Source organism: Ixodes scapularis, unplaced genomic scaffold (genome assembly GCF_016920785.2).
Source record: "Ixodes scapularis isolate PalLabHiFi unplaced genomic scaffold, ASM1692078v2 PGA_scaffold8__174_contigs__length_109621045, whole genome shotgun sequence".
In the NCBI taxonomy this organism is placed as follows: domain Eukaryota; kingdom Metazoa; phylum Arthropoda; class Arachnida; order Ixodida; family Ixodidae; genus Ixodes; species Ixodes scapularis.
The window spans coordinates 86,523,204-86,667,382 of record NW_024609883.1 but is presented as its reverse complement, the minus strand read 5'-3'; the positions used below and the strand labels follow the sequence as shown (position 1 = coordinate 86,667,382).

The following is a 144,179-nucleotide window of genomic DNA, read 5'->3' as shown; positions in this document are numbered from 1 at the left end:
CCGTCCTCCAGGCCACTACCGAATATAAATATCTTCGTGTTTATTTAACTAATAATCTTTCCTGGGATAATCATGTTAATAAGATCATATCCTCAGCTAATCGCTCTCTTTGTTAAATTAGGCGTAATTTCAAGGGGGCTCCTTCTAACCTCAAAGGACTTCTCTGTATTACTCTTGTACGCCCTAAACTAGAATGCGCAGCATCTATCTGGCATCCCCACCTTTCATTTCTCACCAATGCAATAGAAGCAGTCCAGAACCGCGCAGCTCGTTTCATTCTTTCCGACTGCTCCCGTTTTTCCAGTGTCACTGAAATAAAATCTCAATTAACCCTCCCGGACCTTTCTCTGCACCGCCAAATGTCCAGGCTTTCCCTCCTGCATAAGGTGTATTTCTCTCTTTCTTTAAATCAGTCTCTCCTCAGCCCAGCCAACTATGTTTCTTCAAGACTGGACCACACATGCAAGATTGCCCGACCCAAGACCGAATCTACAGCCCACCATTATTCACCTCTCCCCGAAACTATTGTGGACTGGAATAGCCTTCCAGATAACATCGTCACCATCACAGATAACACTAAGTATCGCCTCGCACTAAAGCACCACTCCCCTCTCTAATGCCCCTCGGGGCCCTGAGGGTATTTGTAAATAAATACATAAATAAAAAAAATAAATGAGACCATCGCTATTGCAATCAGCTTCCGTTTGGCTGCCGTTGGCACTAGCCGTTGCGGTTCCACAGGCTTCGAGAATCGCTTCCTTTCTACGTTTTAGCCATTTTAGGAGATATTTTAGATATCTTCCTTACAAATACCGTGTTCAAGAATAGCAAGCGATGACTGAGATCTGGGAGACGCTGCGTCTTACCAACGCCAGTTGCAGACAGCCCATCAACACTGCTGCAAGCGCCGGTGAGCTATTTTGTTTCTGCGAAGTGCACCACGGTTGCAAACTTGGTCGTGTACCATGTGTTGGCTAAGCTATGCTTGAATCTAACAATGCTTCTGGCCGGTGTTATTTTGTTATTTGAAAAGAGCGTACCTTCTTCAAAACCTGTGGCTCGCTCCGCAGAGTGAGAAATATTTGCGTGCGGCAGAACCGAAAGACTGTTCGGGGCGCCGATCTACGACGTTCGTCCGACGACGCTTTTGCGGAGCGTTCAAGTAAAGTTTGACGGCAGTTCAAGCAATCACAGGCCATGCTACTTCTGCCGTGTGGTCTCAACAGCCGCTCGCCACTTATTCGTTTCGTAAAGCGGGAGCGAGAAAAACGTTACAAGAGCGAGCAGCATGATTTCCTGTCTATGCTTATGCCTGCCGTACAGACGCGCGGTCTCTTCGCGTATGTCGAAGCGGCACGCTTTTGAAGTTAACGATTGTGTGATGTAAATAAAGTGAGTTTGAATGACACGTTTTTTAGTGGCGGCGAAAGCCGCTACAAAAAGCGGAGCAGCTAGAAAAAGCAAAAGCATAAAAAAATACGAAAATAACTTGAATATGCGATGGAGTTGAAAAACTACCAACGTACCAACTCGCCCAAATATCCTTTCTGTCAAAGAATAATAGCCGATAGTAATAAATTAAATAAATGCCAACTTTTAATCGGTTATACATTGGCAAATGATGCAGTACATACTTTCTCTACTCTATTTCTTTTATTATATCAGGTAATGTGTAAATATATAGGATAGTTCATAGCAACAATTTATGTCCGACCCATTATATTGTATATTTTCTATAAATGCTCGAAGTTATATAAAAAATGCTCATCATAAATTAAGCCGCACCACTGAATGTACAATAGCGTGTGACGTTTATGTATGTTCTCAGAAAAAATTAAAAAAAAAACAATGCACTCGAAAGGTTCCAATTTTTGCGTTTCCTCTCTGTTAGAGCGTTTATCAGGTACACGCAAAACGTGGGTGTCTACGTCTAAAAGAGTGGAATCGACATTTCCCGCAGGGCCGGCAGGCCTGACCAAGTTTGGCTGGCAGCTTGCAACCTAAGGGAATTCGGGGAACTGCACCACAAGAGTGAGAGTGACGCCTACCCTGCACTTGCTTAACGATGGCACCATAAGGAAGTGGGAGCTGTCCCCAAAGTGAAAGCAATGGCAGGTGGGTCGTTATAGTGAACCCCTATACAGATGATACCAAATGAAAAATCATTAAAAATCTGTTAATATTAAAAACAAAGAATGCAAATCGCAGAGACAAGAAGGAGGAGATGAACACAGCGCTGTGTTGTGTTGGTATCCTTTGTTCCCATATTCTTTACAATTTATTTTTTAATAATTGTCTACCAACTGGTCCAATCATCAGCACTAGCCAACGAAAGTACGCTGCTATTTTTTACTCTGCATTACCGTTGTGCTTACAGTTAAATCATACTGTAATGAACAAACAAAAAAATTGGTGCAAGCCAGGCACGTAACCAAAATTTGGATTCGGCGGCGCCCATGACAAAATGCTGTGTGAGGGGGATGGCGGAGAGGAGGCCCCAGCAAAATGGAAGACTTCGGGGGGGGGGGGGGGGAAGCAGAGAGCGGGGCCGCCCCCTTCCCCCCTTCCCCGGGATACGTGCCTGGTGCAAGCCGTCACATATATTTACCGCTAACCAATTTAATAGAAATAGTCAAGGAATCATGGAGAAGTGCGGTAGTTTCATAGAGGTCATTTGATAGATGCCTAGCTAGAGAAAACTGGGCATACTTGATCAATTATAATATTTCCTGTCCAGTACTGGAAAACGAACCATGCCGCAATTTACTCCCACATTTGGATCCTTTGAAGAACACTGAAAAATATGTGCCTGTTTGTATTGAATTTTATTTTCTTCAACTATGCAATCGTGGATTTCCACAGCACCCAGTAGTTTTAAAAGGACTGTGTAAAGCCAAGACCCAAGGAGCTTATTTTATTGCTATTCACAGTTGAGGACTGCTGTCCAGATCGCACCGAGGGCATGCCACGTCTTAGTGCGTAGCTTTGGGCATGCTGTGCCTCTAGTTGGATGGTTTGGTCAAGGAAGGCATTTAGGCTTAACTCGTGTGCATCATGGTCAATAGAAGGTGAAGAAAGGCTGTCGGAAGCTGTACTTGCACATCTTTCCATTGAAATGTGGAAAGGAATACAGGTGTAGGTTTTATCTTGTTCCCATGGAGGATCAATATCATTTCAAATAAATGAATAAAATGTTTTGTTGGTAGCTTTTGTAATGAGCACACTATTTTTTGTTTCAACCACCTTCAATTTAGGACATCACTGTTTCTGCTTTGGCTGGTGGTGAGTACGAGACAAGCCTGGCAGCCCATGAGAAGCGGCTCACGAGACAGCCGGGCACCTCGGAGCCGACGACAACGAGCAGCCTTACGGCTTGCGAATAAACAACGGTTTCGTCAGATACTTTGTTCTATTGAAGTCACAGCGAGAAACCGGAGACATATTACGGGACGATGGCGCACGCGCGGCGTGCCAGTGCATTATACATTCTCTGTACCGCACGCCGCAGCACGCCGCTTCGCAGCCGCGCCATCCGCACCTCCGTGTCTCCTGCACAAGCGACGATCGCTTCCCGCAGTGCGTCCTTGCATCAAACACGGCCAGCCTGGGAGCAACCTTGCGATACTCCGCTTCGCAAGCGGAGCATGTGCAGTTATCTAGTGACGTTGAAAGTCGGCGCACGAGCGGGAGCGGCACGCGAAGCGCAAGCAAAGCAGAAGTGTCTTTTTTTTATTTTGAAACTTGGGAAATGGCTTTGCACTGATAGAACATGGCTGAACAGTTTTAGGGCGTCCCACTCCGAGCACCAGCCGGCTGGCTACGGTAGAGTGAAACAACACGTATTTCCAAGTGGGGTCCAAGCTTAACCCGGACCTGCGCGCCGAGCTCCGGATCTATATACTCCAACCAGGGTGTTTGCTGGTTGTCGTACATTGTTGCCAAGTGTTTCTGACTGAAGCAGCCATTACAAAAATGTCATATATATGGGCCAGACATATTTAATATACGTCCATATCTTTTCATTTAAAGAAATGTATAAGGTAATATAGTGCCTTATAAGGGAGCAAATGGTGCATATATGACAAGGGGACGACATATATAATAATAAATATATTCATGTATGGTGTCAATTATTGCCATATATGGCTATATGTAGCTCCTTATATGGCGTGCTTCACCCATATTTAGCCGTATATGGCTTTATGTAGCTCCTTATATGGCGTGCTTCACCCATATTTAGCCGTACATGGCTTTATGTAGCTCCTTATATGGCGTGCTTCACCCATATTTAGCCGTATATGGCTATATGTAGCTCCTTATATGGCGAACGTTTTTCATAGTAAGCCACACAACGGACTAATCCGCGGACGGATTGACCACGTGACGACATGTCCGAGGTTCGTCTCTTTCCCAAGGGCATCCACACGAGGGAGGTGACGAGCAGACGCCAGCCAGGACGCACCGAACGGTACTCAGAGCACCCTTCTAACACCCTTTTTTTCAACATAAAGGGTGTTAGAAGAGTGTCCAACACGGCTAAAACACCCTATTTACACCTTTAAAATATGAAAGAGTGTAACAAGGGTGTATGGAGGGTGCAAGAAAGGGCTTAAGTAATGAGAGTACACCCCATGATGCCGCCAGGGGTGTAAGGGTGTTTGGAGTTTGGTTACTGGAAACAATCCAGAGCAGTTTCAGATTAATGCCGACTGCGGCATTAATCTGAAATGCGACGAGCCCCATGACAGTACTCTTATTTATAGGCTTCATCGGATCGTAGTGTTTCAGATAAATGCCGACTGCGGCATTAATCTGAAACACTACGATCCGATGAAACCTATAAATAAGAGTACTGTCATGGGGCTCGTCGCATTTGTGCGTTTGAAATCACCGGCTTGACCAGTGAAGCACGGTGATTTTTCCTCTGCTTTATTGGTCTAGCCGGAAAGAGCAAACGCACGAAGACGACGAGTGACATGACGATGCACGTCTGGTTCTACTTGATTGGCTCCTTGGTATCGTGGCGTTCTGTAACAGACGACCGATGCTGTGGGTTCCCCCTCAGTTTAGGAATTCGTACCAAACAAATCAGGCTGCTTTTTGAACATTGTATTATATTCATAATGTTCATCGGTGTGCTCCATCACGATTGCAGCCCTTGCCTTGATGGATGGGCACGCGATGAGCGTTCCCGTCATTGTCTGCTGACTCGCACGTGTCCCCAGCCGGTCTCCTCTCCGTGTTTCTTGACCGCCATTATTGCTTTCGGGGGTTTCGCGTATTCGACACATCCGCACCTTCTTCGGTACTCGACTATACCTCTTGTTTCTTACTTCCCCAGAAAGAGAAGGCCTCGTTCTTTAGCTTTCCTCCTTCCCCTGCGTTCCCTCCGGAGTCAAGATGCGCCGCTGTATACCTTAGGACCCCAAGCTGAGGTCGTTCTGCATAAAACGCCACGAAGCCAAGTCTCAAGAACTCGGTGGTGCAGCTCTGTTGTTCCGTGTGGGCACTTGTGGCCAGCTGTAGAGGTTGAATTCCTTCCGGGTCTACTCGCCCCGGGTTAACCTCACATGTGGCTGTGGTCGGACTTAATATTGACCTGAGTATAGACATACTCGAAACCTGGGATGTCAACGTTACGTGTTTGCCGCATTTCACGGGCATAAGAGCTAGTCAGGATGACACACATGTAAATATACTATGTAAGCCAACGTGCCTCTTTACAAACACGCCCGCGTTTGCCCACACCAGGTGAGGTCACTGCGCATGCGCAAAAACCATGTTCGCCCGAGGTAAATTGTCCGCGTATCCGCCCTGCGGACAGCAGCGCCACCGCAGCGCCGTGACATCAGAGCCGCCGGATTGTATATATATATATATATAGGGTGGTCTAAATCACCAGGCTCGATCTAAGATGGACCGTAAAATTCGACACCTGCACGTAGCAATCTAAAATTTTCGTCAAAGGTGCATTTCACAGGTCGATTTTTTCTTGGAAAATTACAAAGCGTAGCTCTCTTCCTGTAAAAAATAAGGCCAAGAAACTTGCCAGGGTCTACGGCGGGCAGCGACGCAGACCAATACGACCTACAACACAAGGCCTGCGCCTTTCCTCCTCTAAAAGTCATCCCTAGTAGATCCCCTCAGCGCCCCCTGGGTATCCCGGATGAGTACCGTCGTCTGCTACATCGTCTGCTCCATCACCTGCTTCAGTGGTCGTGCTCAGAACGAGCTCACATTGCTAAGTCCGGCGATCTTGATGGTGTCGCATGCACGTTACAAATGAACTGTGGCAGCTCGTGATCAGTTCGCGCTAAGCAGTCGCGCACGCAGCTGTGGCCGCCAGTAAATGCGGCGTAGTTCCTCCGAAGACCCATGCAAGCGGCGGCGAACGCCTCTAGAGGACTCGGGAGTCTACGTAAGCAGACGTTTGGCGAGCCCCGTTTTGTCACCCCAACAGCTGAAACAATTCATTACGGTCAGTCCGCTTGCGAAGCGGAATCCACTGATCGCAGCAGCAACGACAATCAAATAACGACGCGTGCATAAACAAAGAAAGAGCAGTCTATTTAGCAGTCTCAAACGCCACTCAGAGGATCACACGAGTTTTGAGCGCATCTGGGAAGTGGAAGAAAGGCGTTTAGCTGCTCGAACTACGTCGTAAGAGGTTACTGTTGATCCGTAACAGACTGCGTTGTCACAGTTTCTTACCTAAATAGGTGATCACTAAAACGTGCGCAAACAACATGTTCGGGTTACCGAAGCAAGCACACCAGCCGCTTCAGCATAACAAAACAAAAAAGTGACGAGGAAATGACCATGCAAACATTTTCCTAACTTTGCAGGAAAGATGGGGTCACCTTCTCAGACGAAAACAAAGAGAAATGGGGAACAAACAGCGAACAACGACGAATAAAACAAAAGTTTGCAGACGATAAAAAAATACAAATCACCCAGCAAGAAGCTCCTTCGATGAAAATGATCATTGCAACGTGTATGAGGAAAAAAAAAAAAGAAAAGCTGGAAAGCAGCAGCATGAAAAAAAAGCTTTCCTTTTTTTTGCGGTTGTTTTAGTCTAATTCGAATGCTGCAGTAACTTAATTACTCACGTTTGTTCAGTCTTCGAGAATAGGAAGAATGATTTTCTAAGATATTGCAAAAACTTGTTTTTGCGGTGGTAAGTAGCACATGACATGCCTGCCATCTCCAAGTATGCGCTGGTGTATGCCCGAAGGCGGCCGGTTGATCAACAGACGATGACCCATAGCGGACGGTCCGGCGTAGACAAATAAAATTCGACAATAAATGTGTAACGAGCTTGCGCTTTTTAATATATTTAATAAATACCAAAAAGCACATGTGAAGATTTCTGGTTAAAAACTCAATCGAAGGGGAAAATAGTAGGTTATCACAGACGACAGTAGAAGAAAACAACATCAAAGTTGCAGGCGGCCCTCAAAATGTCCGGGCACAGCGTAGAAGACGGACTGGCGGTAGAAAGCGCCGAAGTGAAGAAAACAGAGGAAAAATCAACGTTACTAGAACCAATCAGTTGGGAAACTGCCATAGAGCCTGCTTTAAAAAAAGGTGGCTCCGATCCGTACTCGAGAACCGAGCTAACGGCGATCGCAACGCCGCCATTTTTCCCGCAGCGTCCACTCCGAAAACAGCACGGCTGCACATCGAGTTGGGCAACTGCCAGTGGCGCCATCTTGCAGGACCATCTCGCAGTAGCTATGTAAAGCAACTTTAATGTTTCAACTCGTCGCTAAAGGGTGGCGCTGTTATCGTATTTAGCTCGGTATCGGTGGACGCCAGCAGTTCAGGTTTCAAGGGTGAGTTTCCCAGCTGAGGGTTTTATTAACGTTTGCAAAAACTAATCGAAACAAGGCAAAACAAAATGAGCGTTGGTTCGAACGTCAAATTAACATAAAAGAAAACACGCAAACAAAAACAACAACATAAAAGCAGGAGGAAGAAAGAGCGCGACGACTCGTAGCTCCTCCTCAAATAGAAAAATAAAGTAGACTTTGAAAGATGGAATGAGTTGCTGACGGCGGTACAAAGGGTGCCGACTTTCATCGTAGAAGGCGACGTAGACGTTAGTCGTTAGTCGTCCGGGCCCTAACAATGGGAATTTGTGTTCAGTATATAGCGTGACCGAAATCACTTTTTTTTTTGCACTACGAAGCTCTCCTTGGCTTTTTTTCTTTTCTTTTGGACGCGCAAGAAGTCTGCTTTGTTTTGTTTTTTTGTAACTCGGCTTCTATTAATTTCAGTAATAGCGGCAGATTTGCATGTGCACAATCGACTTCTTTCAGAGCACACTGACATCGCAATTACGTACGTGGCTAGAAATTGCCTTTTGCTTCTTCATTCTATTCGCCTACTCGACAAAACGGTTATACGCAAGACATTCATGAGAAATGGGAACTGCAGCAGCAAAACAAATTGATTGATAAGAACAGTAGAGTTGAAACGTAGCTCCGTTCTAAAATTTTGGTACATTGCCCTTTTTTCAAAAGACAATGCGAAGGTACATTCGTGTTTTATCTCGCTTAGATAAATTTTGACAGAGTGTTTTCTTCAGGAGAGCCCCCAAATTGCAACCTGAAAGCTCTAGCATCTTTCCCCCGCGAAGAAAATGTCCTTCACTTATGAGGTGGCACCTTTTTCTTAACATTCAAAGCAGGGAATACCCGTGACAATTGTTTTCATTAGTCACCTCGCACGAAAATAGGCAAAACCAATGCGTTGCGGGGAATTCGTCTGCTAGAGGAGGGTCCGAGCTCGCCAGGGGCGCTGGGATCATTTTTCGTCCGCGCTCCGCGGGGCCCCTACTCTCGTCAAGCTTCGGGGTGTTTGCCGCTTGGGGCGGGTCGGGGATCTACTAACGAAACGTCAGACGCAGGCCTTGTCTTCTAGGTGGTATTGTGGAGACGACACGGGCTCAGTAGTGTGGTGTTTGGCGTTCGTATTGATAGATGGCGCTACCTCCTTATCGCAGCGGCTAGCGACCAGCATGGTTTATTAAAATGAACTTAATCTCTTTTAAATGTACCTTTGGTTAAAAAATAAATGCGAACCATAAAAGCAAAACTTAAAGTAAAAGAAACCCGTCTGCATAACGGTGGCGCTTTTGCTGCCAACGGATTTCGTCTAAGTGTCGTCTGCTTTCTTTGGCTGGCCAGCTTCAGACGCTGCTCCCGACGCCATCTATCAATACGAACGCCAAGCCGACCCCGCTACTGGACTTGGGCGTCTGGGTCGCCACCCGCCGTAGACCCTGGCAAGTTTCTTGGCCCTATTTTTTCACTAAAACAGAACTACGTTTTGTAATTTTACAAGAAAAAGCCGACCTGTGAAATAGATTTTTGACAAAAATTTTAGATGGCTACGTGGAGGCGCTGATTTTTACGGTCCATTTTAGATCGAGTATGGTGACTTTGACCACCCTATCTATAGCTTTAGTAATGAATAAAATAAATGAGTAATGCAAGTTCACTTAGTCAAGATGCATGCTTATAGGATTGGGTATAGATTGCCATGGCTGAAATGTCATGTTCCTTGTTTCTGAGATAAAAGAAAAAGAAATAAAGCCTCGCTCATTTTGATCTGTAGATAAGGGTAAAAAATGCAGATTCATTATTACGAATTTCAAATTTTAACGCGACTTTTAAAACGGAACAAGGAGGTAATAACTTGTCAAAAGAATTGTATTTTCCGAATACCGAATTCTATATTATACAACGTTAACTTAAATCGAACTGATTTACCCGAAAAACAACGAACATTTCAGTATGATTGGCAGCAAATAATTCAAGGTAACTTTTCTACGGCGTGCTGTTTTAGGACACATAAAAAAAAAAAAAAAACTAGAGCAATGGATACGATTGAACATTTAAAGTATCAAAAATATAGTTCAATAAAATAACACAAATATGTATCTATATACGTAGTTACCAGATGAATCTTCTAAAATCCCTCACAACTTCTGAAACACAGCCCGTGATTTATATATTTTATATATTAAAATATATATTTTATACATATTTCAACTTTACGATTCGTTCTTCGCCGTACTTATATCGGCGAGTGTCGGAGAGATAATGGGATGTAAATAATATTTAGAAACGTCTTACTATTATATTGAAAACAAAATATAGATCAGAAATGTTTGTCTTTCTCTGTTTATTATGACTTTTTACGGACTGAACAAAAAGATTTTTAGGCACTTGCCAACGCTTCGAAATGGTTTTGATCGCGGAGAATAAAAATGTTTTTGATTAGTGAATATAGACTGGTACAATCCCTTACATGAAATGGTTGTTAAACCAAGCAGGCGAAAGCGTAAAACAGAAAATTCTCTATACAAGCCGTCGGTTTAAATACGAGGGTTATGCCACTTAAACAATAAAAAGGCAGCATTTACCCCCCCCCCCAATTAAAACCGCTGTAAAACTACAAGTTTAAGTGGAATAGTGATACATACAATCCTTTCTTCTAGCTTTCGCTCTAGCTTTAACTAAGCATTAACTTAAAACAATATATTAAAAACAAATTTGATGAAACGCAAAGCAAGATAAATGCAAACGAGCCCCACCCAAAATACCGGAGCCGAAACTAGAGCAAATCTTTTTAGAAAGGGCAGGCGTAAATCGTAGCCAATCCCCGTTCGTATTAAAGATGGCTGCTTTCGGTTACGGCAAAGAAGGTTATATGTACTAGGAGGGGAGGGGGTACGTTGCAATATTGGTGAAGCCTAGTCATAAAAAGGTTAAACCATGTTGTGGCCAACGTGACCGTAGATCTCTGTGGCAATTGGAGCGCGTGACATGTCACGTGCGAGATGGATGCTCTTTTAATATTACAAAGCACTTTGCATTCTTTCAAAATTTTAAGATTGGGTTAGTCTCTAATTTTAATTGCTCTCAACACTGCAATGAAAACAAAATGCATAAAACCGTTAAATTAAACTCGGCAAGTTTAAGTTAATTCGCCTGCAGGTTATTGGTTCTCATGCGATCTGATGTCCGTTGAGCCCGATACACCTAAAGTGAAGATGTTACTCTTGTACTGGTCATTCTTTTTACGTCTGTACGCATTAAAATCATCCACCCTGTATAGTCCCTGTGGTGTGAGCGCGCACACCATGATTTTTAAGGAGCATGGATATTGAATGATATCGTGCTTGTATACGCCGAGGAAGTTACGCGTGGTGACCCTTACAGAAATGTCATATATGACCCAGATATATTTGATATAGGGCCGTATATGGGCATATAAGTAGACATATACGGTCATATATTGCCATACAAGGGCTGAAATCAGGGCAGATATGGTAAGGTGACACCATATATGACGACATATATTGCCAGATAAAGTCATATATGGCGCCAGTGGCTGCCATATATAACAGTATAGGATGCCTGATACTCCTGTATATGGCACTATATGGTGCCAGTCAACATGTAGATGCAGGTAGAACTCCGCGTCGGCCGGTATCGGGACTACGCCGGCCCGCCCATGGTAACAGGATGGCAGCGTCTGGCCGTGGGCTCCGGGGAGCCACCGGCTGGCGTCGGGGTTTCGTCTTGCTCATTGGCCAGTCCAACTGTAGAAGTTACAGTGACTGGCCGGCATCAGGTTTTTGCTGTCTTTGCTGGCTAGTCTTTCCTTGGGGGTTCCAGTAACTGGCCGGCATCGGTATTATGCTGTCTCTGATGGCCGGTATTTAGGGAAATTCAGTAACTGGCCGGCACCGGTATTTTACTGTCTTTGATGGCCAGTATTTACATGGAAGTTCAGTAACTGGCCGGCATCGGTATTTTCCTGTCTTTGATGGGAAGTATTTACATGGAAGTTCAGTGACTGGCCGGCATTGGCGCTTTGCTGTTTGCAGGCTGGCGAGCCCCGGGAACGTCCGTTTACTGACCGGCATCGTTCTATTTTTTTTTTTTTTTGCCTTTTTGACTATGCAGACACGTCATTGAGATTCCGACGAACTGCGGCGATTCATATGTAGCGAATGGAAATGTTTGCGTTGATCAATCCTTCGTAAATGACTGCCGACGCTGGCGTATTTGATCCCACCACTGACGTGTTTTATTGCGAAAACGCGAAAAAAAAAAACAATGCCGTGAGGAAAATTTGCAGTCCAGGATTTGAGAATCTCACCCCCTATGCCACGAAAATGAACTTTTACAACGCCGAACGACACTTTTTTCAGGAAGTTAGTTTAAATAGATGTACTATACTTAATGTCTGGCGTTATACGCATGTGTTTGGCTCTGATAAAAGATAAAAACGGTATAGCGGAGCCTCGAATGAAAAAAGAAAAAAGACGTGGCATGATTGAGCACGCGCTTTGAGCTACAAAACAATAATAAACATTACTGTCCAGGAACTAGGAAAGTAAGATATGTGTTTATTGCTTATGACGCTACAAGAGGTACATAAATCTCCCGAGAGATCATTTTAATGGTGATTTTAATCTAGTGTGAAAATATGCTGTTTCAGGCAGGAATTGACTGTTTTATGTGGTAGTTACCATATAAAACGATCATCTAAGAGAAATAGTTTAAATGTTCACATAGGCCAAACGGTATCTGTCTGTTTAATAGCTTATGGTATACGACATACCGTACCAAAGGAACGCGAATATAAAAACTTTTTTCTTTACTCAAAAAAGCGAGAAACACCAATGCGTTCTGGATGTACACACTGCTGGGTTTGTGAATGTGACCCCTTGACACTACGAAAAATAAATGTCACAATGTCGAACGATAGCATTTCTGAAAGCTAGTTTGATTATCCGCGCTGTAGTTGAATCTCAGGAATAAAAAAGTGTTTAGGCCTAACAATAAGTAAAACTGCGGAGCGCAACCTGTATAAGTAAGACCTGGCGGCACGCGGGGAATAGCGCTGATCTACGAGAACAAAATTAAATACTACTTTCCGGAAGTCAGAAAATTAAGAGACGTGCTTATGAGCTATGAGCTCAACTAAATTACTGGCTTGAAATGGCGGTATTTTTGTTTCAATAGTGGGTGAATATGGACCGCTTTCATGACAAACTTTGGCCTCATCACTGTGGCAGTTTTATCACTTACATTTTCCCATTTTTCTCTAAATGTACCCATTATTATTAATTGTATTTCTTCGTTCAAAGGACTTGCGAGGTTTGCCTACTACACTGACCCACCTATTAGCACGGAGGGAGCGAATCATCCCGGCAAAACAAGAGGGACAGGGTTTCTGAATCGCATCAATGCAAATGAGGGCTCGCACTTTTTATTTTCACCTTCTGCGTGATTGTTACCCCGAAGAACGTTCCCGACGGCAGCATACACATAGAAAATATATAAAATATAAAAAACTAATACACAAAGGTGAGAAAAATTTTTAAATAATAAAAACAAATTTAAAATGGTGAGAGAAAAATATTTAAGATAATAAAAAGTAATACAAAAAGATGAGAAAAAATATTTAAAATAAAAACTAATACAAAGAGGTGAGAAAAAATATTTAAAATAATACAAAATAATATAAAATAATACGAAATAAAACAAAACAAAATACAAAAAGGTGAGAAAAAATATTAAAAATAATAAGAACGAATACGAAAAGCTGAGAAAAAACATTTAAAATTAAGAAACAGTGTAAAATAGCAAATACCGCTTACCGCGACTCGAACCAACGACCACAAGCTCAGAAAACCAGAGCGTCAACGCACTACGCTACCGCCGCCCGTTTTTTTTTTTTTTTTTTGATATCTTTATTACATGATGTTCCGTAACTACCACAACACGTTCATTCGTACTGTATATACATTAAAACATGCACACCTTTAAAAAGCTATTTACGAACAACTATCACACAAATTTTTACATTTGGCATCTTGAACATGTGGCCATTAGACTTATTAGCAGACAATGACAAAACTAAGGTGAAAGATTCGGGCAAGTCTCACTTACGCTCGCAGTTCTTTTTCTTCAGAAATTCGGTAAGCCAAGGCATTAGTCAAACATAGGGAACCAGTCAGGCTGGTTAAACTTTGAAGCATATACACTTCTCACCTGCGCCACTTGCTCTAGAAAGAGCGACTTCGTCGTACGCGGCTTCTCCGCATGCCTATCGATCATGCGGCACTTCCACAGACTATGCAAACCTAAAAGAGCAAACATGTCGTACGTTACGGTTTCATTTTCAGAAAAAGGAAGGAAGCGAAGATTGTAGTCGTTAAGAACTAGGTCTTTTTGTAGAGTGCGTTGCAGCACATCCCAAAACAAAAACGCATCATTACAGTATATGAAACAGTGTTCTGGCTTGTTACATAATCTACAGTTTACTGTCCAGGGTACAAATATTCCTTTTTCTTCGAGGTAAGTTTTAACGGGTAAAGTGGATGTGTGTAATTTAAAGAAAAACGTCTTAGTTGAGGGAGGCACTCCCATTTTCTTGACCCTTTTAAACACGTCGTTGATAGGTTCCAGTGTCAAACGGGTACGATAAAGTGGCAGAGGAAACAAGCTTTCTTTTATGCTCCTTGAGAGTGCCTTTCTGGATACAGTAAACAAATATTCCAACGAAAATCTTGCTTTGAGGAAGTTAAGTGTGTCAACCACTTCCTTTAAAAAGCCCCATGGTGTGCCTTGAGAGCTTTCGACGGTTGAAACAATCAGATAGTTTAAACTACCAGAAAGACGTCGTTGGAGCATTACTCTGAGGAAATCGTGATTAACATTTTTAAAGAAAAAGAATCGCGAGACCAGCTGTCGCACAAATATATGACAAAGACCTAAACCGCCGCATTCAAGAGGAAGAAAGAGATTGTCTCTTTTTATGGGCTCCCAAGTTGAACACCATATGAATGTAGCGAATATTCTGTGGATTTTCTGGATGTTGGTCCGAGAGCAGTGAAGCACCTGGAGCACGTACATAAGCTTAGAAGCTAGAAATACATTGCAAACACTAGATCTAGCGAAAATTGAAATGTCCCTTCCTCTCCACGCGTCTGTTTTCTTTTTCAGTGTGGTTGTCAAGGAGGACCAGTAGGTCACATTGCTACGGATTTGTGAGAGAGGTACTCCGAGATATGTAAGGGGATTCCGGTTCCACGCTATACCAGCAAACAATGAAGGTTTTGTGGCCCAGGAACCATACCAGAAGCCATTGCATTTAGCAGGATTTACGGAAGCTCCTGTGACCTCACAGTAACGTGCTGTGAGATCAAGGGCTCTCTCGACGCTTCTCTTGTCTGTGCAAAAAAATGCCACGTCATCCGCATACGCAAGAACTTTTACTTCAACATTGCCCAGGGAGTATCCTTGAATACTTTCATTGTTTATGATGCTGAGACATAAAGGTTCTAAGTACAGGGCAAAAAGTAGCGGGGATAGCGGGCAGCCCTGCCTAACGGAAGATTTTATTTTGATTTCGTTGGAGAGAATATTATTGATGACGAGTCTTGTTGAACAGCTTGAGTAGCAAAGCTTGATACCATCTAAAAGTGTTGTCCCTACGTTGATATGGTTTAGCAGTGTAAATAAGAAGGAATGACTCACGCGGTCGAAAGCCTTCGTAAGATCTATTTGTACGAACGCTACCTGGTCGTTATTGTCGGACACGCACTCCAGTACTGAACGAGCAACATGAATATTCGTTTGAATAGCTCGGCCTCGTATTCCACAAGTTTGGTGTTTACCTATCAGCGTTTCGATTACGCACTGTAGCCTGTCGTTAAGTATTTTTGCATAAATTTTGTAATCAACATTGCACAAGGATATAGGTCTGTAATTTTCCATCTTTTTAAGCATCTCTGCGTCTTTTGTTTTTGGGATTAGTACTGTATGACCATGATAAAAGGAAGGCGGCAGAGCTCTCTGCACAAAGGCTTCGTGAAATACAGCGAGCAGAACAGGAGATATAATGTCTGCGTACGCTTTATAAAATTCTCCACTCAGCCCATCAGGCCCAGGCGTTTTACCATTAGGGAGAGATTTAATAGCAGCTTTGATTTCTTCCAATGTTATAGGACCATCAATTAACTTTTGGTCTGTTTCGTCAAGTATCGGCATTTGAGACAAAAGATGTTCAACTTCAGACTTCTCTTTCGTAGGTATTAGTGTTCCAAAAATATTTGTGTAAAGTTGATGGAATGATTTTACAATCTCTGTTGGGTCAGTGAGCGTCGATCCATTGTTGTTGATCTCTACAATTTCTTTCGTCAAGGCATATCGCCTTGCATCGTCCAGAGACCTCTTCGTAGGCTGCTCACCATGGAAGAAACGTTTCTTTCGAGAGCGGATCAAGGCTCCTCGATACTTTTCTGTTTCATATTTTTGTAGTTGACCTCGGACTACATTGACATCGTCACTATATTCACATGGGTTAAGGCATTCCAATTCGTATAGCGTTGTTAGGTTCTTATGCAGTTCACGCTGTTCCTGTTTGTTTATGTATGATATTATCGTGGAGCGCTCAATTGCATGGTTTTTCGTCTCTTGCTTGAAACTGTCCCATTTAGCAAATATATGCATGTCGACTTTTTCTAGAATATGTGACAAGACCATGGGGATCTTTCTTGAGAAAGAAATGTCTTTTAGAAGTTTCACATTTAGCTTCCAAAAATCCCACTGTTGATAAACAGATCGGTGTCTCCGCGGACCAAAACAAGCTGTTACTAGGCAATGGTCGGAGAAGAACACTGGTTTAACGTGGTAGTCGGTCATAGAGTCAATTATAGAGCCCGATACATAAATCCTATCTAATCGCGCATGCGAGATGCCTTGAAAATGTGTGTAACGTATCGGTTCCCCTTTCCTATAAGCAACATCAGCAAGGTTATGCTCTTGAAGCATGCTCTGAAGAACAGTGGCACTTCTGTCATACCTAGTTGCTGATACAGATCGATCGTCTACGTTACAAACACAATTGAAATCTCCCATTAGGACTATCGTTCTGTCAGTCCTAAGAAGTGGTACTAAAATTTCAAAGAATGATGTTCTTTCCTTCGGGGTATTAGGAGCATATAGACAAATGAAGCGCCAATTCATCTGTCTAAAGCTGAGGTCACAGGAAATGAGACGCCCTTCCAGGTCGATAAAAATGGAGACTGATGACATATCAAGCTGCTTTCGAAAGAAGAGAAAGCACCCAGCGGAGACCCCAATAGCTTGGTTAACGCATATTTCATATTCCTTCATAAAAGGCTCTAAAGCTTCAGCAATACTTTCGTCTGAAGATAGCTTCGTCTCTTGCACCGCTGCTACGTCAACTTTCTCCTCTCTAAAAAGGCGCAACAGCTGATATTGTTTCCTTTTAGAGCATAGACCTCTCACATTTAAGGTTACAAAATGTAAAGGAAGGGCGGCAGACATAAGAAAAATTAGGGTGTACTCAAGTTGCCACTTTGGCTGTCCTCAATGACCTTGAGGTTTGCCGATGGCTTTGAGTACGGCTTGTGTCGAGTGCCAGCCTGCTTGCGTTCTTTTATGGCTCTTGTTGGAGCGGTCACATCCGCGGAGGGGATGTTGTCCGGGTCAGCCTCGAAAACAGCCTCTGGCATTTGAGTTGGCTGTAATGGTTCAACGGACGATCCACTGACATCGGGCTCCGAGTCCACCTCAACAAGTGCCAGATCTCGGCTTGCAGCATCTTCTGCAGTGATGGTCGATTCTGACGTCGTAGATGACGTATCGTCCTCGCCAGGCGGTGGAGGTGGCTCAGGAAGGCCACCGGGGTCGTCTTTGGCCTGGTTGGTGCTGGGCACCGCGACTGGAAGTTCTCGTTCAGTGCACTTTTCGAATGTTGCGGCCGACGGTGCTTGACCCGAAGCGTCGACAATCTCGGAGACATCCATCAATAGCTCCGACTGTTCTTCTGTCTCGCGCGACACCTTGCCACGGAGTTTACTTGCGTAAGTTGTGACGCAAGTGTCCGCGATGTGTCCGTAGATGCCACACTTGAAGCAGCGCGGTGTTCTGCACTGCCGTCGAATGTGACCGACCCTGTTGCACCTAAGGCACAATGGAGGTCTTCCGGGGACAATGACGAGCGTCTGGATTCCGAACACCTGAAGCAGGTGAGGAATCCGTTCTATGGTCATTCCTTCGTGCATGGTGATGTTTACTTCCCTGTTCAGGGTGTCCATGTGTTCCATTCCTGGACAGCGCCACTTCTCTCGTTGTATGTTATGAACGACGCCGAAAGGCGTCAGAGCGTCGACGATGCGTCTATCTTCAAGATGGTCAGGAAGCCACAGGAGTTTTATCTTAAGATCACGTGTGTTAGGGTCGATCACCAGGCATTTCTTGCCTTTAACGAGGAGCTCACCGCGGCGGCAGAGCTTTTCTTTGGCTAGGGCGTTGACGCAGGTCACCATCCACACATGGCCCATCTGAAATTGACCGGTGGCTTTGATATCTTTTAAGTCCAACACATCTTTGAGAGCATCTCGGAAGTCGGGTGCATTGTATGGCCGCGCAGTCATGTCAGCGTGAAGGAATACCGAGTTAAGGACGAGGTTACCGGTTGGGAGACGTGGCAGGGTGACTTTGTACTCACTTGAGACGATATCAGACGATTCAATAATAACTCGGCCAGTGGCCGATGCGGTGTTTCCACCAGAACTCATTATATAGCAGCCGTTCCAGACGGCTTCTTCGTCTTCCTCCGCTACCGCCGCCCGGATGACCTCCGCTCCCTTTCTAGAAGGTTGCATGTCTGCTGAATTTGCTTTTCATCATTGCAGGCTTAGTTTCGTATTCAATATTTTGCAACATGTTCAGAACTTATTCATGATATTGTCGCAAAATTGACATGCGAAATAATTTATTATTTCTGTGTCTTTTATGAGTTTTATAATGCAGTTTGCTCATCGTTTTATTTCAAACGTGTTGAAGATACGAATGCAACGTCATCGAAGCAACGGCCTCTCTTTCGCACGTTTTGCCGGCCGTGTGCGTTTGAATACCTGTGATCACGGCCGGCTAACGGTCCAATTACCCGAAGAGTGTTGATGCGTGGAGTTTGCCTTAGTTTCAAATGTGTCCGACAAAGACGGAAGCGACTGTGGGACGTGGAACTACGTCAAATCTGCTCAACAGCCAAGATCATGGCACGGGATCGAAGTAAGTTTGTGTTTTGTTCGTTTGGGCTAGATTATTTCCTGCGTTCAAAAGGCTTGTTATTGTCTGTAGAACGCTCGCTTTTACCAGTATTACTAATTATGCGCCAATGGCGTTATGCGAGGCTATTCTTCTTTTTTCCTCGATGCAGAGGCTGTCTACTCGCTTAAGGTCGATCAGTTGCGGCGGAACTCTTTGGGAGACGGATTGGGGGTGGGGGAGGGGGGGGGGGTTGGGCAAAGGCGGAAGAGGAGGGGGGGGGGATGATTTCCTCCCTCCGCGTATTGTTTACAGGTAAGCTAGAATGTCTGGAAGAGCGCGGTGCCCCTCCATCGCCGATGCCACTCTCCGTACTTGCCTGCTGAGAGCTGGACCCGACAAAAACAGCGATTGATTGATCGAGCGAGTCCGTAGCTTTCGCCACCCCAGTCGTCTGCAGACGCCTTCATTTTCGCAGTTCGTACCCAGAAAAAAATTGCCAAAAATTGGTGCCGCGATGAATTCACCCCGTGGTGATTAATGCACAGCATACCACTTCCGATCGCAAGAATTTGAGCCCGCGAAATAATTTTTGACGCTGGCATTTATTCTTCGCGAAATGTCGAGCTCTGAAGATCATTTGCTGTACACGTGTTTCATATGATCCAACGTACGTGTAACGAATTTGACACCTCGAGAAACACTCAGGCTGCTTTATATGGTGAAGCATCTATTCTCTTCCTACTGTTTTTTTTTAGGCTTTGAAGTATTAATTACAAGCTTCTAGGGAAATGTACATGCATGTCCTCAATTAAGGTAGTGTCTCACCAGTCTTTGGTATCTATATTAGTCGAATACACAAAAGTTATACGTTCAGCGCGTGTGCTTGTCTTTCTGAGTATCTGGTGTGTGATTGTTTCCCTGCACTGTCACCGTAGAATATGCAAAAATGAATAATGACATTGGCATATTTGTCGTGCCAAAGCCTGTCACAATTTTTTCGAACTCTGATCTCCACGAGATCACAATACCATTGTTTCTGTTGTAGTGGCACGGCAGAGTCTATACTTGTTTTGCTCCAGTCTTTGTAAGGGGGACGCTGTAATTCGATTCTACTCAATTATGTTGTACTAGATAGCACTATACTTGCAGAGTTAGTCTTCGGTTTTTGTAGTTCCATCGAAATATATTTCAGCTTTTAAGTTCCTTGTTATTTAGCATGTAAATTTCCAAGCTTATCTAGATTGAAGGCAGCAAATATCTTGCCAGCACTCATGATACGTGTTTGAAGTATATTGCGTTAACATAATTGACCCAACCTTTGATTTTTATTTGTCAGTGCCTCAAGGGAAGCAAAAAGAAGGAGTGGATCCCCGCCCCTGCCCGTTTTGATCTGGATGAGCATCGTACCGGCGTGCGGTTGTGTGTCACTACTGCGTGGTGCGCGTTAAAGACCCCAGGCCAGCGGTTGTACCGCGCTGGCTAAATTACTCTACAGCTGAGACTGCAGACGCCCACTGAGGCAAGCTAACTTCCGACTGTATAAACATACACGCAATTTTTTCTTTCTTTTTCTTTTTTTGAGGAGTGGGATTATGTACAGAAGCTAGTGGGTTTTTGTATGGGTACGAAGCTGTCCGAAGTAAGGTCAGAATGGAAAAAGCACCAAGTTCCGCCTGGTCCCAAACAGCCACAATAATGAACACGGAATCCAGAAGAATAGTAATACGAAGGACTTACGCAGGCAGCCACACTTTTTGAGTTCGCAATGACATTTGATTATGATCACAAATATTCCTGCTTTGCTCAAGGTCGCCTAGTTTACACACCATATTGGTGATCTTTAGCGCACCAGGAATATTTTTATCAGAATTAAACGTCATTGTTAGCTAAACAAATGTGGCTGTCTGTGTAAGTCCTTCGTGTTTCTATTCTCTTTACTTCTGTGTTCATTATTTCATTTTTTTTCTCATGATTTAGTCCTTTGTGTTCTCGTTTCTTATGTGTTCATTATTTTTTTTATGAGGTTTTAGTTAAAGATATGATGCCCTCGTCATTTCCTAGTCTGGGTAGCAGTGGTGACCTCGTCGTGTTGAAGGAGCAGTAAGGACCGTTTCATCTTGTATTGCTTCCGGCGAACAACGGTGTCTGTGTACGTGTGTGACGTGTTAATCACAAGGGATGATTTGGCGATTGAACGGAAAAACAAGGCCAGCGAGGAGCGACTGGGGGCTTTGAACATATCACACGGTGCAAGGAAGGACTTCAACGACGAGGCTAGCAAGGAAGCCCTTGTCAAAACTGCTGTGCTCGACCGGAGAGTTGAATCAGGACTGTGACTCTGTGAGTAGGAATCAACGACTTTGAAACTTTCGTATAGTTTACAACTTAATTGTTGCCTTCCGTTTGTTTTATTTTTAATAGGTGTCTTTGTACTATTACATTTTTAGTCTATTTTAATATTTGTCCGTGCTATATTGCAGTTTTGTTTCTTATCATTTTTTCTTGCATGGGGGAAGTACTTGTTTAGAGTTTTGGTGCTTTTATAAATAAAACTTCTTTTGCAAACCATATTCTCGGTCTGCTCCCTCGACAACCAATCCCGCCAAAGGGCTGTTTACTTTCCGACGTCGAATGATATGTTACAATGTTTCCGAGCTAGCGATCACCTGCATTCTATATGTGTAGCATATATATTTGTCAGAATGACAGATCCGAACCCGAGCAATAAGGATTGGTCAGTGGCCTATTCTGTAAGCACACGTTTGGCAGTGTGGGATAGCAGCAAAATGTATATTATGTGGATATTCATAGAAATGCATTATATGATCCTATGTCTGGACCTGGAAAGTATGGTACCTGCCCCATGGCAATAATTTTCATGTGATGCTAGAAGGAGCATTACGTGTAAATTTCTTTATATGGGGCAGGTACCCTATTTGCCAGACCCAAACACGGGATCATATAAAGCAGTCTATATATTGTCACGGGTGGTGACCAAAAGAAAACAGAAAATGAACAAGAAGAAATAAACGTTTAATGTGGCGAACTTGTGCCAAAAATAAAAGGGTACAAAAGAAAACAGCAGAGCGTCGCGGGCGTCGATATCGGCGAAACCGCAGGATCGAGCGCAGAGGCGAGACTGACTCGACAAGGTCGCGAGAGGCGTCTTATCTAGAGTGAGTCACTATCTCGAAGATTCAGCGGAGAAGGTTCGAGCGTAGCGCGCTCGCGGCGAGAATGAACACGCACTTTCTAGAACAACATAAGCAGGGATAAACGACAGAAGTTACGTCCGGAGCAAGAATAAACGAGAAAGTTCTAGAAGTCCGTGACCCTGCGCGCGGCATTATCCCCCCCCCCTTTTAAAAGCGCATCGTCCCGATGCAGCACAAAACGAAAAACAAAAACAAAAACAAAAAACACGCAAATCTATAACAAAACGGCAGCAAAATCGCGAGCCACAGTTCACAGTTCACAGAGTTCTCAGTTCACCCGTCGACAAGAGTAGAAAGTTCTATCGTTCGTAATACGGCTTCAGCCGAACGACGTGCACCACCTCGGGTCGCGGCTGACGTCTTGCAGATGGGCGCGTTCCGTCGGGAAGGACTTCGTAGTTCAGATCGCCGAGCCGTCGGATGATCTTGTAGGGCCCGAAATAGCGTTTCAGAAGCTTCTCGCTGAGACCGCGGCGACGGATGGGCGTCCACACCCACACCCTGTCTCCGGGCTGGAAGTGAACGTCCCTACGACGAAGGTTGTAGCGGCCCGCGTCGACGCGTTGCTGGTCTTGAATCATGAGCCAGGCGAGCTGGCGGACTTCTTCGGCGCGTTGAGCAACCGCCTGGGCGTCGTCGCTCTCGTTGTCAGATGGCTCATGGGGCAGCATGGCGTCCAGCATGGTCGTTACCTTCCGACCATGTACCAGCTGGAAAGGGGTGAATCCAGTGGTCTCTTGAACCGCCGTATTGTAGGCAAACGTGACGTAGGGCAGCACCTCGTCCCACGTCTTGTGCTCTACGTCGACGTACATAGAGATCATATCGGCGATTGTCTTGTTGAGTCGCTCCGTCAGCCCGTTGGTCTGCGGGTGGTACGCAGTTGTACGACGATGGCTGGTATGACTGAGCCGGAGGATTTCTTGGGTCAGTTGTGCCATGAACGATGATCCGCGATCTGTAATCAGAACTTCTGGAGCGCCGTGCCGGAGGACGATGGACTCAATGAAAAACTTGGCAACTTCCACAGCAGTCCCCGAAGGAAGAGCTTTCGTTTCGGCGTACCGTGTGAGATAATCTGTGGCGACGATGATCCAGCGGTTCCCCGACGTCGAAGGCGGAAAAGGACCAAGTAGATCCATTCCGATCTGCTGGAAGGGTGCAGTTGGAGGAGAAATAGGCTGCAGGAGTCCGGCCGGCCTCGTCGGAGGTTTCTTGCGTCGCTGGCACTCGTGGCATGATCGTGTGTACAGGTGGACGGTCTTGGGGAGCTTGGGCCAGTAATACTTTTCACGAATACGGGCCAGTGTCCGGCTGTATCCAAGGTGTCCGGATGTCGGGTCGTCGTGACATGCTTGAAAGATCTCCCCTCGAAGGTCGGTCGGGATTACCAGCAGCCACGGCGAGTTGTTGTCCCCGAAGTTCTCTTTGTAGAGTACACCTTGTCGAATGGCGAAGGTCGACACGGCTCGTGAGAAAATACGGGGTACGGTACCGCCGCGCCCTTCTAGGTGCTCGATTAAGGCTCGCAGCTCTGGATCGTCTCGTTGACGTCGTGCCATGTCATCGGTGTTCACTGCCCCTAGAAAGCACTCGTCATCATCGTCGTCGCTGCTGCCGGAAGGTGTTTCGACAGGGGCCCTGGACAGGCAGTCAGCGTCGCTGTGCTTGCGTCCTGACTTGTAAACCACAGTCATGTTGAACTCTTGTAGCCGGAGGCTCCATCGAGCGAGGCGTCCTGACGGGTCCTTGAGGTTCGCAAGCCAGCAGAGCGAGTGGTGGTCCGTGACTACGCGAAACGGGCTTCCGTACAAGTACGGACGAAACTTCGTGATTGCCCAGACGACCGCAAGGCATTCTTTCTCAGTCGTGGAGTAATTTCTCTCTGCCTTGGACAGTGTCCGACTTGCGTAGGCGATGACTCGTTCGGTGCCTTCTTGTACTTGAACTAGTACCGCGCCAAGTCCTGCGTTACTTGCGTCAGTGTGAATCTCGGTGTCCGCATCCTGATCGAAATGTCCAAGAACCGGAGGCGTCTGGAGTCGTCGCTTTAGCTCGTCGAATGCCTGCTGCTGTTCCTCGGCCCATTCGAACCTCTCGGCGTCCTTCGTGAGGTTTGTGAGCGGTGCGGAAATCCGTGCGAAATCCCGAACGAAGCGACGATAGTAGGCGCAAAGTCCAAGGAATCTTCGCACGGCCTTTTTGTCTGTCGGCGCTGGAAATGACGTGACGGCGCGAGTCTTCTCAGGGTCTGGGCGCACGCCTTCGTTGCTAACCACGTGACCTAGAAACTTCAGTTCGTCATAGGCGAACCGACACTTTGACGGTTTGAGGGTGAGTCCAGCGGTCCGTATGGCTTGAAGAACAGCTCGGAGTCGTCGCAAGTGCTCCTCAAAGTCGCTGGAAAACACCACGACGTCGTCGAGGTAGACCAGACAGCTCTGCCACTTCAGTCCTGCCAGTACGGTGTCCATAACACGCTGGAAAGTTGCTGGAGCCGTGCACAGTCCGAAGGGCATCACCTTGAATTCGTACAGCCCATCTGGCGTGACGAAAGCTGTCTTCTCTCGGTCCCGTTCGTCGACTTCGATCTGCCAGTAGCCGCTCTTCAGGTCCATCGATGAGAAGTATCGAGAGTGGCGCAGCCGGTCTAACGTGTCGTCGATTCGGGGGAGTGGGTAGACGTCTTTCTTCGTCACCGCGTTCAGCTGCCGGTAGTCCACGCAGAACCGAAGCGTTCCGTCCTTCTTCTTAACCAGTACGACTGGAGAGGCCCACGGACTGCTTGATGGCTGGATTATGTCGTCGTTCAGCATCTCTTGAACTTGCTCCTGGATCACCTCCCTTTCTTTAACGGAGACTCTGTACGGTGATCGATGCACAGGGCGCGCGTCGTCCTCGGTAATGATGCGGTGCTTCGCAACGGCTGTTTGGCGTACCTTCGACGACGTCGCAAAGCAGTCACGGTATTCGGCGAGGAGGTTAATCAGCTGCCGTCGTTTCGGGTCCGGCAGCTTAGGGTCGATGTCGAGTTGCGCTGGCGACGTACCGTCTTGCTGAGGTGGCGAGGATTCATCAGTAAAGGCGGCGATTTCGGCGGAGTTTCGGAGATCCTCGACGTGGCCAACGGCTGCACCTTTTGTGAGGTGTTGCGTTTCATTCCGGAAGTTCGTCACGAGGACCACAGTGCGGCCATCCTGAAGTTCAGCTACTCCTCGTGCGACGCCTATTCCTCTTCCCAGGAGCAACTGGAGGTTACCTTCCAGAAGAACTTCGCTACGGGTAGCTGCATCGGTCACGACGGGTACGACAACACTTGATCGCGGCGGCAGATTCACGTGGTCGGCAGCGACTCGGACGGCGGCTGACGCAGTTTGGAGTTTCTCTGAAGGCGGAACAGGTGTCCGCAGCGTCAATCTGTTTTCTCCAAGGTCGATGACGGCGCCGTATTCGCACAAAAAGTCCATGCCGAGAATGACGTCTCTGGAACAGTCTTGTAGAATGACGAATTTCACAGGACACGTCTCGCCGTGAATTTCGACGCGAGCGGTGCACCTTCCAACAGGCGTGATGAGGTGTCCTCCGGCGGTTCGTATCTGCGGTCCATCCCACGGCGTCGTGACTTTTCGAAGGTGGCGGGAGAGCCTCCCACTCAAGACTGAGTAGTCTGCTCCGGTGTCCACCAGTGCCGATGCGTCGTGGCCGTCGATGATGACGTTTAGGTTGTTGGACACCGTTTCAGGAGCGTCGTTTCGGTCTCCGGTAGCGTTCGAGTGGGGGCCCTCCGACGTTCGTGGAGGATCTTGGCGTCGGTCGTCTTCGGCAACTCCACCTCCAGGGGTTGCCGCGCCTAGTTTCCCCGGCGTGGAGCGAGGGGCGACAGGCTTTCACGTCGGGGTCGGTGCATCGGCGAAGCTGGACGTCGTGGTGAAGGCGATCGGAACTCTCGGCGGGGCGCAGGCTCGGGGGACTGGGGTCGTCGTAGGTACTCGTCGATTTCCCGAGGCCGTTCGCCATAACGGGGTCGCGGGTCGTTCGGGTGGAACCCGCGCAGCCCGAGTCGACGGTATGGGCATCGGCGGTAGGTGTGGTCTGCTTCCCCGCAGTGGAAGCACAGAGGGCGTCGGTCGGGCGTTCGCCACACATCAGTCTTCCGGGGTGCACGGGGCTCCTGACTGGCGTACTGGAGCTGGTCGTCACGGCGTCGGTCGTGCTGCGGCGCAGGAGGGTGACGTCGGGGCGGCGCAACATAAGCTCGAGGAGGAGGCGGTGGCCGTCGGGCCACTGCGGCGTAAGTCAGCGTGGGCTCCTCGGTGGCTGCCACGGCGACGGGAGCCTCTGGTTGGATGGCTCTCTGAACCTCTTCCCGCACAACCTCGGCGATGGAGAGCGTCGCTGGTCGGTTTGCAGCTGGCAGCAACCGGCGGATTTCCTCCCGGACGACCTCCCGGATGATTTCGCGGATGTCCGTACCAGGAGCGTTTTCGCCGCTAAGCAGAGCGGTTGCAGTGACGCTTGGATGCCGCTGGTAGTGGGAAGCGCGCGCTTGGAGGGCGCGCTCGATGTTTGTTGCCTCGGTGACGAAGGCGTCGACGGTTGCCGGCGGGTTGCGGACGAGGCCTCCGAAAATGTCGTCTCTCACCCCGCGCATGAGAATTCGTAGTTTCTTCTCTTCGGTAGCCCGAGGGTCGGCGCGGGCACTCAGGCGCAGGACGTCTTCTACGAAGCCGGTGACGCTCTCGTTGGGGCCCTGGGTTCTGGTTCGTAGTAGGTCCTCGGCTCTCTCTCGGCGGTGGTGGTTGCTGAACGTAGCCTTGAGGTCGGTCTTGAAAATGTCCCACGACGTCAAAGAGGACTCGTGATTCTCGTACCAGTGCTTGGCGGTACCCTCAAGCGAAAAATAGACGTTGTGCAGGCGCTGCTCGTCGGTCCAGCAATTGTGGCGGGCAACGCGTTCATACTGGTCAATCCAGTCTTCGACGTCTTCGTATTGCTCGCCGTGAAATGGAGCAGCCGTCCGTGGTGCCACGGGCAGATAAACGACGGCTGGAGCGGCCGGGGTCTCCGACTGGTTGGCCATCGTCGTCCTTTTGGTTTGCCTGGTCCTGGGTGGCAAGGGTCCTGATTCCGGGGGTAGGCCAAGGTTCCGGCGACTTAATCGGATCTCGGTCTGGTCTTCGTTGGGTTCTTGGGGGCTTGTGTTCGGACTTGCACTGCGAGAACTCGGGGGGGAGCGCTGCACGGGCATGCGGTTACCCCGCACCTCCACCAAAATGTCACGGGTGGTGACCAAAAGAAAACAGAAAATGAACAAGAAGAAATAAACGTTTAATGTGGCGAACTTGTGCCAAAAATAAAAGGGTACAAAAGAAAACAGCAGAGCGTCGCGGGCGTCGATATCGGCGAAACCGCAGGATCGAGCGCAGAGGCGAGACTGACTCGACAAGGTCGCGAGAGGCGTCTTATCTAGAGTGAGTCACTATCTCGAAGATTCAGCGGAGAAGGTTCGAGCGTAGCGCGCTCGCGGCGAGAATGAACACGCACTTTCTAGAACAACATAAGCAGGGATAAACGACAGAAGTTACGTCCGGAGCAAGAATAAACGAGAAAGTTCTAGAAGTCCGTGACCCTGCGCGCGGCAATATGGTATATAAGGAATTGGGCAGATATGGGTATATAAGGAATTGGGCAGATATGGGTATATAAGGAATTGGGCAGATATGGGTATATAAGGAATTGGGCAGATATGGCTATATCCGTCCAGATATGGCCTGATTGTGCATATCTGGCCATATCTGCCCAATTCCTTATATATCCATATCTGTATTTTTTAATATAAGTCCAGATATGACATTTCTGTAAGGGGAGCTACAAACACTCGACGCTCGGAGTTTTACGATGTGAAAGCTTGTATTTGCAAGACGCACAAATTAAAAGAATATTCATTTTTCATATACACTTTTTTGTCTTTATTCATCAGTGAATGCATGCATGAGGCAGCCACTTAGTTAAGCATGAATATATGAAGTGTTTTCGAAGGTTTTCAGCCGCACAAACATGTTTTAATTGTGGCACTGTAAACGTTACAAGTAATATAAACATCATACGGCCAGACATTGGATGTTATAGAATGTCTCTATCGTTATGTACATGTAGTAAGATTAGCTTGCCTATATACAGCCCATGCACATCACAAGCAGCACACATGCCCTGAGAAAAAAAGCCAAAGTAATCTGACTTTTTTTCTCAGTGCAGGCATGTGTGGTGCCTGTGATGTGCATGTTGCACCCTTACACCCTTACTCATGTTTCCGGGGGTGCAAGGGTGTAAGGATGACAAGAAGACCCATCAAATAGGTGCTCAAGTGTCCAACACACCTTTTTGTGAGGGTGGAGGGGTGTGAGTTATAGACACTCAAAATCACCCTTAAGGGTGATTTTGAGTGTCTATGTGGCACACTGCAAACTGCCTAAGCTTTGTAGTGTGCCACCGTTGTCCAAGAAAAAAGTCGACGTTTGCTACCGTCATAAAGAATCGTACGCCGCTGTTACGTACAGATCGAGATAAAATGCCGCGACAGGTTTCGCGCGAAGCGCCACTGGCTTTACTAGCCCGAGGCATGACATTGACACAGGCATGGTCCTACTCGAGAAGGATTCGGCGTTTGGAGACGCCTTTACGCACTCCGCCCTCGTGCACAACACTCAAGCACACCACAGCAACAAGAAAGGTCTTCCTCGGTTAAATCCTGATTGGACGTGTAAGAATTATCGCGGCCTGCTAGACGAGTTTCGATGCGCGCTTCTTGACACGGACCCGAAAGAGTACTGGAACCTACGTCGCGTCAACCGGAGAAAGTGTCTGCATTGTTTTTTGTTGTTTTTTTTCGCGCGTGGAACCGAGAATTGCGCGACAAGATGAACCACCGAACGCACAAAAACAACGATGCGCCATTTTTGTCTCAATCGTCCAACCGAAAAACAACAAACAACAAAAGTACAATGTATTGTTGTTTCAAATCAATCTCCCGCCAAAAATCCGCGAGTGAAAAAGGCTCTCGACTTTATCAATCTGTAGTACGTCTGCGGACGAGGCGCGGAGCACAGAAATAGGTGAGGTCCCGGCCCCGCGCTACAACGTCCTCGGACGAAAATCGCGATTCGGTCCGTCGTGTGAATCGGCTATAATCGACACGGGCAGTGCATTTTTAATGAAAAAAGTAATTTTAACGTAAAGTATCGAGAAAAGTAACCCATTTAACCGGGAAAAAAAGAGAAATATCTGGCCAATTTTCAATTTTGACTGTCAATTTCTAAATCAATTTTAACTTCTTTTTTATATGGTGCTATATCTCCAGGCCCATCGATATTTTCTGCAAAAAAAGAAACAAAAAAAAACGGGATCTGTTTTTGACAGTGATTTGATTAAAAACGTTTCGTAACTATGTCTCGCGTATTCTTGTCTGGAGCATTTAAGAAATGCAAGCATAAGATAGTTCGTAAATTATGTAATATATTCACATGTGCTTGCACAAGTTTCTTGAGAAAAAAAAAGTTATGCATGTTGTTAGATGTCGACGCCCAGCCTCATTTCTCGGGTAGCATGGCCACCTCGCTGGCGTCCAATTTTTCTCACGAACAACGTCCGAGCCAGTGTCAGTCGGGGAAACTAACCGGGAAAACTTAATATTCCATAGCCAAATATCCGATCGAAGACGACCGTCCCTCGAACGGTCGGTGTTTTTGTGGACACCTGATGGAGAGGAAAATTGCGTGGGCGTCGCTTCTTCTGAAGCGAGCGGCGGCAATCAGACCAGCGGAGCTCTCCCCCAAAGGGGAGCTTAACGTTTGGGACTGGCAGGACGACGATTAACATTTCCAAAGTATGCAAATTGGCTGCTGGGCGATCCCTGCATTGTTTCCCAGTGGACAGCCCGCACCGTTTAATCCCCCTCCCGCCAGCGTGACGGATAAGCACCCGGAAGGCCCGAAACACATTTTCGCGTTCCGCCGCTTTGGCGCCAGCCACAGGTAAAGGTCAAAAGGGTTGACACGTGAAGGAGGGGAGTCCCTGAGGGATGCTTTCCCTGAAGCGACTGACGCCAGTCAGACTGGCCAGGCCCCAAGCGTTCGGCTAAGCCTGGTCTAATCCATCCCCAAAGTGGCCCTAACTACTGGGAAAATGGTTCGACAAGCTTCCCACGCACTCACAAACACAGGAAGATGGGGACGGGTCATCGCAATGCTCGTTCGTTTAAAATTTTTTTCATGACTTTACCACTAAAGGGATAAATCAAGAGGCAGCTTGAGTGTGCACCTTGGACAAAACCCGTCAGAAGAGGCGTAAAAACCGCTCTTGGCTGAGTCGGTTGTAGTCAAACGGAAGTGGTGAACGGGCCCTCGCAGCGGCGTCGTTAAGCCTTTTGCGACTTCCTGTGACACCGCCTCCCAAGGCTGCCCTATTGAGAAAAAAAAAAAAAAAAAACTATATGAATCTTATTTGGTTGATGCAGAATGGAAACATTACGCACTGTTATTCAACTGACCAAGTTATAAATCAAGCTTCTGAAGCCAGAAAAAATGGAAATCAAAACGGACGAACTGAAAAAGGGAACTCGCCAAGCTGGCAGCTTAACTGTCGAAACTGCTGAAACGAAAAACAAAATGGACAAAGTGAAAAATACGAAGTCTCCAAACTGTCGACTGAAGCGATCATAGTATCAGTTGAGCAGGTGAAACTGCTAGCTGAACTGGTAGACGAATGGGGAAACATTTCAAAACTGTTAATCGAACTGAAGTCTTTTTCAGGACAATTACAGCGTGGGGCTTCTCGAGGTACGTTCGAAGCTTGATATTTACAAGAGCGACGGATGTTCGAACTATTTGCGAAAGTGACCGATTGGCATCTGTCACAAATCGTAATCCACAAATATGAAGCTCAATTATTCAATCAAACACTGTGCATTGTAGAGTTCAGGAAAAGCTGTTTCAATAATAATAATAATAAATAAATAAATAAATTAGTGTTAAATACAGTGTCCAGGAACATACAATTAACCTTAGTACTGGTACAGTACAATAAAGTACACACCAAGACACGCGCTTGCGCACGCACGCACACACTCACCCACTCACGCGCGCGCGCACGCATGCACGCGCGCACACTGCACACGCACATGGACGCACAAACACAGACATACGCGCGCGTGCACCCCCAAGCGCAAACACGCACGCGGACGCATCCACATGCACGCACACACAGACACAAACACGCACACGCAATATGACCCAGGAAACGAGGTAGTTCCGGTGTTAGACACAAATAAATACGTAAAAAATTTAAGTTTCTTTAAATAAAACTTAAGATGAACAAATTCTTTTGTTAGTCGTACAGTATTATTGGAGTGACATTAGTACTATTAATATAATAGTGGTTTCCAATAAAACGGGTTGCTGAATGCCAGACTTGGTTTCGGTTTCGAAATAAAACAGACTCCTGAAGACTGCGCAAGACCATCGCTATCGCCAACTTCCCTTTGAGGCTCTGGAACATTTTTGGGGCTCTCGAACACTTCTGGGCAAACTAGAGTCTCCATACTTTCTTTCCTTGCTACGTTTTAACCGTTTTAGCGGATATTTCAGATAAATCTCTTACGAATACCGTGTTCGAGAATAGCAAGCTATGACTGAGAGATGGGAGACGCTGCTTCTAGGGGGGCCAAAGACCGTAAGTTGTGGAGGGCCCATCGACGACTGGTGCAAGCGCCGGTAAGCGTTTCACCGATTTTTCGTGCCTTTTCGTGTACGTGTGCTTGTTGAGCAATGCTTCATCCTAACTATGCCTCTGCCCGGTATTATTTATTTATTTTAGCGCACCCTCGAATCTTCTGGTCGCTCCGCAGAGTGAGATAGATTCGCGTGCGCTGAAACCATAGGCCTGTTCTGAGCGCCATCCTACGACACATTTGCGGGGCGTTCAAATACCGTCAGACGGAAGTTCGAGCATTCACTCACCATTCAAATATGTTATGCGCAGGTCATGCTAGTTCGGACGTGTGGTCCGAACAGCCACTTGCCACTTATTTGTTCCATAAAGCGGGAGCGAGACAAACGTTACAGCAGCAAGCAGCATGCTTTCTCGCCTATGTTATGTCTTTGCCATAGAGACGCGCGATCTCTTCGCGCTTTTTATAATTTTGAATTATCTGTTTATTATTTCACATTTGATTTTATGTGTTCATTATTTCATTACGTTCGGGGAGCATTGGGGACCGCTTTGTTTGATATATTGCTTCTGGCGAACAGTGATGTCTCTGTGTTTGTGTGTGACGCGTTGACCACCAGCAGACTTGGGCGCGGTACTTGAAGAAAGTAATTAATTACAATTACTTGACCGTAAAACGAACGGATTACCTTTACAAACTACAAGTTGCAAAAAGTAATCGCCTATTACTTTGTTAGTTTGTTCGACTACTTTTCACTTACTTTCACAAAGACATGCAAAGACGTGATTTTCACTTAGTATCCTTGTATACGCTAATAAAATGACTTTTACAATCCGTGGATATAAGCTGATGGATAATTGTCTACTCCACAGATGAAGTAAACCCATAGCGGCGTGACAGTTCGACCTGTCCACGAATATTTGTTCCAAGTGATTTGCGTAACGGCGGTATTAGGCCTCAAACGCGAACCCAAACATTGGGTGATATATTGATCGTTACCGAAAACAGTCGGTGTGGCTCATTCAAGAGTTGATTTTGGCTTGCTTGCGTGGGCACTGCAGATCAACGCGGTATAAAGCGCGGAGATCGAAAACTGCGGATCATCGCGAAGCTAGAGAACTATAAGTTGCATCGCATAATAGTTTGTCAAATATAGGGCTGACACATGCTCATTTGCCAGGTCCAAATATGGGATTATATAAAGTGGCCCATATGCGTGCATATAAGGAAGTGGGCAGATATAGCCGGATATGGATATACTGCCATATTTGCACTCTAAATGAATATGTGGCCATTTCTGCCCAATTCCTTATATTTCAATAACTGCATTTTTAATGTAAATTCAGATATGACAATTCTTTAAGGTTTGCGTCAGCGTACGCCTTAAGACACTGAAAATCATTTGAAAGCACACAGGTGTTCTCTTTGACAGCGAAAGAGCACAAACAACTCAAGAAACTACCCAGACCAGTAACGAACCGCAATATTAAAAATAAAACATCGTGTAATCTCAAAGTGCATATCGAAAGGCACCAGAAGCTTCATCAGGCTCTCCTTTCCGCCAGCCAGTGCTCCTACGAAATAGAAAATAGCCCGCTTTCAAGGTGCACGTCGCACCGACGTCTTTGGGGAAGAGCGTATACATCTTAGCCGCAAGGACTACGAGACAGGCTACACACGCAAATAACACACCTTTATCTGAGCAAGCCCATTCTGCGAACTTGGCTGCGTCAACGTCGTTTTCGTCCACATGCCCACACGTCAAAAAGAGAAAAAGAAGTCCGAGGACATTTTAGCTTTGTTTTATAAGCTGTGAATGCGAAAACATGAATGTCGAATCGAACGCCGCTGAGTGCTCCTTCGAGTTTTGCGGTGCGAGTATTCAGGCGCCGCCATGTTTGTTGGCAGGAGAAGAGCCAGCGCCGGCGGCGTTCCGGCCGAGGGACGGGGCTTTCAGACCGGTTTTCGACCCGAACGGCGCCGCCGGACCCCAGATGTACTGAAAGACAATGTTCTACGTCGCTGGAGCCGACGAGAGACGGGGAACGTTGGTGCCCCCCAGCGAGGGACGGCCAATCACAAAATAGGATACTTGGTGGATTCTTGGATGGCCATGGACACGGCCGCTGGGAGGGGGAGGAGGGGAGAGGGACGACCGTACTGTGCCTTAACGACGAAGCCAAGAAAGCTCTTTTCGGGAAGGAGCGAGACAACGGGCGAATTGAGTGATGTTTACGGCTCTTGAACAACGGGCATACAGATATTTGGATTTATCGCTGAGCTGCTGCTCGAAATGGTGATACCCGATCGGTTCCTTTGCGACAGACGTAAATGTGATTTTAAGGAAGAACAGCCAAAGAAAGAAAATACGGACGTCGATCATCGGGGACGAAATGTAGCGTATGGAGTGATTGATGTGAAACGTGCTCGCGGTGGGTCTTGTTTTTGTTTCGAAACGTGGAGACAAATTATGTTTTCAAACATATAACATCGCTAACGGCGACCCCAACGCAAGCTCTGAGGAACAAAACAATTGTGGCGGCGCCCATCGACGCCGATCATCCGCTACATTTGGTGATCGACGCCACCACAAAGTAGTCACAAATAGGGGGTTACAAGATTGGTAGTAGAGATCGAGGGAAATGTGAAATTGCGCACGAAATTAATAGGTTACGCCGGTTATGCGGTCATACGGGATACAAAAGTTCCACGCAGAATTTGAAAGATGCAGAAAGGATTCTAGGCTAGGTGGCGCAAGCTACCGCCCAATCTAAGGGGGCACTGCCGACAGCATCTATTGATTTACATAGCCACCGCTGGCAGCTCTGTCGCCGCTGGTTCAAACACTTCACCGCCACCGCACCGTCCCGAGTTCGGCACGGCGCCGAAGGTGCTTGCGCCGGGACGGAGCGAGACGCCGGTTGTGTGAATGAGGCCTTAACCGTGTTCCTGCCGCCGGCGCGGGACCGCAGCGCCTTGGAGAGGCGTTCCCTAAAACTAGGGCGCGCGCCAGGCCAAGGGTAGTTTACTCTCCGTTTCGCTGCTGAGAGTACAGCTTTCACTGCATGGTACAGGGGACTTTAGGTGCCGTTTGGCATGGCTTCAAGAGCTCATAACGCCGGTTCGCTCCACGGGACAGTTAATGCTTTCGTATTAGAACTCGTAATGCCTATTGCGTTTCCTGGTTCGTACATATTCGCGCACCCCACAGATCTGGCTTATAGCCCACCCCAACATTTCGCAAACGTTACGCGGAGCCAGCACCGCTCAAAATGGCAGCGCACAGGAGCCTATATCTAGAAAACACGCATAGACTGCACGTGCATCCTCGAAGCTCACCTGATGCTACAAAGCGAGGTTAGGGTGTTGTAGAACTGGGAGGTGTGCTGACCGAGTTGGCCTCTCCATAGAAGCTGAGTGTTGTGATGTTGTGTGGCCCATTTCCGCCACAGGGGTCTGCGGTGGCTCTGCCAGTCACAGCGGAACCAGTCTGTCTATGCTGGAAAAAGCTGTGGAGAAACTGCATCGTGACGTCACCGGTGGGAGGAGCCTGATCTCCATCCCTAACAAACTACATCGGAAGAGAACTGCACCGTGACGTGTCCGGTGACGTCGCCGAACAGTGGCGATTGAGTTGAAACTTCATCGTTTCTTTTTTCCCTACAAGAAATTTCGGAGAATCGCCGAGTGGGCTAGCGCACACCAGTTCGGAGCACGTGGAGCGAAAGCTCGCGCTGCAGAGCCCAGGGATCCTGGGTTCAATCCCCGCCCCTGCCCGTTTTGATCTGGATGAGCATCGTACCGGCGTGCGGTCGTGTATCACTACTGCGTGATGCACGTTAAAGACCCCGGGCTAACAGTCGTACTGCACTGGCTAAATTGCTTATCTACAGTGGGTAGCAATGTCGCCATGTTCAGGGAGACTAACCTCCTGCTGTATAAATTAACGACCAATTCTACTTTTTGGCTATATTTAACTGCGTTAGTGCAACTTCTCTCGTGTTGCACGAGAAAGGAAAAAATGTTCCTTCTGGGGTTAAGTTTCCGGTGAAGTAAGAAGCAAAAAAGAAGAAAAGAATATTTCCCTCAAGTTGGGTTTGTAGCAGAAGAGAAGGAAAGAGAAAATCAGTTTTTAGTCCCACGGTGTGTATGGTCTTTTCTTTATGTGTATGTTTATTCTAGTTCAGCTGGCCTTACATGAAGTAGTTGCTTTAAAATAAAGTATATCTCTCCCTCTCTCTCTACCTGAAGTATGGACGAACTAGCTCAACTTAAGCCTGTTACCGTTGCTTGCTTGGTTTTCGCTCAGTCAAATCGCTCATATGGGGTGCACTCAAAAGAAAACACAATCGTGTTAAATCGTGTAAGAGTATTTAGAATATTTATCGATCACGCCGCTGAACCTGCATCGCTCGAAGAACTTCCTTCTTGTGAGCGTCTTCTCTTCTTGAGTTCGCTGGAAACACAGTCACTTCGATCCGAGGCAATCGATGATAGCGTTGTGGCCACCACCAAGTACGGGACTCACAGAGCACTGGTGAACACCAATGTTTTCGTCGCTCCCGATGGTTCCCTTGAAGCCGCCAGCGGCGTAAAAGCGTAGAGCTGCGAGGATTTGTTGTTCGACCGTCAGCACATGGGCCCCTTCACGACAACGTTGGAGCTTTTTGCGAAGCTGGTCGCACAGCCAGCGAGTCACCCCTTTTGTCAGTCGGTATTCGCCCACAAACCTCGCATCTCTCGTCTCGAAAGCATCCCGGTGATCTCTGAAAACTCGATCCGCTGGCGAACCCAACAGTAGAGATGCAGATGTTAGGGTCGCCAACTTTTACGATGCAGATTGGTCTCTGGCCTCGTCTCGACCACTCAGTTAACTGTATCGCCAAAGTGCATTATGACGACATTTTGACGTCACCGCCAACTGCAGCATTTTACGAGCATAGCTCGAACTGCATAGGGAAAAACTACATTTCAATGTCATGTCACGTGACCCGAGAAAATAGCCAATCAGTGCCCAATGCAGGTTTCTACATCATTTAGTTTACGTTCCAGCATAGATAGACAGGAAGCCGCTCAGGCAGCGTTTAGCAAGACCGGATTGGAGCGCGTTGTTGTATTTCGTGTTGTGTTGCGTTGTGTCTGAAGAGATAGAATATTGTGTGACTGCTAGCTGTGTCGAAGGGACAATGGGCTCACAACGATGTCAAATGCGGCGAAGGACTCACAGCGATGTCAAATGTGCCATGGTGCAACGTGGGTCGCAACACATTCCAAGAGAAACACCCCTTGTTTCGGACGCCGAGCTACGCCTCTCGGTTCGCGGAATAGAATCGTCCGATTCTAGGAAAAAACTACAAAACTGAGGCAGAGAAAGAAAAAATAAATTTGAGAGTCGTGTGTGACCTGTGTGAAATGCTAAATAAAACAAAATTCTGCAAGTGGGATTGCTTTTCAATAAGGACAGCTTTTGAAGTTGCTCCATTTATCTTGCTGGTCTTGGTGTTTATTTTCTTATGCTGCATGCCCACTAGGTAAAATCAATTCAGACATCTTTGTGTCTATCAACTTTGCCAAAAATGCAGAAGTCAAGAAAAATTTGCTTTCAATCATCCATGCTACGTAAAAAATATGTATTAGCGTCAGAACGAAAAGGAGGTCTGCAAAAGGTCTGCAAAAAAAGCACCTCCCGAAAAAATAACTAAAAGAACTTTGACAGTAAAGTGGAGAGGAAAGCATCGCATATTATATCATACTCAAACTTCGATCTCTCTCTGAATGCTGCTGTGTGAGGTGAGATACAATTATTTTTCTTTAATAGAAAACCAAATTAATATTACAGAAGCGAGACTATATAAGCAACTGACCGCTACCAAACGGCATTTGCACTTGGAATATAAGGTTTTGCCGCTCACGCAAGTCACGCTTTTTACCAGGACCGTGAAATAGGATGGAGCTTATTCTTATTTCACAACCGAGCAAACAAAAATAAATCAAGAATACGACCATTTTCACGCCGAATAAAACATCTCTGCTACACCCGCCAGGTCTCTGTCAGCCTTCGGATGGCCGGACTCTGCCCCACAGCGCCCTCACCGGCGTGCTTGCACATCGCGACACTCCCATGGCCACCGGACGACACACCTCCCTATTCTAGTGCACCCTAGCGACCGGACACAAAATCAACCAAATAAATGGACAAGCGAATGCCGCGTGTGTCAGCATGGGGGAGCAGTGTACTTGTTTGCCCTGGAAATGTAAAACTCTTTCACGTGAAAAAACTAAGTACCGAAGATGATTAATCTTGCATGTTTTGTTAATGCAGATAATTACACACTGATCAAGTTCTGTATATAAAATTTTATATATGGAGGGGCAACGTAGAAACCATTACGCGATTAATTTTATACTGCTGCAACGCTGTAACCGAGACTCAGGAACGACTAATTCAGGCTGGGTTAATTTAGAGGAAATCTGTTCTTCCTTTCAGGTTAGGGGAGCCTGAACTACCGGCCATGCGCGGCGACGAGTCGCGCTCAGGTGGTTTTCCCCAGATTAACTAGCTTTTTAGCGCCACATTGTTTTTCTCTAAAAATTAGTTTTTTTTTTTTTTTTGTTTTTTTAATTCCCAGACTGAATTAGTCGTCCCTAAGTCGCGGTTACAGAGTCGCTTCATTAAAACATAAACTGCGTACTGGAGATTCGCAAACACAAACTCATGAAGGAACCTGAGGAAGGGATGCATTTTCGCGTCCCCACGCGGTAGGAAAAGTGGCACTGCTTTTAGCCGAAAGCAAAAGCCGTAAGGAATGCAGCTGTCTAGTCCGGCCGTGGCTCGACGTAGAATTGGCGGAGCTCGCGGAGGGGCAATTCCGGACATGTCCTTGTCAACACGCACACATGCACAGTCCTCCAGTACACCACAAGCGCAAAGAGGTCTCGCTGAGAGAATGCCTGAATGAATGCGCAAGAAAGTTGATGGCGTGCTAGACGAGTTTTGACTGAAACCCCTTGACAGGGGCCCGGTCGAGCAACCGAATCTGCTGTGCGTGAGCTGTCAAGGGTTCCTGCAGCTTTCTTCTTTGAAGAACCAAGAATCGCGCGACAAAAAGGACAAAAGGCAATAATTCACCATATTTGTCTTGTACGTCGCACAACAACAAAAAAAAAATAAAAAGAAGAAAAAAATAGTGTGTTGTTGCCACGGAAACCGCTTTCCAGGTCAGTCACCTGCCAAAGATTCCCAAATGAATTTTGGCGCTAGAGTACTCCTGTCCGCCCGTCCGTTGAGTGACTTATGCTTTGTTTTTCTATCAGTAAAACACAACGGCAAAAATATATGGATTTTGTTGCAATTTAATTATAGGGACGCTCTACGGCCGCCTCAAGCGTACTTTTGTTTGCAGCCTCGGGGCGTCACTGCCGTCGCTTCAGTTAGGGCTAAAATTTCGTCAACGTTACCTGGAATACACAAGACATTTATTTCAAACTTTAAACCGAACTTCTAAATTGTCTTCATCGTCCCTTTAAGCCTACAGAGGCGAACATAACCATTGTGCGGGAACCAGCATCACCTTATATTTTTTACTTGAGGAGAACAAGAGGCTGCCAAAAATATGCGCATTAAGGACTATGTAGAGCTAGTGTGAAACCTTAAATATAACCACAACTTCTCATCTTCGTTTTTTTTTTTTTTGCCTGCTCTGTTTTGTTTTAGAGCCCAATCTTCAGGGAAAAAAACTGGTCTTTGGCGTTGTTGCGCTACTTCGTCCACACGTGGTACCATGATGACAGTGAAACTGAAGCATGAGGCATAGCACCTTTTCTGTTTACTGGGAGATGCGAGCGATAACCACGTCTCTTCTAAGCATCATAGTATACGCTTGATGTTGAATGGCTCAATTAGTTGATTTTAATGGAGTCTGCCGCGATGTTCATCAATAATGTCATTTTCGCAATCAAATGAGGCTTGAGCGCACTCCTAATATTGTTTAACTTTTTAAGAAGGAAAGGGGGGGCACCACACATTAATTGTTTTTTTATTTTACTGTCTGAGTAACGCCGTTGCGAAAAATTTATTTGGTAGCGATAGAATAGTTATTTATTGGCGTGATTCAAAACTCTATTCTATATTAATGCTGACGGAAGCCATGTTGCCATTAACATTACGTAAATAGGGCAGCCATCATCGATCAACTTTTCAAGTTATGACGAAAATGGGCAGTCCTATGTGATTTTTCCAGTCAAATAACATTAATGTCTCGTTAGTTTGGCAAATGTTACTCTGAATAAACTGCTTGAGTGGACAAGGGTAAACGTCTTAGAAAATAATGTTTCAAAAACAAAAGCCGTACTATTTGCGCCTGTGCAAAAATTAATAACTCGCGATATTAATATACAGCTTGGATCAGAAATGATAAAAGTTACAAATGAAGCCAAAACACTGGGAATAACTTTTAATCAACATTTAAGCTGGAATGCACACGTGGACCGTGTTGCTGGGACCTTGGCAAAGGCTTGCGGTATACTTTGTAGATTCAGACAAATACTAACAACTAAAGTCAAGCTAATGCTCTAGAACTCTCTTTTTGCATCCCATATAAACTACTGCAACCTTGTCTGGGGAGTGACGTCGCAAGCTAACAAAACTAAGTTGCATTTATTACAAAAAAAAGCTATTCGTCATATAGTAAATGCCCCATACGATGCCCACACAAAAGAATTATTTGCTTCACTCAATGTGCTTCCCTTCCAGCACTTGTACAATTTTAATCTAATAATGAAATATAAACTTAGCATTAAAAATAACAATTCCACTTTTATCAAGTTGTGTAACCTTAAAAGGCCTCATGATGCATCGTATAATATTAGAAAAAAGGATTCCTGGCTGGTACCCTTTTCCCGTACTAATCATGGGTTAGACAGGCTGCAACACCGCATGCCTAGTTGTCTAAACTCTTTAGAGAAAAGCAACCTTGATATACACACCATTTGTAAAAAAACATTGAAACAACACTTTTTCACACAGTGAATAATTGTGCAAAAATTTTGTTGTATTTGCTTTATATCTTTTCTGTATAGAACTGTCGGAATACATGTTTTAGTGTGCACGATGTCAGTATTAGTTTATATTTGATGTAAATTGATTACATGTATATTTTTCATAGTTTGAATTTCTGTGTATATGTCTTGTCAATTTTAAACTGTCGGTTTGGTTGTTTCTTATGCCAAGGTAGGGGCAGGAACCCCGTCAAGCTACTGTATTGTAGCTTTTTGTTCCTGCCCTGGCATTTTTTGTTCGACAAGGAATGTCAAATAAAGAATTTGAATTTGAATTTGAATTACACAGTAAAGCTCGCGCTGTACTGTGGAATCGCGTACAGCGACAGCTGCGACATGCCATGGCAAAGTCGTTAAGCATCGGTGTCGCCTTCACGCACCGTGGCGTGGTGCCTTGACGGGAAAGTCTCTTGGCTTCGTTCTCACGAGCACGCACCTCACTGCTCTCCATGGGACTACTGCGAGCTCCTGCTTGCGATATTAATGCATTAAAACGCTCGTCCCAACAAAAAACCCGGTGGTGTATCTCGTTTGTCAGCGCGGAGGAAAGAGAGAAAGAGAGGGAGGGGGAGAAGGAGACGCGTGCAACGCTCCCATTGGTCCAAAGCGTTGACATCAATACACGTCAAACTCTCCCTCTCTCCGGCGCTGACAAACTGACAGACACCGCCGGGTTTTCATCAAAAGCGAGCCCATTCGTTTTCGTCAAAGCAGCGTCGCACAACTGACGCGGAGGCAGAGAGAAGGAGGCGCCACGGCGCCTTAGAATAGACCGTTCTGTAAAGTAGCGCGCGCCCTCGTATGGCACGCGTGAAGCCCCTTGGGAACCCTGAGGAGAAGAGAGCCGCCGAGCTGCTCTGTCGTCTGCCACGGCGCTGCCGGTAGTCTGCGAGAACCACGGGGTTCACTTTCCTGATTTGCATGTGAAGATCGCGTCTTCGCTGTTTAGACTCGTGAAGATTTGCCGTAGCCGCACAAGCTGTGCTGTACCAACGGTATAAAGTGAGTAACTTCGATTGTACTTCATTCGATAGCCTTGTTATAATCGGGTGTTTTATATACGAAGTTTTGGTGTCGCTGATATTAAACAGCGCACAAAAAGTCGGCGGAAGAGAAAAGGTCAGTAGAACGAAAGCTTTCGTTCTACTGTCCTTTTCTCTTCCGCCGACTTTTTGTGCGCTGTTTAATATCAGTGATGTACCAACTAGCTCAAATTACCACTTTACTACATTTTGGCGTCGTTTTAATATTACAATCATTGTTCCTCCAGTTCTGTTAGTTTCGTTAGTTGACTTTCCATTCGGTTCTAGCTTTGTTATTGTTAGCACCGTGAGGGCCCTCCCTTTGGCGTAGTATAGTTGGGGTTTCGTATAAACGAAAGGTAAGGCGACGCACATAGAAAATTACGACGTAAATTTTAGACGGTGCAATCCGGCTGCGATTCGCCCGCTCATCTGTTTTGACCGGTGTGGTGCCAAGAAAATGATTAGCAGCATTCGCCAGACAAATGCTTCACGAAACCACGGCCCCGATAGAAAGCGACAGCAAGCGAAGTTTTTGCAGTTTTCCCAGGATTAAGCAAAGACAGTAGCAAGATCGAGCAAACAGGCGAGCTTATGGCAGCTACCTCAAACTTCGTGCGTATTCGCCCTTTTTGTTTGGTGGCACCAGTGAGTCTTGCACACTTGCGGTATGCGCACATTTTTGTAATTTTGCCAGCATCATTAGTTCACATAGCGACCATTTCTCGAAGACAGATGGTAAGTTAGATCGGGCAAGCACTCTAGAACCCTAGAAGCTGCTTTCTACTATTTCACAACCGGAAGTGTTTTGGGGGTATTTTCACACTGGCGCCCCCCCCCCCCCCCCTTCCCCCCGTCTAAACTAACGCAAGAAAGAGCGAATAGCGCGTGCTTAGCTGCATGGTTTTCCGAAGCTACGGACGTCGACGAGCTTGGCTGCTGAAGTCGCAGGCAAGCCTTTCTAGTTGTAAACATTGAAAAAGTGTATACTCGGGGACAGCTTCCTTTGGCAAACACACCTTTCCAAAATAATGTCTCGGGGCGCGTTTATCGCTGTGTTTGCGCGCTTGGCAACAGGTAGTAAGACCTGAACAATGTGCAACTTTGTAGTCTTGAGTGCAGAACAAAATGAGCCAGCGTGGGGGTACGGGTCATTTAATTCACACAATATTAATAGAGGATGTTCTCTAGAGCATTTTTCAAAGGTCATAAATAGGCTAGCAAGAGTAACAATCGTTGGAGCGGCATAGTCCTCACATGCAACGAATCTCCCCAGAACCCTTTGTTTCCTACTGTTTCCTTTTGACACCTTTCAGTAATCGCCTGGAGTCGAAAGACACTGACCGCCTCTGCTCCTGGAGCTGCCGAAATGACGGTAGACTAAACAGCTGAAGGACCTCCTACAGCATTTTCCAGGAGTTCACATAAAGGGACATGAAGAGTCTCAAGGGGCTTCAAGACACACCGGAGCAGGGTACCGGATGTTTAAAAGTGAAAAGGTACATGGTGTTCTAATGCGCGCAATAGATCTTTTTTTTTTCTTTGGTGGGGGGGGGGGGTGTAAACACAACAGTGGAAGCATCGTTTTCTTTCTCGTAAACTTACCTTGCTGCTGCTACACTTTCAGATGATGGAAGTGTTGCTCGAGCTGCTTGCGAGTGTCGTACAGGGCAGTATAGTGTGTGTAAACATTCTGTGGTTTATACTCAACACAGTCCGATATAGATCAAGTTAAATGAAAGACACTACGTCATGTGCTAAAAGCTAAAGGCTTTGGGAATTGGGTCCAAGTACTTGAATGTCAACACCTTCACATTTTCCAAACTCTCATTTGCGAATTACTAGCAAGGAAAGATTTTTTTTTGATGTCTGAGAACTTTTTTACGCCCCTCCACTTCTATGATTTTCTGGAAGAAAAGCATTCCTTATCAGATATGTTTCTTCATATGAATACTAGGTCAATAAAAAACAAGCATGATGAGTTGCATAATCTGTTTCATGAATTCGGACCGCACTTAAGTGTTATCATGTTTTCCGAGACGTGGTATACAAGCAGTGCAGATTATTTCATTTTGCCCGACTACAATCATATCAGCGTTGATAGAGCTGGAAAAAGAGGCGGTGGTGTCGCTATGTTACTGAAGAAGTATATGAGGTACGAAATATTAAAGCAGTTTTCAATAATCACCGAATGGTATGAAATTTTGACTGTTCTTGTTAATGATACTATATTTTCCGTAGTTTATCGTCCCCCAAGTGCTGCCTTTGCGCCTTTTATTCGATGTTTTGAAGAGCTCTGTGGATTTGTAAATGATCATAACTATAGATCTTACATCGCTGGTGACTTTAATATTGATTTGTTTACTGATAGTAACTTGCAATTTGCGTTTACAACTCAGTTTCAATCCTTTGGTTTTTCTAATGTCATCAAGAACCCTACAAGAGTAACAAGTACAAGAGCTTCTCTTCTTGACTTGTTTATTACAAACCACGAACATTCCGTACTCTCTGCCGGCGTCATTTCATCAGATATCAGTGATCACCTTCCAATTTTTATATCGGTAGAAAAACGTCACTTCAGACAACGTTACCTTAGCTCGACGATTACATACCAACCTATCACGCAGCGCCAGTTAGATGCTTTCCGCTATGAAATTGAACATACAAATTGGTCTGTTATTTTTGAAAGTTCATCGGTAGATGATGCTTATAATTCTTTTTTTGGACTTGTATATTCGAATATATGGTAAACATTGTCAATTTAAAACCGTAAAACCCTCCAAAAACTCTCGCAAACCTTGGGTCACACCTAAACTTCTCACTATGATTCGCACGAAAAACAACTTATATGGTTAGTTTTTGAAATCTAGGGAAGCCTCGAAACTTCAGATTTTTAAGAAATATAGAAACAAACTAACAAGCATGCTGCGACAAGCGAAGAAAGATTATTACCTTAATATGTTTAATATCGGTGATATACGTCAAAGTGACGTGATGTGGCAAAGACTCAAAGCATTGCTTAACTACAAACCACAGGTTTCTATGCCAGTTGAAATTAACATAGATGGTTGTATAATATCGGGGATGGATATGGTGAATGCTTTTAATAACTATTTTGTAAATCATACCACATCTCCTGTTTCTACTACTACTGTAAATAATGCACTTCAGTGCATGCCTTCACCCTTGCCTAATTCTATATTTCTTTTTCCTACTGATGTATCCGAAGTATATAATATATTTATGAGTCTAAACAATAGTAAAAGTATTGATGCATACAATATGCAAATAAAGCCAGCAAAGTATGTTCTAGATATCCTAGCACCATACCTAACTTATATATTCAATCTTGCACTTGAGTGCGGTGAGTTTCCCATCAAAATGCAGATTGCCAAAGTTAGTGTATTGCATAAAGGTGGTGATTTAAATAATATTAACAATTTTAGACCAATTTCCATACTTCCAGTATTTTCTAAGCCACTCGAAAAAATCGTTTCAAATAAAATTGTCTCTCATCTTGAGAAATACCTTTTAATTAGAAATTCTCAATTTGGTTTCCGTAAAAGTTATTCAACTGAGTTAGCATTACTAAAACAAACAGAAATAATATTAAGAGCACTAGATAATCGCTTATTAACGATCGGTATATACTTAGATTTCTCTAAGGCCTTCGACAGGATAAATCACAATGTCCTCATAGCAAAATTAGAATACTATGGCATTCGTGGGAAAATATTAAGTTTGTTACAATCTTACTTACAGAATCGTCCCCAGTTCGTGTCTATATTTAACTTTAAATCTGATATTTCAAAAATAACAAATGGTGTACCCCAAGGCAGCATTTTAGGCCCCCTCCTTTTTATTCTTTATATTAACGGTATTGTGAATGTAAATCGGGATCTTAAAGTTGAGTTCATAATATATGCTGATGACACTAGCATCTTCTTTTCCGATAAATATATTTGTACTCTAGTAACTAAATGTAATACGTTCTTGAACGTGTAGCAAAATGGACAAAAAATAATCACCTTAAGTTAAATTCGCAAAAAACCAAAGCCATTTTATTTAAAAGTCAACATGCTACAGTTATGATCCCAAACCCACTGATTTTGAACAATGAAGAAATTGAATTTGTCGACACTATTAAGACTTTGGGTGTTTGGTTTACAAATAGTATGTCTTGGAATAAACATGTTGATAATCTTTCGTCTAAATTGTCAAAAACAGTGGGGTTGCTAACCAAGTTTAAATCGTTGCTACCTCGTTGTGTTAAGCTCCAACTTTACAATGCTTTGGTATATTCCCAACTTAATTATTGTCATCTAGTTTGGGGAAATACAACAAAAACAAATATAAACTACATATTTTACAAAAGAAAGCTGTGCGTGCTATTGCCAATGTTTCATACTATGATCATACTGAACACTTGTTTTCATTGTTTAATATAAAACCAATTTCAAATATTTACAGGCCCCGACTTCTTGTGGCGTACAAGAAGTCTACGCAGTTTAAAAAAAAAGGTTTTTGAGGAGTTATGTAACCTAGTCCTTTTCACTTCCTCATATCAACTCCGCCCTAAAGAAAAATGGTTTGTTTCACCATCACATACATTATATTATAACCACACGCTAAATTACCAATTAACTACTTTGTTAAATGAATTATTTTTAAAAGGTGTTGATATTCATGCAATGACGCTGGCAGAGGTACGAGCATTATTTTAGGGTTGTTTCCTTAGGTACAGCTAAGGCACAAGGATCACTGTACCATTGTATACCACAATGAATGCATTAATTTTTGTTTTTTCTCTTGCTTTTGTTTGATCTATGGTCTGTACATTTAAAATAGTGTTCTTTCTTTCAATGTAGCTATTGTGTTCGTTTTTGAAATTGCTTAGGGATAGCCTGCTGTAAAGGGGGCAGCTTTTTGTCTTGGTCCCCCGTTTCAGTGATGAAACAAAATAAAGATTTATTATTATTATTCTTATTATTATTATAAGAAGTCGAACAAAAATGTCACATCGCAAGAACCTGTTGTTAAGGTGACTGAGAAAGATTTGCAGAGGTGCTGCAGAGGTACTGCCGACCTCAGATTTCCAGCCAGTACTCTGGAAGGAAAACCAACGTGAACCCGAGTTGCCCTTTCTACTGATACAACTGGCAATCTCAGTTCTTTAGCAGATTGCATGCCAGACCACTATGACCTGTATGATAGCTCTATAACCCTTGATGATGCTAGGGAACTTGAGAGGAGTACCAGGGCACAAAGCAACAGTGAAATATGGGTAAATGAACGGAAAAAGCGCCTCACATCCTCCCATTTCGGCGATCTGGACAAAGACAACCTGAGGATACTGACCAGTTTGTGAAACAGGTGCTCTCCCAGGTGTCGTACTGCAATAATAACATGACGGAAGGGATTGAAAACAAAAAAGGAATTGTGAAGCGTTATTTGAAGAAAGGGGGGAGAACAAGTGCAAGTATTTGACTACAGCTTCTGTGCTAACCTCGGACTGCCGGTTTTGGGGGCCTCCCCTGACACAGTAGTCTCGGAGAGAGGCGGTCATGTATTTGGTCTTGTAGGAATCAAGACACGTGCGTCAGCAAAACAAAAGAAATTGAGCCTCGAGGAGACAATTAAGACTGCAGCATTCATGGAAGGCAACGAGGTTCGTCACTCGCACAAGCATTATTATCAAGTGCCAGGACAGATGGCGTTGACGGGACTCACCTGGTGCGACTTTCTCGTAGACAATTGCACAGAATATCACGTGCAAAGGATACTTTGATAAGCAACTAAGGGGGGTCAACATAGTACCACGGCTGCTTGACTTACTCACGTCACGAAGGGGAAATTGTTTCAAACTTATCTGTGCATACGCCTTGCTCACTTGTCTGAATCCAGGTTATGGCAGTGCAAACTTCAATAAATGATCACTTGTTACAGTTTTTATATGACATACATTGCTCATAATGAATACCAGGTGCTTTGGCATTTCCTCTCACAATAAATTTAAAAAAAAGCTATAGCACGCTTCACAATATTTTATTTCAGTCAACAATGCAAAACAAATTGTAAGGCGACGCAATACGTTTTGATATTTTTATTAAGTAACAAAGCACACAACGAGACATCCTTAGATCACTGTTATTCAATTTTTCTCTAATAAACAGAATGCTCATCTACAAGTACTAGTGTCGGGTAGAGTGCTAATGTAGAGCTCCAACCAAGGAGGTAAATTTTGTGCCTGTCAATAATAGTGCTGAGACAAAGGTTTGCTTCGGCAAGGCCGAAATTTCGCAAGTATTTTACATATTAAATTCGATAGGGCTGCCGAGTTTGTGAAAAACAAGGTTGTCAGACTGACAGGTTGATGATTATACGGCGAACAAGTACGCCTATTTTGGTCTACGGCGCGTGAGAAAGAAGGTGCGAAGGAGGGAAAGGAGTTCGGCATGTGCCGAACTTTTCCGAATCCGATACAGTCAGGTTCTGCCCATCACTATAGTCAGCATGTTCTGTTGGTAAAATTATAAAAAAACGCCTGTTACAGCGTGCTTATAAACTCACGCAGAAAATATTAAGCACAAAAAATTCTGGAAACAGTTTCGTTATTTGTGCGATACACAAGTCTGGATTCCAGGCAGAAAACATATGTCACCCCGTCCACTTATCGCTCAAGCAATGACTCGTTAGTAAAATTGTTCAGGAAGCATCATATTTTCTATATTTTGTCAAGCTTGTCTTTCAAGCGAATTAGAAAATCCCGGTCGGCCATCACCTAGTCGTGTTGTTCAAGTAGGTCATAAAGTCCACTGCGTCGTGTGAGCTCCCTGTCTGACACTCTACCCGATGACAAATCTCGCACTAGAGATATCAGCCCATTCAGGATTATGCCAACAAGACCCTTGGCTGTGTTGTGGCTCTAGTAGAAGGTGTAAGTGTCACTTGGATTTCGGTTGTCAGATGGCACTTCAATGAACAATTCCGTGCAGTCAATAATGATGCGCGTACTGGGGTACATTTCTTTGAAGGACAGTGCCATATACTTATCAACAGTAACTCGTGTTGGCCATATGGGTATTTGCACAATCACAGCGTGCAAGCATTTAACCCAGTACGTAAACACAACACTGATTGTTGAAACAGAGACATTGAGACGGTACGCAAGATCCTACTCCAGAAGGTCAACAAATATTCTGCACAGGACTACACACAGTTGGTCCTTAAATGACAGGTTCATTCGTTCGCCTAAATTAGATTTTACGCTGTTGTATACTAGCAAACATGTTGAGCCTTTCGGCTGAGCTAAAGCAAGTGTAAAAGGGCAAACGTTTTTCATCTTTGAGGAGCTCATCCAGAATGGATTCTTTGCAAGGTTGAAGCGGCTGTCTTTCTAAAATACGACTAATCTTTTCGTCATAAAGTTGACTTTTTAGGTTTTAAACTTCTTCCTTTTGAAAATCATTTTTCCTCAACAAGCTCTCATTTTCCTTGGATAGTTTTTCGCACACATCAAGAACATTTTCGGTGCTGCTTCGATAATGAGTGGTAGCCTCTTCAGCACATCCAGGGACATATGTGTGGTCAGGCCCGGGAGAAAACATTTATGCCACAATTCATAGTTTTAAACTAGGAGTCATATTAAGTAACTTGGCACCTTCGTTATAACAACAGGTTGTATATCAATTTGTATCTTTCAAATTCCTTAATTTTCCACGTTTCCCATGTCGACTATATTTTATTACCATTACAAAAAGACGAAATTCTTACGACTGGTTTTAAATATATAATACTGTATAAAAACCCTTCATAATTTAAAACAATTTGATATAATTATTCGTTTTACTCAAGCACAACTAATTTTAATATGTCTTTGCAGTGACTGCCATCTGAATTGTTTGACACAACTCTAGACCGACTTGCAATTTGAAAACAATCCAACCCGACTAGACAAGTACGTCTTCGACCGAAACTCCGAGTCCAACAGACTAATTGCCGGGATGGTTCATAGTGCTTATAACAGAATAAAGTTGCAGTGGCTCCTTATGTGTAAACCGGTTGTGGTTTGTGCCGCTTCGAGTCGCTCGGGCAAGGTTACGTGGTGTGGCCATACCGATATACTGTACAGCTCCAGTTCATAGCACAATGGGACTTCCACTGGATGTTTCTTGGTTTAGGCAAACTTTCTGACAAATTCCTTGAAAATTTCCTAACTTTTTCACATGCGTAAAAGTTTCCTGAACATTCCAGATTTCCCTTGTTGGTAGACACCCTGAACAACTTTGTAGACAATTGGCAACTACGAGATGGTATCAAAAGCTATCGTACTAGTCTTGTAATACGTCACTTTGTGAACAACGTGGAAGCTGTGCTACACGCATTTTCGCGACCATGTGTTTGTGCGCATCTCCGATTGTAATATAGACCGACACGCTGTTTACAAACAAGCCCGCTTTTGCCCACACCAGGTGTGGGCACTGCACAAGCGCAGAAACCAGGTTCGCGTGAGGTGAAGCTTCTGCGCAGGCACCGAGGCGACAACAGCGCCACCGCAGAGGCGTGACGTCAGCGCCGCGTGTTGGTCTATAGACTGCAAACTAGGGCAAAAAGATATTGAATTCCGCGTCAAGCTCGGTAAAGCTAGAACTCAGACCTTTCAATTGATTTGGCAGGCTTATGGCGAAAAACCCATAGGTCATGCGAGGTGTATTGAGAGGTTTGCGTGCTTCAATAGTGGCTGAACATCAGCGGAAGAGAAAGAAACGTCACGGCAACCTTCCACGAACAGAAACCCCCAAAATGCTAAAAGTGGAGAACTTGTGCATTGTAATCTTCCCAGAGTCATTCAGAATATTGCTATCATCGTAAATCTGTCATATGAAACAGTAAAGGCAATCCTCATGTCTCGCAAGTTCGCTAACGCAGTCAACATTTTCGGTGCTTGTGCTCGTGGAAGGTCGGTCTCACTACTTCGTCTTCAAGTTATGTTTGCCCACTTTTGAAGTGCGAGTGTTATTCAAAACACCTCGCATAACTAATCGCTTATTCACTATAGGCCTGCCGAATAATTTGAATGGCCTGCGATCCAGATTTCCCGAGTTAGACGCAGAATTAGCATTGGAGGTTAGATCTCTGCCCATAATGAAATCACAGATACGCCATGTGCAATTGTTTACAAATGCTCGCGTAGCGCAGCTCCGTCTTATTGACGATTAAAAACGGCGCTAGCGAGACGAAGGACGAGAAGATATGTAAAGAAACCTCTGTCCATATACATCTCTTCTTGTCCTTCGTCTCTCTATTGCTGTTTTTAATCGTCAATATGCAAAATCAACTCACCCAAGTCTTCACCTTCCAGCACCCTCTGCTCACAGTGAAACACTACTTGGCGCCGTGACAAATGAAGGTTGCTTCCTTTGAACATAGTACGTGCATTGTCGTCGTGCTGCAGATTCTTTTCGTGCTACTAGTTTCTATATTATTGGTACCACCATGTGTAGAAACCTACACATTGTTGAACAGTAGCAAAGCAGTTTCACCTGCAGTATACTGTGTGCCTAGTGCTGTGGGAACCACGGGTTCCCCGCATCCCTATCTAGGCCTAGCTCAGGCAGGCCGTGGGACGTCGCCACGTGGGGGCGCGTTCCGGATGCCAGGGCGAAGCCGTATTCCCTGGTGGGCGGCTTTCCCTCGTCCTTTTTGGGTGATATGCCTAAGGCACACCCCTCGGGATCATGACTTGGACGCGTCCGCCCCTCCGGGGAGCCACCTACATCCGACCCAACCCGGGCGCGTTCATTCCCGCAGGCTATATAAGACGGCCCTAATCCAACGGGCAGGACCCTCACTGGGGGAGGCTCTGCTCGACGGAGCCTTCATAGCCTTATCTGATCCTCCCCCTCCGTGATACTGTCAATAGCGGCAGCGCGGACTCCGACTGGCGATCCTGTCAAAAGAGACAGCGCCGTCATCTCCAACATTGTTGGCCTTCGGGCAAGCGTGTGGCATTTAAGTCAAATAAACACGTCTTTATCCGGAACCAAGGAACCTTCTGTGTTTCTAAGTGGTACCCCCATAAAAGGGGAAACCCACAGTGCAAACATCTCGATCCCAAGGCTATCAGGCCCTATCATGTCTGGAGGCATCGGCTGCCCACCTTTCAGAAGCAGACCTACAATAGAAAAGTAAAAGCTATTGACCAGTTCCCTTCGAAATGATCATTGCTAAAGCTCATGTTATCGTCAATAGATTCTGAATTATACTGCAGACAGGTTAACATTTAATCAATCCTTCATATATTTAAATTAATTTATAGCTGTCCTCTACGATGCTATTTGTTCACCTTGAAAACGGCTTAAGACATGCGGGATTAAAACAATTTTTTACGGTCGACATTTGCAAAAATCCGGCGAAGGGGTACAGACTAATGAATCACAAGAAGTAATAACTTTAGTGTCAATCTATTGTGGATTTGTGGAAACATCTGAGAGGCATTCAAAAAATAATGAGCATGTACGGTGTTACAGAACTGGGGAAGGAGGCCCTATATGAAGAGCTGTTTATGTTTTCATTTGTATTACCTCTTGATCTCACGGACGAGGTTTCAACGTTGCTGCAAATGACTTGCTCACTATGAAACTGCTCTTGGGGATACGGCACCGCCCTAGCCTGTATTGTTACGACAGCATATTAAACATTACGACAAAACAATTACAGGGCAGTTCTTGAACCAGCTAAAGCTATTGGTCTAACAACTGCCAATTAGGCAGTTATTAAACCAGTTGAAGCTTTAATGTAGTACGCTTTCCTTCCCGCTCCGGCAACCAACGTTCTGAGAACACCCGATTAGGAGATATTGTTGGAAGATGGATCACGTATGCCCTCCGCCCAGAAGCGTTAAAATGTGCACCGCCCATTTTGTGATGCCTTGATAGTTCCCACCACGAAACTGATCGATGACCCCTCGACGGGTGATGCGTCGCAACCCTTCCTTTTATTTCATTTATTTCATTTTTTTCCTTCAAAGCGTCCGGAGGCATTAGATGAGGGGGGAGAGACAAAAGAAAGAATTCACTGCAAAAACAGGAAAGTACTAACATTGAAGACAGCACGCGACAGATCGCGCACACATGCACATCATACTATATGCACAAAAGCTATACACCAGAAAGCGTATAAAATTAAACTGATTTAAATAATTCTTCACATACACTCCCAAACTGTGCACAGTCAGAGATATCAACCACACTTTCAGGGAGGTCATTCCATTCATGGATAGCCAAGATCAAGAGCGATTCTGAAAAATGCTTAGTGCGACATAAGGGTAGCCTAATTTTATGGCGGGGATCATGCCGAGGAAAAATCTTATGGGGCAAAAGTAAAATTTGACTTTTAAGGTCAGCGTTGAAATAATACACGCGATGAAGAAAAGTCAGTCGTGACACCTGGCGTCTATTACATCAAGGAACAAGGTCAGCTCTGGTTTTTAATGCTGTCACACTCGACGTAAAGGAGTAATCTCTAAAAATAAAACGTACGGCTCTATTCTGAACAGACCCTATTTTTTAATTAAATAATCTTGCCATGGGTTCCAAATAATGCTCGCATGTTCTAGTTTTGAAAGCATAAAAAATGTGTAAGCTAACAATCGAACGTCGCTTGGTGCTAAGAACAAGTTCCTCTTAAGGTACCCTAGAGATCGATTCGTTTTGCTCACAATATTATCAATATGTATTTTCCAGCCGAGATTATCCGTTAGAAATACTCCAAGGTATTTGTAATGAGTTACCTTTTCAAGAATTGCACCTTTAACTTTATAATCCAAGGCAGACTTAGACTTAATTGTAGCAAAAGTAAGAAGCTTGGTCTTTGTAATATTGATATCTATTTGCCATTTAACGCATCATATCGATAGCGAATCAATTAAGGTCACGCTGGAGGGCCAAGCTATCTTCTTTCGATACAATGCGCCTATATATTACGCAGTCGTCAGCGTATAGCGGAATATTTTTAACAAATTAGGTTAGGTAGATTATTAATGTAAATTAAAAAGAGAAGAGGCCGAGGACGGAGTCTTGCGGGACACCGCATTTTACTGAGATACTTCAAGATGGAGTCGTCATGGATATAGACTGATTGAGTTCTTTCAGAAAATAATTCTTTGATCCAGTTTACAAGAGACTGATGCATATTAAGTGATTCAAGTTTACTTATCAAACACTGGGGCGGGACCCGATCAAACGCTTTCGAAAAATCGATAAAGATAGCGTCGGTTTGCGTTCGTGAATGAATGTTGTCATAAATATCAGTAATAAATTCAAATAACTGAGCTTCACACGACTTCTCTTTACGGAAGCCGTGTTGGCTAGGAAAAAAGAAATTAATTTCTGTAAGATAATTCACAATATAGCTGTATATCAGATGTTCCAGAAGTTTGCAGGGTATGCTAGTTAGGGAAATGGGACGGTAGTTATTGGCAGACGTAGCATCACTGGATTTAAAAATAGGGGTAACTTTTGCATGTTTCCAGTCCTTAGGTAAGTATCCTTGGTCCAGACTTTGTTGAAATAAAAGTTGCAGAAGAATTCTTGAGCTCGGCAGCGCGAGTTTGCCCAGTTGACGTAATTCCGTCACTACCCGGGCTAGTTGAATTGGAAAGGTTCAGGATAAGCTGCCTTATCCCATCAAAATCAACGGAGATACGATCAAGGAAAGAATTATTATAAATGTTGTCACAGGTAGGCAAAGGAAAGGACTCATCAGTGAACCCCCCCCCCCCCCCCCCCTTAAAGAATTGATTAAAAGTAATCGCACTTTCTAGATCGGACAACGTATCCCCATGGATGTCAGAAACACCGCTTGGGGCATTTTGACTTTTCGGAGGGCTAATGATTTTCCAAATTCTTTTAGGATTTCAACTTAGTAGTTGTCTAAGAGTGCCACCAAAGTGTTGTTGTTTGGCATTTCAACTGCCTGCTTACAGAGTTTAGAATGGTTTAAATATTTGTCCCAAGAGGTCGTACTCTTATGCTTCTTTGCACTTGAAAAAGTCGTTTTTTGTGTTAAGGAGGCCTTTTAGATACCTCGAGAACCATGGCTTTTGTGTACTGGATGGTACTTGAATTTTAGGCACAAATAGATGCATAAGCTCTAAAAGCCTGTCCTTGATTAGAGTTCAATCATCTTCTACTGACCTGAGACTGAAAGAACCCTGACAATCGATAAGGAATGACTCGAGTGCCGAAGCAATGCCTGACAGGTTTGCCCTGGCATAATCAAAAATGACTTTATGTTCCCAACGCTTTTCGTGTACAGCAATGTTAGCGTCGATCACCACCGTTCGGTGATCACTGATAGCGTCAACAGCATTTACAGATAGAATTAACTCCGGAATAGACGTCCAAAATAAATCAAGAATCGCATTTTCGGGCGTAGGCACCAACACAACCCGGTCAAGAGAGCAAGATTGACAAATATCAATGAAGTCTCTACACTGCAAAGTACTTCTTCAACTCCTCTCAGGCACACAATCAATCCAGTCAATCCCGGGATAATTAAAATCCCCACCAAGAAACACAGGACACTGCGGGCAACGTAGTGTAACAAAATTCAAAAATTTTATACAATTCCTGGAGAAATACAGCTTGCTAGACTGGAGGCCTATAACAAACTCCAACTAAAATATGAGAAAATGCACACTTAACTCGGACAAAGCGTACCTAAATATCGGTATCTAGGTCCACAACTACTAAGGAGAAACGCTTTTGAATTGCAACAAGAACACCACCTCCCCTTGGCAATGAACGATCTTTTCTATGGATGGTAAAATCACTGTGAATTAAAAGTTCTTCATTAGGAATACTACTAGAGAGCCATGTTTTGCTTTCCAAAATGACGTGGAGACGGCATACTTCAATATTGCTACTCAACTCATCTTGTTTTGGCAACAAGCTTCTAAAATTAGCAATAAGGAAAGTTAACTGATTGACCTCACTTTCTGTGGTAGATAACCAATCTCGTTCTTGAGAGATTGGAAGCTCAGGGTTAAAGGGAGCGTTCTGCAATTCAACAACTTGGTGCAAAGTGGAGTCGTAAAAAAAAAAAACGCTTTGTCATCGATGAACAGTTTGTCGAATCCAAATCGAACTTTTTTCTGTGCATCACGATGCGGTTTTCCAAATTCTCTGAGTTTCCTACGAGCCTCCTGAATAAGTGGCGAGAAATCTTCGTCAATCCATACTTTTAAAGATCGAACATTCCTTAAGGCCGGGGCCTTGCTAAGCACTTCTTGTTTTTTCTTAAAACTGGAACTTAACAACAATCATATGGTGAAACCTCTGACGTTTCCTACCTACACGATGTGCCCTTTCAATTTTACCCGGGGTCAACGTTTAGGTAAGTTTTAACAAAGTCTATCACTATCTGTTCAGTACGATTCCAAGCCTCACCGTGTTCCTCCAGAATTCCTTTGAAGATAAGATTATCTCGTCGAGAGTGATTATCCAGAGCATCAACGTGCCGCGCTGCCGCGTCAGCATTATCACAGGTTAGAGATAATTTCTGTAAATTGCTTTCCAGTGAGCTTATATCCCGTTTCATTGAAGTCACATTCCCCTGGCAGCTCGATTGAACGTCCACTTTTTTTTTTTTAAGTTCCGTCACCCTTCCACTTAGGCTCGAAATGCCGGCCTGAATAGCATTTAATTTTTCCGTATTATCTTTCTGATAGCTTTCTGTATTCTGCTGAAGCCTGTCTAGGGTGTTCTGTAGCTTTTTGAGCTGCGTGGGATCGGTTTTAGGTCCAGGATTAGTCTCGACATCACCCGCAAGAATCAGTAGAGCGCACACGCACACTGAGACGAATATCAAGTTGAACTTTGGCAGAGATAAGTTCAGAGTGGGTAACAACAATCGATGACGTCGTTTAGTGGAGCGAGATGGAAAATAAAACGTCCGATGCGAGCACGATAGGCAGCAAGGCAGATGCCCATACTGATAAAGTAGACGTACACGATGCACTCGCGCTGGGATTTGCGGCCAGAGTAACACAGCTAAGTGAAAACGGTACAGTGTTCTTACGGGCGAGACGAAACAGACGAGCAAAAGCTTTTCAGCCAGGAAAGCCGCAAATCCCAACGGAGTGCAGCTCAACCGCCCGTTTTATAGCGCTGACCAAAGCGAAGCTCGATGGTGTCGCCGCCGTGTAGCAGATTTCACGACGCAAGATGACGAAGTCCGAAACTTGAGCGGGTGTGAAGCGATGGATGAACCATGCAGGAGTGATAGCCGTCGTGCGCTGCTTTGCTGATCAAATCAGGTGGACGGAAAGCTGCGAGACAGAACAGACGAGCGATAAGCTTTTCGGCCAAGAAGGCCGCAAATCCCCTGTGTCTTGCATCTTTCCTTTCCTTTCCGTGTCTTGCATATTTAGAGAATGAATGCCATGGCTGGTGGATTATCCTTAAGGGTATTGTGGTCGTACCCAGGAACGCAGCACTTTTGCCGACCAGCTTTCTGGGCTCCATTCTTTTTCCTTCAAAACCGCTCAACCCACAGTAAGAAATCGCGGCAGCTCGGCGTACAGCCATCGGCTCTCTTTGTCTGGTGACTGGACAGACGCATGAATTGATAGCTGTACGCTTTGTAATGGGCGGTACCTTCCTCCACATTGCGTACGCTTAGGCTAAGCTTGGCTTGGCTGGAAGATTATAACCTCAGGATTCCAATAATTCCCCTGAGCGCTGACTGGTGGCGCTGGCATTCGCGAAAAAGCCAATTCGGGCGTTCTCAGTTGCCGCTCTTTCGTCGGTGGATGTTCTTCGCTCTGGGTTTATGGAGCAGCGGTGCGTGGGCTATAATGTGTGTGTGTGTGTTGAAAACAATAGATGCGGTTCACTCCTCGAAGTATGTAAGTGCGGTTCCCTCCACAATTGCTGGTTTACCCCAAAAGTGGTAAATCATTTACAGGAAGATCCATAGGTGAATTCTGAAGGAATGCGTTAACATTGGGAAACGTCACACATGGAAACGTCACACATGTCCCCCTTTCGGAAACGCTTACACTGACCCCGTAACAAGGCCAAATAAAGGCGTTCGAATCGCGGTTGCGATTAGAACGCCAGTGTGAATCCAGTCATAGGCAGTTTTAGTAGAGCCACGGCCTCCGAGATTTTTCGCGCTCTCTGCTCTGGCCTGTATAAACGCTCAGCTGCAGAGCAGAAAAAGCAAGCCGGGTCAGTTCTCTAGGTTTCCGCATGCGGCACTTAGAAGGAGACCAGAAACGGAAACAAAAATCGCCTCAAATTATGCTGTCAAGTCTGAGCCCTCGGCATGAAGCTTGCATCTTCATTATTCTCGTCATCAGAATAAAGGAAGGTAAGTCGATATCTGTTATTCGTAATTTTTATTGGCTGCTCCGGCCTTTGTGCTGTTTCGCTGGATGATACCTCATACGCATGCGGGCAATTGCAAGCGCCCGACAACCTGGCAGAGCATTGTGCAAGATGCAGCGGCTAAGCGCTATGTAGAACTAAATTAGTTTTGGATAGATCAAAAGATAGGAACACGCGCGAAATCATTGTAGCCTTCTACAAGGCATCAAGAAAGCACGGCATGCGCGGCAGTGATCCATCAATAGACCGATCTCACCAGCTAGTTTGAGTACGCCATCCCTGCCGCCATGCATCGTGGGAGCTGTACTCTTTCTGCACGCGCGACAACCCTGCTGGAGGTCTGCGCGAGCAGAGCAGGAGGTGGAATGAGCTGTCTCGTGAACTGGCGTCTGCCTCCTACAAACTACAGTTATGGCGGCGTCACGCATGCGTGGAACGCTGGGTGGGATCGGTCTATTGCGCTGAACGAAAAGGAAATTGAATTGCTCAGACGCTCCACAGCATAACGAGGAGGACACCAGCACCAGCTTCAAGGTCTTTTCTTACACCACAGAAACCGAACGTATATCAGAAGAGGAAAGAACACCACAAACATCGAATGTCCACGCATCTTCATGGAGGCGTTTTTCATTATTTCTCAAATTTCCGTTTTTTTTTTGTTTTTTTTTTTAATTTACGCATGGGAAAACGCATGCATAGAAGAGAAGAAAAAAAAAAGAATAAACAATTGTTAGTCCGCGCCCATTCATGTACGTTGTGTTTCTCATCATCTACACGTAATTCATTGTTTTCCTTTCATTTCCTGATCACGCGTATGTTCTGTAGAACTTCGCATCGCAGCACAATTAGTTTTCCTTTGTCGCTGTTTTCTGTATAAACTCTTGTATTAAGTGGAAAAAAAAAGAGGTAAAAACGTCTGTGGCAGTGTCACGTGTGTGCGTTAATATCAGGTTGAAGTGGCAAGCTCAACCGAAAACCCTTATGCTTATTTAAGGAGCCGCTTTACGTCTCAAGACGGCCGCAGAGGTCGCAAAATAAGACATGCGTGGCCTGCGTGAGCCTGCAATACGCCAAAAACGTATTTATATATTTAAAAGAAATGAGTATTACCAAATAACAATACATAGAAGATGGCGAACGAATATACTTTGTGCTCGTGTTATCCCCCCCCCCCCCCCCCCTCTTTCTGCCGCATCCACGGAGGATTTTCGTATTTCAAGACCTGGAAAGCTCTAGCAGATAGAACCTAGCTGAATGTTTATCTCCAGTCCTATGCGAAGGAAATCAAACATGTATTTTTTGTTTGCGTGTGGGTGGGTGTGAGCGGAAAGGGAGGGGGGGGGGGGGGGCTATATCGGGTTTATCATGTACTTCGCTGGAGAGCATAATTCGAGACCTGAAATATCTAGCCGCCCAGTGCAATTTTGGAGTAGTGCATGACTCAACCATCAGAGACCAGATCGTATTTGGCACGATTGGTTCGAAGCTTCGCAAGGAAATGGTTCGGGAGAAGGGACTTGCATTGCTAAAGGCAGAAGAGGTGTTGAAAGTAGCGGAACGTGGGCGCAAAGAAACCAAGTCTGAAACAATGCGGTCGACCGTATCGGTGCCATCTAACTATGAGCGGCATTGGAACGCAATTAAATTACGCTGTAGAAAGTGCAGTCGCCGACACGAAATCAGACGGTGTCCCGCACACGGAAAAAAATGCAACTCATGCCGGAATCTTAATCATTTCGCTATTTGCTGTCCTGGGGCCCTAATCTGTACACTTGACGAGAAACTCGGCGAGAAATCTGGCGGGCGTGATTGGCCAACGCGGAACTTGACCTTGGCGCCGGCCAATCAGAGCCGCGAGATTTCTAGCTGACTTTTTCGCCAAGCGTCCAGATTATGACCCCTGGCTCGAACGTAGTTGGCGAATTAAGCAAAAAGGACGTCGACGATGACTTTGACGTTCTTGAGATTGGCGGTGAGAACGAAAACCAGGAATGGATAATCAAAGCTGAAGTTTCTGCTTGAGAAGTCTTTTTTAAAGTTGACGCGGGATCTTAAGTCAGCCTGCTACCGTTTTCTGTGTACAAAATTTGCGAGCGCCAGAAGCGTTGAAGCCCAGTAGCTCCGTCCTGCTAGCGTACACAGGAGAAATCATAAGCAACTTGGGTACAACGTGTCAGAAAGTGGTTGTCAGAAACGCTGCTAAAAATGGGGTTTTTGGTCGTGAAAGATGATCGCCAGGCCCTACTGGGGCTGGACGCAAGCGATGCCTTGGGAATTGTGCAGCACACAGTTCACGCTATAAACACTTTGGAGGAGTACAAGGCTACCAAAGATTTCATGCACCTTTTCGAAGGTCTAGGCTACTTGAAGCAGTCCATAGACCTGAAACCTGGTGCCGCCCCCGTTGTCCAGCCAGCTCGGAATGTGCCCCTATCCCTCTGTCAGCCTCTTCGCGACGAGGTCCAAAGAATAGGGCTAGCGGGAATCATGAAAAAGAAAAACTCCTCCACTGATTGCGTAAGCCCTTTGGTTTTGATCAAGAAAAAAGATGGCAGACTTCGGGTCTGCATGGACCCAAGAAGAACTATCCAACATGTGAAGAGGCAGCATTACCAGCTTCCCAAGCCGGAAGCCATAGAAAGAGAAGTGACCGGAGCCGTCTATTTTAGCTGCCTAGACGCAAACTCTGGATTCCAATAGATAACAATGGACGATCGAATGCGAGAGTTGCGAAATAACTATGTGCTTTCGCAACTCCTTTTGGCAGATACCATTACCGCCGGCTGCCTTTCGGTATCTCGTCGGCGCCAGATGTTTTCCAAAGGACACGGAGTCAAGTATTCGATGATTTACCCGGTGTGCGCGTGTGTATTGGTGACAATCTAGTGTGGGGCGTGACGCGGGAAGAGCCTGATAACTGTTTAATAGCATCCTTGAAAGCTGCTGAAAAATCTGGTTTGACGTTCAACGCACAGGAATGTAGGTTCGGTAAAAGCTTGATCTGCTGGGCAAGTTGGTAATGGACATTCATATTAAAAATAGCGCAAAAAAGAACGGGACAAAAAGACTAAGAAGTACACAGGACAAGCGCTAACTGGCAACTAAAATTTATTGAAGGCTTCCAACCTTGGTATCGCCGTGCACGCGCTTACTCTCTTCGTCTGCTTCTTCGTCTTTTTGTCCCATTTTTTTTTTTTTGCGCTATATTTTTAATATGAATGTAGGTTCGGCTTAACGGAAAGAGTCTCTGGGTGACATCAACGAAGCGAAAGGTATTTTGTTCGAACCAAAGCTGGTTGAAGGTCTGCTGGAAATGCCGGTATTAAATAATAAAACAGACGTTCGGCGTATGCTAGGGCTGATTAACCACTTAGGAAAATACATGCCGCACCTGTCTGAAAAGACGGGGCTGTTGCGAGCGCCTATCAAGTCTCATTCGGTGTTTGAGTGTACCGAGAACCATGCGAGCGAGTGGACTAGTCTCACGCAAATTCTTAGTAGAGCGCCCGTGTTAGAAATCTTTGATCTTCGAAGGGAGCCAAATATAATGTGTGACGCATCGAAAGACAGCGTTGGTGCTGCGCGTTTGCAGTGTCACGATGGTCACTGGCGACGTTACGCACAAATCGAAACAAAGGTGCTTAGCATTTTGCTTGGTTGCGACAATTTCACCAGTTTGTTTACGGACAGAAGGTCGTCATTGAGACATACCACAAGCCGCTCCTGTCTGTTGCTACGATAGGAATTTGTGACATGCCGCCTCGCTTACGGAGGTGTTCTTTTACGCCTTCTCAAAGGCTTAAAAACCTGCAGTATGTTCCAGGGAGGCACCTAGTTTTGGCAGACATGCTGTCACGGGCGTCTCCCGTCGGTGAGGTCGACAAGGCTGGTGCCACGGACGACGTGGAGGTACACGCGATTCAGCTCCTGGGTTCCATAGTGACTGTAGCACCGCAAGAAAAACTAGCCGAAGAGACTGCTCGGGGCATCCTCGTGCATACGAGCACAAGCAGCCTGTCAACCGTATAGCCACTCCAAGGTGAACTCAAACCTTTCGCGTCGGAACTATAATAGGTGGACGGAATACCCTTTAAGGGATCAAAAGCCTTTGTACCTAGAAGAATGCAACAAAAACTCCTACAAAGAATTTGTGCCGGTCATCACGGTTTACAAAAATGTCAAGTAAGGGCACGACGCCTTATTTTTTCTCCGGGTCTCAACGGCGACATCACTGCGCTGATACAAAACCTCTCTACGTGTAGAAGGTTCTCCTACAAGCAACCAGTACAGTCACTACTACTGCGCCCAGTTCCGAGCTGCGCATGGTGCAGGGTCGGGGTTGACATCTTTGCTTTACAAGGAAACTCATACCTTGTTCCGTTTGACGCACTTGCCAACTTCCCAGAGGTCGTGAAGCTGACGGACACAATCGCAAGGACCGTAGTTGCGGCACTCAGCTCCATGTTCACTAGGTACGGCATACCGATCAAAGTCCGCATCGACAATGGACCGCAGTTGTCCAACCACGAGTTCTCCGCCTTCCCGAAGAAGTATGACTTCAATCACGTCACGTCTAGCCCCCCCTACTCTCAGTCTAACGGACTCGAAGGAAAGGGTATGCAGGTTGTCAAGCGCATTCTGAAGAAAACTGAAGAGTCAAGAGACGACTTCTGGTTAAAACTGCAGGCCTACCGCTCCTCGCCATTAGAAGGCGGCCGATCTCCCGGGGAACTTCCTCAAGGCAGGCGTCTTCGGATTGAAATTTCGAATTTTGGCGAAGTGACAGCCACTACAGTGAAGAAACACGTTCAACCTCGAAAAGGGCAATTTCTGCCACCTTTACCTCAAGGGGCACTTCGTGAGGATTGGAGACACTGCATGGTCGCGAAAAGTCAAAGTGGTTGATACGGCCACTCCCAGGTCTCACCGTATGTTTACAGAAGATCGCCAATGCTGAGACGTAACCGGCAGCACCTGCTGCATACCAGTGAGCACTATGTTGAATCGAGTGAAGATGACGACTGGAGTGCGCCCGGTTCAGACAATAGTGACCCCGAGCTATCAGAATCCAACAAGGCGACGCCGCGAAGAAGTGATGACGACAGTCCCAGTGCGTCGGGTTGAGACAGTGGTGGCACCGAGCTACCAGTGCAGACAGGGTCCACCCCGAGCAATGAGGCGACGTTACAAAAACAGCAACCTTCAGGCGATGGTGTGTCAGTGTCACAAGCCAGGAAGTCGACTCGCTCGGTGAAGCCTCCGGAGCGTCTTCATTGTGACTTTGACTTCAATCAAATGGCATGAACTAGTACTTAGTTTTTTATTACTCGTGGGCAGATGTGTCGGGCTTATCATGTACAACGCTTCGCATGACAGTGCACTAGTCGTGCGCAGTGCGGCCTGCGTTATCTGTCAAATTCCGCCTACGTCCATTAAACCAGACTTGTGCTCGGTACTAGAAAAATCTAATGGATTACAATTACAAATTACCGAGCATCAAATCTAATGGATTACTGTTACAAATTACTTTCACTGAAAAGTAATGGAGTGCGTTACGCGGTACGTTACATATTAGTTTAACGTTACTTTTTCCTTACACTTATCCAGAAAACAATAGAAAACATTTTGATTTTTTTGTTTTTAAATTGTTCTGCAACACTACTTTTCATTTCTCATACGCCCGTATTATGATAGTCCTTGTAAAAATAAAATATTGTATATAACAAAAAACATTGTAGTTGAAACTACATTTAATGGGACATGGACGGGATGATTAACATGGTTACCAGCGGCGCCTGAGTCCAGGCAGCGACTCCCTGTGCGCCGCCTCTGATCCACCTTATCAAGGCGGCGCATCCGATGTGCGCGTGGCTGGCGTGACGTCGCCGCCACGCGGGAAAAGTTCGGCACCTTCGCCTCCCAGTCGGGCAACTGGGCTGGGGAGCCGCCAGGGTGCCGACAAAGTAACGTATTTCAAGTAATCCGTTACTTGCAAGGGATTAGTTACCAAGTCTGCATTAAACTATATGATTGTTGCTCTGCACACCATGCTATCGACTGCCCCTTTATCATCCTGATACAGGGGAGACTTTGTAGCAGCAGCTTGGTTTTAACGATGGCTGGGCTTGAGACCTAAAATAAATTGAATGTCTCGATTATTTTTTTTCTTCTCTGATCGCAGAAGACAGCGAAGTTATATCAAAGACACTTTAGACGCTTTGCTGGGGCGGTGCTAGCTTTTACCGCCTTTTTAGTAGGGGGTTGTTTTTTTAAATATTTTAAAGAGCACAGACACTCCTATGTTTACTTTGGCGTATGCTCTTTAGGGATGGGAAAGAAGCGGAAAATTTCTGTCGTCTTGCAAACGCTCCAGTTCCTACAAACCTTGCTTTCGGCGTACAGCGTTAGTATATTTTTTTTACTTCGATTTTAGTGTTGCTTTTGTATCATTAGACTCTGAAATTTCACAGTATAGAGTAAGCTCTTAATATTGAATTTTTTCGTTTATGTTTATACAGTCTGCTTCTTATTAGCTTCCGTCGCTCGCTGAGTAATTGTTTCTCCTTCTGCCGCAAGTCTCGAGCTAAAATCATAGTGGTAAACTTCTACCAGTTCGCCTGCGCACTGACCGTAAATTCAGATAAAAGATCCTAGCTTCTGGCTGTCTTTGACAACCATTTCTATTGCTTTCAGAATGTGTGCAGGTACCCCTTAATGAATTAACTAGGTCACCGTCAGGAAAATTATACTTGATAATAAAAAAAACGACGCCAGGAAAATGCGATAAAAGAGGGAAGGATAAACCGCTATGTTTGCCGTCTTCTTGAAGCGCGAAACTGCACATTTGTTTTTTCCTCATTATTACCTTAGGCCTCTAAAGTCGCCAATAAAAAAAGCTACCGCTGCTGATTTGTCCTTCGCGTTAAAGCATATAGGCCAACCCGAAGTCGGAATAGCCCAACAACCTCTAGAGCGACTTTTTTTTTTTTTGTTGAACATTTGCAATCTATTTTATAGACTAATTTACCGTTTCAGCAGAATAAGAAACATACTTGTACGTAACGCATTACCAGTAACGCGTTATTCTTATCTAATTACTTTTTTTTTTGGTTACGAAGTAGGTACTTAGTTATTTTTCGAGAGAAGGGACGAACAACGTATTTTGTTACTTTTTTATGGAGTCGCGAATGACTGTATCTGGTTACTTCTTGAGAGCAGCGTGTACGGCTGAGGTTACCCTATTCGTGTTCTACCTTAGCTCGCGCATGTGACTCTTACGACAGAATAATTCCAAGAAGAAAATGAATAGGTGCCCAGGGATCTGTTCAAAAGGTAGATAATATTAACTAGACACTTATAGTGGAAGGCGGCTATTGCTACAAAAAGGCGACATAATTAAAGTAACAAAAAAGTGAATATTTACGTTTGAGCTGAAGTAACGCGTTTTTTTTTTTTTTTTTAATCTCAGTAACGAGTAACGTACTTGGTAACTTTTTGAGTGAGTTACGGCCAACGGTCTTTAGCGGGATTTTTTTTTTTCTTCATAACGTGTAGATGTCCGATACAAAACAGTGATAAGTTAATTTAGTTTGCTTTCTTCGCCAGGTTCATAAAGTTAATGAAACCGATTCCATCCAGTTTGCCCGGCTATTGTTCGGGCTACGAGGCTTGTGATACACATGAATCGTGCATATAATATTACTACCACTCCTTAATTGTCATCATATTTGTTTACACTTGGAAAGATAGATCTTATTAATCCCGGCACGTCTATGGGGACTTTGGGGGAAGTACGATGAAAGCAAAACCATTATATTCTTGAATAACGAACTATGAAACACACTTAATTATCTTTGCAGTAGTTAAGTTGTTGTATTTGATTATGTTTAAGAAATATAGCTAACGAACGTTTAACTTGCCCTTCCTTATAAGTATCTAGGATAATTGGTAACATCAACATCAGGCTATTTGTTTGCTCATGATATTATACCAAAATATGTGAGGTGTTCTTAATCGTTTCCGCGATATAGACGCTTTACAGCAGTTGTGCATGGGCGCCGCCATAACTGACCTTCAGTTTTTGTTCCCTCTTATTCCGTTCGCTTCACTTCATCATTACCGCAGCAGGACAGGTTATTGCCATTTTAGATGCTACTGTGTTCTTGTGCCCAACATAGGCCCTTGTGAAGACCCGTCAACGCCCACTTCAGTGGCTCGGCATCTCGGTAAGACAAGAGAAGGGCGGCTATGGCGGCTCAATCTGGCGCGTGTGTAAAGCGTCTATAGACATTATCCTGCTGGGTAAATAAATTGATTCCACTTACCTATTTTTTCTTGTTGACTGAAAATAACGTATTGACGCAACAACAGTTGCATTTCCTCAATTACTGTAGCTGCGACAATCATTTGGCGAATATTGATCAGTTCCAGACGCCTTTTTCTTCATAATATTTATTTGAATAAACACTGCAACGCACTAACGTAGACGTCGTGTTGCATAGGCAGTGTACCCCCAAAATAATAAAATTAGAATAAAAATCTAAAAAGTGTGTCTTTTTGGTGTGCCTTTTATGTCACCAGATACCTTCGGCAACATGCCGTGTAATATATAGTATAACTTAAGACAACCTGTACAGAAGCCAACAGCGATTTTCTGTACACGGTAAGCAAGGTGCTGCTATTAAGCTTTTGAATTACAAATTCAAAAGTGCAACCAGAAAACGCGTCTTCATCACTACGGTCAGTTTTCTTGTTGAATAACAACAAGATGTATTCTTCTGTACTAGTTAAGCAAGATTGGCAGGACACTAGCCTGTTGTTTATCGCTCTGGCATATAAGGCTTTGAATGCCTCGCATGTCTAGATTCACTACTTCCAGAAACGCAATACTTGCAACGAAAAATTCACATTATTGTTTTAAAAAGCCCTCGAGCCGAAACAGAAATGCGTCGATTGGTTTCGAAAAAAAAGAAAAAATTAAGTTATTTTTATTCTCTCCTCTAAACTCCGAATCAAAACTTGAAAATTTTTATCCCATGGAAGTTGAGAATTTTTAAGATCACTTTTATTTTGGCAGTGGCTAGATAACTTAACGTCGATAGTAGCCCCAGGGCACGTCATGCGTTTTGCGTTTTTTTTTTTTAATTATTTTTATCGTTACGGAGAGAAGACACCAACATGCACAGTCAGATGCGACCATGTCTACGAAATATTGCAGGAACATTTGACATCACAAAGTATTTCTGCAGGATGTCTACAGATGCTGATCTCAATGGGCTATGTGTATGCTTCATTCGCTAGGTATCGATTCGGAATTTTGTAAACTGTTCCAGTGTCAAAAAAGATATGATTCTTGAAAAAAAAAAAGAATCAGTTTTGACTGGAGTGGTTATTTTAAAGTTCCTGGTGGGAAGAAAAAGTATTCATTTGGAATTGTACCTGCGACCCTTGAAGAACACTTTTTTTTTAAGTAGACAAAGTGTGTTGGTTATTTGTGACCAACATCTCTTTCACTCAAACACCCACGCACACAAATATACACAGATTCTCTCGCACATGTGCACATATTCTCAAATATACTCTATAGACATTTAATACAGCTGAAAAACGAAAATGTTAACCCATCACTCATCAAGTTATCACCCAACTTCAACTCAAAAGCAGCTGGGAATGGCAACCTCTTACATTGCTAGTATATTTCTTCTTTTTTTCGGACTTACTAGACTATGGATTACGATCAAATAGATGCAGTAAGTCGGTAGTAGTTTGTACTTGTAGTACGCGTTGTAGAGATAATTGCGGGCAATAAAAACATTCTCTAATTATCAGTGATAGACTATTTAAAGGGAAACATATAAATGGTGGTGCATTAGAGTTCCACCAATCAAGACTTATAGTTTGTGGCAGTTAGACTTTCACTCACTATCACTAGATGGCTTTACCCGCAAAACGTCCGTGATAAAGATCTCAACCCCACAACGCTAATTAATAACAAAGAATGTGTACGCAATTAAAGATACCTTAATCATCCTCTTCCAATACCTACGGCAAAGAGCCTGTGAACCTTTTGTGCGTTGCCAAAAGCCAAAACCTATGAATACTCCTGTTTCGAATCTAGACGTCACACTGGTATCTTCCGAAAAATACAAGAGTGAACGTTTTCAAGCCTTCAGGTTTTCTTTCTTGACATTCTCATGCTATAAATGAATACGCGTCACTCAAAGGATTTCATAGCCTAACCTAATATTTTTTTCACAAGTCACACACTAGAAGCTTCAGTTCACCGGCCCTCAACCGCTAATTACTACCTTGAAATTTTAGTGTAATAGCGACAGGATAAAGACCACTGAAAATCAGATCAGACCTACATCAGTCGTGATAAAAATATTGAAACGATAAATTATAGGTCCTATTTAGCCTCCTTTAGAGACAATCGACCTTTCAAAGGCACCACACTCTCGTTAGTCGACGGGCAAAACGAATAATGTTGCAGTAGAACGTTAAAAATCTTCATTAAAGTGCATCTACATTGTGCAAAGGCAAAATAGGGTGCCTTCGATTAAATATATACCTGGGCTCGACTTTTGTTCTCGTGTTTACCAAATATATTCGCCGATGGCAACTGACACTATGTGCTGACAGCTACTGAGAGCAGTTAATATTATAAATAAGGCTTAGCACAATTTATTGCGCTCGCCTCATCTTTATTTTTTTTTTTATTTAAGAGAACTGGGTTCGGTATTCCCTCTGATTGTGCAATATCATATAGGACACCGGAAAGGCTCATTGAACAAACTCCATCTGGAGCTTATCATAGCCCTTGAACCCACACCCACAGCAGAACCTAAACTCCGGAGAACAGCCTCAAGAGTGATTTCATTATCTGCGCAGGTACCTCCGCTTAGTTTTACCCACCTGTGCCTGAAACCCGATATACAAAATTTCGCCGATCGTCAACGTGATACGTTGATGTCAGCACCACCTACTTCTTTGTATATAGCATCACAAGCCTTTCTGGTACGTTCTCTTTGATTGTTCAGTGACAACTGTCCGCTTTCAAAAATCTCACCAGACGTTCTCTTTGTCCGAAATTGTACGTGGGCTTTTACGACAACTTCAAACTCCGATGTGCCGCGGTGGTACACACACTGGGCGAGTCATTTTCTCAAATCCGCACTCGCCGGGATCAAGTCCAGAACCAAGAGGATGATAACTCGGCAGAAGAGTAGACCTCCATGTCCATAACTTAGGGCCTCTTTTTCTTCATCCGAAGTGTCTCACCAAACACCGAAGATGTAGTCACAGGAAGTAGTGCCGTCATATCACACATCGTGACTCTGTAGCGTAGACGTCATGTGACCGTTGGCGGTTAGCGAGCCGTTGCCACCATGGCTTCCCCTGTTGTGGCCGCTGTTGTGGCTACCATTGCGGCTACCGTTGTGGCTACTGTTGTGGCTATTGCCGTGGTGATGGTTTCCGGCAGGATTGCCGTTGTGTCTCGGTGGAGCGTGCGGAGGAGAAGGTGGTACGCCAAGGTTGCCTCTTCCCGATGAGTTTGACGTGGACAGGCTCTGTCCGTTGACGGTGACGTTGGCATAGATGGGCTGTGGTCCTGCAGCGAACGTGACGAGGCCGTTTGGGTTGTGTCGGATGCCGGGTCCGTTGTGATAGGGAGCGCTGTTGGCTTCTGCGGCTTCGAGGGCGAGGCGCGAGAAAGACATGACGGTAGCGTTGTCCTTCTCGACGTTGCGGTTTACTTCGACGTTCTCCGTGTTCTTGACCCGCTGGGCTTTCCTGTTGGGAGATACATTTGCAAATTGATGCTTGACTGTCTGCTTATTTATGTTCGCCGCCGCGTGCGATGCAATCCATAGATGTACTTGACTCTACGAGTTAATGGGAGCAATTGGGCAGCGTCAAAATCAAAAGTCGCCGCTATTTTTGCGTTTATGATGGTTCAGCGATGATAGAACGCGTACAAAAACATGAGGAACACCATGATGGTGCGCTTTTGATGCTGTCTGATCGGTCTTATCAGCTCGTTTCATCGGCTGCGTCTGAACTTAAGGTGAAACAAAGTATAAGCTGGCATGCACAACTTTCGGAGCATGTTCTCTGAAGGACCGCGCGCATTAGAAATTTCTAATGTAAGTTCATGGGCGTCTGGTAAAGCCATATTGTTTCCTTTTATTTCGCCCAATATTGTCTAGCTACGTACGCTTTACTAGTTTACTATGTAGCGAAATTATCCCGTATAGCTAACGCACGTATACAAAATTTAAAAGGCAATGAAAAAATAAGTAATGTTTTGTTTGGTTTTCTAAACACAGGATTAGAGGTGCGAGTGACCTGTTGCATGTACTTCATTATCTAATGTTAAGCTCGACAATTTACTTCCTATAAACTGACGTTATTTGGTTAATTCCTAGCCTACAATGATGGTTAGATAGATGTCAAAGGCACTGTATGTTCTAGCGCTCCATTTTATTACCTTCAGGCGACCGGGAAGCCTAACATACACGCGGTGAACAAACAATTCTACCAATTGGAATAATCTTTTAACGCTCCTGAATGCCGCCCAGAACTCTGTCAGCAGCCGACGTGAACAGCAGTGAATACTACAAGCACAAGTTCATAGCTTTAGAATGCCCCTTGTCTGTACACGAATGATCGTAAGAGCTGGAAGAACAAACCAATGTTACACATTCACACATTCTGCCTTTTCCCTAATTTACATTAGGATCTGACAAGGAAAAATTTAGCTGTCCTGATGTTGAAAACCTTTTTTTTTTTAATGTACACTTTAATGTCAACGAAATATTAGTGTATTTATTACGTCTCTAACCAGTATTTCGACGGACATACGTTCTCATCCAGACGATAGCCACGACGATGGCGATGACCAGCAGTGCTCCTGCGCCAACAGCGATGGCGATCCCCACAGTCCTTGAGGAGTCGTAGGTGAAGTCGGCGCCTGCCATTAAATAGGACACTTTATTTCAATTCGGTATAAATAATCAAAACTTTCTACAGGGTCTGAAAGCTGACGAGAATAGAAGCACAAAATTAGAAGCATTAGAAGATTAGAAGCACAGACGTACACTAAGTTTTAAACAAAGTTTCTTATCCTTTTATCATGATATCTTCATTTTAATAACTCTTAGCAAACACGATCCCGTCCGCCACCTTGAGAAAGTAGAGTATTAAGATCAGCTATACTCATGTATGTTTGCTAGTACAGTCATCGCTAACCAGCGCCTAGAGAGACGAGCGGTGGCCCATCGATGTGAACTGCGTTACCGTCCGCCTAGTTTCAAAGCTCGAGTTGATGGTAATTCCCATGGGAGAGTACGCAAGGTCTTACAAAGGCTTCAGTGGCAGTTTCAATTTATTTGTCAAGAAAATTGAACTAAAACTAGGTGCTCACATGCCAATCCTTGCTATGAATGCCACAACTCCGTCGAATAATAAAAAAAAAACAGTTATGGCGCAGGCGAGCTGGTGTAGGTTTACCATTTCTTCTAGACCACCTGAGACTGGGCGGAAGAAACACGACGACGGCTCAAACACAGCTAACCACTTTATTTGGTGCTCCCTCCTTTTATGCATTCTGAACCCAAAATTGTCACCAGAAATAACACACTCCAAACAATGGCACCATGGGGACACGCCTTAACCCCGCCGCCACGCTTGTCTTAAAAAAAAAGACACGAATTAATAAACAAAAGGTACACACATCAAAACATCAAAACATCGGCCGAAGGGAACATGATTTGACCTCGCAGCCATTCTTATCTTTACAACAAACGAACAAGCGAACCACACGGAACCGACTGCAGTTCGAACCCATCGACCTGTCGCACTTGCTTTTCTCTCTCTCTCTTTCTCTATTTTTTTTCTCTTACGTACGCAAACAAACGGAACAAAATCATGGCTCTCCCGAAAAAAGACAAGACCTGTTCAAGTCATACTCGCACAAAAGCTTTCGCCCTATCACCAAGAAGCATAGACGACTGGCTTCTGCAGTTGCCAATCGACCTAATGTTTACTGTCTCTTTTACAACCCTTTTGACGTCATTGACCTCTTTGCATACTGCCGTTGTACCGGACCACTCGGCTGTGCAGTTTCTGCACTCTTGTACATGTGTCGCAATTTCGGAATTAGGCGCGTTTGTCTTTACGTTTCCTTTGTGCTCAGCTAGACGACCGTTCAATCATCTTGAGCTTTACCCTATATACCTAAAACCGCAAGTCATCGGTATGTCGTAAACGACACCAGTTTCGCAAAGCACAGATTTTTCCCTGTGACCCTTTTGGCACCCTTTTTTCTCTCTTTGGAACGGGGTGAGGTTGCTCAACTTAAGTTTGTATGTTGTTTTTGTATCTTCTGTGATTTTCATTTTGTTGCTTCATTCAGTTGTGCAATGAATTGTATTACATTAATTTTATCAATTTTGATAGAAAAATTACGTTAAATTTCAATTAACCCTCAGGAGTTCACTGAATAATGTTGGCTGCCATATTTATTGTTGTCAAATACCCTAAACACCTTCGCAGTTATTACGTAAAGGTGGGGTGGGGGAGGGTACCCTTTATGTAATGCTTGCGAAGGTCTATATTGCACTTGACAACAACAAAATATACGAAAACCAGAATTATTCAGCCAACCGCTGAGGCTTAGTTTTGATTTTCTGGGGATTGGAAACGCGCATTGGAAACGTGCGACCTAAATCACATTTCCAATGCGTCTACATCGCAAATAGGATTAGCAAGATTGGGGACGCCTCAGTCAAGATTACTGTGGCAGACGGGACGAGGCAAGTTTTACTACTTTTAGACGTGCAGTGCTATCAAGTCTTCTCGTTTTCTTGTTATATTTAATTAGTCTTTAGCTCCTGTTCCTTTTACTGCTATTTAAGAATGCATTAGCACACCCGTGATGAGGAATTAAGGTGCTACTGCAGTATTACTTAATCAGGGCCCGTCCTAATTGGACATCATCCAAGAGGCTATACGGCTGTGACACTTTACTAATGTACATTGTTCGAAGACAGGGTGGAAGAGAGAGGTGTCTCAACAAGAGACCCAAAGTCGCCAAAATTAGTTCTGGCTTCGCGCATCTCCCGGCAGGGGCACTGTCGGTTTAGGGTACTTCGCAAAGGTGCAGACCTCCACCGCGCGGGCTTGTAAACGTGTGCGCGAATAAGGAAGGTTCCACGATTGGCTCTTATCGGACCACTAATGTCCATTAAGATGCCCCTAGATATGTGCCATTTTATGGCGTTTGCAAGAAAGGTGACCAAACTTTTGCCACAGTCGCTCCAGGCCAAGCCGGCGCCGTTTACACAGCTCTACTCTTCTACCATGGTCTTAAGCCTGGTTCAGACAGTTGCGCTTGACTGCGTTTGACTGCGTTGCGGCAGCGAGAAACCAGCACATCCCTGCTGCTTATATCGCGTGCCAAGATGATTCCTTGAATTGAATTCCACGCTTCATACGAAGTACAGACTTGCTGGTGACTCGTTTTCGGTACTCGACGCAGCGCAGTCAAACGCACTCAAACGCAAGTGTCTGAACCGGCCTTTATATAAGCTTCTTAGCGGACTTAGACGTACTGCTTTTTAATTACTGCCCATGATTAATTTTACTTTACAGATGACGCATTCACAGTTTTGTCTTTCGCCTTTTGCTTTTTGTTTTTCCTTACTTAAGCGCAACAGTGGAGCGCTCTTGCAACGGCCTGCCCTTTTTAACGTTTTTTTTTTTTTACTGTTTTTGAACGAAGAAAACGTTACTGCGACACAAGCCGGAAGAAACTAAACGCAGTCTAACATCCCTTTCACATGGGCGACAAAAAGGTAACCTTTAACATATCGCCCATTGCAATCGGCTGATCAGCCCGCGCACTTGGGTGGCGAACAGACTTATGCAATATTGAATTGTCCTTGTGCTTTATTGAAGCGATCATATACTCCAAACCGTGGCCGGTTTGGAGTATATGATCGCTTCAATATAGCATAAGTACAATTTAACAAGAAATATGTTTCGAGACTGGAAAAGGAAACACAACTTCTTAGCTATTAATATAATCCTGGTGTTTAACGTGTCAAAATTAGACAAAAAAATATTAGCATTTGATCCGCCGTGGAAGTTCGTGTAACTAAAATCGCGTCATTGTTGCGAATCCACCGAAAGCGAGAGTGGCCTTGTCATTACTAACCTCTCAATCTTGGGAGCGTTCGGCGGGAAGTTAGCGCTTGCAAGGCATTCATTTTTTTCTTTGTACTAGATATATCATTTCATCTATAATAGTTTTCAAGTCAGCGTCTTAAATCACCAATGACATTTAAACAGGGAGTAGTAAGAAAAAAAAAAGATTTAACCGCTCTCAATAAGCAAGCTAGAAAACACCGCGTGTGCACGGTCATGCATGACCCGCGAAAGACTGAATCCGTGGTCACACTGATATTATATCACAAAAAGGAATGCCCACAGGCGATGTCTAAGGCGTTTTTCTTCCTTGTAGGACAGTCCGCTGTCACATTTGTCATGCAAAACTGTCTGTGCAAAACTATCGAACATGATTAAGGTGTGTCCGCGGATATTTCTTAGTCATCACGTCTGCTAAGAAACTTCGTGTATCTTGTTAAATGTGTGAGCAGTGTGACTGGAGATTTAAGCAGACAAGTGGTGGTCCCAAGAGCGCGCTTCGGAAGCGGCGGCTGTTCTCCGATCTTCCCCGTGTCGTAAAGATGGCGCCCGCCGGCCAATGTTGCCCGCCCCTCTGTGCTCGCACGACTGCAGCGCCGCGTGTCGCACTTTTGCCGGCCCGGCAGTCGCTCCTTTCTGCTAACGTCTTATAGTTCCGACTGTGCATCGCATTTTTAACCTAAACAGCTGGACACACTTGTCATCGGTTGAGTGCTGTTATTTCAAGGATGGTTATTCCTCCGTGTGGTTTACGTCTATGTAAACAGGTGTTCTCTATTTATAGAAATCTTAAACAGCATTTTCGCGGGTACAGCAAGCAGTTAATTTAGTTCTTTTTTATCCTGATACGCGAGATACAATACACACGACTAAACAAAACCTTGAGGGTTTCTGGTTAAGATTAGCGAGGTCACTCTACTTACGGTTGCTGTCAGCGCCTTCAACATCATTTGAGTCTCTCACTGGCACGTCTGAAAGGGATAAACAGAGTGTATTTCGCATATATAGTGGGCATTAAAAGTTGTTTGCATTCGAACAAAATATAAAAGTGTCTGCCGACTTCCTACATTCCAAGTTGCAACGGCAGGACTTGCGTTCATACCCGGTTAACACACGTTTCGAGCTGAAACTGTGAGGATTTTGTGAGCTGCGATTTTTGCGTTGCAATTGAGAACGTTCTCCGCTGCGACTGAGAACTTCGCGCACAGGTCATAAATTATAGATCTCCTCAGTATTCCATAAGTTTTGATTCTTCTGCAGCTATAGATGATTTGAATTTTAGGTAGAAAGGCAGCCAACATCAAACCACTCGAAATATGTCGGCAAAAAGGCAAATTGCACGAGTGAAGACCCCCAAAATCGTAATGTTAGCGGCGAAAGATGTTTTTTTTTAACAAACTATAATTCATCGTACTTGACATCTCATAAGAGTTAAAGTAAGTTCAGTTCAAATTTCTTTAGCTAAGGGTTCAAAACATATTCTCAGTTTTACACGCACTATCACGCAAATAAAAGCAGAAACAGTCCGTGGGCCTTTCGCCTACCTCTCAGGTTTTGATATAGGTGTGGCTCAAACAATGAATGCAATGAAATGTCGAGGTCTTATACTTCGGTCCACTTTACAAAGAGAGTGATAATGCAACCTGTAGAGACCGCAGACGCAGGCAAAGTTAGGGTTGGGGCTCCAGCGTCATTTACTCATCTAGCTGCATGCGAACATCGCGCCATCCCTACTTATGGCCTTAAAGCATTTTGTTACTGGGTTCCTGCTTTTTTTTCTTTACTGCCTCTTTAGACACAAATTTGTTTCTTGTCAAGTGGTGTTATGAACGTGTCATAATTTATAAGAAACATTTATTTTCTCATTTTTAGGAGGAGACTTCGTTAAAAGTTCCCCTAGTGAAACTCGGCTATCCTGCGTTTGCTTCTTTTTTTTTTTTTTTTCTTAAACATTTTATACCTGTGCATCGTGGTTCCTGACCGCTCCATTGTCCGTCGGCTCCACAGGTCCTCAGAGCTTCCCCAACCAGCTTGAATTCGTGCAAGCATTGGTATTCTACCAGGCTCCCGAAAGTGGTTGACCCGTTGAGAAGCTGACCTCGACCGTTGCCGATCACTGATGGTCTGCCGCAGTCGACCACTGGCAAGAAAGACACACCAGCGAGTTATTTTTACATGCATATAAAACACGAATGCGTACAATGAGATGCGAGAGAATTAAAAGCACATACTCTGGGGAAATTTTAAATAATGCTCCTTCTTGTTAAAATACAAGAAAACTGCGAACAACCTGAACGTAACATATTTCTGTAGAGGTTCGGGGTAGCAGTCAATTACATCGAGAAAAAAAAAACGTATTTAAACGACGTGGAGAGCTAGGCAGAGGTGCACGGAGACTCCATCAAGATACGCTACGTTGTTATCAGATCTCCAATCCAGAACGATAGCATAAGATGGAATGGAACGTTGAATTTTAATCCGACTGGTCGCCGATCCGCAAGCTAGGACGCTCTCTGGCCGTTCTTTGGCCGTGCGCCTGTCCTAACCTTTGTCTTCGTTTGTGCACGACTATAGTATATCTAGCCACCAATTGGCTACTGAGCAGGAGCATTTATATGTGTTCTTTCATATTCATCAGCCATTGCAATGCAAGAAGGTCTGGTAGCTTGCGCCCGTAATTACTGCGAGGGAAGCTTCTAAGGAGGGTAAAGCACAGCACTCGCTGTTTGTCGACAACTTCAATATATACTCTTGTCCTTTGTGGTAAAAAGAATCCGGCAAAATTGAGATTTCTGAGCCCCCATGAGACTTACGTGCGCATGTCGACGCGTCGCCACTCCAGAGTCCGTTGGCTTGGCAGATGCGGGTGGTAAGTCCCTGAAGCTCGTAGCCCTGCTCGCAGGAATACTCGACCGAGGAACCCACGGAGTCGTCGGAGAACTTAATCACTGTCCAGCTGTCGCTCGCCTTGGGCTCGGCACATCTGACTTCTGCGTGGATCAAAAAACGCGATACATTTTAGTGCGGATTTTATACATTTACTATACTGTTCATCAAAACACTTTTTTTTTTCTTGTTAATCATGAGATTCTTTCTTGTATCGATAGGTATTGAAAGGAGAGCGCCCAGGACGTCTCTTTTGAATGGTCGGATTCAACAAGTGCTCGTTGCCTTTCCGTAGTTCACTGGCTGCTGCACTCTAAGCCAATTAGACGCTGAAGTGTTGTCCAAGCTCTGAAGCCCGTGCTGGAGGCGGGACAAAAGAAATACTTCCTTGACGTTTTCCTATTGTCAGTGGCCGTGGTTGTTTACATCTTGCAGTTGAATGACAACGTGCAAATATTGTCGGGGGCGTAATCACGTATGATCAAACTTTTGCTTTGTTGCTGTATACTAGTGAGCACCTTTTATTGAACAGAGGTCATAACTTATAATAAGGGTTGCTACTAGCCCCGATTCTTACCAAATGGACTTAAGACGTAGTAAATTGACAAGGCAGAGCTATGGTAGCAACCAAGTTAGTATCAAGGCTCCCAATTCACCAGCCACGGGGCACTTAAGTAAGTCGGTGCGACGCGAAGGAAATAAGGTAGCTTTTAACTAAAGAGCAGTAGCCTGGCACCTATGGTACTTGATTGATACCCAGCGTTCAACTGAGGAGCTCCGTGAACCTGCGACAGTACTTCAACGAATCCAAATGATACATGATGAAGCTAAACGAAGCCATGACATAAACGTGTGAGACTTTGTGTATTTTTTCTCCCACTCAATGCCCCAGAAATTTTGATTTATTTTTCCTGCATCTCTCCTATATTATAGTATAAGTATGCCTCAATTTGGAAAGAAGACTAAATATACAGTCCGACTTTTTGTCCCTTGTTACCACCGTGGAGATTTTTCGCAGTAGTTACTTTGTCGATCTCAATGTAGGTGCTACCTCCTGCCAGAATCAGCCAATCTTTTCTCTCTTCACCTTTTTACAATTCATAAACACGATTAATCTAAACGCTATGGTAGAAGCTAAACAAAATTTCCTGTTTATCTATTTCCAGTGTCTAACAATAAACTTAACATTGAGTCAATCATGAAGCAAAAGTGAGCAAAGAAAATAACATATGCCCCAAAACACATGGCTCATCAAAGTGATGTTGCCCCTCACCTATGGTTTCATTATATACTCTACTAGAGGAATACATTTCACTCCGCACAAATCCAGCGGCCTTGGCGCGGACACGTTTTGTGTGGTTAGAGCGGCTGGGTGCGTCATTGCCCCGGGGGTTTCACTTTTGAATTGTGAGGGATGGATACTGCTGTATTTCGTCATGGTTATCTCAAGCGCTAGCCGAGGCAGGCATATTTGTTGTTTAGACGATCCCAGTACCGGCGCACCCTCGGTGCTGCTCGAGCGCGCGACAGCGTCAACATCGCGATGGGCATGCGTTCTCCCGAACACGACCTGTCCATACCGCTGGTAGACTAGTTTATCCCATAGGAGCACTACCTAATTCACACGAGCGGAATGGAATATAGCTTCTATAGCAATGTATTCAATTTAATCTCTTACCAAGGCAAAGCGGTTCAGGACCGCTCCAGGTTCCGTTCTCGAGGCACAGTCTTCGAGGTGCACCATCCAACTGGTAGTTTCGGTCACACTCATACTCCACCGTAGCGCCGTAGTGCGTCGAATTAGTAGACAGGAGCCAGTGGCCATTTCCGATGGGAAGGGGAAAGCTGCATTCCACGTCTGTAAAAGATAAAGTTTTTATCAGTTGTCTTGTCATACTCTGAGCCAGTGAATTGAGACCTCTAAAAACTGGTTCATCTCTACATCATATTGTTAGTATAATTTGCTTTTAATCTGGGCTACCCGACTACATATGGTCGCCTTTTTTATCGCATTCTTTGGCTACTTCACTCAGTTTTCGCGATAGGCTATCTGACCTCCAATGTGCCGTGCTTATGTGCCGCGCGCGTATGAGGAGATGCCGCGCTGTGGCGCGGCGTCTTCTCAAACGCAATTGACTCAGTCGACGAAAGTATGACACCAACATGACCGACACACTGTGCCGTACGTGTGGAAGTGGACGAAACTATGCACCACTTGGTTTTTGAGCGTCCGGCACTTGCACCGCGGAAAACCTCGGCACTCGAACTCGAATCGACCAAGCCCTCGGGTTTACCGAAGAGGACACATATGTGCAGTGCTCGATGCGGAAACTCGAGGCTTCGTGGGCAGTACATTGTTGAAACACAACGAGTGGTTACACTCTGCTTTCTGACATTTTGTCTTCTTCTTTTTTATGTTTCGCCTAGTCTATTCAGTAGACGCCCGATTCAAAGGGAATCGCCGCATAACTTCAGAACAATACGCAGGACGTCCGCAATAGCATCCACCGCGCGTATGGGAGCGTCGTCCACGACGTCGTCCCAGAAGTCGTCCTAAACGTTTGCCTTTAACGTCCTCCTTGACATCGACCTGGACATCGTTCTTAAGCTCTTCCTAGAGGTCATTCTTGAAATCGCCCTAGAAGTCGCAATCGAAGTTGGCCTAGCAATCAGATAAACCCGCGCCGCGCATACACGAAGCGGCAGTACGCACACACTCACATTTGAGCCCAAGCTACGAAGCAATCACTCATGGCTCCGGCGCAAGCACATAAACCCCCGCCGCGCATACACGAAGCGGAAGTACGCACACTCTCACATTTGCGCCCAAGCTGCGAAGCAATTATCGGTTTGAGTTGAGCTAGTCGGCACATGGTCAATGATGGAGGTGAAACAGCTTGAGCGTTAGGCGATTACGGAGACACGGGAGAAAACACACAAGAAGCTGCACTGATGGTGAGGAAACAGCTTAAATATTAAATGATTACGCCGAGAAAAAGCAATCACTCAATTTCGAAGTGGCGCGCTGCAGCTGCGCTGACGTTAATGACCGCATCGTAAGCCATTCATAAAATGGAGTGTTTACTCAAAATTTGCGTCGTCGTATTCACAGTAGCTTCGTCATGAGTCTCATGACGATTGCTATCACAATTCATAGACAACCAACAATAGCGGTTTCTGCAGTATAATTTTTAATATCATAGTTTATTTTAAGGAATATGGTGGGTCTGCTTGAAGGTCCAGCAGTTTGGAGTGTTGATCTCTGCTATCTACGGAAGAATCTGGAGGAATGACGACACTGAAAATTTGTTTAGACCTAAAAAAAACACTAGTCTGAGCTCTGACATTGAGCACGTCTTTTCAACTCTTTACGACACGCCCAGTGTCCCAGCGCAGACGGCATTGCTGGGTCAAAACATATTTTCAGCTTCGTCAACTGCCGAGCCTCCTCCATAGATTGTACTAACGGGTTCTCCCAATTGCTTTCCGGCAAAGTAGAATACAGTGCTTATTTTTATATGTGTGTGTGTGTGTTTGCTTTACCACGGGAGATTAGGGCTTAAAACGACACGGAGTGTGCGAATACAGTTTCGAATCGAATAGCACTGCGTCATTTATAACCTTCGCAGCGGAAGGGAAAGCCACGACAACCAGTTTTCTTCAAAGCGTTAAAAAGGGATGACACTGCGCTATTTCATTTGAAACGGTATTTGCACACCGCTAAGAGCAACCTATCAGGTTGATGTCATTGTCTGCATACATGGTTCCGGGTCCTTAGCTAATTTATTGTGAACTCTGTGATGAAGATAATAGCAAAAAATAGTGCGGCATTTCATTGGAAACGGTATTTTCACACCGCTAAAAGCAACCTATCAGGTTGATGTCATTGTCTGCATACATGGTTCCGGGTCCTTAGCTAATTTATTGTGAACTCTGTGATGAAGATAATAGCAAAAAAATAGTGCGGCATTTTTTTGGGGGTTATGGTTAAATGTTAGGTTTTTATGCGGCTGGTAGATTCGCAGGAGACCTAGGAAAGAATAGACCGATTTCACAAAGAGTTCGGTGCATGCGTAAGCGCCGCCATAACTTTAGCTCACTCGATGTAGACGGCAGCGCACGAGAGGGCTCGTGCCGCCCCGTGCTTACACGCGCAGTGCTCCAGCGGGGTTTTCGCGAGTTCAGAAAGACTCAGGTTCCCTCGATGCGGACTCAAACTGTCTGGTGAGATCAGTTTATTGACAACACTGTTATCATTATTGCAGCCTGGAAACATGCTCTTAGGTATGGATATTCTTAGAACAGAGTAAAACTGAGGGAAAACTGGACGATGACTGAATATTAGCTAGAACTAAAACAAAAGTGCTTAAAAATATTCAATAAGTTGTCAACGAAGGTACCGAATTTCATTGTAATTAATTAGTTATAATCTAGTGATTATTAAAGAAGTCTTTTACTTTAAAGTTAACATTCCTTTCACAAATAACACAACAACAAATATCTTGAACGTGTTTTTTTTATCTATTTTCTTCATAATCATGCATATAATTTTATGTAATATTCGGTGGTTTTAACAAAAAGCTTGTACTTAGAGTGTCGTCCACAATAGAAAAAATCGTCTATTGGGCAGGACAGGGCGAAGCTATTACTTAATAATTGTCATTTTTGGCTACTTCAAAGACAAAAAAGCTATAGCGTCAGAAGTGCGGAACAATTAAACGCCGACATCGCCAAAGTAACAGCTGACGTCGTCTTACGCTTTGAGTGCGACGCGGTATTATCTATGATTAATGAGTCCCGAAACAACCGAGTTAAAAACACTGATTTAGAACAAATGAACCTTCGGTGTTCAGGGACTGTTGTGGGATCTCTTGTTTTCTGTCACTTTTGGGTATTTCGAACTTGTGAACCACCTGAGGTCTGGAAGCTTGATCAGGACAAGTGACGGGAATACTACCATGGGCAAGAAAACATTAATATGGTTGCACGCGCGGAGAATGTCCCTATTACAACTAGGATTCAATGTTTCCGGAGTTGATTATCCGTGATATTCGGATGGTGTTTCTCGGAGTTTATTTTTTCGCAAACATACGGGGTTTATCGGAGTTTATTTTACGGCGCTCCCAATTTAAAATAAAATAAAAAAAAAATGAAGTGTGGGTACTGTGACCCGTTTTTCCTAAAAGAACCTTCACGAACTAAAAGGCAAACCCCTTTTGGAAGTAGTTCAAGATTTCGAAGGAAACTGAAGTGGCATCTACTTGAAACCACTGACTCTGTTTTTATAAAATTTACCTGCAAAACACCGTCTCTTCTTTTCTTTTTTTTTTTTTTTTTTTTTTGTGTGTGTGTCGTTGCGACTTTGAAATTTGGAGTATTTCGGATAAATTTGCTGTGGCCTAAAGTTTACCTGCGGGTGTTTTTCTAATTTTTTCGAATTCATCCGAAAACACAGACCCCCCCTCCCCCCCCCCCCCCCCCCCCCCCTCCGGCCTACAACCTACCTGGCTGTGAAGGCCACAAATTACCGAGTAAGCCAAGAACCTGGACTCTACCGAGCATGCCGTCCTAGCCTTCCTGTCTGGCAGCTTCCCGCGATCTTCCAGTGACCTTTTGTTAGCGCTGTCTGCGCTTGGCTGTCAGTTCCGGCTAGGCTTCTTTATCTTATCTTACGGTGGACCGTATACCGCGCCCTACCAGCCATCCCAGCGAATCCGGCTCTCTGGAGGTGTCACGTGTCCAGGCACCCCACGGGCCGCCGCAACACACACGTGGCATTTTGATTGGCTGGGACGACCCGTAGCGTCCTCAGCAGTCCATCGTGAGTGGAGTAAAGTTTAGATTGGAGTGCTCTTCCCTCAAGGAGACGTCGTCTTTTTTTTCTTTAGTCCGTTCCGCTCTCGCGTCTAATTGCAATGTACGCTCCGAGACGCTGTCCACAAGAAGAAGGAAACTGTCTCGAGCAACGCTGTCCTGGCCTTGCTAAAAGCGTCCTGCTCAACGGTTGCCTGAAGACAGGTAAAAGAATACGACAGAGTAAACTAAGCAGAAACTATAAGAAAAATGTCAGTGGTTCCACTCAAGCTGTCGGAGAGTTGTTTGGTCTTTACCAGCATCTCGTAACTAAAGCTTTTTTTTTTTTTATTAAACCATTTGGTTAACTTTCTGGAAACAAAGGTTATGCCAAGCGGATCGAAGCAAAAAATTAGATACGTAATAGGGAAACGTTCGTGCATTATACAGGATGTCGAAGATCACACCTTCTAAACAAGAAACTATAGGAGGTTCGCCAAAATATTTGTTTTTGCACCTAGGTCATCTTCCCAGACAAACACGAAGGTCGAGATTATGATCGTATCGGTCGACTTCATATTCAACTTAGATTTAACAACATTTTTTTTTTTAATTACTGTATTTGGGGTATGTGTTAATAATTGAAATTTCAAGGAAGACCTAGTGCCCCGATTGCTCCAATCTCAATCATTCTCTTAACCAGTCCGTGTCCCGAGCGCATCTTTATGGGGAGCGCAAGGTCTTCTGCTTCCGAACTCCGAGCTCTTATTGACTCTGGCTGGGAGAATAGTGGGTAGACATCTAAGCGAGCTGCTTCGATGTCTACCCCCTACACTTCAATCAGAACCAATCAGAGCTCTGCGTTCTGAAGCCGCCACGACCCCCTGCAGAAGAAGCAGAAGAACTTGCTCACCTCACACACCCCGTTCTACTTCCGTTCGCAGCCGATGCTACTTTCTGAAGGAGCCTATCAAGTGTTACTCTAAAAATGCATCATTACAATGCTCATAGCTTTTGCACGTTTGTGCTATCAGCGTCTAAACCATTGAACAGTGAATGCGTTCTAATCGTTCACTTTTACCTCGACACAGTTAAGGAGCTCGTGTCGTAGAAAAGCCGGCGTCATGACGTCATGACCCGATCGACCAATCCGGATTTTCCCGTCACAGCATGTTGTGACGGGAAAATCCCGATTGGTCGATCGGGTCATGACGTCACAGCCCCGTGATGTCGGGCGAGAATTACAAACAACCCACAACGCTCGCATGAGGCTGGACGTCACGCGTGTAATGAAAGTGATTCGAAAACATGACGTGTAATGCGAATTAAAGGTCGCCACATGTCTTGAACGATTTGACTTTATACAGTAATTCATTTGCCTCAAATAATTTTAGACGGGATTTGAACCCGCGACCCATCGGTTGCCAGCCAGACACGCCACCAATGACTAGGCCAGGTCCGCCGCACATCCCGCGAACTGTCAGGAGTCGGACAAGCGAATGATAAGGCGATGCGTACTGGGCCCGATAACGCTATCGCGTTCAACTCTTAAAAGCGAAGCATAAAAGCCCTCTAAGTTTTTTGTGTTTTTTTTTTTCTTTTTGTGATTGGTTTACTTGGTCGTAGGAAGGGCGCAAAGGCAGCGAGAGCCGTGAGAATCCACCTTTGAAGCTGCTTGGTTGGATCCACCGGATCCTATACTTCGTTTCAGCTTCGGTCCGAGCGCGGCCGATGTTATGAGCAGAAGGGCCAATCAAACAGCGCAAAAAGCGAAACGTCATGACGTGCTCTCTGCAGTTGATAGGACCAGCCGGTATTCGCCATGTCTCTGTGCGCGCTCCTCCGCCGGCTAGTCCTATCAAGAGCAGAGAGCACGCCATGACGCTGCGCTTTTTGCGGTGTTTGATTGGCCCTTCGGCTCATAACATCGACCGCGTTCGGACCGAAGCTGAAACGAAATATAGAGTCGGGTCTGCTCCGCCTTACAGTAAAATCGTACAGATTAGCTACTCAATACGGCTAATAACGCATTCAATTTCCCGATAAAAGCGAAAAGCCCCTCGCGGATTGAAGTGGCCATTGCGTATGGCCTGCGACCTGCGTCTGTATGACAATGGCCCGGTGCAAATAAGAGTTCTTTTCTTGTTCTCGCCTGGCGAAAAAAAAAAAAAAAAAAACTTATTGATCCAACGAGTGTCTGCACTAATTACGATGAAAGGTCAGTCTTGTGTACCGTGGGGGTCTGGGGGGCATGGGGTAAGAACGGAAGTGTAGGGAGCACTCTAGAAACAGTAGGGCTAGGGCAACCGGGAATGAAAGTAAGGAAAGGACCAGGAAGAGAGCGGAGTGTGAGGGTGTGTGAACGACGGGATGTGCACGGTGGTGACAATTGGGGACTGAGACAATAAAGAACAGAGTTAGGCCTATGATTTGTTTGGAGTGTGTTCGCGAAACATAACGGTACTCACAGACGCATTCGGGCACTTCTCCCGTCCACTCGCCGGTCACCTGGCAAGTTCGCAACGACTCTCCCTGAACGATGTGTCCCGTGACGCAGCGGTATTGCACCGTGGAAGCGATCTTGAAGGATTCCGCAGAAGACCGGTCGTTGTCGCCGTAGACAACGGTGGCGTTCTTGGGTACTTCCGGTGGCTTGCAGCGAATTTCTGAACACGAAAAGAGGAACGGCATTTGTCAAACCTACATTGAATGTTTTAATCAAGTAATCGCGGTTTAGTTCGACGTGAGCGCGTTGGTGAAGTTAAATAAAAACAGAAAGAATAAACATAGGGACGGACAGAACAGCACCTCTTGCGGTTATTTCTTTTTTTTTTTTTTTTCGCTAAATGTGTTTCTTCGGTGCGAGTGCCTTCGAAAGCTGAAAAAGTTGCAATGTATTATTCAGGAAGAAACGTATTGCTTTTACTGTGTTTTTAGCTCTGTTATCCTTATATAATCTCTCTGGTAAAAAGAAAAACCGCCTCTTGAATAAAAGGGATTAAAAAAACTACAAATCATAAGATGAGCATTCGCTGTCGTCTAGGACCCTTAATATATTACTTTTGTATAAACTTTAGTTTCTCGTGATATACTTTTTTTGCAAGTATACACGAGTGACCTACTAGATATCTTAACTTATTTTCATAAACTGTCGGTCGCGATAAAATTATTTATGTATGCCGCACAGCATCGATTACAATCTTATTATCCTGCTTTATGCAAACACCCATGATTAGAAAGGCTTGATGGCAGTGCCCTTTTAAATGTTTATGTTCTGCGCACAAACCCGGTTTTTCGTTTATTTACTAAAGTCCTTTTCTATTTATCCTGATCATCCAGTAAGGGCCCCTTTCTATCGAACAAAGTAATGAGCCTTTGCGTGCATCATATCTATGCGAAAGAACTGAATTCCCACTAGAATGGGGGCTTCAGCGTCCTGCCGAGTCTATTTTAATTGCCTGCTGGGTTTATATAACCGTCAGTTTAGAGGCGAAGAAAGTGCAGCATGTGCCGACCAAGTTTATACGTTTTGAGAAGCATATCACAGACGACGAGCGTATCGTGAGCACTATAACAACAAAGTATTTGTTTGTGTTGGGGGTTTGTTTTAGTGTCTTTTCAAAGACTAGAACTATCTGTAGGAAACGGAAACGGTAGAGAAACAACTTGAAGAGAATGTTACACACTCGATGTTCCCTCGGGAACGTGTTATCGTTATATTTCTCATCGTTTCCTTTCTTTTCTCGTAATTAATATCAACACGGTCGTTGTTGTTGTTGTTGTTGTTTTTAAAGGGGCATATTTGTTCGTGCTTTGCCTCGTAATGAAATATAATATTCTACTTCGTTTCAGCAGTCGACGCTACAAGCGACTAATCATACAACGTCAAACGCGCAAATCACTGTGGGTTTCTTATTTCTTTCAGCTTATGGGTTCAGTGATGAAAGAACACGTACAGAAACATGACGAAAACCGCGACGGTGCGCTTTTGACGGGTAATGATTGGTCCTATCAGCTCGTAGCGGGGGCTGCGTCTGGACTTCAAGGTATAACGAAGTGTAATCGCTCGCTTTGCGCTCTCTGGAGAGACCGACATTGCGCCCAGCACGCTACGTTATTTACTAATTTTTCTCTCTCCTCGCCGAAAACATTTATGCGTTGCGCCAAGAAATAAAAATAGCAAAACGACACCTCCCCCCCCCCCCCTTCCATCATTCAACTGCGGTGTTCAACGAGATGAACAACGCAACCGACGCAGCCGAAAGCATGTACCGCTTAGCAATGACTGCACACAAGTACAAGGTATCGAATGACTGAAAGCTCTAGGTACACAGGACGTGGCTTTTTATGACTAAGCTTCTCGCTTCCTGATTTGATCTTCTGGGTTCTTCTTATCCGTTGATGCTGGAATCTCTTTGGTTGCAGAGGTATAATAAAGAGTTCTTGTAGAGGCGTTTTCCACCTTCGCTACGCACTCCGGAACGAAGACGCCACTACTGCGCATGCGCGGCGTTAGCCTTGCCTGAACGTTACTAAAACGCTCAGTTAGGAAACTCACCCTCGAAAACTGGGCTGCTGGCGTCCACCGAGACCAAGCCAAATACGACGACAGCGCCACCCTTTACCGACATATGGCTAATGCTAGAGCCACTGAATGTGCCCAGAGTACCGAGGCTCGAGGCGCAAAGATGGCGGTTCAATCTTTTTTTCTTTGTTGTGGTCACCATGAGCTTTAAGAAAGCATGCTTTTGCGTAAAAGCAAACGAAGAAAGCTCTTTTTGTAGGAACTTTTATTGGAGATTAGCGCAAAATAACAGGCGCGAGATGTTTTATAAAAAAATTAGCTTACGAGGTTTCCGGCTCAATTAATAGTGTTCTTATAGACGCTTTGCGGCAGCTGTGCGTGGGCGCCGCCATAACCGACCTTCAGTTTTTGTTTCCTCTTAATCTGTTCGCTTCCCTTCATCGTTGTCACGGTAGGACAGGTTATCGCCACTTTAGATTCTACTGCGTTCTTTTTCCCAGCATAGGGCTTTGTGGAGGCTCGTCAATGCCCGCTTCAGTGGGTCGGCATCTCGGTAAGACAAGAGAAGGTCGGCAATGACGTTTCAATCCGGCGCGTGTTGTAAGTGTCTATACAACCATGTCTCACCGGTGGTTTCGGGTGGCGCGTCTCACCCCTAGGCGCGTCCTAACTTCGGCAGTAATTCGCGGCGCGTCCGCTTGGGCGACGGGGTCTGCATCCCCGAAACCCCTTCCACCGTATATGTTTCGGCACCAATATGGCCGATGAATGCCAAAATAGCACAGTCACACTGGACGCCGTCGAAAGCGATACCCCCTTACATATAATATAACCAGCCGTGCAGTTTCCCGAGTAACCAGTGCGGGAGAAATGGCGGCGTTGCGATCGCCATTAGCTCAGTTCTCGAGTACGGATCGGTGCCACTTCTGCAGGGCACGCTGTATGGCAGTTTCCCAACTGAGTTGTTCTAGTAACGTTGCCTTGCCTGCAGAGTCCCGGATCTCTAGCGGGTTGCTGAGAACGTTGCGGGGCAGAAGGAACGATCTATGAAAACTCCAAACTGAGATGCTCAGCGTTTCTTAAGTTGTCCGCGGCTTTCAACGGCGTGAGCGACCAAAAACGTTGCTCTGGTCGAAGTTCGCGATTGGTCAAATGCCCGTCCAATGGCCGGTTCACTGCGAAAATGATTTTGCTCGTGACGTCACGAACGGAAACCACGAGAAGGCGCCACCGAAACGTCTCGGCGCTGACAACGGGAGTTTCCGAGAAAAAAGAACCGTGTTTTTCGGCCGGGTAAATGAACCCCAGACCCCATCAAAAGGACCCCAGACCCCGTCAAGCTGCTCACATAGCAGCTTTTTGTCTGGAGGTCCCTCCAGTGTATATCTGGAAAATAAAGCTTGAATTGAAAATTGAAATTGAAACTATGCGTCGCAGAAAGTTCCGAATCTGTTAGAATGGGACGCTAGCGGTTGGGAGATAGAGGACGAAACTTTGAGAACGTGGCGTTGCCTAAATCAAAAGATTGTTAAAAAAAAAATTGTTTTTTCTTTTTTTTTTTTTTTGGTAAGCTGACGTCCACCTTAGACTAATATTGTAAAAAAAAAAAAAGAAAGACTGCGTGGGGTCCTGCAGCACCTATTTAAGCTAAAAAAAAACTGGTTAACAAGAAAACAAAATACTGTTTTCTTCCTTGCTGTCAACTTTTTTCACTGCTGCAATGAAATTTGTTTTGTCAATATTAGGCTTAGGTGGACTTCTGCTCATAAAGAAAGCTTCTTTTTTTTTCTATTGCTCTTTGTTATTATTTAGGTAACGTCGTTTTCTCAAACATTTGCTTTCTACCCGAACAGCGACCGTCATATTTTGTCGAAGTTCTAGCTTCCCCCGATTCTCATTTTATTATTGCGTTAGCAGTAGTACCCACACAACAGGGAAGAGCTGACGGCGTCCGTCTGTGGACAAAACAATGGAAAGAGAAGCGCGCCGCGTAGAGAGGAGGAGAGTAGTAAAGGACAAAGGCGAGAGGGAGGCCACGTCACGATTCGGAAGCCAATGGGCACGTTCACTAGCGGCTCCCTCAGCTCCGAACGGAATAACTGGAGTTGGACTCCTCGTAGCGCCTACTGAACGCCAAAACAACCGCGGCTCTTCAGGTGCTCCTACGCAGTTTCCACTTCCTCCCCTGTAACAGACGGTCTCCAAATAAAATGGAAGCAGACGACGCCGAGCACGATCGCTTTTATTTGACGCCAGTATTGAGGAAGTCTTGACGAGGTCGTTAAAGAAAACGCGAGTGACTGTACACATCAGCGCTGCTGTTCGAAGCGATCCAACGCGATCGAGCTCTTGGTGCTGCACACGCTGCTACTGCTATAAAACCCGCCAAAAACGTCGTCAGCACACGTAAAATATGGAGTTCGGCGAATCTACGCCGCCGGTTACGATACTTTTATACGGCCGTACGTTTTGTTCTCCCGTTTGTTACGAACTTCCTATAAAATGTATCCGTATACACACGGAAAGTTTGGCCGCACTCGGCGATCAAGGTTTTGTCGGCCGAAGCGAGCGTCAGCCAACGTACACCCCCGATTTAGCTACGCAAACAAAACAACAATCGGGATCATGCTCTGCGTGAGCGTCCAACCATACCAAAATAAAGTTCATACCTTGCCTTTCTCTGTTCAGCACGGACAGGACTATCGTCGATATTCACCAAGTTTCCGTGCAACGGCGATCAAGACACGGCGTCAAATGAACATTTACGTTGTTTATTAGCATATTCAAAAAAAAAAAAAAAAAAAAATACGGTTCAATGCATTTTTTGAAAAGAATCTTACCTAGAAAAGAAGTTCGAACGCGAATGGATTTTTTCGAAAAGAACCTTACCTGGAAAAGAAGTTCGAACGCGTTATTCGCCTTACCTTGACCTCTTTTTATTACCAAAAAGCGAGCAAACCGCAGACCCGCGACGAAGCCGACGGAGCTTATCTCGCTATTTTTTTTTTTTTTCTTGTAGCACCGGAACTTCGTCAGCGATCCGGAATAACGTCATGCTGTGCTCTTTTGACTCCTCGTGCACCGTCTCCGGACTCGGTGCACGAGAGCCTGGCTCCGATGACTCAAAGTTACGTGCACCGGAAGTCGGTTTTTGCTGTCTAATGGAAGGAGCGCTGACCCCTTGACTCGTGGAGCCGCTACTGAACATGCCAAATGAGCGCGCGGATGCCGGGACGAGTCTGAACTTGCAGGTGTGCGAAGCGAGTATGCCTTGGTTTGTGCTACAAAATTGAGTGTGACACAGCACTATGTTCTGTTTCATACTTAGCGTGCAACGTTGTCGAAGCTACTGGCGCGAGCGTGTCGCTGGATCTCGTTGATCATTTGCACGCGTTCTCGCGCAAACAAAACCATAGATGAAGCCACGCGCTCGCGCCAGTAGCTTTGACAGCGTTCCACGCTAAGTATGAAACAGAGTGTAGTATACTAGCAATGGTCCAAGAAGGCCGCGAAAGAGGACGGATCGTGAACGAAGAAGACGGGCTGCCGAAACCCGTGAACAGTGAAAGTAGCGTCAGGCAGCGGATGCCGCTGCTAGGCGCATCAGGCGGCCGAACGAGAGAGAGGGGCGGAAGTAGCGCCCAGCTCGGCTGGCCGCATTTATTAGACTGCGATACTCCGCTACCACAGCTAACCCCGTAATCTACGTGATCAACTTCCAGCGAGGGCATGTACGCCTACTCATGTTCTGCCCGTTCAGGCGCGAGGTAGTCATTCTAGACCGCAACAAAACAATTAAAAGCAGGTCCATGGGTGGATCCTTAGGGAATCAACTAGGATATCACCCTTGGGAAACGCGGCACACGTCCCCAATTGGGAAACTTTAACACTGACCCCGTAACAAAGCCAAAGAGAAGAAGCAAACATAGACGAAGCAAAAAAAACCAAAAAGGTAAAGCCCAAACATGAAAGTGAAGGGGTCAGCGTTAGTGTTTCCCAAAGGCGGACGTGTTTGGCGTTTCGCAAAGGTCATGCTAACGCTTTTCCTAAGGATCCACCAATCAATCTTCCTTGAATTTTTTACCCCAGGTGAAAAACACGCTTCTCTTTTTTCGGGAACACCGTGTACATATTGTGAACCAATTTCAGACGCAAACTGTGATATTAGGAGTTGTATATACAGTTCCGCTAGTTTCCGTGTGGATTGATAAAATACTCATTGCTGTATGTTAAAGACACCAGGATAACAGTCGTGCTGTGCTGGAGGCAAGTACAGTCTGAAGTGAAAGCGATAAACGCCGCATCAAATCAAGCTTGCTCCCCCGTCATATACATTAAAGAAAATATCTAGAGCGCGCAATATAATTTATTTGTAGAGACCCCGCGTGTTTGTGAGGTCACGATACAGTACTGTTGCCAGGTTAAAGAACAAAAAACATATTTTATCTAACCAGATTAAAATATACAAATAATGACCTGTATAGTTCGAGTTTAACAATCGAAACCGGCAGATAAATAAGTCTTGTACCTCTAACACCAGCGTGACGGTTACTTGGAGTTTGTTGCAGTTTTGTCGAAACTAGAGGTTCGACAGGTTTGGTGGATCTTCGACTTTTTTTGACGAAGTTTGATTTCTTGAGCAGTGCTGCTCGACTTGTACCCAAACAATTTAAATTACGGGAAATAAAATTTTCTATACGTTAGGTTGTCTTACATTTTTGAAAAAAGTTTCCAATCCTTACTCGATATAAAATTAAACATAAACCTTTAATGATCCAGTTTGTGAAAAAGTATGCTGCGCCCTTTTCCGCCTGACAGCACACGGCCATCTTGAATTTACGATCATGCGCATAATAGTCAAACTTTTGTCGCGCCTTTGTCAAACATAAGGGTTTCAAGCTAAAAAAAAAAGATTCGAACCTGTTGGCAAACTGAGACCTCGGCAGACTTGTGCCTATCTCAAATACTCTACTCACGATATTGTATTTAAAATACTTTTTGAAGTATCGTGGTATCTTGCAAATACTTTTGATCGAGAGAATTTGATACTGTATTGTAAATAAATTTGTGAGTATGTTATTCTCATTATTTGAAGTACATATTTAACATTCCGCCATTTTCCGAGGTTTTCGGTATGAAGTAGGGTGGGCGTGGCACGAGCAAACAAGAACATTCTTTCGAGCAACCAAATCCTGTTGCTAGCTCCAATAAGCTACGGTGACTTAGATTGAGCTCGTAAAAACATCGCATTTGTTCCGATTGTGATTCATATTTCATCCCAAAGTTTGTACAATTAAGATTTTCCTCTCGCCTTCCCAAAGGCGCCTTTTGTTTCCCAGAGTTTCCCCCAAAAGATCCTCAAACAAAAGGGGTGGCTTTATGGAAGTAAAAATAGCCACACTGAGGCGCAACACAGAACGGGAAACGACCCACGACAACAATGCAGACTTCGGTATCAAGAAAATAACAAATAGAAGAAAATCAGAAGGGGACACAAAACGGAAGAAATTTCTTTTTTTGCTTGTTGTATTATTAAAAGCGCTACAGCAAAACGTCAAAGCTTTTTTTTTGTCGTCAGTATGGCGTTTATTGCTCTCGCGAACACTGAAGCGAACATTGATAAGCAGAGCACAGTACAGAAAATGAACTACGAGCAGAATGGCCGCTCCGATCATCGACCCGACAAGAAAATTCTGGAACAATCGCCCGCTTATCTGGCAGCACGAACGCATTCACCCACTCTTTCTTTCCCCAGACAATTCTCGACTGGAACAACCTGCCTGATGCCATCGTAACAATTGAAAACTCTGACGCATTCAAAACGTAATTATCGAGATTATTTGATTAAACAGCAAGGTTTAATTTTGAACTGTGTTTATTGTGCCTAATGTTTTTTGTTTTGCTTTTTGGTGGTTTTATTGAACTCTTGTTAATGTGTGCATATTTATTTTCCCTTCTTTGTGTTATTATTGTATGAAACCTATCCATGCAGCCCCCCCCCCCCCTTTATGTAATGCTCTCACGAGGGCCTTTACGGGTATATGAATAAATAAATAAAATAAAGATGCCAACAAAGCGACGCCAACGTTGAGTGCCTTTCTGAACGTAACTACTTAAAGGGGCACTGACACCCCAAAGGTCGTATTCTTTTTTATTGTCTAAAACGATGCAAGTTGTAGTCATAAACACGCAAAAAAAAAACGCATGGCGAAAAAAAATTTTTTCCCGCGCGCGCGCGCCTTTTTATTTTTGGCGTTTATATTTCCCGCGCTCACCTCCTTGCTTCTTTTGATCGGTGACGTCAAAAATCAGGAAATTTAGAAGCTTTGTAGGCGACCTTTGTATAACATTTAATAACGACAATCGTAAAACATGTTTTTTAACGCAATTGCGAACGCACTACGGCCTTTCTTTTTGAAATACCGAAAATAAGATTTCGGTGTGATGTCGCTTCCTGGATTTGTATGCTCCCTCGGAAAACTTGGCGGCGCTCGAGCAGAGGATTATCGGCGAGTCGGGGACGAAACCGGTTCTTTTCCCGCGCCGGCACCCTTCTATCCCGCCTGCTCGCCTCCTCCTCGCTTCGGGCCGCGGTAGCAACGGCGCTTAGCTTCACAGCGTGGAGCGGAGGTCCGACAGAAAGTCAAGTCGCAGGAGACCGCAAAATGTGACTCACTGCACTGGCGCGGATCGCGCGGGAACTTCAAATTCGTCATTTGGAAATTGTTTTTTTAATTCAGAAATACTGAATTCCCAAGTTTCAAATTTTGAGGGTAATGTCCAGGCATCGTTTTCAATCGTTTCGGATAGTAAAATAAAATATGATTTTGATGTGTCAGTGCCCCTTTAAAGAAAGTGCGACCAGTGCCGTGGCTATTATGTAGGCTCTGTTATTCATTCGCTCATTTCCGAATCCCAAGTTCGCTTATGGTGAACTCCCCATATGGAGAATATGAATTCTCGTTAAATGATGCTTCGAAGGTGCGCCGCAGTATGTGACATTCAGAAATGTCACTATAGCAGAAGCGACCTCGTTTCTTTTTCTCTCCCAGAAATGTTTTATAGCATGTATCAGTAATGTCCTGCCCCTTGTAGTTGGACTACATAGAGTAATCCTATAATGTTGTTGTTTTTTGTGTTCGTTTTGTTCTGTTGCGCGCTAATAAACCATTCTGGTAAACCAGATTTGCGCAACTCTATAATTATGTTTGTCACTGACGTCGATTCAAATTATGCAGTGCGGAAATGTCTTCAAAAGTAACTTAATTACCTTTATAAGTATTTCTACTCTTCTCAAGATACTTTACAGTGAAAGTAACTTGAGTAGTATTTTAAATACTTTATGGTGGAGGCATCTAGTAACTTAACTTAAATACTTGTAGCGATATTTTGAACAACACTGGACCTCCGCAATTTCGCAACGTCCCTAGTTTTTAGAACAGAGCGCTGTCGTAGTTCAGCGACCCCAAATCGATTACGTCTTCTTCCGACAACAATCGCGTGACAAAGACGAGGACCTAGGTTTCTTTTTTATATTCACTGTGCTCAGTAGCCAGAAATTATGATTGAGTCTTACGACCTATATGTGTTGTCCGGAGAGGCACTTCGAGAAGCACATTACGATCGAACGTGTACGTAGCCCCTACAGAGTAGAAGCGTATGCGAACAAATGGTCCCTGCAGGCGCAGGATATTGAACTCAGGGGCTGATTTGATTTCTTTAGCTTGGCGGTTGGACACAGACGTGTTTTACCGCACTGGTAGCGAAATGAGGGCCTCTGAAGCCTTGTCAAGAATAGCGAACACGCACATAGTTTGAAAGAGCTTATAGGTCTCCGCAAAGGGTCGATATGCAGAACAGCTGGCGGTCTTTGATATCTGCCGGAGCCACATTGGTAAGAACAATAGCGTTTTGAACAGACTCTGCATATACCTCTTTAGTGTACTGTAATTTTTAGCGGTTTTTTGAGCGATTATGTTTGACAAATGATGGATGGGTGGCGTTATTTCAGACGCGTAAGATTATGATTCTGTTGGACGTTTGTACAAAGTTCAATGGCGGCATAATGTGTCAGTCCCTAACAAAAGTTATTTCTTACTTGACAGAGTTCATCTGCAAGCCTTGAAAGAGGTTTCAGTAGAATGAACAGTCGCATTGAATGCCAACTATTGTAAAGAAACGCGTGCGCGAACCTGGACTCTTTAAGACCCCGTCAAGCTGGCTCGTCAAATTTTTAAAGGTTGGACAATCTCTTTGCGGTTGGCAAAATTATAACCACGGCACTTAGACCTTATATCATAATTACTAAGCGTTGTTTCCACCGTTTGTATTAAAAATTCTAAAAAGAACTTTGAAAATTAAAAAAATGCCTGCCACTATTTTATTACTTCTTTCGCTCTACACTACACTATTACTTCTTTCACTCTACACTACTTCTGAGATGTGCCGTAAAACCTTCATTTTAGTACAAAAATGCCACACACGAGTTGCGATGTTCCGCACCTGGGACAGTGCTAACGAACCGGAACACAAACCAACACACCAACACATTACTTCCGGTGATGCAATGCTAGATATAGAGTTCTAAACTAGCAATGTGGTGAGCCAAAGCGTTCCTCAGGACATCGCCCAAGAACACTGTTACTCAGAAAATAATATTGGTATCAGTATATTAGATAACTTGAAAAAGTAAAGCCAAATGTTAATAAGACACAGCGGCTCTACCTTGATTTCTTTGGTTATCTGTACGCTAATAGATGCAATGATTACGAGAGCGTAACTCCACAAGTGCCATAGGTTCCACAAGCCCTCGCTCAGACATTTAGGCCATTTAAAGACAAGTGTTCGGTGACCCGTCACATTCGTAATAATACACATGCTCTCTTCAACTCGAGCTCTGCCCGAACGAAGCTATGTAGACCGGGTTCTGCTTTGTATTTGTTTGGGACGCTTTAATTTATTGCTGTTATCCCACAAAAGACGTAAGATGTGTTTTCCCTCGGGTCACATATCGGCGTTTCGAAAACTATGAAGTCATTCCTTACAAAATACTGTCTTCTAACATGCAATGCCGATTTCTTTTAAGACATTGTTTTTAAACGATATAGTGCCTGGGAACTTGTGAATACACAAAACAAATGGCAGATATTGTTAAAGTAGGGCTCAAAAGGGATATAAAAGGGCCGCAGCAATAAGACAAGCTGGACCAAGGAGCTGAAACAGGCGCCAAAACAGCGCGAAAAAAAAAATCTAGACGGTACTACTCACCCTCGCACTTTGGCGGAGTGCCGCTCCAGCGTCCTTCAAGACCGCAGGTGCGAACACGCACCCCGGTGAGTCTGTAGCCGGCGCTGCAGCCGTGCACGATCCTGCTGCCCAGGAACGTCGTGCCGTTCTCGTACGCCACTTCCCCTTTCAGGATCGGAGGGACCCGGCCGCAGTCCACGACTGCTCCGAGAAAATCGAAAGGCGCACAAACATCTTCGACCCTTGTCGGTGACTATAGTGAAGCTGTTCCCCTTCACTTTAGATAACTCAAGAAACGCAGGGCGTAGCGAATGCCAGTTTTCTTAGTGCATAGCTCCTCTATACTCACAAAGCCTGGCAGTTCGACAACAGGGCCATAGAGTGCCCCGTCAAAGATTTGGAGCGCGAGGATCTGGTAGCACACAGCATCAAGGAGCCATTTCTCGGGGAAGCTGGACGTCAGCGCACAGCTTTTGCAGCGGCGAGGACCCGAAACACACTTCTTCGCTCGGGAGAAGTGTGTTTCGGTCTCTCGCCGCAGCCGGGCGCCAGTCACGTGGCTATCCTCTCATTCGTTGTCTGCCGCTCCACCTTTTCCATTTCGGCGGCCGCTTCTCGTGGCGATCTTACAGTCTCTGTCAGTAAATAGAAAGCTATGACTGGAGTCGTGAATACTTCGGTACCTTGTTGTTTTTTTCATCCATTTGACTGAAAGTCAAATATGCCAGCTCTCCGTCCCTAACCCATAAACCCTAACGTAACCTCGTGACTTTAAGGCGAGTCTCCGCGCTCAAGACGACCGCAGGCAGATTACGCTTCGTAGGCACACGGCTTGCAGCCCGCAGCAAAAGTCACTGTCACGATGAAACTGGTGAGGCGTCTCTTTGTGATGCCCGGCCACCCGCGCCCGCTCATTGCCTTGTACCATGCCTTGGCTGCGTGTCATGTTGGAGGCTCGCTTGACTCCCAAGCGTATTATACATGGTGGGAAGCCCGTACTGGAGGCGGGAAAACTGAAGAACAACCGTGGCCGTTCTCCTCCATTCAGTACCTTCGGCTCTGAGTCGGAAAGAAAATGGGTGGGTCCTAGCTCCTTACATGAGCAGGTGGGTGCCGATCCGGACCAGGTTCCATCCCGGAGGCACGTCCTGGTCTCATGCCCCGCCATGACGTGTCCCGGGTGACACTTGTAGTGGACTGTATCGTGCACCTGGAAGTCCTCCTCCACCACGTAGCCTCCTAGAGGAATCTCCGGTTCCCCACACGAAATCACTGGACGAGGAGTAAAAAAAAATTAACGCAAAATTTATTTCACTAGTTGACAAAATAATCTCATTACTATGAAATGTAAACAGGAGCAACACGAGACAAATACGTTTTTGTTATCCTTAGCATCAATCAGAGTAAAAGTTCCAACATATTCCGCCCGTCACCCAGACTTCTGTGTAAAACCTCGCGTTCAGACTATGGCCTTCAAAGGATTAAACGGGCCTTGCCAGCCTTATTAAACACACTTGTTTGTCCATTCAGATATAGATAGAAGGTCATATATTACTCGTGAACATCGGAATTACTTTCTTCCAAAATCGTCATAACGCTGTTTTTTTTTTTTTTTCTTTATGTACATATATCACTGCGTTATTTGATTACTGTTATGTAACTTGTATTACTGCTCTTGAAATGTTGTATGTATATTGTGTTATTTCGAGTATTATATAATTTATTGTCTATGGTAATCTTTAGAACTGCTGTGTGACTGTAAGGGGGCTGAGGAGGCGTACAGCTGCTTTAACGGCTTTTTTCCTCAGCTCCCACCACACTTAAAGGGGCCCTGCAATCATATTCAAGCGTCTACCTTTTTTGCGGTTTCCACGTCTCTTGGGGTTGGGGCAAGCCAGCGGGCACGGAGAGAGTAACTAAATATCAGTGCGTCATATTTTAACCGGACGACGCGGAAACCTCCTCCCCCGACGAAGGCGACCCGCGGTACCGAAAGCGCGCAAAATGTGACGTCTTTGGTCCTGGGCTTGTCACTGGTCAAAGCCGCTAAGAGCTTTTTTTTAGTCGAGATACAAAATATACGTGTCGCGAACCGTTTCAATTATGTATGAAAGTAGTTTTGGTTCACTATTTTAGATCAGAAAAGAAACAAATGCAGTTTAGAAAGTACGGAAACGAGAAATGACCCGTCGACATACCCGCCACCAAGCGGCAGAAAAAAACTGCGCATACTAGAAAAGGGTAGTGGAATGAGGCTACGACAAACGAGGAGAGTAGAAAGGTCCCGGATGTACGCGGCGGCGCTGTGGTCGTATACCGGCTCAAGAATCCGACCGGTTCCGAGCGTTCCGAAGGCCTTCGGCGCGGGCACTGTTGGCGATTTGGCCATTTGGCGGTGCGTCAGCGCGAAGTGGCTCCCGTTCTGAACTGAACTTTACCCCGTGTTTGCTGTCGTTTGTGGCCAATGAAATGTTATGCCGAATTAGTGTTTAGTCGCGCTGCAAATGCAATACGAGCTGCCCTGGCCGCCCGCTTCATACAGCCTATCCAACACGTGCTTTAGTGGCGCCCTCTCGAGCCGTCGACACGGAGTGCGGCAGCCGTTTGCGCTCGATGAGCTCACTACACCTCCTCTAGTTCACGGCCACTCAAGGCAGGACCTACGACGTCATGAAGGAGGTTATTTTTTGCTTGTTTTTGTAATTCTAATTTGCCTATAACTTTTAAAATAAAGCGAAATTTGAGAAAAGAAAAGTTGGATTAAGTTACTACGATCAGTACGCTCAGGTTCAGTGCAAATTAAAAACCAGTCAAAAAGTCATTGCAGGGCCCCTTTAAAGGTAAATGAAGCTTATTATTATTATTTTAAACAAAAATTACATTAAAAACCTTTATATTTGAGCAACACATTCTATAAGTCAGAATCAACGTAAGAAAGCTAATGCGAGGGGGAAAATTGTGGAAACTAGGAAAGCTAAAGAAGAGAGGAGTGACCTCCTTTCCACAATGGTTTTTCTCGGGCCCGCCGTCGTCCACTTAGCACAATCATTCTTACGTTGCGTCTGACTAGAGTGACGCTTTCGAGCGTTTCACAAACTTTACAGTAACAAAAATTCTGGCAGCTCGGCGAATTATGAGGCTGACACAAGTTTAGACATTAAAAAGACAGTCAGCGCTTTGTTATTGAGCATGATGTTTCACCATACCCAGTGCCACATCCCCTACCGCGTTTTCAGGCCTGAGCGTATTTTCAGTCTTGTTATTCGTCAAACTTCCTGTGTAGATTGCAGCGATTCGGTCTTTCATGTCTTTTGCTGAAAAGTAGACACTCGGAGATAGGGCTTTATAGCAGCAAGTGCTTGTGCCTCTCTTCGGTGGGAATTGTATACCTTTCTCGTTTAGCCTCGCACCTAGTCACGTCGTCCCTCTATCCGGTAGGCGTTCCGAACAAAAAGGAAGAGATTACAACCCTGAACAAGTAAAAAAAAAGTATAGAAGGGTCATAACAAGAACGACTAACGGTCGTTCTTGGTCTCGAGGCGAAAAGAAAGCGATGTTCTCACGCATACCGGAAGTTCCAGAATTGAAGGTGGTGGCGCCCACGTAGAGAAGCTGTATACAAACTCGACGCCCTATCTCGGATGGCGCGCCTGTGATAAGGTGGGCTATGTCTTGATAAGGTGGGCTATGTCTTGTTTTTTTTTTTGTAGGCTAAGAAAGAGAAGCGCGCAAAGCGTACCATGTAGCAAACAGCTTAATTGGGTGCTTCTCAATTTTCTCTACAACTTTCCAATTCACACCTTGGCCCTTCAATTGAATAATCAAAAAATTGTCTCATTAGTCTTAATTAATTAAATAACTAGGCCCACTGAACAAGATGGTGCATTTCCGTAAGACCCTGGCTAACAACATACAAACACTCCCGCTAAGCGCTCCGTTTTTTGTTTTTTTTTTATTATTGTTTTAAGTGTGGGATATGTTATCTGGGACCCCCTGTATAAAGTATATGAGCCCATAGGACCCATTCCAAACGAACATAAAAATTACACCACGACGGGAATCGAACCCGTGACCAAATGATTGTTAGCCGGTTACCACAGACCTAAGTGGCGTAGGTGTTCGGAGAGCAACTACGCTCCAAACCAACGCGTTTTTGTGCGCGCGTGGGCCACGCGGCTCCCGGAAATTGCATATCTCGTGAGGTCGCGCTGATTCCTTGCGCCTTCCGGGCGCCATGAGAAAGTTGGATGATATCAACCTTTTCTGAACGCGCGCGAAAACGCGCTGTGCCGTAGTGGGGTGCTCCACTCCCGGCCAATCGGTGGGGGGCACTAGTTCCGGCTCCGCGTTTCTTCGCCGTCTGGCGCAGATGCTCTTCGCTCGCCCGAAGACGCACAGTCTTAACCAACGCGCATGGTTGTGGCTCAGAAAGCGCACCGGAAACAGAAAAAACTTCACGAAGTACGCAATTTCCGGGAAGCGCACGGCCTAGGCGCGCAAAAAAAAGAAAAGAAAACGGTTGGTTTGGATCGCGCTTTAAAGTGATACTAAACCGAAATTTCGATTTCGTAAAATAGGCCCGAAGAAGCGTTGAACGGGACGCTGCGAACTCCAAAACATCACCTATAGATCGTTATCTCAAACGGATGGCCGTACTTTTGAAAAAGAAGGGCGCGATCAAGCGACGTCTTTGACGTCATTGTCCCCCGGGAGAATTTGAGAATGAGGGGAGGCGGACTCGCTTCCCTCCTCCTCGCTTCGGTTCACCAGCTCGACGGGACGTAGCGAGGAGGAGAGGGAATAGGAATCGTGACGTGACTTGTCTCGTCGGACTCGTCGACCATGTTCAATCGCGCACTTATTTTCCAAAAATACGGCGATCCGTTCGAGATATCGCTGTATGTGCGATGTTTTGGGGGTTTGCAGCGTCCCACCTATCCGAAATTTCGGTTCAGTACCTCCTTAAGGAACCGCTGCCCCCCCCCCCCCCCCCCCCCCAAGTACGTTGCTTTCACTCAACACAGTCTGTTTCCCGGTCTTTTTCAACATAATCGAGCTTGTTTATTTTTTTTAAGACCCACTAACGTCCGAACAATGCGACTCAAGTCCTTATTTCGAGATATTCATTCAATTCGCAATTTGATTTGCGCCGAAAAATTTCCTAACCTAATCGCTCCTGCAAATTCCATTGTCAACCCCCCCCCCCCCCCTCCCCTTTTTTTCCCCTCAATAGGCATTAAAAATGCTACTATTCTTCTGATGGTCGTTTCTTCTCTTCGCAGTTTGCTTTCCAGCCAAGAGATCGCATTGAAAGCCCGTGGGCCAAAAATACAAAGTATCTTGTTTTTCTTTTTCTTTTTGTATCTAAATACACTTTTTTGTGGACGTAGGAATATAAAGAACAAACATTAATGAGGACCGCACACGAGAAACAAGATAATACGAGTCGAGCCAGTACTATACTTTCGTTAGGCTATCAAAACACTCGTATCATTAATGAGTTTGCGGAACGCGGTGGAGGTACGTAACATCTCATTTCCTCGAGCCCTGGTGATTACAAATGTGGGGCTGTCTCCATGCTTCGCTCAACGCTGCGTAAGTATACTAAAGCATATAGTTCAATTTCCGGTCCTCATTGTGCACAAAGAGGGCCGGAAATTGAACTATATACCCACGTGGACAACACTAAGCTACAATGTACACCGATGCTTTTAGGATCAATTTGTTCTATAATTTGTTTTACTTGTGGTCGGGGCTCATCGTAAGATTGCTTATTTGAGTCCGAGTAAACACTTGCGCATTGGTAGAACCTCGATATAAACTACGCTTTAAACTTGCTTCAGCCATCCTGGTTCATAGAATCAATGTTGCCAGCTATTCCAAGTTTTATATGAAGCCCCGAGAAACTTTTCTCCGTTCTCTAAAATCATTAAAACAGTCCGCGATAAAGAAAAACGCAGTCGCCTGAGGTTCCTTACAATGTACTTAAAACTCTGGCAGTCGCTCTTTTTGAACTTCAACGTTGACCCATGTCGTCTACTTTTTTGTACTATAAAAAGAAATTAAAAAAAAAACGGTGCGCTTGAAAGGCAATTGGGCAAACAGAGTGCCGATGCTCTCAGCTTAGCTTAGTGGCCCTATGTGCGCACGAGAAAACAAGATGGCCCCCCAAGCGCCAATTTCCGCCTTCGTCGTCGTACGCGCATCATCTAAAACAACGTCGTATAGCTGCCAAGACTCATTTCGTCCGAGACTCCATCCGATGTTTTGTAGCTTTTAATATATATATATATATAGTGTATATATATATTCTCTCTGGGTGGTGGTACTCCAACAAAAAGGCGAACCAGACGACGGTGCGTCTCGTTCGCTTTTTGAACTCTGAGAATCCGTCGATGCTGCACACGCAGCCGATATGGGGAGCGGGAAGGTGCGTCCCCGTCAGATATATGTGCGTTCGCACACTTACATATAGGATGTGCGTGGTTAAGTTGGACCTACTCGCTTCGTGATTGGTCCTTCGGAGTTCCTATCGGCTAATGTCGCGATCTCATTGGCGGAGGAGAGATAATTAGATGTCCGGGACTCGACACGACCGGTGTCTCTTGGGCTGTCGTTAACCATACGCGTCGGTGAGTCCAACTGCAAGATAATTAAGCCTGCAAGCGACAGACCGTAAGAGCAAAAACCAAAACTTCCTTCGTGATTTTTTTTAAAATTATTTTAAGCATATTTGGTCTCGTTACAACCATAAAATATTTTCGTCCCGGCTTCCTTTCCCTTCCCTGTCTCGAATTTCACAGCTCAGCCGTGTCATCCGTTTTCAGAAAGAATCCTTGTTTTCTTTCTGGCACGTTTTTTTTTTTTTTTTTAGTTTCTATTTTTTTTAACCCCTATCCTCCTTTCAATACAATTTTGTACCTTCAGAATATCTTATTTTGCTTTCATTTTGTCTCTTTTTCTAAAACACCAAGTGTTGTGCGGGCTTACGTTTTTCCCTTATGTTTTCTTTTCCCTGTATTTCAGTTTTTTGCCTTCTCTCTTTCCCTCCCTCGTTGTCAGCTGGATTTTTTTTCTCTCTTCCTCAACCGTCTCTCTTTAGCCCTCTTTCCTTTTTCCCTATTCCACCGTATCCGCCGACTCAATAATGAACCTCCACTTTGTTACGTCTCGGCCAGACTTGTGCTCGTTACTTGATGAAGCGTAGTGTCTAGAGTACCGTCCGACGGCACTCTTGTAGAGCGTTCAAGTGTCGTCCGACGGTACTCCACTCACGCGTTCAAGTGCTGTCCGAAAGTCCCGTATAAAACGAGTTCTCGAAACGCATTTTTTGAAGCGTAGTGTAGCATAGTGGTAAGATGTCTGTCTCATAAGCAAGCGATCCACAGTTTCGATCTTCAGTGCGGGCATACTTTTTTGTTTTTGTTTTCTCGCGATCATTTTATTTTGCCGACGCATTTGCCGATATATACATTTATTTTTTTTATTTTTTTATTTTTTTTTTTTTTACTATTAACACAGAAAAAAACGAATGTTTGTCACCGAAATTTCGGTGACCGAAATGGTATGGGACTTCGTTTCCGGAGGTGCATGGGGTACAGCGGGGCTTGGTTTGCCGGCTGGACGCCGCGAAGCGGCGTGTACGACGGGGTCAAATAGGCCAATAGTTTTGTAATGAGCAGCCGCATACTGTCGCCGCGAAGCGGCGTGAACGCAGGCGGAGAGGGGTGGCTTAACGAGCTCCCCAGTGATACACGCGCCGTCCGACTCTCTTTCGGACGGCACTTGTGGGTGCGATTGGAATGCCGTCGGACGGCACTGTAGACACAGCCTTCTTGAAAAATGTAATGGATTACAATTACAAATTACCGAGCCTCGAATGTAATAGATTACCATTACGAATTACTTTCGCTGAAAAGTAACTGATTACTTTACTCGTAACGTCACAAATTACTTTCACGTTACTTTTTTCCGTACACTTATTCAAAAACAATAAAAAAATTGATATTTTTCAAAAATGTTTTTTTAACACTACTTTTCGTTTCTCATACACCCGTATTGGTACTCCTTGTAAAAATGAAATATTTTATTTAAGAGAAAGAGTGTAGGTGCGCTTCGTTAACCTGTAAACTGACAAGGCACCGAAAGCTGCAACCACACCCGCCATCACGCTAGCTTACGGCCTCCTGAAATGATCCCTGGAATTCTGCGGAGAAATCTAGCGGTACGCATGCTCACTAGCGGCGTCTACCTCCTCTACGAGTTTCGGAGCTAAAGAAGCGACCTACGAAAGCTCCCTTTTGACTCGGGTGTTTCGCCTGTTATTCACAAGAAAAGAAAAAAACTTGGTTGTAACGTTACAATGTATAGCCCAATGCAGAATGCAGGCGTCCCACTTAACCTTGATTTGTTTCCGTAGATTAGAGTCTGTTGTTCTTGTTGAACGTGCTCTCTTTATGCTACTGAATGTTTTGCTCGTATTATTCCAGTTACTGTATTAAGCTCATTTTAAAAACAAAAGTAACGAGTAATTAAAGTAATCCGTCACCAATATTTTTTAACGAAATTACATTGCAAATTACTCCCGAAAAAAAGCAACGTGGCAATTACAAAACTAATAAAAAAAGTTACGGATTACAAGTAATCCGTTACTTGCAGCGGATTACTTGCCAAGTCTGGTCTCGGCGTGGTGGTGGCGCGGCGGGCGCACTTCCGGTCTGGGACGGTGGGCGGAAGTCACCATGCGGGACGGGCATTTATGTGTTACTTCGGAAGAAACCAGACAAAAAACCTGCCTTCTCGTCAGAACACCGCGATTTAAGCTGTACCAAAAAGAGTCGCGAAAAGTTTGAAGGTCAAATTTCATGTGGTTTCTGCCTGCTTAGTTCTTCCGAGAAAGTGAATAGGGGCCGCAAGAAAGAAAAATCGCACGCCGTCGGACCACGATTGCTTGTGCTGGAGGCACTTTAGGTTGAATTCACGGATACTCGTGGTCGTCAGAATTATTTGTTTTGTTCCAACATGAGCGCGCAAAAACCGCGAAGTTGTACGGACCATCCGCGCAATAAGTTCAGTCCGTCTTCGAGTTCAAACGGCCGCCTGATCGTTTCAACAGTCGTCTACTCTTTCAAACGTTTCTGCTTGTTGTCGTCTGCTCGTACAAACGACAGCACCCCCTAGACCGAACGTTGACCCGGGAATCGCTATAAGAAGTAACTGCAGGCCTCAATACCTTTGAGTTTGAAGGTGGGTTGGGTTAAGTAGGCTCCGTGTAAGCAGTAGATACAAGGAGATGTTGATCATTGTTACCAGTGGCCATCACCGATTTGTTATGCCTGATTCACCTGGTTCGGTTCTGCTTGCGATTTTCGGTATCGACGTCGACCATCTCAGCTCCCGTTTAAGGCGTGTTTCAGGGCGTCTTCGCAAATTCTAATGTAACCAGAAAGATACCGCGAATAACGCCCTGGCGGTAGTCGCGAGAAACAAAATTAATAAGTGCGTCGGAGTAACTCTCGGTGACTGAAAATATAGTGCACGTGATTTTTTGATCACGATCATGCAAAATCAATTTCTAGGAGAGCGAACGACGCAATCTGTACGCCATGCGCCGAGGGCAGAGAAAGTGCCGTCCGAGCGCTCAGATTCCGACCGAGCAAAAATGAGTTCGAGCGGCACATTCGCTTCTTATATCTTTTTGCATGATCATAATTGAAGCATCACGTGCGCTGTATTTTCTATCATGAAGAGTTACTTCATTTAACTTTTACGCACTTATTAAACTTGTTTCTCGCTACCATCATCTTGGGGATTATAATCGGCTTCTGGTTGACAAAGAGAGCACGTCACGAATTCTATCTGCGTCTCAGTGCACGCACTGGCTGCTCGCGCCTCCCATTGACCAAACTCTCTTTATATGTGGCTCTGGCGATAAACCAATCTGTCTAGCAAAATATTTGTCTTTCGACCCTTGTTTGCTCAGCCGACTCATTACCACGGGGGAACGGCACACATACGGAGTTGTAAATATATGGTCATCATTAATTTTCATGATCCTCTCTGCTGGGTGAACCTAATTGCGTTACAAACATTAGTATGTTCCTTGTAAGGCGCAGTGCTTCAGGAAATGTTAATGATCTCTCAAATTTATGAGTTTGCAACAAAAACAAACTTTGTTGATATGAGCATTGGTAGGTCCATCGGATGCTTAGACAAAAGGAACTCCTGAGGGTGAGTACACGTCTGCGTGTCCATGGCGTGCATGTGTGTGTGTGGGTTTATGTGTGCGTGCGCACGCACGGTTGTGTGTGTGTGTGTGTGTGTGATTGTGTCTGTGTGTGTGGGTGGGTGGGATACGCGCGCGTATGCATTTTCTCTTGTCCGTGCTCATGCGTGTGCTTGTGTATATGTTAGTGTATATTTGTAAATGTGTGTGTGCATATATCTCTGCGCACATGCGGGTGCAAGTTTGTTTGCATATGAGAGCATCTGCAGGTGTCAAAGGCAAAGCCCGAATACAACGTGTTTTTATATTCTAAACTATCCCAAACATGGTTACATATACTCCTTTTGTTTCGGCCATTATCTACCACTTCGAAATGGTTTGGACTCGACATAATTGGCAGTTTTAGCGAGTCCTTTTTGGAGCAGATGGTCCTGAAATCATGATCGGTGCAGCTGGTCCGTTCCACGAAACCGTACGCGAAATTTAACATGCTTCAGCGAATCGTAAGACGGGCGCAGCCATGTAAACGATGAGGATGATTTCGTTTAACCGGCGGCGCCGTTTTCAACTGAAATGTGAAACATTCTGCAGCGTGCAAAACCGTGGCATCTCGTGTTTCCGGCGTACGACTGGTGTAAACAAGGCGGCCGACGTAACACTTACCGGTCGGAATTTCAAGAGCCGCGAACCTAAATAGGGTAAAAGGTGTCTCAACGACCGCAAAGGAAGGTTGGTGTGTCTCCGTCGTCTTGAACTCGAACGATCGTTCACGTTTTGTGCCGTCGAAGCAAATCATTTCGTCTGCTCGCGGTCGCCACGGTACCTTTCGGCAGCCCGCAGATCGCAAAAAATTACTACAGTGCGTAGTTTACAAAATTCATGATCGCTTACTACTGTGAGCCGTCCTCGAAATGATTTGTTTCAACTTCTCAAATGAAGCAGAATAACAAGATGGCAAATGATCTCCCAGTGTCCCAAAGCCTGACGCTCGGCTGGGGCGGCGGACAAACCGACCGCTTTCTTTTTTTTTTACCCGAGTCATAAACGGTGCTGGCAGCGTTCCGGTGACGACGCCTAGCGGCCCGAGTACGAGAAACGGAACAAAAAGAGCCTCCATCTTAACGACTCGCGCAGGCAGGCGATTGCGTTCGAAGTGGAAGCGACTGGCTAAAACGCCCCAATGACAAAAGCTGCACTTTCCAGGCGCTCTCGCGCTAACCTCCCTAAAGCAAACTATACTCATGCATCAGACGAAAGACACCTTGTTTGCTGCAGACACCACGAAACAATTATCTGCGGCCCATGCCTCAACCAGGCTGGAAGCATCTTTTCTTCCCACATTTGCGTGCTTCGAACATGCCTGTTGACGGTTTTTACTAGGCCAACGTGACAAGAGTTGTCACATGAGGAAGAAACCCATCTAAGACAATGTCTGCACACTGTCTTTTATATGATGTGAAAACCATCCGCAATGCAATCCTTTAGCATTTCGTTATCAAGGAAGGCCGTCCTCCACATTGGAATTCCGTTTTGATTCTACCGAGCTCGTCGGAGGCGAACGCAGTACAAAGGTGTACACTCACTGTCGCACGTTGGTTCCACGTCGCTCCACAGTCCCGTTTCGAGGCAACTTCTGGTGTCAACGCCGGAGAGGGTGAAGTTGTCGTGGCACGAGTACTTCACCACGCTCAGGAAAGTTGAGGTGCCGTTCACCAGCAGAACTTCGCCGTCGTCCAACGGCCTAGGTTCGCCGCAGTCGATATCTGTAAAGCGAGAAATAACCAGCTAAGGGTAAATTGGCAAAAATAACGGAGATCATGCAGGTGAGATGATGGCGATGTCTCGGGTTTTTAAGGTGTCCATATATTGGCATTTCACCTGCATTCTCTATTCACCGAAAAAAGAAGCCTAGATTTATTTGTATTTTTCACACAAGAGGGTAATCACAATTTATAATCATTTCTTTCCTTGACGACACGGTTGTGTATTATACCAGAAAGCGGCCACACATATGTGCATATAAAAAAAAAGCATAAACACAATATTAAAACGCTGATATCTATATTTATTAATTTATTTAAGCACTCCCAAACTTTTTTAAGCCCAGGGCAAGTTATATAAAGATACACCGATTGCACAATATACACAAATTGCATAAAAAATAATGTTTTAAGTTTTTGGAAGGCCTAGTTTGAAAAAGGGCTAGTGGCTGCTGCGAATATATTGGTACCATTTATATGAACAGTAGGTAAGATCACGTACTGGGTTAGCATCTTATAGCGAATGCTAATATAGACATTTGATAAGATGTGGAAATCAAATTTCACATAATTTACAACAATGGTCGAAACGAGGAAAACTAAGGTGAGGAGTTTATAGCGAAAATTCTCTGAGGTGGTGGTTGTACGTAAAACAACCATTCTGTCTGTTAGCCAGCTTGCCACGACTCTTTACATTTCGATTTGATCTAAACAGTACGTTTTAACTAGAAGGGACCGCAAACATCTCTACACGGCGAGAGTCTTTGTCGTCTGCACTTAATCCAGTGGCACGAACTGCAGATATTTTGCATCACCAGTTCTGAGGGGCCTGCGTGACCGTCGTCTATAGTTGAGACCCTCTGGTTTGTGACGTCAGAACGAGATTTCTGCTCCCAGTGATTAAATCTAAACCGAGCATTTCGATATACTAAATTTTGTTCACCGTTTTCAGCGTGTCATCTGCGCTGTGTTCCACGACTATGTGGTCACCGACAACCTGAGAAATGCGGGGTCGTGAATTATTGTGTGCAGACTTCTTGGTTTGTACTTAAACCTTCGACGTTTCTTTTTTTTTTTTTTGGCTAATAGTGAATTTTAGGGAACCGTTTTTGCAGTTCCCATATGGTACGATGGGTCTTCCGGCGACAACTGTGCATGTGCGAGTCTTCCGCGGTAGACATTGTTGTGGGCCTTATTGAAAAAATGTAACGAAACACGTTGCTCGTTACTTTCGAATATAGAAGTAACGCGTTACCGACCTACGTTACCTCAAAAGAAAAAGGCCGCGTTACCGTTACCGACAAAAAGTAGAGCGCGTTACTTTTGCGTTACTTTTTTTTTTTTAATTAGAAATTGACACATTTTACTGTTTTGATATTAGAAATGCGCTTGGGCGCCATATTTCAAGAAACATTATGTCCATGCGGAAACTCAACATAATTAACTTATATTATTTGTGGTTTCGCCTAAATACTCACAAGAACTCTACAAAAAAAGCTAAAAAGTAAAAAAAAATTCACATGATTTGGCGCCTAGACACACACACAAAAAAAAAATTTAAGTGTTATTTTTTAAGCCTTACGGAGAATATGTAACGCGTGAAGTAACTACGTTACCCGTTAGTTGAAATAAGTAACGTAAGTACGGTTACCCGTACGTATTTAGAAAATGTAACTAGAACGTCACTACGTTACCGAGAAAACTAACTCGTTACCGGTAATGGCTTTACTTGTAACTTGTTACCGCCAACACTGTCAGCACCATATGGGCTGTTCTTATCGGAGGGCCCATCGTGCCGTACCGGATATGCAAAAGCGGTTCCCCAAAACTTTATATTAGAAAGTTTTCTTGAACCGTTTTAGGGAACCGATTTTGCACATCCGGTATACCAAGGGCCCTCCGGTATGAACAGCCCATATGCTACCGCACAATTTTCGTACACGCGCAGTTGTTACTCGAGGGCCCATCGTACCCTATCGGATATACAGAAATTGTTCCCTAAAACTCTCTATTAGGCAATTTTAGGAAACCGTTTTTGCCCATCAGATACTGTACAATGGGCCCTCCGGTATGAACTGCGCATGCGCGAGGCTTCTGCGGTAGCACAAGCGCAATTTGTACCGCAGGGCCCATCACGCCCTATCAGATGAGCAAAAACGGTTATTTAAGACAGTTTACTATCAGAATCTTATCTGTTTTGGGGTGATAATAGAGAGTTTTAGGGAACCGTTTTTGAACATCCGATAAGGTACAATTGGCCCTCTGGTACGAAGTGCGCATGCGCCCTCTGGTACGAACTGCGCATGTGCAGTTTGTACCATCGCACCGTATCGAATGAGCGAAAACGGTTTGCTAAAACTTCCTAATGAGAGGCTCAGCGCTCGCAAGACCCTGGTCTTCATAAGCTCACGGTGGCTGTATAGTTTAACACATGCGAAGATTAAGCGACGCCACACGGATTATTTAAAGTTGTTAGGCGCAGAACCCGTACTTTGATGTAGCAACCTTTTAAAGATATTAAAGTGCAACCGGGCGATCATACAGCCAAAAACGTAGCAGGTATGTAGCACAGACGCTATGTACCGGACCCCCAGCCCCATGCAGTTAGCAAATGTTATTACAGCTGCTCATCGCCAACGCACGGTGTTACTATTGGCTCCGTAAAGATTCCTTCGTGTAAACCTGTGTTGCGCCCGTTACCGAAAATAAGTAACGAAATAGCGTTACTGGTTAGCTTGGAGACAAGCTAACGCGTTACAGAACGTCGTTACCATTTTGCAAATGTAACAAAATGCCGCTGTCGTTACTTGCCCTGAATAACGGACGTTACTTTTACGTTAGTATGTCATGACTTTGTGTTTTAATGTTAGCGTATGACAGCTGTTTATGATAAACCGCCTTTATAAACTTCGGCAACAATACACTTGTTCAGAGTGATTATTTGTTTATTTATTTGTACTCTGCAGCGCTGGAGCATTACAGCAGAGCAGTGAGATCACATTGCACGTTGCAAACTCACACAAACAGCGCAAGCCAGAAAAGAACAGTATAAACAAACAATTCAAAACAACACAAAATAAAAGATTTTGAAGTTTCAATAACGCCAAAAATACCAACAAAGAAATTCACATTGCATTAATCAGGTTAATAAAAGATTCACTGTCGGCAGGATGTGTAATATATATCCTTGAACACGTGACGCTTCGCGAGCGCGATTCAAAGAACCGAACCTTGGTCATGGCACCTGCCTGGGAAGAAGAAACCGCTCTAAAAAGAACGACCGGATGCACAACAAGTAACGGACGCAAAGTGGACCTATTCATGTAATCAAAGTTAATTCGGTATAATAAACATTATTTTATTCCTTCACAAACCAGCGTTGCATTTTCAATTAACGACACGTCAGCATCGGGCCACCGCTGACACACTTGGTTTGGTTCAAAGCGTGGGAACGTCGGCGCTTCCAAACTTTGCGTTCATCCTTTCTGTTGTTGACAGAACGAGAATTTATTCGTTATGAAGAAAAAGATGTGACCAGCTGGGGTAGCTAGGGACGTCGAGGTAAAATCCTTGGAGCGGCGGCAAAATCCTCCTGAACCGAAGTATCTTTCCAGCGAGACGGCTTCCTCTTCAGGGTACGGCGACGGTGATCTTAGCAGCTTCTATACAAAGACTGCACTGAGAACGCGTAGGGGTTTTTCGCAGCGATAATCTCGCACCTTTTGGGCCCGGTCGTGGGAGCGTTAAAAGTATATTTCGAAAGACTTTGAAAAGACGCCGTTTATAAATTGCTTTGTTGGGGCTTCTTTGCCACTTTTACGTGGTGTGCAGAATAAAAAGTATTGGTTTTCAAGGAATCATGCGGCCTTTTTTAATCAAAATTCACTAGTAATGGGCAACGCAAATTGATAGGAAAGACTGTCAAATAATAACGACATCACTAGCCATTCGAGATTCTAACGAGTACGTTAGTGAAAAAACTAACGCGTTACCAGTAACGTATAGATGGTTAAGCGTGTTGGTTTCTAATTTACGATAAGGAAAGAGGGACATTCAAGACAAACAGACCAAGAGAGGCTTTCGTCTTTCAACAAAACGCCTGCTTGTCTTCAATGTCCCTCTTTCCTTCTCGTAAATTACCAGTAACGTCGTTACTTGTAACCCGTCATTTCCAGCACTGCTGTAAACAAAACACCTGCTCAGCTTGTGCCGGTAGAGTTGCTTAACGTTGTTTGTCTAGCGTGGCGCAGACACGCGCACACAGGCTACGACTGGTGGCCGGAAACAGAGAAACGCGTACCGGGTGCCAAGAAAGCAATCTTCTGAGGGTGCGGAAGTACCTGCCGCCTCACCCATACGGAGCAGCATTCCCTAAGCGCTACAATATCCACTTCGTCTTTTTTATTATTATTTCCTTCTCGCTTTATCATTAACTTAGCTAGCTTTCGTTCTATACTCACAAATTCAGCGTCGGCGCTTTGCAGGTTGCTAACTTTTACGGCCCAGCTAGTCTCCGTTTCATCTTCGGATGGACCGCACCGAACTGTATACGAGCACTCCCAGCCATCCGAGCCCTGCGAACGCATTTTTCTTGGCCACGCGCCGCGCTCGTCGCGGCGGAGTCCCTCTCTCGCGGTGGGATACCGTTCACGGCGTTCCAGTCGTAAGGAGTGCAGGTTGGTTCGCTTAGCCAAAGTCTCGGCACGGCTCCGTTTGTTTCCGTTGATGTGGTCTACATTCCGCGCGTGTGTTAGGCTCCTCGGATTCGTTATTCGGGAGACAGTCGTAACTCTCTGGTATGCAAATGCGCCGTCTGTCGCCACCGTCGTCGCCTCCGTGCCGGGAAATTTCGGGTTGCTGCTACCAGCTTCTCTAGCTGGTCGTTTCCCCCAAAACACCTATCCACTTATAGACGATTTCTTTTATTTTTTCTTTCGGTACTTAAAAGTGCATTCAAATCGCCTGTCTCTCGGGGGTTTCGATTCCGACAAACTATATCGAAACGTTACTCGGAATTTACTCACGCTCTCGAAACGCACTTTCAGGAAATCTGGAGCGCCCACTTCCCCAAGAAGCGCTTGGGAAAGCCAATAAGTGCAATATACGCAAAGATTGGATTTCGCAAGTGCTTTACGAGAAAGTACACGCTCCAAATTTGCATACCTTTTTTTGCAAATTTAGAATGATCTTATGTTTATATAGTTGATGAGCCGAAATGCGCTATGGTTAGCGACCCACGCGCGCACTAAGAAGTGAGAGGAGGAAAAAGGGAGTAACGGCGCGTTTTCCTCCCCTCTACCCGCGTGCTCCCCAAGCGGACACGAGAGAAGGGAGGAAGGAGACGCTTTTCTCCTTCTCCAGCCAGACGGGAGAAAGTTCCGCCCTCTCGCCTCATCCTCTTTCGGTTTCGTTTTTTTTTTTTTTTTTTTCGAGGACGTCGAGCGCGTTGTTTAATAAACGACTTGAGTTGATTGAGCTTCAGCGGCAGTGAAGGGCGCCTGCCGTTCCGTCTCCTAGTCTAAACGTGCAAACCACCTCGATGGCATTGACGTGTTCCCCACTGATTTTGTCAGCGAGCAAACGAAGCCATTAGAAACAGTGTAGTTCCGGAACAGTGTCAGCAGCGCTACGTACTCTGGGCTAAGGTGGCCGCTTCTGGATTGCGGAAATGAACGACGTGTCGACGTCGTGGAGGTTAGAAAACATGGAGAGGGCATGACGTCAACCCCGTAGCTCCCGCGAGCCGTAGCCTATTGACGCTGGGCCCTTTCTCACGCTTTTTCACTCCCCCGCGTCAAACCAAAACAAGCCTCGCCAACTGGAGGACCCTATGCCGTGATGCTCGCGGTTGTTGATGGTTTACTGCGGTACTCGACGAGTCCGAATATGCGTCGCGTTCGGTTCTGATCGTCGTTGCTGCCAACTCGGCGATTATCGACGATCGTCGTTCTCTTCTGGGTCAACGAGCGAGACTTTCAGTGGGTACTCCGTTGTACACTCACGCAAAGCGTGTTCGCGATGAATTTGCTCATGCACGTCAAGTGGTGCTCGCGTTTGGTCGCATCGAAACTGAAGAACATCGAGACCCAATTTTGTCTGACCTCACATATGTACGACTGAACAAATAGATGTACCTAAATCAGAGCGGAACATGCGTGTGACTGTATAAAGACGTCGTGATTGGTGTAAAATATGTAATTCCGTTTTACACTGTCACTCTAAAAAAAGCCCGCGTGTCAACGTACCCTCACAACACTCGGAGAGCCAATCACCGCAACTTAAGGAGGCAGCTCAGCCAATGACGAGGCCGAAACATATAGTTAGAGCAAGAAGCGCAGTCTGAGTTGTGACATTAAGCAATGCAAGCGTGACGTTTTGCATTGCTTAATGTCACAACTCAGATTACGTTTTTTGCTCTTTTTATTAGGGGCAATTCCTTATTACGGGCGATTTCCACGAGCTCGTCCGTACTGTAACTGCACTGCTTGTTAATATACCGCGTTCCACTGAGGAAAGAGATATTTTAAGATCCGAGATCACTGCTTGAGGAAAGAGCCGTTCTCTGAGAAGATGCTCGCTAACTTAAGCGAGCATTCTACCATTGAAGACTTTAAACCAACGATGCACCGAGTGTGAAGATAGTTATATCAAACTGTTAAAATAAATTTTCCCGAATCAATCTGTTGATAGTATGCAAGCAACGTAGCCGCGTGCTTGTTAATTCCATGCTTCTGTCGTTACTGTTGTTATCGGTAGTGTGGTTGCTTCCGCTTCAAAGTTATTTCAGTCGCTAGTGGATGTCAAGAGGCTAGGGTGTCTGACCTAGCTCTGTCTAAAAGTTTCCTCTTAAATACGTAGTAAAATTACTGCGACTTCGGACCTCCCACCCTCCAAACCACGACACAGTAATATAAAGTATCGATCGCAACGCCAGTAACCCCTTCATTTAAGGGGGCTAGCGACATGACGATCCTCAGTCCTTCTCAAAACAATCAGTTCAATTTTCGTTTACTAAATTATGTTTTATATTTTCGCGGACTCTTTGTGAGCTGTGCAAGTGAAAAAATTGGGAAAACCTGGGATTCCACTAACAACACTTGCTTCATTGTGTAAGCATCCAAACTCGGGATTATTCGCTTTTGACGATTTCCACACGTCGTGAATCGATACTACCTCTCGCAAAACAACAAGCATTTTACATGAATAAAGCAACTCACCAGGAGTCAGGCTTTCCCCATCGAAATTCATGCTTCACAGCGAGAATCCAAAGCAGACAACACCGCGCAGTATCCATACACGTGAATGGTTACAATTTCGGCCGCACAGAGGTGACACGTCTCAATCTCGAGGTAAATAAAACAGAATAAGGATGGTAATGTGGGTTAGTTGGTTCATACTGACGAAAAGGCAAACAGCGCAGAAGAAACGGGGACTAAAGAAAGTGCAAACAGGAGAAGCCCTGACTCTCAACTGAACTTTAATCACATGAAAACCAAACAAAGAAAACAGCAACCCCGCACACGTCAATGATACATTCACCACGTGTCCAAAAAACCAACCTGTTTACTACTTAAGCCCAGTAACGTTTGGCTTACGCAGTTGGCGCCTGCTTTGATAATTGCATGCGCCTCTAAAATTTCATTGTTCACTCTGTTCCTTCCATTGCCAATGGTACCGGTCTTACACCGCTGTCAGACAGCGCTCTAAAGCTCCTTTTCGCTAAGCTCCATTATAAAATCAGCCAGTCAGCTCGCAATGTTGGGTGCGCACGTTGCCTACGGCGTGCGCTGGTTCGCCGATTTTATGAAGGAGCTTAGTGAAAAGGAGCTTGAGAACGCCGTCTGACACGGGTATTACTGAAGATAGGTTTGCACCCACATTCATGACAACGCAACGGCAGACGCCCCCCTACAGCCCCCACCACTGATCGCAACGACAAGTCATGCTCCCGCAGTTTGTGATTAACACATCTGCCCGTCTGACCGACGTAGGCTTTTCCACACGTTAGTGGAGTCGTGAACGCAACTCCCACCTTGCAAACAACATATTGATTTTCATGCTTCACCGAGCAAGCGGGGCATTTGTCCTTCTTATCGCGAACTCTCGCACAGTTGCGCCAGCTTACGCGGCGCGGAAAACACCAATGGCACATCGTGCCTCAAGGAAACTTTTTTCAAGTTGTGTGAAATTTTATTGAGATACAGTATTACGAGCGGTCTCTTATTTGGCCTTTCCCTCTAGGGACGGGGTTCCCCCTTGAGTTACTTTAGAAAAACCCTCCGCAACGCTCAATAAAACCGAAGTTTGGAAACCTGCCACTGTGAGTCTCTCAACCTGCCGGGAAAAACTATCGTTAACCACATGACGACATGACTTCTCGAGTGCAGCTTGTAGGCAAGACGAGGCAATGCTTCTCTTGACCAGCTTAGAGTGCGATGAATCATATGGAAGAAGACCCTTTTTGAACGTGGGTGATAAGACCGGCAAAGATGTTTAGCGGTGAGTTCTAATCTCAAACCCCAAAATTGTAGGTAAGCCCCATTCTGAAGTTCGTGGGTGAAAGTGAACCCCTCCGAATGATATGTGAAAACTTCTAAAACAGACCTCACGACATCTGCCTCACCAATGCCCTTCACTCTAATAAAGAAAACCGAAAAGTCATCCACGTAACGAAACACTTTACAAACGCGCTCGTCATCCAGTTTATCAGATAAAGCCCTATCGCACTTGGCTAAAAAAATATCACAAAGCACAGCCGCCACAGATGAACCAATACAAATTTCTTTTTTTGCGAATGCGTAAAGCCGTTAAATAGAATAAAAGTTGTCTCCTGATAAAACTTGAGCAGCTCTAGAAACACACCGCTAGCGTTCTGGAAGCCAATCTCGCCATTTCTTTCAGTATATTCATGTACCGAGACAAACAAAGCGTGATGAGGAAGGGAATGAAAAAGATCCTCAGCATGTATGGAAAAGCCCCCCACATCTCTGTGCGCACCAGTGCTAAGGTACTCTATGACACACTGCGAATGGCGCACCAAAAAAGGGATCAAAGGTCTCTAACCGACTTAAGTGCTCTTGCAGGAATCGACTGACCTGTCTCTGCCACTCCCCCTTCCCTGTAACTATCGTCCGCAGGGGTGCCTTCACTTTATGTGTCTTAACAGAAAAGAATACATCAAGGTTACCTTTCGTGGTCTTTCCAATTTTTTTTTTTCTTCCAGCTTGGACAGTTTTAATTCTTTGCACGCCTTGGCTGCCGCACATTTCACCCTTCTTGGCTTAAGATTGGTAATAAGTTATTTATAATCGCATCGTCAGCCTTGGTGTTCATGAGGTTCCAGGGTAGCACAACAAATCCTCCCTCCTTATCAGCCTGTAGCAAACTGATATCATTGTTTTGAAAACAGGTAACAACACGTTTTAGAGAACCCACCCCATTTGCAGACGGCCGTTTCGTTCCAGTGGTGGGAGCTGTAGGCGGGAATCTGCCACTGCATTGTCATGGATGTGGGTGTAAACCTATCTTCAGTGAGACTGGTATCATTGGCAATGAAAGGGACAGAGTGAACAGAGAAGTTTTAGAGGCGCATGCAATTATCAAAGCAGGCGCCAACTGCGTAAGCCAAACGTCACTGGGCTTAAGTAGTAAAGAGATTATTGTTTTGGACTCGTGGTGGAATGTATCATGTGACGTGGGCGGGGTTTCTCTTTTCTTTGTTTTGTTTTCATGTGATTAAAGTTCCGTTGAGAGTCAGCGCTTGTCCTGTTTGCACTTCCTTTAGTCCCCCGTCTCTTGTGCGCTTTTTGCCTTTTCGTCAGTAAATAGAGCAGCAAGGCGTCGATAGTAGAGCCACCAAATAATTCAGCTACGTTTTAGAGTAACGACTCGTCAATTCTCTTGTTACATAAAATGACTGTTGCCAATTATCTGGAGCAAAATTACTTATAGTAAGAAATTAAAAAAAAAAGCTTTTCCGAAAACAGTTTGTAACAGCAAAACTATCGCCTCAGATTCCTGACACCGTATCTAAATCTTAGGAAGTCAGATTTCTTAACGTGCGATCATTATCCCTATCTAACCACGTGACACTGAAGAGAGACAGAGAGAGGGTAGGTAGCACAGGTGCTTGGCCTGCCCTCGACTGCTTTCCTGCGTCTTATCCATCGCCCCTCTGGTCTGCAATAAATAAAGCCGCTCCTTAGCCATAGCCGGTTCCCCAGAGACCGTTCCGGACATCTTTTCGGCGCCGCGGGCGGCGCTGCACGTTTTCCAACATGTCTATTGAGCCCACACTGTCCTTAAGACAAAAATGGCGGCGCTCACAAGACAATCCGGGAACCTGAGTGTCGATACTTTAGGAGTAGTTTATTTAGTGGCTCTGGTCGGTTGTTTCAATACGATAGTTGTATGCGTACTCACATTTGCAGGTGGGTTCGTCCCCGCTCCAGTTGCCTCCCAGCTGGCAGTAGCGGGTGTCGTTGCCGATGAGCTTGTGACCCATTTTGCACGTGTAGCGGGCGCGGTCGCCGAACCGCAGTCCCTGCACTTGGACGCTCGAGCTGGGCGTCGGGGCGAGCTCCGAGCAGAAGCTCACTGCGACGAAAAAAGCAGGGCCATTTGGCCCAAGCGTGTGCTCTGAAGCTATTGTTACACTACATGGAACTGTCGTTTCTTTCAATCAATTACTCTTTGGCCTGAAATTAGCCACTAACAAAATTTTGCCGTAGCGCAATCAGGGCCAAGAGCTCGTGCCAAGAGCTCGTGCCAAGAGCTCGTGCCAAGAGCTCATTCTCCAGATAAGCGTCGTGATCAAACGGTCAGATGTTACAACCCTAAGTGAAGCGCTCGTTAAGACATTCTGGCACTGCCATGATCAGGATTTCGAAGCGCTTTACTAGGGGACAACTTTTTCCAACATTTCAGAAACTTTGACACCACACGTGCACAGCGTTGCTTCGCTTTTTAGGTGCTCTAGTGCACGGGCAGCCATAGCTTTGGCTTCATTGCCATAAAAATTGGCTCCCGAGTATAGGCAGCAGGCAATTCTTTTTATCCGTAGCTATTCCTTTTTAAACTCACGCAGGCAGGAGGGTTGGCTGCCGTTCCAGCGTCCGTCTTCGCCGCACATCCGGCGTGGTTTCCCGACCAGCGTGTAGTTGGCGTCGCAGACGTACTCCACCGTCGCGTTGAAGGTCGTCCGCCGGTGAAGAAGCACAAACTGGCCGTTTTCCACGGACTCTGGATTGCCGCAGTCCATATCTGAAGAGACCGACAACCCCCAGAGTTTATGAATTGTCGCAACTTGCGGGTTTTATTACAAAATTAAACAAGTTTACTTTAACTCTTTTACTTTAACTTCACAAAGTTTACTTTAACACTGTAATCAAGCCAGTTCATCGCGTTTTATGTCACATCGGTCACCAGAGAGCCGTTTATCCGCCGTGTGCTCGTCCTACATCACACCGCTTTTTCGTTTTCTGTCCAGACAGCAAAGCACTAAACTTATCTGCCCATCGATGCCGTGCTCCGCTCCAGCCCCACCCATTGCGAAAGATCCAAAGAACGAGTCATCTTCTGAAGCATTTACCCTCAAGTAATGCTCCGATTCATGTTAGTTCATGATTTCGCGGAAATTATTAATAACCGAGGTCAAACCAATGCTATTTTCAGTGATGCTTCGAAGGCCGGTGACCGTGTGCCCCATAGTAAACAAATTAATACACTTCAAGCTACCGGTATTGCGAATATTTTACTATGGATAGAAGCGTATCTTAGCGGACGTCTACAATTTGTAGAAATCAGTTATCAATGTTCAACAACGCTGGATGTCTATTCCGTAGTACCATAGGGTTCGGTGCTGAGGCCATTAATATTTGTTCTTCAGATAAACGACTTGGGTAGGAATATCGATCCATCGGTGACGGTCAGGCTATTCGCGGGTGAGTGTGTCATGTACTTTGAAATAATTGAAAAGAGCGACCAAGCAAAACTGTATTCTTCGTTACAGGCCGTGCCACGCTGGTGCCTTTTTTTATGTTCATGATTCATGATAAATCGGTTCCCATAACAATAACGAACAAAAAGGAAGTTTATAAATTTCTTTGTGAAATTTCAACAATCCCCTTAATGAAAATAGACACAGTTAAATATTTTGGGGTTGTAATATCATGTGAGTTAAAAGGGTACAAATATGCGTATTTTATCTGCAACACGGCACGCCAAGAAATTAGGTTTCCTGGGGAGAAATTTAAACCACTCAACGCTAGAATGTAAATTCGCTGGTTATAAGACCCTAATGCGACCTTCATTAGAATATACAAGCCTCGTATGGGATTATTAACAAAAATACTTATCAAATCTATTAAGCAAAACCCAGAACTGTAACTTGAGATTTATCTTCTCACAATCTAGACGCAGGGAACGTATGACGGCCTTAATTAAAATATTCGAATTCTACACGTTGGAAATAAGACAAAACATAGCCCGATTGAAATTTAGGCATTAGTTTAGCTCAAAGTAAATTTGAATAATTATTTAAAAACACCATACAGTCACTCAAATTAAACTAACCACACTAAAATTATAAGTTGGTTGATTTGTTGTTTATGGCGCAAAAGCTACTAAGGCCATAGAGCGCCAACTAAAATTATAAGACGGCATCGCAGAAATAATGATGCATTCAAATCTTCATATTTCGTTCAAACCGCAGGAGATTGGAATTCGCCACCTGAAGAATTGGTCCAAATCACGAAATCGCTTTTGTTCGCTGATAGACTGGCCTAAGAATTTCCATGATCTAAACTCTTTTTCATGTTCAGTGCAAACTTAAGCCTTGTTTATTGGAGTAAGTGTCGTGACTTTGTATTGCTACGGTATTTTTATGTCCTTATATAGAAAATTTTCCGCTCATGATCTGTTATTACAGACATTTCATATACTGTCGTTGCGTAATTCAAATTGTGAATTTAAACTGTGTGCACCGTTCCGTATTTTTCTTTTTTTAATATTATTATTGATTGTACCTTGCCTGGTCCTACAAAAAAGCCTGCACTATCTCAAATAATATTAATAATAATTTAGGCGCCATTTGGTGTATAATAAAAAAGCACATTCTCTCTCATGAAATGGTCATGAGTTCTCATTTTTTAAGCATTATACTATATTGTTTGACTTTAATTCAAATAGACTTTATACAAAAAAATTTGAAAGGATCACCTGGAAACCGTCTTTGCCCTCTTTTCACGAGGCTCGGAGGACAATGAGAGGAAAAAATTAACGATAAGTGGAATAGTTAGATATTTAGTCATTAGCTTTCTGGGTCATATTTGATGGTTATTCGAATTAGGGGGCAGACCAATTTTAAAAGTTCGCTGAAAGGTAGTAATTTTTCGTCGATATTCATGGATTTGTTTTCACGTTTTTATTTTTTACCTGCGATTTTAATAATGCGCGGTGAGAAAGCGCTGCAAGTCCTGCCCACAATGCGCTGAAGAGAGTGAAGTAATTGGTTCAGTCACGCTGTCATTATGTTTGAGTTGTGTCGTCAATACATCAATGAAAGCATTTTTTTTTCAAGAAAAAGATTGGTTTAAATTTGGACGTTGACGTTATTATATGCAGTTTTAAATTGGTCTTTCAAATGTCGTTTTTTTTTTGTACTTAAAACAACCCGTTTTGAATTGATTGAACAGAGTGTTCTCCTAACTCTTTACTGTTTACAGCTCACTCACGAGGGGTTTTCTTCTCATCTCTGCACAATATCTCTATTCAATCTTCTGCTCGCTGCTCTTTCTTTTTCTTTCCATCTCTTTTCACTTCCTAATCTTTTTTTCTTGTTTCTTTCCCCTATAGGTTTCCCTTTATTTTTTTACTTTTGTTTAAATTGTTTCTAAATATACCTCCCTTTTATATTTCCCCTCGATTTGTATTTCTTTCGATACTGACCGAAGGCCGCTGTGTTTTGTCCAACTCGTTTGTGCTCTGGTACAGAAAAGCGAAATCGCTTCTTTTTTTTTTTCTCTTTCACGTGTTTTATATAAAAGCATGTAGATCAATTGAGTGTCAAAGCAAGAGGAAGCCGGAAGCATCATTAGTGCAACTTCAAGTCGGCAGGATGAGCTTTCACCGCGCCTACCCCCTAGCTGCATACTTTCACACTTACACTTGCACGAGGGCGCGCTACCGGTCCAGAAACCGGAAACGGCGCATTTGCGGGTACGGCTGCCAACTAGAAGACTTCCGGTAGGACAGTCGTAGGAAACCTCCTGGCCCACTCTGTAGTCTTGACCCGCGGTCGTCGAGTTTTCCTTCTTGTCGGGGCTGCCGCAGTTCGAAGGATCTGCAATTTCGTGCAAGATACTTGGGGATATTTGGGGATTTTGTGATGCAGCCAAAATGGTTCCCTCAATTGATTTTACGAAAACTTTTTTGCGGGTTACAACTGATGAGAATGATACATATCATTGTTATTTTTAGGAAAATGTTTCAGTAAACCCCTTAGTTGATCTCATTGTTTGCTTGCATAAGGGTATTTTGTTGAAGATATCTTCCTTGCTCGCCTGCCTCCCTGAAGTTTTACATTTGAATATCCGTTAAATGTAGCAATACGTAATTATGACGACCGAACGGCCTCAAAAAGAATTTGAAATATAAGGAAAAATAGCAGGCGAGATTACACCGAAACGGCCCCTTCAGCGTACCTTGAGGTTCAGAAGCATTCACAGACATATGGTTTAAGGCAGAAGTTCTTGTAAACAGCCACAGTCAAATTAATTACATAGATTTTTAAACGGGGGAAAAAGCGTGTCGTGGAAAACAACGACAGATATCTCTGCTGTTACGGAACATTTCGCGTAGTTAGGCGTAACTGTCAATCAAGACCGATTTCTGTACATAGCAAAGTATAGGTTACACAAATACGCATTGCAAAACTGTCCTGCGATTTCAAAGCAACGATATCATTAATTTTTTTTTTAACTTCTTTAAACAGAACATATAACCGTAAGTCATACATTATTTCTTTTAAATCTGACTTGAAAAGCATCCCGTCAATACTTTTTTCTGGCTATAAATATATCAAAATAAGCGCGTATATTATTTGTAATATATTTTTCATTAAATTTTCAGAGATTTAAATTAGAATTGCTGATTTAAAACATATGCGATAAAAATCCTCACTAAAAACTCTTAACCAATTTATGCCCCTTACGATACTCGACCAACGTCTTTATGTAGCTATTGCAACTTCGATTAATTGCCGTGATAACCAGTAAATCGACAACTCACTGTACTGGCAGATCCAGGGTAGGTAGTCAAGGTCACACGTGACATCATTCCATCTCCACTTCCGTCCTCCGTCTATGACCACACAGTTTTGCTGTCCATTGTAGTTGTTCGGCTGATCTTCGGCCCACAAGAACTCCCGAACAGGATCTCCTAAAAAAAGAAATATAGTGGTGATGGTCAGGTATAGACCAACACGTGGCCCTGACGTCACTCAGCTGCGGTGGCGCTGTCGACGCCGCGGCGCATGCGCCCACGCTTATCCTTCTGAATGTGGTGTCTGCGCATGCGCAGTGCCCACACATGGTGTGGGCAAACGCGGGCTTGTTTGGAAACAGCGTGTCGGTCTATAAGCTGAGGAGTAGCTACTGCTGTAAAATATAGCCTGGAGTATAGACCTTTCCATCTCCGTAGTTGCCTGATGGGGGGACAGAGGGCGCTGACACACACGGCGCCATAAGGTGGTTTCAGTTTGGTTGGTTTCGGTTTCAGCGGGCTCGAGGCTGTGTTGGTGTGTTATATCGCTTCCGCTTAGTTTTGTGATATAAAGGTATCCCTTGTGGTACAGAACCAATTACGCAGTGGTTATGCGCCTCCTTCAGAACTACGACGTAGTTACGAGCCTAAATAGTGGACGTTTTTACGAACAGCTTCATCTGATCAAGTTCTTCGTTCGGCCAAGTTCGGCGGCGAAACGACCGAAATGATGCCGGGGGAGGATTACGGACGTCTACGGCCGTACTGGACGTACCCGTTGACACAAGCTTCCATAAAAATAAACGAAGGAAAAGACCATAATGTTTAAAAGCACAGTGTAAAAGCTGATCGACGACCTGACTAACAATGTGCTGAATCGAATAGAACAGAGGATGCCGCAAGTTCATCTGTTCTTCTTCATACCATGAAATGGTGCCAGCACCACTTCATGCAAAAAAGAAGTGACTTTATCTCCATCGGTTTCTTTACAGAAATTAAGTACTCGAGTGATGTTTTGATGGTCATTCCAAGGCAGAGTAGGAATTTGTTCCAAGTATCATTCCTGCTAAAGTATTCATTGGCAGTATTTCACGATGTTCACCGCCGCTGATGAGATGGTATTGTACAGATGAATTAAATCTATAAGTCTATAAGTGTTATCAAACACACACTGTTCGATCAAACTTTTGGGTGCACACTTTTCCGCCTATTTAAACAGCGTTCGGCGCCAACTTCAATGCCCAAATCCGAGAACCAAGTTCGTAGAAAACGGTATCCAATGAATATTAAGTTTGCGTGTCAATCAAATTAATTCTGAGTTCTCTAATTCAACAGTGCTCGAGGACATGATTGCTATCCTCCCATCAACATTAAATTCAGAGATACGACGTCGCAACATGCACCGCGGCATCAAGCAGACATTGTCTTCGCACCTGACCTGCCAGCCATCCGTCTCCTGGCAGGGCAGGCAAACAGTCAAAAACTAAATTTTCCTTGCTTAGATTTTTTTTAAGTGCACTAAAGGTGCGATAGCGTGAACACGTATATACGACCTTAATACGGAGGCCCTGTTCCTACCAGGTTGGAAAAGGGGTAGAGGAAGGAAGAGGGGAGTGATACTGCACCGTATACCCCTGCCCCCCCCTCCCCCTTCCTTCCTCCAGTCATGTCACGCGTAGTCCGTGCAGCAATCTGGCTTCAAACCAGCAGCTACTCTCTGTAGCTGACGTTCTCTACCTTGGCCTCGTGCTACGGTGCGACCGACGGGAACACGAGCAATCAGCGTCCGCGTGTGGCCCCCATATGCATATCAAGCCATCGCTCTAGAAGGACACCCGCGACGTACCGTTCACCCAGTACCATCCCCGTTTGTTGAGACCGATGCCCGTGCGTCGCTGGGCGCCCATCCAGACCAGCTTGGACTTGAGCTTGTCGCGTCTCCTCTCCAGTTCGGCCGAGATGAAGGGCAGAATGAGGTCGTCCACGCCGTGCACCAGGAGCCCGCCCCTGGTCTGGCAGTAGGCGGACGCGTCCTGGAACGAGCCTCCGCGGCTCCCCTGGAACTCGTAGCACTTGCGGATGAACGTGGTCAGCTCCAGGGGCTCGACACGGTTGCCGCACCGGTCGGGCGAGAACTCTGCAGGGTGGAGAATTGCCAATAGGCCCCTGTTGAAGAAGCACGCTGCATCTGATGGCTACTGCGGTAATTATCCGAGTCTGCCGTTATTTGGGCACGTGCACTCAACTGTTACTGGACACAAGGGTTGCGTGAGCTTTCGGACTGACCCGGGGTCAGCTCGTACTGAAAACGAATGTTGCGTCAGTGTTTAGCGACTACCAAAATATATATTCTTGCGAAAAAAACAAATGGAGACCACAATATTTTTAATGAATTCTGGAAAAGTGTTTCTTGCGGCAATAATCAGAGTTATGTGTATTCGGTAAATACCAATGAACTCCAAATGTAAGCCCCAAGCCAATTCTCTAAAAAGAAAAAGAAACGAACGGGGAACATAAAAAAAAAAAATTTGATTTTAAGCTCTTCCTACATTAAAAAGCAAAAAAAACAACAAAAAAAAACGTCGTTTCTGGCACGATATTTTTTTCCAGGTTTATTTTGTGGTCGCATATATAATTTTCGTTATCTTAAAGACCGGCGACCAGTTCGCGCTTTCCACTTCTTCCTCCCTTTCTCCCCTCCCCCTCTACCCTGTCCACCGTTGCCTGATTCCTCCTCCCCCACGGTGAGGAGGGTAGACCAACTGTCCTTTCTAAAAATATATAGGATAAAAAACAGATATCCCATAGGCAACCTGCAATGTTGTTTGGTTTGACACTATCTTGTGACTGAAGCAAGAAACTTTGGGTGTGCTTGAGAGTGGCGGCTGCATTGTTCAAACGTGAGCTATTACTCTGGTGGCGCCTCTTAGCCTAGTGTTTGAAACAAGCAATACTGGGTAGGCCAGGAAGCCGTGATCGGATAACATGTCAATACGGCGGCAGCTACGGCCCCGACGGGCCAATAGGAACGTGACTATGTATCACTGGAGTGTGCTTTTACTGCGGAGAAGTATCCGGCTTCGCGCTGTGTAAACCTCCAATATATTTGTGTTGCGCTCGTATAGTCCTTTGCAAAAATCGGCTTTTGTGCGCTGCCATCTTTGTCTGCTTGGCTGTGGAAGGCCTTCTGAGCATGCGCTGTTGCTCTGCTGTACGATATATCGAAATCTGCGCATGCGTCCAGAGCTCAATGACTCAGCATTTTTCGCCGGGGTGGTAAGCGAAGAAAATGTCTATACATAGCACATATCGAAGCCATCTGCACACGATGTGGGGCTTATCGTTCAACCTTTGCCAAATTAGAACGAGACAGGCTATAACCGTGGGCTCTCACTCTGCTGGTGCCGCCTAATGTGGCCGGTTGGCTACGAACTAAACCTTTGCAAAAGCTTTTCGACTTCAACCTCGGGACGAAATGAAGCGCCATGGAACAGTGCAAACAAGGCAGCTTTATCCTCCAGTTCTTAACGCTAATGCGCAAAACAAGTGGTGAGAGAGGGCCTCCCAAACATATTTGCAATAGACCCATTTCGGGAGTCACGGCGCCAAATAATAGAATGTAAGAAACACTGTACAATGGCGGAACAACTGATATCGTGGAACGTGCATGTCATTCCATAATATTATAGAGAACATCGGAGCGCAGCCAACGCTACGAGAGGACGAACCAATCAAACAGCGTCGAAAATGCAATGTCATTGCGCTCATAACCTCTTTCTGTTGGTGTGATTCGGCCTTCTAATTAACGTTACTAGATTGTCTCAGTTGTGGAACTCCCGCGGAAAAGGGTACCCCCCCCCCCCCCCCCTCACTTCAGTCCACCTCCCGTCGTTTGAAGCGCCATCTGGATTTTCCTTTTATAACTGTGTGTTCTATAGAACAGGGCTGGAAACATCTAGACGCTGTGTTTCGAAACGTTCGTATTCTATAGAATGCACTGCAGTTACCATAGCAGCCGTGTGGCGCGTCGAACGACGGGGGGCAAGTCGGGGTGAGTGAAGGGAAGTAATGCTTGTGCAAACCGCGTCGATGAGTAATTCCGGATTTGAGCTAATCCAATAACGTTGCTTCTAACCCAACTTAACGCATAAAGTGTGCCGTGAAGTTGCTGTTTTAGTCCGCCATTCTACAGGGATTTTAGTGCTGCCAACAAATGACAGTTTTTCGAAATTTTCTATACGCCTGCATGCGTAGGGCAAACAGCTGCAGTACAGTTTGAATATCAAACAAGTCGACATTCTTTTTTCTTTGTTTCTTCTCTTCTCTTTGACCTGGCAAAGTTGACGTGCCCTCAGTCATGCCTGACTTACTACTATGAGTCGTCGCTGGACCGAACTTCTTGTTTTATTACTGTTGTCTTTCTTCGGCGTGTTGGAGAGTGCTTGCCCAGATGCCAATATTTCAGCCAAGCGCATCTAGGCGAGCGTGCAGCTTATTTCCAGTTTGCAAACGCGGTGGCAGATCTCCCTTGTTGACCGAGCTCTGCCCGTGTGATTGCGTCTGCTGACCGAGCTATGTTAGAGGAGCAGAGCGGGAGGGGAGGAAGACTCGAGGACGAGAAGTGGAGGAGCAGAGGAGGAGGTGCATACCCTTCCCTTCGTTCCCTCCTCTCCTCCTCTTCAAGAGCAGCGCTCTAAATTCGCATTACAGAGATGTGTTAACGTCTTTCATTTTTTCTTTAATTCACACGTGCTTCTTGGCTCGTCATGTAGATAAAACGGAGGGACCGTATCCTGAAGTAAATTTGAAAACAAGGTTCATCTTTTATTATACTGAATATACTATTCTTTTATATATTTCATCGTGATGCCTTCCTGGAACTATATCCTCAGAAGTTCGGTCCCAGCACGACAAGCATTCGGAGTCTCGGAAACTGGAAGCTGCTCGACAATGGCTCGGATACCATCTGTCTTTCACAATAACAAAAACTTTCGAATTCGCTCGGTGGCAGTTCTGAGAATTCCAAAGGGAAGCATTGTCTTCGTTGTACAACAAGAATAAGAAAAAGCTTTAACTCTTTCGGCTTCCTCTAAAGTATTTGAAATCTATACGAATGCCAATGTCGGTTGTAGTCACCTTCGTCCGCGTAACTTAGCATATATATAGCCAGAACATATACAAAAGGAAAAAGGAGGTTTTAAATGTATGCGCGAATATGTGTCGAGTACGCGCCTCTGCGTTATATGCGAGTTGACAACCTATCTTTTTTTTTGTGGTCTGTGTTCTTTTCCCGCTGGTATTTGTAAATGCTTGTGTATGCCAGCATGAGTGTTCAAGGCGTTCCACAGCAGAGCATAACTTGTCGTAGCAGGTACTAGAGGAGCAATACTGAACGGAAGCCAAATGTCATCTGCCACTGTGTGTATTTTCAGGGAGTTTCTTTTCACGTACTGTGCTATGTCATATACGTACTACATGGCGCGATATTGATCAAGTGCAAAAAAGCAGTCGGCAAGTTTGCTTGTATTTTTGTTTTGTTCCTGTTTTTATTCAAAAGGTTAACATTAAAACTACTATCGGGGTGAGGAAGTTCCCTTCTGGGGTTTTGATCTTAAGCGGTGAAATTTTATTCCCACCAATACTTTTTTGACGTTTGATGCAAGAACGCGTGGATGTCGGGTCCGCGCTTTGCGGTGTCGAGCAGTGCATACTCGGGTACCCGAAACAAAATCTTAACGCCTTTAAAATATTCTCTTTTTTTTTTTTTGCGCAGTTTTTAGGCGTTTGTATTTGTGTATTGCCGCGTCGCCGTCGCCGTCGGCCTAACCACGCTAAATTTAGCAGGAAAATTGACGTGACGTGACCTAAACACCAATTCAATTCCCCGATAAATTTATTGGGAAAATTCAGTTTCTTCACTAGATTTAGCGGAAAACTGAAATGGTGTTGAAGGGTGATGTGACACGAATTTATGGGACGTCATTTTCCCCGCTGAATTTAGCGGGAAAACTGAATTGTTGTTAACATCACCTGGCGTCAATTTTTCAGCTCAATTTAGCGAGAAAACTGAGAACGGAGGGTATGGAGGACGTGGGGGGGGGGGGGGACTGTACGGGAAAGGAAGAGGGGAGGGTACGCAGGAGGAGGAGGGAAGGAGGATGTGAGAGGAGGAGGACGAAAGAAGGAGGATGGGAGGAGGAGAGGGTCATACCATCCCCTCCGTACCCTCCCCTCCTCGTCCCCAAGAGCTGCACTCTAATTTCGCATTACAGAGATTTGTAAACGTCTCATTTCTTTATATAAACATTCTTGTTTTTTATCACAAGTTTAAGGATACGAATTTCTTTTTCAAAATCTCAGCTACCCTGGTAGCATGCCGTTGCGCACCACACTCTGGATATCACATGGTCACCGCCTTTCTCTTTCGATGGCCACTCCGATCTAGTTCAGAGACTCAAAAGATATCGCGCTTCAGCAAGGTTACTTGAAATAATCCTAAATTGTGCAATGCTTCCTCTACCTTCCTTTACGTCTTCACAATAGAATGGCGCCAGCTCAGCAACTAGTCCCGAGCCTGACGTCGAGAGTCCAGGAACTCATTCCCTTGACACGAGGCCCAGGCAAACGGTGACGCAGCACTAGTGTCTAGTCATGAGCTTCCAGTCCGTCTAACTTTGACGACGTCGAAATGCCGGTCCACGAGATTTGATTATTCTAGGGGATGTTGGCTTGAGACGTCAACGAGGCCCCCACGTAGAAAAAGCAGGACTGAAAACTTCGTATACTATATCCGCCTTTACGTTACAATCTCGCAGAAACTTCTTCCCCGACGAGTAGCTCTCAGCCAAAACTATGCCATTTATTTTTGCGGTCCACGCTTACCTGGCATGCGAAGAGCGCGGTGTTGCATGCTGGGAAGAACAATATCGTAGCCAAGCAGCTGCTGCCCTTGCTCCCCGTCATTTGACCGCACGACATTTTTGGCCAGATACCCAGATAAAGTATCTAGAGAGCTACACATGGCATTTGAGTTCAAAGCCAAAGGCATGAAATGTACAAATGACGCATCCATAACCCTTATCGACAAAACAATATGAATTTCTTGGTAGAGGACTACATCGGTTGTAGTCACGACTGACGTTTTTCACAGCTATATAATGAATTTGTTTTTCAATAAATGTTAGTTGCGAGTGCGCTTGTGTTTACGTCAAGTTCTTGTCCCTGTCTTTTTTTCGGCGCTTGTTTACGGTAATGAGAGATGTCGGTGTTTAGGCTTACCTTGCGTAGTGAAGACCATGACCTCGCACAGGGACAGGGACCCTTCTCCGCCTACCATGTGCACGTAGACGTAGCGGCCCATGATGGGATATGCACACTCGAAGTCTTTGCTCACGCCGTCCTCTGCGTGGTGTTACAAAGCTCTGTTTTTCACGAGGCACGCTGGAAAATAGCTTAACACTGTAGGTGCTGAATTATCCCGCTCAAGAAAGTGACGCGGGTTCTTACTAAAGGGCAAACCGGGAAAATTGTCTTCCTGCATTTTTTGTGTACTTACTAATCAAATTTAGATGTCTGCATTCTGTAGTCCGTTTTACACTAAGTTGAAGTAACTTGTGTTCCAGTAGTCTGTCCAACTATCTGGAGATTGTTCGTTGCTCTCTCTTTTACAGTGAACCCCGTAAAAAATTATTTTTGCTGAAAAACTGCGTAACTTGTAATATCTTTAAAGGGCTTATGAAAGGCCGAAATACAGTATTCATTAATACTAATAAGAAATCTCAGGAACGTATACCTTTGGGGCCCCAAAATATCGTTTACAATGGGTTCTATGGTCCACATTTAGAGATTGTTGAATTTCGGCTTACAATAATAAAAATAAAAAAAACGTAATATTTCCGGGTATTATGATCCCGTGAGACATCACAAACAAAAATTAAAACGTTTCTTATTTTCATACTTTTTTTTCATTCCGCAGAAATTTTTTGTTTTGAACAGGGTCTCTATGAAGTTATCGTTCCTGTGTATATCAAAGCACTCAGCCAAACGCCGCCTTTACGAAAGTCCATGGACTTTGTATCGGTGGTGTGAGACGTTAAAATTAACGTATAGACACCACGTGAGACCTTGCAATGAAGCTGAAACGGAATGTCCCGTGCAATATTAGCTTAAAACAAACCCCTGGTTGACCTTTATCATCCTTACCCAAAGTTCCAGGATACCATGCACACAGGCGGCTGTTCTGCAGGTCGGAACGATTGCTCACTCGAATCTCTAGGTCGTGTAGAGGCTGATGACCTGCAATGTACAAAGGACAAAAAGTTCTTACATCAAGCTTTCTTTTAGGTTCTGCTTTTCTTTTTGTGGTATGAAGATGAAACATTGTCAAAGAAAGTAGACAAGGCGATATTTGTGGGCATCAGGAAAACAATGTTATTCCATACGGTGTAGGCCATGCTCTATTCGATTTTTTTATCCGGTGACCTAGTCTAAACATAAGGTAAGCATGTTCTTTTCTTAAGGGTATTCATATTTACAAATCATATATCACTTTACTCTTATCACTACCGCGTTGTTTACATTAGACCACAGGCTATCCTCTGTATTGCAATGGTTAGCTTCTTCATTCACAGTGGAGAATTCAGACTCACCTTGAGCCCTTAAGGCAAACAAACCTCCGGCTGTCTAAACATTCACACAATAAATTGTTACTGAGTTCAATTTGTGGCTTCCGACTTCTCTCAATGTGCTCTGAAGCTCATGAAATATCGTCTCGCAGTTGCAGCACCTAGTCCTGACCGGTGCGACTGCACCTTTTTAGACCAAGTTATTTCTTCGTACTTTTTAATGTGATTGCGCGTTTATCACGCTCGGTCCTACAAAAGGGGCCGCAATGAGGCACAGTTTGTCAGAATGTAAAAAAAAAAAGAAGAAAAAAGTGTTGAAAAGCTGCATGAGTAGAGGTAAGAAGCTACACAACAGCTTGTGTTGCGTAGCGTCTTGCGTTTGACCCTTTTAATATTCGGTGATTTTCACACTCAAACACTGAACCAACGTGCCCATGTATTCACGTTACTGGAACCACGTGTTGCTGGAACCCCGTGTTACTGGAACCCCGTGCACCCCGTGTTGTCGTCCACTTCTTCACCTGTCCCTTGTTCCTTCGGCGCTCGTTTCCAGTCATGAACCAACAAGCCCAGCTAAACATTTTGTTGCTATTCACGTTATTCCATCCTACAGATACTAATATTTCTTACACATACAATAGACTAATCACTAAATTAGTAGTCGTATCTCATCGACCAATTGACATCCTTACACTTGAGACGTTGAGACAAAAGTTACCGCTTAAGGCCATACTTGCTTCCTCACTTCCTAAACGTTGTGCAACAAAATTTGGCTTAGCAAGTCGAACATCATTTTAATTATCTTAACAAGGTTCTCATTCGCAAACTATTATTAGTACCGCATACAACTAAATTTTCACAAATCGAGCACAAGCTATTATATTTTCCTTAGAGTTTTGTTTCATCATCAAAATTTAGACCCAAGAAGTCTGGTCGATCACACCATGCTTAAAGAAAATCATCGAGTCCTAGATTAAATTAATCTCGAGTAATATGTTTCTCAATTACGTTTTGCTTTCGGATATTTGTTCAGATTGTATATGAGCTCAAGTAAAACCAAAGACTAATCGTCGATAACACTTAAATTCCTTTAAAGCGACGTAATTGGTTTTACAAATTTATTGAACCGTAACTGCTATTTACACAAGAAAAAAGCAATTTTCTCTCGCATATATCTTATTAAGCTCCTCTATTTGATTAGAGGAATTTTGTTATCTGCTTGTTTTAACGAGGTTATTCGCATCGTTCGGTGTTCTAAATTGGGAAAGACAGCTTACGCTTAGCCGTTTAGCCATTTTGTGTGTGTTTTTTTATCAAGACATAATAAGAAAGCTATTATTCCTCCCTTGCCACTGATATTATCCTAATTCCTGTCTAGACAGATTTGAAAAAAAGAAGACATCAAATAAAAAGCGATGTGCCGCAAGCTCCGTTTGGGAACTATATTTTAGGATATTGAACCTAACTTATTTAATTGAGAATCATGCGCTTCCTAATTTCGAGAGTCGTCTTAAATTTCCAGTCTGAGTCGTCTTTCTTCCCGATGTAGATACATTTCTTTCTCTAAGCTACGGGGTCTAAAGCGCGAACTCTTTGAGTTCCTCGCCGCATTAAGTTCACCTTAACGTAACACAATAAGATATGCAGCACGACCATTAAATTTTCTTCAGCTAGATTAACGTTGAAGTGAAACTAGTCAATAAGTTTTTCTATTATTTTTATTGGTAATAATATTGTTGATTCTTTAAGATCTAAAACAATCTCAAATTTGAAAAAGGGCGGAAGTTTGCATCAAATAAATCAAACCTCCGGATAGGTAACGCTTTGTTCGGTGGACGTAAGCTTAATAGGAGCAATAAAATACATGGAACTGTCCTGTTAACTCGCTTGAACACTGTCGAGTCTTGTCTTTTTATTTTATTTTACTTTCGTTTTTGAGTGCTGCGTGTTTCGCGATTGCTGACGTGGTTTTCGCAGTGCTCTGCTTGTTTCTTTAGTCGCTGAAAGGATGAGAGCAGCGAGAAAGGCTTCAAGTTGGTCCGACTCTAGAGCGAACTTTTTACCTCTGATTATACTTGATCGTCTCGTCAGCTACGAGCGTGAACGCGTGGTCGAAGCACGCCGGTCTCGCTCTGTCACTGACCACGGCGTGAAGCGACGCTGTTTTGGGAAGATATAATAATAATATTAATAATGTTAATGATCATGAGCCATTCAACTCTGGGAAGGCGAATAATCAGCGAAGCTGTTTAGCGCACGACACAGACGTGAGACAGAATTTTGAACAAGGGTACGAACTATCGCCGCCTCGAGGAGCCGGAGAAAACTAGAAACGCGCGACGGGCGCGCCGATCCGGGAGAGCGGAAGGAAAGGAAACTAGGCACTCAAGCGCTTGGAGCGACGACAAAGAGAGACCGGTGCAAGTTTTTGTTCACGCACATAAAAAATCCACGGAACCCTAGCCATAAACAGCTTCGGTGTAGTAATAATTATAATAATAATAATAATATTAATAATGCTTCATTTCCCTGATGCCCCAGAACAACCAGCCGGTCAGAATATGGTGGCACATAAATCAAAACCGAAACAAAGTTCAGGTTAATAATCACATTGTTCGAAAAATGCCATGCAGGTTATGAGCCGAAAAGACGCAACTTAAACTTTAAAAACAAACAAATCTGAAAAAATGTCAACATGAGGTGACACGTACGTCATTCAAACATTTCTGCATTCTTACTAATGTTGACAATTTCGCTTCAATAAAATCAAAATCGTTACCGTTTTTTTACCACTGTGACTGCGCCAGATGTCTGAACGACGAAGAAAACCTCGCCTCATCCGCTGTGGAATAACGGGTGCGCTAATCCGGTTGTTTGCGTTAATCAAAAGTCACTATTTACAGAGGCATGAACGAGAATTTGTAGGGAGAACAACTGAATGTTTTTCTTTCTTGTTATGTTTTTTTTTTTTTTTTTCCGTTTCTGGGTTGTGGGGATCCCTCGAATGAAAACCTCCGCACGCTAAGCATCTTCGTACACACGGGGAGCGCGCAATGCTGGGGCGCTCACCTGTACATCACGTGTTACAAATAGGATCGTTACTCTTTACCTGTTACTTTTATCGGTGACCAAATATTGACTGATCAGACGTTTTGAAGGTGCACACGCAGTAGGCGTGTCCTATATTAACATTTACCTAGCATTTTTTTTAATATATAAGCAACGTTTTGCCGAACAATCAGTTTCCATCCCGATGTTAGCATCAGTGGTTCGAACCAGATGCCCAAGTTTCAGAACTGGGTGTCACTTTATTCGAAGGTTATAAGGTGATTTTCTGAAACTTTCAATGCGAAAATGGGGACCGTTCATGGTTGTCGACTCCATTCATCCTTGTCTATTCGAAGCCTTCGTTGGCCTCCATTCATACTTCCTGAATCAGACAAATGGCAACCTCTTAAACTTTGGCCACCGGTTTGAATTGCTAGCTCATAATTTGCAGAGACTGAGCGCTCCAATTTCTTCGGGAAAGGGGGAGGGGGGCATTTTGCAATTATTGAACTGCACAACTGATCTTCTACGAAAGGAATGCTTGTTGTGACTGCATGAGCTTGCGAAAATGGTCCTCCGTGGATATATAACAAACTTTCCGAATAATATAATGAATCACTTCTCAATAAATGGCACAGCTGTTTGAACTAAACCGCGAAGTCCCAAGTACATTGCTCCTGCATCATACGAAAGATGCAGTGTTCGCAGCGGAGACGTGATATAATCATCTGCAGACGCACTTCAAGCACGTGCGGAGCATGTTTGCTTCATTGGAACTCGTCTGCAGACTGTTGTTGTATGACGAGTTTGACATAACCGACGGACAAGTAAGGAACAAGCGTCATCAGACAGTAGAGAGTTTTAGGGAACCGTTTTTGCACGTCCGATTCGGTACAATGGGCCCTCCGGTACGAACTGCGCATGCGCAAGTCTTCTGTGTCAGCGCATGCGCAGTTCGTACCGGAGGGCCAATCGTACCGTATCAGATGTGCAAACACGGTTTCCTAAAACTCCCTAGTGTAGGAAGCTGTAGGGAACCCTAAAACTCCTAAATCCCTAAACTCCTAGAGAAATCCTACATCCCTGAAACTCCCTAGTGTAGGGAGTTTTAAGGATGTATGATGTACGAGCAGAGAGACTGCGGCTCATAGCTGCTCTTCTCTGAACGGAATGGAACGCTCGTTAAGACCAAGCTCTCCGTGGATGCACTCACCGCAGCATCCTCGAGTGAGTAGCCGGATGACTCGGACCTCGTAGGGCTGCAGGAGGTCCACCTGCCACCAGGGTGCGTTCTCCAGCTTGGTCTCGGTACAGAAGCGGTTCTCGTGCAGCGTCGTCAGGTCCCCGTCGTTGGCGTTCTTCGAGTCGCCGCCCCGCACCGTGCTCGACTGGTTCGTGGGCTTGCCGTACGCCACGTTCACCGCTGCGCCCGAGCACAACAGGAATGAATTTGTCCGGATCAGACATTTCGTCAAATGCGCTAGAGCGCGATAGTAATCGATGGGCCCGTGCAGCACAATCGCAAACATGGTGAAACAAATGCTCCGTTCCTTTCACCTTCATCGGCCTAGACCATTGAACTCTACCATAGAAGGCTAGATGGGACTTCGCTGTTCTCCGACGTCGACGTGAGTGAAGCCACCGAAAAGAGTACGCTTGTCCCGGAAGTCAGGCGTTTCTTTGAGCTTCTTAGTGCAATCGGTCCATGTTTTTGTTTACGTTTTTTTTTTATGTTTCTAAGTGGGTGTTAATAATCCTCTTTAGGCATTAAACCCCAGATGGAGGCTTTTTAACGCTTATTCAACTTTAATTTTGAAATTCTCACACACCAAACAAGAGGACTTCTCGCGAATGTATGTACTCTTATTGCCCAAGACTCGTTCTCTCTGGAAATGGAAAAAAAACAACCGGCACCTTGGGCACAGTTCAGACCAGCGCTCGGAAGAGGACGAACCGCTTACTTCCGGTGGCTTCATACCTGTTTGCTCAATGTGCCATCCAGCCCCCCGTTTGTGGTCACCTGCCTACACCGGTGCGGAAAACCGCGACGCGGTGGAGAAAAGTCAAGGGCGGTCTACTTCCGGTATGTGCCTTAAGATAGAGTGCACTCTTAAATTGAATGCAACGGTGTGCACCGGCGCAGCTGGTGTAGGAGGTGTGCGGTAAATCGAACGTATAGCGACTGACGTAAATTAGCCCTCCAGCTGCCTGGCGAGTACCCAAGGCGGACGTTCCGAAGATTCACTTGTGGCCGTCAAGCATGTAGTGCGCCGACGCTCGTACGTCTCATCGCGCTGACTCGAACAAAACAAGAACAACAACAAAATGGTGGTATGACGTCATGGGAATACTTCCCATTGTGAATGTATCAGTGACCTAATCTTCTTCATCCATGCCAATCCTTTTTGGGGCGTGTATTGCATCATGTTCTCTGGAGTGCCGCCGCGCGTATAATCCGACCGCGAAATGCCGAAGATAGCTGCAAGGAATGCTCAGAAGCCGTTCCACAGCCCAGTATAGACCAAGATGGCTGCGCGCAGTGGGTGATTGTTACAGTGATCTATGATATATGTAAATGTATAGTATATATGCATATATGTATGGATTTACTGTCGCCGGAGGCAGGCATTCTTACCGCAGTATGGCAGCTCCCCGACCCATCGGTTCTTTTCGGAGCAGGTTCTGGTCGCCGTGCTGAAAAAAGTAAGCGGGTGAAATGTACATACGTCCCTGACGCCAAAAATAGGCCCAACAACTTAAGCGTCGCCGCACGACCTTCACCGAGAGTCGTGACCCAATTATGCTCTACGTCATTAACGGAGCCTACTGCACTTTTTTTTTTTTCAAGAGCCTAGTTTTTTAGGAGACCACTTCAGAAATATCATCGCAGCAATCTAGCAATCTACCCAGTTATATAAAAAAATAACTAGGGGGCACAAAATGTGGGCATGTACACACCTATACATTTTCTGGGGCGTGATGTGAACTAAACATTTACCAGGCTTATCGTACCTTTTCTTTCTTGCTTTAAATTTCAAAATGTCTATCTAAAATCACCAACACGAAAAAGTTATGTTGCATTGCGTACTTGAATGATAGACGCACTTGTTATGAACAATATGTGGGCATCTACTCCCCCCCCCCCCCCCCTTTCCCAACAAAACACGCACAAGCACATGATTGGATGCGCTCATGCGGCCGTCTACAAGCTACCAAAAAAACAAAACAGACGACGAGATCTTTCACATATTATCTAGAAAACATTGAACCTCCCCATCAAAATATCTTGCACCCTGTCCAAGCAAATATAATAAACTTGATTGACAGCGTTTTGCCTTTCTCATCATTTTCTAGGTAGTTTACTTTTCTTTTTTGTATTCTCTTTTTGTAACCCAGTATGATTGATTATAATCGACTATCGTTTTCCGTGAAAAAAAAATGAAATAAAACACATGCGGCAAGTATGCAAGCGAATTTTGAAATTTCGTGTCTTCAATGTTTCGGCACCGGGCTATATATTTATTTCAGACGCGATTTACGCAACCCGTGTATCTTGTAGACAGTCCTTTAAGTATTATTACAAATAGTATTTCTGTCAGTCATTTACAAGAGATGACCCATCTTCTATTTATGAAAGAGTATCGAACGAACCTCACGCGCGTCCTCGCTCGTCATGTATTGTTCTCTTTTCCATAGAAGAAACTACACATTGCCGGACGCTCGGTCGCCGTTCGAATGCAGCGCTAGCAGTCGAGACCAGATGCCGATACCTCGGAGATTGTACTTGTTTTATTTCACATATATATGCTATTTCCCTAAACGTTCAGCAAAAAAAAAAAAAGCGCTGTTAGGTTTTTGCAGCAGTCGCCATCGATCTTCAACTATCTGTGGGTGTCATGGCGCGCGTAATTTTTTTCCTTCGAAGTTTCCGAAAATTGCTTACAACTTGAAAATCAGATAGCGGTTAGTTCCGAAACTGTGGTGTCCTCCGACTTCTATAGAGCATTATTTCAGCGAAGATTATACTTAGCCTGTGAGAAAAACAACACACATAAGTGTTTTGACTGCATATAAACGGAAGAAATATGCTCAGAACAACAACACTAACAGCACAATTTTCAGCTTTTCAAAAAGAATGATCGAAAGCTGTGCGGTCGGTCCCGTGTTCTCCCTCTATATATTTTTCTTTTTTCTTGGGTTGCCTATTTGCGTTTCTATTTTGTCTGGCCATGAGTACACCTCGGATGCGCAAGCTATCTTTTGTTTTAAAATGTGAATTAGACATTTTAGCCCACTATCTTTGTCATAGATGAAAACATTACGCGCACACGCCAGAACAATCCCAAGTGCTTTTTTTCATTCTTTTTTTTTCTTTTTAAAGGACAGCAGTCCAGGAGGGACTCTATAAATAACGCATTTCGTGCTGCGCCGTTTGGAAATCCACTACGCGTTCATTACCAAGGACGCGTTTCGTGCAGTAAACGCTTTTTCGCTAGCGTCCAGCGCGTGCATACAAAACGAACAGTTCCATTGTGCGAGACTTTAACGACACTTTCGGCGTTGGTGCCCTTGAGGGCCGTTTCCAGGGACACTGGCCCTCTGATTGTCGCACCTGCCAATACCTCGTAGAAGACAGGGCCAGCGCGTTTCTACCCCCCTACGTCGTCACTGATGACGATGATGATAACGATTATGATACGCGAAGCGCCATCTACCTTGAGTCAGCGTCGGCAACAATGCGTCTTGCAGAGTCTCACAACGCACTCGACGTTAGCACGCGGTGATGCCAAGACGGACGCGTCTGCCGCTTTGCAAGACGGACGCGTCTGCTGCAAGCCGCAAACACACCGAAGCTCTGGTCGAGCTTCGGTGTGTTTGCCGCTTGGGTCGGGTTGGGCGGAGATTCACTAATGATCGAGAAATGCGCAAGGCCTTGTCTTTTAGAGGTGTTGCCCCTGCAAAGTTTTCTTTGTCTTTTCTTGTGTCATTAGAATCGCACCCCGTCACCGGATCCCGCGATGGCTTTTCAGTGGACCTACTTTGACGAATACGATTCCTACGAAGTCTGCTTTATCATTTCTTAATCGAGGTTACTCACAATCGATGTCGACATATTAAAAAGAAACTTATAAAAAAAACTTAATGGGTTTGTCACTTTGTGAAATAAAAGAAATGTAGGCTTCGGGAAGATCGTTAAGAGGAGCGCATGGCGGCAGTGGAGCCACCTCTGCGGCGGGTGCTGTCGCATCTTGGGCAAATAATATGGCGTATTGATTTCTGTCTTTGTTTTTCGTAAGGGCACGGTGGAATAATGTCTGGTTTGGACTCTAGAACTCGGATGAAGCCCGTATAGGACAACTGGTTGAGGCGCACCTCTCTGTCTTTCTATCAGCTCTCTTTTACTCTCTGGACTTGATCAGTTGCATCTTGCACGGTCTGTTAAAATGCTATGAGACAGAAGTTCAACTCTCCTTGTCAACAGTGCCGTGTTTTGGAGATTAAACTGCTCCAGTTTTAGCACAGGTTATGTTCATGAATTAGATTTTGCATAAGAAGCGCCGAGCTCGAGTCTGACGAGAAGCCGTAACATGAACGTCAAGACACACAGCCCATAGCAGGCAGTGCATAAGCATACTTAGTTATGATTAGCTATACCATCAGCACGGTTTACCAAGCTGCGCATCTGGGAATCAAACTCCGCACCGCGCGATTTTCAACCCAAACCCTTTGCTCGCTGACACTAGAAGGGGAAAGGGGGAGCGAGCAGGTGGGCTAAGCATTACTCAATGGATCATGCGTTAGCAGGTGACTGTCGCATAACGCATATCTGGCTCATGAATAAAGAAGCGCAGCTCCCCGCAGTATCTCAAGACGTCGCGCGTCCTGAATAAATTGAGACTTGTCTCGAGCATTCTGATAAGCCCGCCGGGAGCGTGCATGAGCGTAAGATGCGCATAATGGTTACGAAACCAGCCGAAGCATTTCGTCACAAGCATAGCAGTTCAATCATAGCGCGCGCGCGTAATGCATCCACAACACGTTCTGTGCTACCCTGATGTAGCGGAATGATCAAAATAACTTCAATTTTGCATGTTACATTTTGCATGGGCTTTTTTTTACACCGGAGATATTCGTGGAGTTCACTTACCCGAAGAGTTCGTAACCATCGTCACAGGAGTAAGTGACGACCGTACCCGCTCTCCGGTCGTCGTTGGAGAAACTTGCTTTGGCGTAGACAGGAACTGCGGGGTTTGGGCACTGGGCAGCTGTTAGAAAAAGGAACAAATGCCATTGTGAATGAATAAACTTACAATCAATTCAATTGCAAGAAGACACTTTTTTTTTGTTGTTGTTCTATCGTGTGCGTCTCCAGAAGTCAGTGACATTTGAAGCAAAATCTACATTAATGCGCAACGATCAAGAGTAAGTCTTGGTCTTAAGCCACTGTCAAAGCAGTGGGTTGTGATGATTTCCTTATTGGAAAATATTTGCGTAAAAAGTAAAAGTTAACGATGGTGTATAATGGGGCTAGTTAGCAATCTATGAGAGAAAATCCAGCGCAAAAGACACTATCTCGTCATCGTTTCTTTTTTTTTTTTTTTGCGGTAAGTTTTTTGTAAAGAAAAGTTAGTTTACGTGCTTGTTTATTATGTTTTTCATATTAGTTCTTCTTTGCACCTGAATATTGTGACTGTCCATTTTTATAGCTACGGAGTGCCTACCTGATTTTATAGGCGAAAAATTCCAGGTCAGCTTTGAGTTACAAGTTTGTTAAGCTCACCCAAAGCTAAATGTCATTTGGGGGAAAGTATTTCGCATAGGCATGGAGAGAATACAGAAATGACCCCAGTGGCTTTAAATAAACATGTCACTAAACTGGGGAATCAGTTCAAAATTAGTACAATCTTGCAATATTATTATATCCAAACAAAAGTCTCGTGTAACTTTAGAAACTAAGTTCTATACATAAATACAGGGGACGGGACAACATATCTGTTGTCCCCTGTGTTTATGTATAAACCTCTTTTGAAAGTCACATTATTACCAACGCGCTCACCAACAAGTCAAGTGTCACAGCCCGCTTTACGCAGCATCAAAAAATAAATGTCATAAAAGCATCGATTTGAGTATTAAATTTACCTAACACACAGTCTTGCAAGCACTCGATACTTTCATTAATTACTAACTTTTGACCGATTTCTGTAAAATCTAGCTAATTTTAGCCTATATAAAACTTTATTATATTAAAATACACGTACACGGAACGTACTTGCGAACCCACGAGGGTTCCCATAACAATGCAGTATGTTCAAATGTAAGCATTCACTAGATTATACCAACTGGAATGGAAACACAAGTTTGTCTAAGCAACTGCCAGACAACTTTATACCTAAAAAATTATAATCAGGCTAATGCAATGAATCCTTGAAGACCAGTTGGTTTCTCCATAACCAAGCCGTGAATTTGCTAAAACAAAAAGACCTTGAAATCCAAAGCCCAGCAACCAACAAATGTATTCTGTAGTATTCATAGATTGGTAAATCAGCTTGTCCAAAGGCATATCCTTTTTTTATCGTATCTAACGGATGTCGCAATACATCCGTTCATGCAGCTTTAATTACACTTAGGCCGACCGGTATTACAGCCTCCGCCAGTATCAGAACGGATATGAGTATTATAATCTATATTACATGCGTGGCAGCTCGCAGATCTCGAACGCCAACCTTGCTGTCTCTGCAAGCTATGAGAGGAGGTAACACAAAGAAAACTCTTGCATGCATGCAAGAGTTCTCGTCCTGCCCGATACAAAGCTCTACTTAGAGACGGCTCTCTCGAGAAAAATCACACCTTAACACTCTGGCCATCACAGAGAAGACACTCCCTTCGGTAAACACGCCAGTCAGCCCTTTCACCTAATCCCCATGTTGCCCAGCCCTCGTCTTATCGCTTTCGACGCCTTCCTGTCACCTAGACATTTCGACGAGAAGAAGGGATTTGGAACCTCCGATAAAACCCTTCTTGCCTTAGGTTCACGGTCTCTCTAGCTGCACAGACTACTGTTGTCGGTTGCTTTTGTC

At 44.8% G+C, this 144,179-nt stretch overlaps 1 protein-coding gene across 1 annotated transcript; it reads right to left on the bottom strand.

Moving 5' to 3' along the window:
- Nucleotides 1–69,572: 69,572 nt before the first annotated feature.
- Nucleotides 69,573–137,414, bottom strand: LOC8039312 (E-selectin). Its single transcript, XM_029983846.4, has 18 exons — nt 137,315–137,414; nt 132,632–132,724; nt 131,708–131,830; nt 126,276–126,566; nt 124,457–124,606; nt 123,333–123,509; nt 120,251–120,430; nt 119,591–119,764; nt 108,992–109,171; nt 98,282–98,455; nt 97,205–97,384; nt 85,881–86,078; nt 79,298–79,477; nt 77,547–77,723; nt 76,694–76,873; nt 75,657–75,704; nt 71,389–71,497; nt 69,573–70,317 (listed from the first exon to the last, which is right to left on the bottom strand). The coding sequence occupies exons 3-18, from the start codon at nt 131,787–131,789 to the stop codon at nt 69,846–69,848; spliced, it is 2,952 nt and encodes a 983-aa protein (XP_029839706.4). The 5' UTR covers nt 131,790–131,830; nt 132,632–132,724; nt 137,315–137,414; the 3' UTR covers nt 69,573–69,845.
- Between the last annotated feature and the right edge of the window lie 6,765 nt (nt 137,415–144,179).

Bases quoted from the DNA above. Each gene is read 5' to 3' on its own strand.
- LOC8039312 (XM_029983846.4), bottom strand. From the start codon at position 131,789: ATGGGCCGCTACGTCTACGTGCACATGGTAGGCGGAGAAGGGTCCCTG. The intron at 86,079-97,204 runs GTGAGTAGTACC...TTTCGTGTTCAG, and splicing joins CACTCCGCCAAAGTGCGAGG to AAATTCGCTGCAAGCCACCG. The intron at 76,874-77,546 runs GTAAGTCTCATG...CTTTCTTGCCAG, and splicing joins CGACGCGTCGACATGCGCAC to TGGTCGACTGCGGCAGACCA.